General features: G+C 46.0%; 3 protein-coding genes across 31 annotated transcripts; 2 read left to right on the top strand and 1 right to left on the bottom strand.

Annotated features, from left to right (window-relative positions):
- Positions 1-47,297: 47,297 nt before the first annotated feature.
- On the top strand, positions 47,298-48,086 carry MRPS16 (mitochondrial ribosomal protein S16). Its single transcript, XM_074560495.1, has 3 exons — positions 47,298-47,454; positions 47,532-47,792; positions 47,868-48,086. Exons 1-3 carry the CDS (start codon positions 47,442-47,444, stop codon positions 47,990-47,992), a joined length of 399 nt encoding a protein of 132 aa, XP_074416596.1. The 5' UTR covers positions 47,298-47,441; the 3' UTR covers positions 47,993-48,086.
- Positions 48,087-53,881: 5,795 nt separating this feature from the next.
- SLC45A1 (solute carrier family 45 member 1) lies at positions 53,882-125,935 on the bottom strand. 28 transcript variants are annotated; one of them, XM_074560466.1, is made up of 16 exons: positions 95,751-95,914; positions 93,439-93,560; positions 92,592-92,768; positions 81,321-81,385; positions 81,054-81,189; positions 80,451-80,562; positions 68,700-69,368; positions 65,895-67,927; positions 62,524-62,936; positions 61,399-61,491; positions 60,681-60,905; positions 58,883-59,622; positions 57,577-57,730; positions 56,266-56,442; positions 55,375-55,580; positions 53,882-55,308 (listed from the first exon to the last, which is right to left on the bottom strand). In XM_074560466.1, the coding sequence occupies exons 8-16, from the start codon at positions 66,509-66,511 to the stop codon at positions 55,027-55,029; spliced, it is 2,907 nt and encodes a 968-aa protein (XP_074416567.1). In that variant the 5' UTR covers positions 66,512-67,927; positions 68,700-69,368; positions 80,451-80,562; positions 81,054-81,189; positions 81,321-81,385; positions 92,592-92,768; positions 93,439-93,560; positions 95,751-95,914; the 3' UTR covers positions 53,882-55,026. The 28 variants fall into 28 exon arrangements, with proteins under 28 accessions (XP_074416567.1, XP_074416566.1, XP_074416564.1 ...); XM_074560465.1 differs by lacking the exons at positions 68,700-69,368; positions 95,751-95,914 and adding an exon at positions 123,285-125,935; XM_074560463.1 differs by lacking the exons at positions 68,700-69,368; positions 95,751-95,914 and adding an exon at positions 122,619-122,649.
- Positions 121,867-133,234, top strand: ERRFI1 (ERBB receptor feedback inhibitor 1). 2 transcript variants are annotated; one of them, XM_074560494.1, is made up of 4 exons: positions 121,867-121,975; positions 129,676-129,872; positions 130,003-130,079; positions 130,678-133,234. In XM_074560494.1, the coding sequence occupies exons 2-4, from the start codon at positions 129,751-129,753 to the stop codon at positions 131,874-131,876; spliced, it is 1,398 nt and encodes a 465-aa protein (XP_074416595.1). In that variant the 5' UTR covers positions 121,867-121,975; positions 129,676-129,750; the 3' UTR covers positions 131,877-133,234. The 2 variants fall into 2 exon arrangements, with proteins under 2 accessions (XP_074416595.1, XP_074416594.1); XM_074560493.1 differs by lacking the exon at positions 121,867-121,975 and adding an exon at positions 122,735-122,849.
- Positions 133,235-144,179: the final 10,945 nt, after the last annotated feature.

Below are 144,179 nucleotides of genomic sequence, written 5' to 3'. Positions count from 1 at the left end.
TCAGAAGGCAGTCAAGACAATGACAGCACTATAATGCGAGAAGTAACACAATACAGGGCAGTACAAGGCATTACACAGTCAAATAAAGAAGAACCAATTAAAAAACACACAATACAGTGCGGTGCGGTGCCAGAGTAGATCAGAAGGCAGTCGAGACTAAAATGGGGCAATATAATGTGAGATGTTACACAACACAGGGCAGTATGAGGCGTTAGAAAGCCAAATGAAGGACAACCGATTAAAAAACCCGCAATACAGTGTGGTACAAGGCCCAAACAGATCAGAAGGCAGTCAAGGCTATGACGGGGCAATATAATGCAAGACGTAACACAATAGCGGGCAGTACAAGGCATTACACAGTCAAAGAACAACCGATTAAAAAACACGCAATGCGGTGTGGTTCAATGCCAGAATAGATCACATAGCAGTCAAGAGCGTGACAAGGCAACACGATGCAAAGCTGATACTGAGCCAGGCGGAGCAATACTACTTCAAATATACAAGAATATAATACGGAACCGAATTCTTAAGCGTACGACGCAAGACCATCTCAGATGGCAGTCGAGGAAATTACTGAGCAACGTAATGCAAAAACAACACGCTGCCCAGCAATGCACTATGTGGTCAGATACAAAACAATCCGTTCCAGAAACAACATATCGAACAGTACAACTCCACGGTCTCAGATGGCAGTCAAGATATATGCAGAGCAATACCATGCAAGACATAACACAATACAGGGCAATACGATAAAATACATAGGGTAACTTAAGAACGATGAATCAAAAAACCTGCAATACAGCGGTTACAATGGCAGACGGCCTGAGATGGCAGTCGAGACGGTTACGGGGCAATACAACACAAGATGAAACGCAATACGGGGCGGTACCCTGCAAAACCATCCCAGACGGCCATCGGGGAAATTACAGAGCGATATAATGCAAAAACAACGCCCTGCCCAACAACACAATATATGGTCACATACAAAACAATCCATTAAACAAACAACATACGGAACAACACCATGCAAGATGGTTTCAGATGGCGATTAAGGAAAATACAGAGTGATGTGATGCAAAACCGAAATAGCACCAAACAATGCAATACAATTTAAAATACACAGCCTTCAAATACACAACACAATACTTAAGGATACAATGCCAGAGTGTCTCACGTGACAGTCAAAACAGTGACAGACCAAAACGATTTGAGACGTACTGTGATACAGGGCAGAACAATGCAATACATGGTCAAAGGAAGAACAACTGAATAAAAAAAAATCCTTAGTACCATGCAGAATGACAACAGAATATGTCGGACGGCTGTCAAGACAATGACAAAGCCATATGCTGCAAAACCAAAACACGGCCAGGTGACGCAATAGAGGTTCATATATACAACTGCGCGATTCAAAACAAAATATGGAAGACTACCATGCCTGATCATCTCAGATGGCAGTCAAGACAGTGATGAAGCGATACGACACGAAACCGAAATACGGGCAGGCAAAGTGATACAATTTAAAGTACAGACTGATGGAAAGCCACACAAAATACAGAACTATACGATGCAATGCAGTCCGATGTGCCGGTCAAGACAATTACGGGGCGCTACAATGCAAGACCGATACAGAGCCGGGCAGTGCAATACTATTTCAAATACACAATTCAACACAAAAGATACATAAGCATACAACGCAAGACAGTCTCAGACAGCCGTCAAGACAGTTACAGAGCAATGCAACTCAAAACCAACACAGAGCCCGGCAACGCAATACAGTCAGATGCAGAACAATCCATCAAAGTAACAACATGGCAAACGGTACAACATGACAGTCTCAGATGGCTGTCAAGACAATAACCGAGCAATACAGCGCAAGACACAACGGAATACAGGCGTTACCAAGCTAAGCCGTCTGAGACTGCAGACAAGAACACTACAGAGCTATACAATTCCAGGCTAAACACAATACAAGGCAGTGCAATGCAAGATAGTGTCACATACGTTCAGGACAATTACTGCTCCGCTTACGTGCCCAAAGGGCACCGCTCCTGGAAAGCCTGGGGCACTAAGCTAACTTTTAAATGCCTCGCTGCTATTTCCAACCCTGTCCCCTCCCCAAGGAAGCTCCGCTGCTGGTACCTCAACTTCACTGAGGGCCGGGACTCTGGAGCCCTGCTTGACGAGAAAAAAAAGTTACCATACATCAAATTGATTCATCCTGGAGTCGCTGGGTTTCCTCATCATCATCTGCAAAAACAAACAATGGAACCCCGACTTGCACAAAATGGTGCCATCAGGCACCATCATGTCCATCAACACTAAGTTGTACTGCAATATCCCCCGCATCAGATGCGCCGTACCCTTCTGCTCACCTGCTCCGCATGGATTCCGGATTTGGACTTTGTGGCACACCCTGGTTCTGGCACCTAAAACACCTAAGACACAATATTACTGTTGAGCTTACGGGAAACCACCACCCCCATGCGCTACCTCTCTACTACCCAGCTCACCTCCAACATTCGTCCGGCTCCGGATGCCTGTGGTGCCTGCAAAACCAAAGACAAACACTCCACTGAGCTGCAATGTAGTACTGGGCTATTAGACACCAACGTGTCCACAACCCGCCTCACTTGCTGGGACTACTCAGTGGGCATGCAGCATCGCCCCTCTGACCCTGCGTGTCACACCAACCAAAGAAACACATGCTGAGATACCACCCAATACCCTACCAAATTCCCATCTCCTGCTCCCTCACCTTGAACACCTATCCTCCCCGGAGGCATGCAACCTGAAGGCTTGCAAACCGCCTGTAAAACCCAACTGAAGTGGGTTGCTTAACACTTGAAATTTGCTCCATCTGAGAAAGATGTGATACTTCAGCCCATCCACTGCTGCTGACCTTGACTGACTCATCCCCATCCCCACATCCCATGTCATTCATCGCTTCGAAACTTCAAATTGAAAAGAACCAATACATATAGTACTCAAAGCCACATCTTCTCTCTAATACCACATGCTGACTCACCTTCTTACATTGCTCTCCTCTTCTACGCTGCCCTGCCAAGCTTGTCCCGTTGCATCTGCAAGAACGACAGAGAAATCACCCTGAGGCAGAGCAATAGAGTCATAACAACAAAAAGTCTTGCACCTTTTTACAAATACCACCTAAGGTCCAAATACAACCTTACACAAAGAAAATTGCAGAAAAAAATCCGTATCAAAACCAGCCATACCCTCTTCCACATGAGCTCTTCTTCACTACTGCTGTATTGCCTTTCCAACATGCCTCTGCTCTTTCCAAACAAAACAGAAGAGGTATCTACACAGCCTCCCGATGGCTACCCTGAGATAACTCTAACACCTTTGCCCCGATCAACATAGATTCATGTACTACATATAGACTCCCCACACGATTCCGCCCACTCTGGACACTACACGCCCGGGCAGGGCAGCCCCGAGCCAAACACTCACAGTTACAGACAGACACTACACAGAATGCTACGAACAACGCACCTCAAAGATGAGAGAAAACTCTCAGCAAGAAAGATGACATGGAGACCAAAGTCACCGACGTGCAAGAAAATCTGTGGGATCGTGATGATGTCAATGTGAAGACGCTCCACGGAATCCCCTGAAACAAACTGTAGAACGTGATGGTACATAATAAGAATGGACTGTTGACCCCAATAAGATGGACATGCAGGAAGCCTGCCTTCAAGACCTAAGAACGTAATGACGCAGGGAAGAAATCCCAGTCATGGAAGTGGGCCGTCCAGAAACTTCCGAGAGGCAAGACTGATGCACGCTTTAAGATGCTAACGCAAGAAGAGCAGCAGACAAATGGTGCTACGCCCACGGGCCCGAGCATTCGAGACCCTAAGGATGACACCTGGGGCCCCACATCGTGTTCCTGGAACCCAAAGATGACCTTGAGACCCAAGAAAGTGATAAGATACACAACACAGACCACATGAACGACATGACAACATGCACAGGCTGGAACTGCCCTGCCCAGGACACGCTAGCGTCACACTGAACAGTAAGCCACATCCTTTGCCTTCCCAAATATGACTGTGCCCCGGGACAGCCCTCGCCACTACGCTAACGTCAAAGACCCCATTTTGCAGTTGTCCACCTCGGCCCCTCTCCAGCACCTGACTGTCAACTTAGCTTTTGGCAGGCCAGGCATCTGAATCCTTCTTCAATGCAGTCCGCAAAAACCAGCCATCCGATACAGCTCCGCAGTCACCAGGTTCCTCCTCTTCCTCTGCAAAAGGAAGAGAAAAAATAATCCCAGAGGCAGCCACAGCACCAGCAATAAGCATCCTGAGAGGAGATGCCAACCTCTTCCACAACACCCTCAGCCTCACGAATGCCGTGGCATTCTGCTTGCCCGCTCCGCACCGATTCTGGAGTCCGAGGCTGCGGTGATAGTTATTCACAGCACCTAAGAGGCCAAGAAACACAACATTACCACTGCGCTTCTGCCAAACCGCCACACCATCAACTCCTATCTTCCGTCTTCCCACGGACTCCGGGCTCTGCTACAGACCCACAGAGTCAGCGAAGCCCTGACCCAACCTACAGCAGGGGCCTGCCGCAAGCCGCAAAGGCTCCAGGGACATGGCGGTACCCTGCGTACTGTGGGGGAAAGTGAGCAGGCGCCCCACAGCCTGAAAGACGTTATACCTTACGGCCCTGCTGCTTTCCTGTGAAATGCGAAAACTCCATCTACGGCTGCAGACAAGATGCTCACCCGGTCCCTGCGTAGTAATCTCATCATTTGCCCAATTGAGAAAAATTCTATTGGTGTCTTACCCGGGATACGGCAAAGCCGGTGGAAAAAAAAAACCTCCCCAAGAAAGGTCCATCTTCAATACAGCCAGGGATTCCAGGAAAATGCGCCATGCCTGGAAAAGAGAAAACTTTACCCTTAAACCATCTCACCACCCCCAAAACACTCATTACAACATGACTGACCTGGAAAAACACAAGGAAGAGAAGCAGCATACAACACCCCTCTCTACTATACCTGCTACAAAACCTCACCTGGTCCTTAAGGTATTACCACCTCCAACTTCTTACCTGCAATTCTCTAAATGGGATAACATCTCCACCCAAGGAGCTGAGCCACCTCCAAAGCTGCCAACGACAGAAAGACCAGCGGAGCTCTGACCCTGGAGGCGCCTGGCAGCAGAATGAGCTGCCCCAGCAGAAGCTGTGGTTTATATACCCTGGGCACCACCCACCGCCCTTCCCACCATCACCTGGGAGAGGGGCCAGGCTGACTGCCAGAAGGCATAGAGCCTGCCAGAGGAGCAGCTGCTCCTTTTCTCACAGGCCTGAAAGTTACAGCACTCAAACCACCAAAACGGAGAAAGCGACCCTTAGAGGAACAGACAATACGTGCTCTTTTATTACAACTACGTCGATTGTGTCAGCAACAGGGACCGGTAGGTAAGTAAGCTTAATTAAACTTTTGCAGGGCGTAGACAGAAAGACATCATCCCAACCTCCATAAGCAAGTAGATCATTAAGCCCGATAACCATGCCTGTAAAGAAAACACAATGTCTTCAGTTTCCTTGTAAAAGAAAACCCACAATGTTAGCGGGGTCATAAATCACTTCTAACGAGACCCCACGTATTACCCGACTTCTGCCAGAACTACGTTCTGGATAGGACCGACAGAAAGAGCGCAAGCAGAGGCTTGTGCGCCGCCTGTAATACAGCAGCTGAGAAAGAACCGATGCTCTAGGCTGCCACTCTCCTTGGCCGAGTCCGCTCCAGTGCCTTAACCGCCGCTGCTGTCACAGTTTAGGCTGGGCATTAAAACAAGTGACAGATGCTCTCTTTTAACTTCTCTCCTGAGGAAGGAAAGAATGCGAGGGAGACTTAGGAACTGAAAGAGAAACTGAACTCTTTCGTAATGAAACATAAACAGAGAAGTAATACCGAGGAAAGACAACAGTAACAGGAAAATAGTAGCAGAGAGAAAATATATGCACAACCCAGTATGGAGCTCCCAGGACGACCATCGGTTCACTGTCAGGCACGGGCAGAGTCCGAGACCGGACTCGATGACAGATTGGAACCGGATTCTGGATCTGGTTGCATAAATGCACGAATCAGGATCAAACCCTGTTGGACAGAGGAGTCCTCGGATGCCGGCCGCTGAAGGAAAAATACTGACCCCTTCGATGCCTCCGCTTTTATACTGAGCATGATGACAATGGGATGCAATACCCCATCGGTCAGATTCGGGTCACCGGTCCCGTCTACTCTTCACCGTGGATGCGACCCCTCTACGCTTTTCTGCTTCCGACCCTCCAACGGAGCATATATAAAAGTTAGCTGAGCTGCGCTGTTACAGCAATAAGTATAAGCAAGAGCCTCTTCACACCGCATCCCTTCGCATTAAGTGTAAATACAAGGTTTTGGCACTCTGCAGGCAGATACTACCTGAAAAATACGTCATTACCTTTAGAGAATTGAGTTCGTTGGAAGAGACTTACCTGCAAAGCAAAGTGACTGAAAACAACACTGGTTCTGTTGTACCTCAGTCCAGCACATTAGCACATGGCTACGCAAACTCACATTCACATGAATAAAAGAAGTGGCCAAATGTATTCATGGAGCCGCCGGTCACATCTTCCCTTTATTACCTCGTGCCGAGCCACTTTTGTACTGCACTCCTGTCGGCTCCTCTGCATCGCCCTGTCCATCTCATCTCTCTGCATCTGAAAAAAAACACCAATATCAAACATTACCCTAATGCGGAGCAGTAGCTTAATTCTAAAGGTCTTGTTTGCACTTAAGAACCCTGTTCACCTAAGTCCAACTGAGTTCACCTAAGTCCAAGTGCCATCCAAAAAAAAAAAATAAGCCCACAAAAATTATACCCCACAGAAAGCAGCCTTACTGTCTTTGAGATACTGTCTCCTTCACTAACCATGAACACCCTCTCCAAATTAGCTCCGCTTATGCCAGCACCCGTTAATGAAACACCCATCCATGCAGTCTCCCGAGAGCTAATCGATTCGAGACGACTACGCAACCTTTGCCTGGGTCTAGACAGATCCTCATATTCACTACAGACTCTCATCGTGATTCTGCCTACCCCAGACGCTACGCACCTGGGCAGGGCAGCCCCACACCAAACACACACAGTCGTAGACCAACACTATGAAGAACACCATGAAAGACACGCCTGAAAAGACAAGAGAAAACTCTCAGCAAGAAGGATGACACCGGGACCAAAGTCACCATCGGACAAGAAGAACTGTGGGACTGTGGTGGTGATGACATGAAGAGGCTCTACGGAACCCCCTGAAACAAAGTGTAGAACATGGCGGTACCTGATAAGAAGGGATTGTCGAGCCCGACAAGATGTATGCGCAGGAAGCCTGTCTTCAAGACCTAAGAACATAACGATGCAGGGAAGAAGTCCCAGTCACGGAACTGGGCCGTCTGGAAACTTCTGAGACGCAAGACCGATGCACGCCTAAAGCTTCTAATGCAAGAAGAGCAGCAGCTGAATGCTGATATGCCCATGGATCCGAGCATTCGAGACCCTAAGGATGATGCCCGAGTCCTCACACCGTGCTCATTGAGCTTAAAGCTGACCTCGAGAGGCAAGAAAGGCTAAGATGCAGAACACGGACCACACAAACGACACGACAACACACACAGGCTGGAACTGCCCTGCCCGGGACGCGCTAGCAGGACGCTGAACAGTAAGCCACATCCTTTACCTTCCCAAATACGACTGTGCCCCGGGACAGCCCTCGCCACTACACTAACGTCAAAGACCTCATTTTGCAATTGTCCACCTCGGCCCCTCCTCTCCAGTGCCTGACTATCTACTTAACTTTTGGATGCCCGGGTGGCATCCAAATCCATCCTTGACGCAGTCCACAAAAACCAGCCATCCGATACATTCCTACAGTCACCAGCTTCCTCCTCTTCCCTCTGCAAGAAGAAAAAAAAATCCTAAAAGCAGCAACAGCACAAGCAATAAGCAGCCTGAGAGGAGATGCCTCCTCCACAACACCGTCAGCCTCCTGAATGCCATACCCTGCACGCTGTGGGGGAAGGCGACATGCCATCGCACACCCTGAAAGACATTATACCTTACGTCCCTCTTCCTTTCCTGAGAAATGCGAAAGCTCCATCTATGACTGCAGACAGGATGCTCGCCCAATCCCTGCAAAGTAATCTCATCATCTGCCCGACTGAGACAAATTCTATTGGCATCTTACCTGGGATACAGCAAAACCCGTGGAAAAAAAAAAAAAGTTCCATCTTCAATACAGTCAGGGATTCCAGGAAAACACACCGCACCTAGAATAAAGAAAACCATACTGTTAAACCATCTCACTGCCTCTGAACACTCATTACAATATGACTGACCTGAAAAAACACAAGGAAGAGAACCAGCACACAAGGCCGCTCTCTACTATACACACTGCCAAACCTCACCTGGTCCTCAAGGTCTTACCACCTCCAGCTTCATACCTGCTATTCTCTAAATGGGATCACATCTCCGCCCAAGGAGCTGAGCCGCCTCCAAAGCTGCAATCGACTGAAGGACCGGTGGAGCTCTAACCCTGGAGAAGCCCGGTGGCAGAATGAGCTGCCCCAGCAGAGGCTGTGGTTCATGTACCCCGGGGCCCACCCACTCCCCCTCCCACCATTGCCAGGGAAAGGGGCCGGGTCAACCTCCACAAGGCATAAAGTCTGCCAGAGAAGCGGCTGCTCCTTTTCTCACAGGCCTGAAGATTGTGCAAAACACCAAAACGGAGAAAGTGACCCTTAGAGGAACGGACAATACGTGCTCTTTTACTACAGCTACATCACTGTGTCAGCAATGGGACTGGGTAGAGAAGTAAACTGTAATTAAACTTTTGCGGGGCATAGATAGAAAGAGATACATGTCATGCTAACCTACATAGGCAAGAAGATCATTAAGCGCAATAACAATATTTTTATCAAGACTCAACATGCTTTAGCTTCCTCATAAAAGAAACCCCACAATGGGTCATACAGCACTTCTAGCAAGACCAAGCATATAACCCAACTTCTGCCAGAACTGTATTCTGGATAGGACCGACAGTCAGAGCACAAGCAGAGCCTTGTACCCTGCCTGTAATACAGCAGCTGAGAAAGAACTGACACCTTGGGCTGCCAGTCACCTCGGCCAACTCCGCTCGGGTGTCCTACCTGTCATTGCTGTCACAGTTTAGGCTGGGCATTAAAACAAGAGACAGATGCTCCCTTTTAACTTCTCTCCCAAGGGAGAAATGAATGAGTGGGATTTATGGATTGAAAAAGAAACTGAACCGTAATGAAATATTAACAGAAAAATAATACCAACAAAAGATAACATTAGGAAGAAAAGAAGGAAATATATACAGTATATAAACAACACGGTACCAAGCTCCCAGGATGACCATCGCTTCACTGGCAGGCATGGGGAAAGTCCGATACTGGAGTCAGCAACGGATGGAAACTGGAGTCCAGATCTGGTTGCGCAAAAGCATGGATCGGGATGAAATGATGACGAACGGACAGAGGGGTCCTCGGACGCCGGACATTGAAGGAAAGGTACCGACCCCTTTGATCCCTCAAGCTTTTATATGGAGCGTGGTGAGGACGGGATGGCATACCCCATCAGTCGGATTGGGGTCACCAGTCCTGTCCACTCTTCACCGTGGGTGCGACCCCTCTACGCGCTTCCGACCCTCCAACATGGCGCACACAGTTACCTGACACAGGTTGTTACAGCAATAAGTATAAGCAAAAAACTCTCTGCATAGCATCCCTGGGCATTAAGTGTAAATATAAGGTCTTAGCACTCTGGAAGTGGATACTACCTGAAAAATACATCATTATCTTCAGAGGATTCAGTTACTTAGAAGAGACTTACCCGAAAAGTAAAATTACTGAAAGGAAAACTGGTTCTGCTGTACCTCAGTCCAGCACACTCACACATGGCTATGCAACCTCACATTCACGTGAAAAAAAAAAAAGTACCCAGTTGTATTCATAGAGGCGCCACTCACATCTTCCCTCTAATACCACATGCCGAGCCACCTCCGTACAGCGCTCCTCTCGGCTCCCCTGCATCACCCTGCACATCTCGTCTCTCCGCATCTAAAAAGAGAAAAAAATATCAAACATTACCCTGATGCAGAGCAATAGCTTATTTCCAAAGGTCTTGTTTCTACTTTGTAACACTGTTCCACTAGATCCAACTACAGCCTGCCATCAAAAAAAAAATAAGCCCACAAAATTACACCCCACACAAAGCAGCCTAAACATCTTTGAGGTAGTATCTCCTTTGCTAACTGTGAACAGCATCTCTGACTTGGCTCTGCTTATGCCAACACCCACTAATGAAACACCCACGCACCCAACCTACTGAGAGCTAATCAATTCCAGATGACTACCCAACCTTTGCCTCAGTCTCAGATCCACATACTAACTATAGACTCATGTCACTATTCTGCCTGCCCTGAGCTCTGCACACCTGGGCAGGAGGGTTGCAAGCCAGAGACACACATAATCACAGACCAAGACTACACAGAATGCCAAAACCAACATGCCTCAAGGATGAGAGAAAACTCTCAGCAAGAAGGATGACACCTGGATCGAAGTCACCATCGGGCAAGAAGACCTGGAGACCGTGGTGGTGATGTGAAGAGGTTCTATGGAAGCCCCCGAAACAAAGTGTAGAACGTCATCGTCTGTGATAAGGAGGGACTGTCAAGACCGATAAGATGTATGTGCAGGAAGCCTGGCTTCAAGACTTAAGAACGTAATGACGTAGGGAAGAAGTCCCAGTCGTGGAAGTGGGCCATCCAGAAACTTCCAAGATGCAAGACCGATGCGAGCTTTAAGCTTCTAACGAAAGACCAGCAGCCGAATGGTGCTATGCCCATGGGTGCAGGTGTTCAAGACTTTAGGGATGGCGCCTGAGGCGCCATGCCATGCTCCTGGAGCTTAAAGATGACCTCGAGATCCGAGAAAGGTCTAAGACAGAACACAGACCACACAAAAGACACAGCACCACACACAGGCTGGAACCGCCCTGCCCGGGAATGCCAAACAGTAAACCATATCCCTTACGTGCCTAAAGGAGACTGCGCTCCAGGACAAACCTCTCCCCTATGCCAACTGCAAAGGCACCTTTTTGCAATTCTCAACCTTTTCCCCTCTCGGGCACCAGTCTCTCAACTTAGCTTGTGGAGGGCCAGGGGTCCGAATCCATCCTTGAGGCAGTCCACAGAAAACAGCCATCCAATACATTCCTGTGGTCACCAGCTTCCTCCTCTTCCTCTGCAAAAGGAAAAGAAAAAAAAGTTATCCCAAAAGCAGCACCCACACCAGCAATAATCATCCTGAGAGGAGAAACCAACCTCTTCCACGACACCCTCAGCCTCATGAACGCCGAGGAATTCTGCTGGCCTGCTCAGGAAGAAGAATTTTGGTGTTATGGAAATATTGAGCTGCATCCAGCTGACTGGTTTGATATTGAAAGGCTGAGGGATTTGGGATTTGGGTCTCTTCAGTCTGGAAAAAAGACGGCTGAGGGGTGACCTTATCAACGCTTATAAATACTTAAAGGGTGGGTGTCAGGAGGATGGGGCCAGGCTCTTTTCAGTGGTGCCCGGGGACAGGACAAGAGGCAATGGGCACAAACTTGAACATAGGAAGTTCCACCTAAACATGAGGAGGAACTTCTTTACCCTGAGGGTGACAGAGCACTGGAACAGGCTGCCCAGAGAGGTGGTGGAGTCTCCAACTCTGGAGACATTCAAAACCCGCCTGGACGCGTTCCTGTGTAACCTGCTCTAGGTGACCCTGCTCTGGCAGGGGGGTTGGACTAGATGATCTCCAGAGGTCCCTTCCAACCCTATGATTCTATGATTCACAGCACCTAAGATACCAAGAGACACAACGTTACCAATGCGCTTCTGTGAAATCACCAGTTCTGTGCTCCTCCTCACTACTATCTGGCTCACCTCAAGTGTGAGGTGCTAGAACACACCAGACCCCATCAACACCCAAACCCAACTGCAAAACCTGTCTAAGACAGAATTGTGAACCCACCTCCCTTTCCCAGCCATCCCCCGGCACCAAAACTTTAGAAACCCTTTCTCCTGAGCCATCAGGAAAAAAACACCACTTCTTCCTGACAACTCCTGCCCTCCGTTGGCCAGCTTGAACCCCCTGCATCAGTCACTCCTCAGGAGCTGCTCTACTGCACCCTGCCCTGCATTCAGCAGTCACCTCCTATATTATGTCTTCCTACAGACTCTGGGCTCTGCTACAGACCCGGAAAGTCAGTGAAGCCCTGATGTGACCTACCAGTGGCCTGCTGCAATCTGCAAAGGCTCTAGGACCACTGTGATACTCTGCGTACCATCAGGGAAGACAATGAGCTGTCCCATACCCTGAAAGGCAATATGCCTTACATCCCTGCCACTTCTGCAAAGCACTAAAATCCCATATATAAACACATAAAAGATATTCACCCTAACTCCTATTCAATAATCTTATAACTGGCCCAATTAAGGGTAATAAGAACATCTGCTTACAGAGTGTAGCACAAAACTAGAGAAAAAACTAGAATACCATCTTCAATAAAGTGAGGAATTACAGTAAGACACACAGCACCTGAAATAAAAAAAGAGACATACTATTAAACCACCTAGCCACACCAAATATTCATTGTGAAACCACTGATCTGAAAAAAAAAACCCATACAAGAAAAGTAACATATGAGTGCATTTTCTACTATACATGGCATCAAGCCTTACATTAGCTGAAAAGCCTTACCTCTAATTTCTTACTTATATTAGTCTTAATATTAAAAAAGAACTACCCAAACAGCTGAACAAGCTCCAAAGCTGCACTTTGCTTAACAGGCCACAGAGCTCTGACCCTAGAGAAGCCCAGAAGCACAATGAGCTCCTGAGCCGAGGCTGTGGTTCATATACCCTGGGCCCCACCCACTGCCCTCAGGCCCCGCCCACTTCCCTTCCCACAATCTCCTGGGGAAAGGGTGGGGCCAACCCCCAGAAGCATAAAAGCTGCTGGAAGAGCAGCAGGTTTTGTTATTTGCTTTAAGTTTACTGGGTGTGAAGTGGCAAAGAGGGAGAGTGACCTTTTCTAGAAAAAATGATACCTGCTGTTTTACTATAACTCTATCTATTGCATCAACAACATGACCAGGTAGGCAATTAGATTATTTTTTTGTGGAACATAGATAGAAAAAAATAACAAAGTTTATGTACTTGAGTATCCTCTAAAAAAAAAAATCCCAACATGCTATTATGGGCTTATTCTTTGTTATTGTAAGACTATGTGTACTGCTGAGCTTCTGCCAGAACTGCATTGTGGATGGGAGTGAATGACAAAATAAAATCAGATTTTGTGAGAAAACATTCTCAACAACATGTTCCTCTGCAAAATAAGTTATTTACTATAAATTATTGGCAACTTAGTCATATTGATGATCTCTTTTTAACTTATTTACTTACAGCACTACTTGAGTCCCAAAAGACAGAAAGCAACAAAAAAAGCATGGAAATACAAGTAATGTACCTGAAACTGCATAAAGCACACTGATTAACATCTAAGTAGCTAGAACAAAAATAAGTTGTAAAAGGCAGCAAAAATAATCATGGCAGATATATTGATAAAAGTAGATGAAGGCTAAGAGAGGATCTGAGCCTATGATAGACATTGTTAGGGTACCATATACAAAATAGAAACATACCGTAACGCAGAAATGGAACAGACTGCTCTAGAGCACAGAGATGACTTTGGAAAAGGTTCTGGCAAAATGAGAGGCTAAAGGGGCCAGAGAAACCAAAGATGTCTTGGGATACGACGAGCTCAAAAGGGAATCAAGCAAAGTACGGTTGTCCTCAGGGGACAGACTGCAGGTGCACCAAAAAGATGAGAGGACCAGAAGACTGATGGGGTTAATGGTTGCGGACTCTAGAAAGGTTCTGAGGGGAAAAGAGGGGTTCAAAGTGCACTCCGGGACTAAAACAGGGTTCTGTAGCATAGGGAATGTCTCATGAGAGCTTGGCAATGGGAGTAGGGGAGTCCCCACCTGAGAGACCAAATAAGCCTCAGAGATAACAAGGCAGAACTGTGAATGGGATTTTGACAAAGTACAGATGATGTCAGGGAGCTGGAGACAGAATGAAGGCATCCTAAACAGCAAAGAGGAAGTTAAGGGCACTCTGAAGAGCGCAAAAAAAACAAAATCAAAAGGGAGCTGAAGTGCTGAGTGTGCTGTGGAGTATGAGAAAGGACTTGGAGGACATGGCTTTAAAGAGCAGAGGCACTATGAGGGGGCACGGTAGGAAAAGAAGGCTCAGAGACGCAGTGAGGGCTTAGGAGTCTTGGGAGGGGGTCTGGGCAAACTACATGAATGAGTGAGAGAGGAACCAAACGGAGAAAGACGGGAGGCTCTGATGGAACAAAAGAGATAGGGAGATAAAATTCTATGAGAGGCTGTGGAGTTTGAGGAAGGTCTCAGGAAACTTCATAAGGGTGAAGAGAGGAGCGTTGAGGGGGGCTGGTAGACAAAAGAAGGCTGGGGTAGGACAAGGAGGAACTCGGATGATCATCTGAGGGGAGTATGGATGTTCCCGGGTGGCCGGGGACTGAACACAGAAATCCTACGTAGCGTAGAGGAACAAACGAAAGCTCTACAACTCAAAGGCGGGCCCACCTAAAATGCTACGAGACGGATGTGGAGTGCCAGGTAACTTCTGGGGGGCATCGTGACCAGGAGCAGAAAAGTCCTGATGGAGCCAGAGAGACAGAAAAATGATAGGGACCGTAATGACTAAATCCAGGGGGGATCTGAACTGAGTAAACATTGCCTTGGAGGCCAGGGAACTAATAGAGGCATGGCTAGAAGGAGGAGAGGACAGAAGAACTGTGCTGGGTGTTGAAGAAGAGTGCGGGAAGACCCTCCCACTGAGTGGTGAGGTTCAGACTGGACCCCCTTGCTTTCTAAACTCCATCTCAGAGAGGAGTCCAGGTGTGGCTGGATCCAGTCTTAGCCTCCGACTGTAAAGACCAGTTTGGACCTGGGTTCTGTCACAGAGTCGGTTTAATATGGCTTGAGCTGGGTACCTCAGAATAGGGACCCCCACAATACTTTTCCTGTGCTTTGTAAAGCCTCACAATCTATGACATAAGCTATTTGTGCCCCTGTTCACGTGACAAGCATGTGTCTCATCTCTGATAAAATTGTTCAGCCATTAAGTGTCCTCTTCGATGACTGGAGTTTTGGTGCAAATGCTTTTACCTTCTGACCTGGTTTTGTGACCTCTTTGTCACATCTGCACCTATATTTTATCCTCCTTCTGCTGACTCGGGATAGAATGGTCCCTTTCTTCATTTCCAAGAATTAGAGTTCCCTTTCCTTTGGTCATAACGGTCACTGTAATTCATAATGTTAAGCATATAATCTTCATTAATGTTACTTATACAATTTCATTGTGTTAGTTAAGTTTCAGTGTATCAAAGTAAAACAAAACTACTATCCATCCTTCTTGGACTAAGAAGCAGTTCAGCCAAAGTTTGCTATGTTGCTAGGTTACATCTTGCAGGTAAGGCTTTGCTGGTCTAGGTACTTATGCTAAGCAAAACTTCAGTGACTGACACCAGGTCACAGATATGGAGTCGGGAAGCCTTCTGAGGGAAGGAGAGGGGTGTGCGAGGTCCACAACAAAGCTGAAGATGTGCTAAGGGCAACCTTGAAGACATCTATAGCTGTCGTGACACCACAGGAGGGGTCCTGAATGGGCCAGAGAGACCGAAGAAGGTACAGGGACATGAGGAGGAAGTCTGGGGGGGATTGCAATGGAGTACAGATGTCCTCAGGAGGCCAGGGACCAAATGGAAGCATCCTAGATGGCACAGAGGATGATAACGGCTCTGAGGCACAAACAAACCCAAGGACAGGTTTCTGAGGGAAAGAGCTCAAACATAAAATTATGTAAGTAACAGGGATTAAGAAAATAAGGAAAAAATTAAAAAATAGAAACAGTGAACTTAAAACACATAGAAAGAAAATTGAAAAACAAAAGGCACTAAGGAAAGACGAGAAATAATTAAAAATAAAGACAGCAAAGGAGATACATGTAGACAGAAAATCTTAAGAGCATCTGTGATTAAAGAAGCAAGGAAACAAATTACAACATAACAGCAGCAAACTAAATTGGAGACATAGGAAAAATTAAAAAGCAACAGCACTAAGGAAAGAATAAATAATTTTAAAATGACAGCAAAGGGAATAAAAGTAGGCATAGCAAGAACACTTAAAAAGTGCTAGCTGGTAGGGTAAATAAAGAGAAATATTACAAAATAGGGATGGCAAACAAAAACAGATGTAGAAAGAAAATTTTAAATGTGACAGCAGTAAGGAAACACAAGAAATAATTAAAAGAAAAGATAAGCAATAAAGACAAACAGGATAAAAGTAAGTAATTTAAGAAGTGATGGGGATTGGGGAAACAAAAGGAAATAATTAGGAAATATGGACAGCAAAGTACAATGGAGATGTAGATAGAAAATTTAAAAAAGCCTCTGCATTAATGAAATAAGGAAAAAAAAATAAAAATATACCCAGTGAATGAGATAAAAGTAGACAGAAAGAACCTTTTAAAAGCAAGAGCGGTTATGAAAAGAAAGGAAAAAAAAACCATAGGCACAGCAAACTAAATAAAAATGTTTACAGGCAATGAAGTACAAGACTGATACAGACCAAACAAAAATTGATATTGGCAGCTTCATAAAAGTAGACAGACAATTTTTAAAGTGAGGTGGTAAGAGAAAGACAGGAAAAATAAAAAGGCGAGGTTGGCAAACTAGATAAAAGTTGACATAGTAAGAAAATTTAAAAAACAAACTGATTAAGAAAAGAGGGGAAAAAATAGGGTCAGCAAACTGAATAAATAAAGACAGTGAAACAAAATGTTAAAAGTAACAAAGTAGAGGACAGGCAAGAAGAATTAAAAACCACAGACGGTAATCTGGGTAAATGGAGACACAGAAAAAAAATTTGGAAAGCAACAGGGTACTGTCCATACAGGTAGGTAGGAAGTTAAATAGCAGGAGATGGAGTTGGATCAATAGCCACAGGCAGAGGACAATGGAAGAGGGATGGGGGGTGGAGCAGAGGGAGGCACTGGAAAAAGAGATGGCTCACTGGGTAGAGAGAGACTTACAAATGCAATTTTCACAAGCAATAATGAAGAAGGCAGTGTGGGAAGAATGAAATAATAGCACATGGGGAGCTGGGAAGGCAGACTCGCAGAAAGGAAACAGAGAAGGGGACGGAGTACAGGGTGGCATTGGCAGAGGAGCAAAAACTTTTGGGGAGCCAAAGCCTGGGACAGGCAAGGACGCAGGCAGAGATCAGGAGAAGCGTGGCAGGGAAGGGCCTGGACACACATGAGAGGGCAGGTGACTCACCGCAGCTCCTGGCGCAGGTGGGAAACCTTCACAGCCCAGAGGCTTCTCTCTCTGCCCCTTCTTCCTCAGTGGTGCTGGCAGCCTGACCCTTGCCTGCCTATGAGTGGGTGGTGGGTGCCCCAATGCTCTTCTCCTGTGAGGCATCCCAGAGGCACAGTGTCTCACATGTGCAGACAATGGAGGCAGTGAGCTCCTGATGCTCTGTGCCGGTGGCGTGCTCTGTCGGGGATGGCTGGGAGGGATCCTTCCTCGCCGTGGGGACCGTCTGTTCCTTGCTGGAGGCACATGCCTGTGGAACCCCCTTTGTGTCACTCTTCAGCCAGCTCCAGCAGGCAGCCATGCCCATGCCCAGGCAGGCCCCTCAGCACAGCAGAGCCAGCTCCATCCTCAGCCTCACTGGCTGAACCTGAGCCTGGACCAGCCCATCCTCACCTCATGGGTCTCACCTGGGCTGCCTCAGCCCCAGCTGGAGCCCACTGGGAAAAGGGGCCATTGCCAAAGCCCCACAGCACATCACCCCCTCCCCTGAGCCTGTCCCCAGCAATGAGCTCTGCACCCTGGGGGCAGCAAGTGCATCCAGGGGCACAGAGGAGGCAGGAAGTGTTTATTCCTTAACGTGCCTAGGAAATCCTGGCAGTGAGTTGGCTACGAGGCTCAGCGCCCAAAGGCGGCAGGACAGAGGGACAAAAGGGAAGGAAACAGCAGGAGGAAGGACAGAGGGACATAGAGAAGAGGTGTCGGACAGGAAGCCAGGAAACGGGATGCCACAAACAAGAGAGGAGTGGGAAGCAGGACTGCGATGCAGCAAGAGGAGAGACTGTGCAAAACAAACCAGGGACAGACAGATGGAAGAATATATGAGAGACAGGGAGCAGGAGAGAGAGGTGGAAGGGACCAGCAGGACAAGAAGACAGAGATGAGACAAGGGGCAGGGGAAAATTCTACAGGGACCGTGAAAAAGAAGCAAAGGCAAGAAATAGAAAATAGAATCAGGAAGCAAGACAGAGGTAGATGTTGAAAAAGAATTTTGAAAAGCGACAAGGTACAAGAAACATAGGCAAGAACTAACAAATAGGGACAAGGCTATGTAAAAAGAAAGCGTAAAAAGTGGCGAGGTGCAGGACAGAGAGGGAAGAACTGGGAATTATAGATAGAGAGATGGCTAGTGGGAGACAAAATTTTGAAAGCAACAGGATACAAGAATCATACGCAAGAATTAAAACAGGTACATGGAACTGCGGAGAGGCAGATGTAGGAAGACAATGATGAAAAGCGACAGGGTACAAGAAACATGGGTGAGAAGCTAAAATTAGGTTGGGGAGACACAGAGAGGTAAAGGTAGGAAGAAATTTAAAAAGCAACTGGGCTCAAGAAATGTTCGCAAGAACTAAAAGAAAAGGATGCCTTGTCCCTTCCCTTTTGCTGGAAGGATGTGCCTCTGTTTATATACAGGCAATAAAAATACGCTATAAAAGTACTTGGCTTTCCTTTGTCATTCATTTAACTTGCACAGCTGTGAGTTGATATCATTAAACTATCTATCTCCAAAATACATGGTTATAATTTGAATAGGGATTTTTGTGTGTTACACAATGAGGAGGGACATCTGGCCATCTGCATTGCCCAAGAGAGATGCTACTGGACTGCTGGGGAAATGTGCCACTGAAAGTGAGACAGAAATAAAGCACTTCAGAGCACTTTGTCAAAATATCGGGGGCGAAAAAAAGCCCATTGCAATTAATTACCTCTCTTAGTAAAGATACAGAACAACTACCTAACTCCTTAAGTACACCTAATACATTGTACGCTACAGACATATGGGAGCTGCAATTTAAACAATGCAAGTTGGTTTATAAATTGTACGATTTTAACTTTCTTTAGAGTTTTGTTTAGCAAAAAAAGAAACTCATCAAAATAAGAGATTCCCCCATATGGTTTAACTTTTTTTTGGGGGGGGGGGAGAGGGAGGGGCCGGGCTGGTGGGATTCCTGATGCTGCAATCCATATCGCTACCTAAAGCGACTTGCTGAGAGGGAAAAGGGAAAGAAGGGCATGGGTGACAAGGGAATAGGGTAATAAGAATACAGAAATGGGAAGACAAGAGGTGATGGTGGAAGAGGGAAAGGGAAATGGGACAGGAATAGGAAGGGTAATGGGGAAAGGAGAGAGGGGAAGGTGAAAAGGGACCTGGAAAAAAGGAAAGGGAAAATAGAAAACAGGAAATTGGAAAGGTGAAAGGGAAAGAGGACAGGCAATAGGGGAATAGGAGGGGGAAAGGAGAAGAAAACAGGGTAAATGGGAAGGAAGAAAGGAAAAGGGCATTGAAATGGTAAAAGGAGAAGTAAGAAAGCAGAAAGGGGACGAAAAGAGATAGTGGAATAGGAAGGAGAAAAGGGAAGGAAGGAGGTGGGTGAAGGGGGAAGAGGAAGAAAGGGGAGTTGGGGGATGAGGGGAGAGAGGGACAGGGTACGGACCAGAACAAGGGGGACAGGGGAAGCTGAAAGAAAGGGGTGACGTAGGAGGAGCAAATATAGGGGAAAGGGGGAAAGAGGGGACAGGGAACCAAGGGAAAGAATGGTGAAAGTAAATGGAGGGGGGGAATAGAAAGGGGGGAAAGGACAGGAAAGAAAGTCAGAAAGAGTGAATAGGGAACAGGGGTGAGAGAGGTGGCACAACGTGGAAAAGGGGGACAGGATAGGGAGGGGAAGAATGGGGAAAGAAGGGACAGATGACAGGGAAGGGAAGAAAGGGGAAAGGGGGACATGAGACTAAGGGGAAAAACATGGAAAGCAGAAAGGGACTGGAAGAAAGGGGGGACAGAAAGATGGCAAGAGACAACAGTGGGAAAGAAATAAGGAAATGGGGGAAAGGGGAAGAATAATGGAAAAAGAAGGAAAGGTGGGACAGTAGATGGGGGTAAAAAAAAGGCAGAAAGGGAGGACAGGACAGGGGGAAGAATAATGAAAGAAGGAAGTGGAGAGAGGATGGGGGAGAACAAAGGGAAATCAGCAGAAAGGGGAGGGGAATAAGGGGTGTGGAATAATTACTAAAATGATCAAAAATATGGTGCTGTTCACACATGAAGGAAAGGTATAAAATCAAAAAGTTTCTCGGGTAGAATACAGCTGCAGCTAGTATGCGAAGAATCCACTACATCTGCAGGTCCCTGTACAATATTGCTTATGAAGGAACACGGAGGATGCAGTAGGGAGGAGATTCTACAGCCAAGCTCTGTGATAATGCAGCAGATACGGGACTGAGGTGGTCCTATGGAACTGATAAGCTGTGTGCTTACTACCCTGAGCCAACAGTCTGTCAAATTTTGACAAAATGCTGTCCTTTGTACGAACTTTGCTCATTATAATGTCATTATAATACCAAAACACACCTCCATCCCAAAGGCTACCCACCTCCAAGGTGCAACCGCTCCTCCTTGAGTCTGCGCACTGAATTTTTCACAAACTATACCTTTAAATGTGAGGCGATATAATTTTACACCAATCATAATAAAGGTATTTATGACGAGAGTCACTCAAACTCCACCTTGAAGGTAAAATATAGTATAAAAATAGGCCAAGGAAGGGGGAATATCAGGGAAGACACCATCGTGAACAAGTCAAGGAGGACTCCAACACAGACTGCCTTTGACTTCCGGGACCGGTTGACGGACTGAGACTTTCTTCCTCCCCATAGGGACGACTGTGGGTAAGACGTAGACTATACAGAGTGCTTCATCAGGAAACTTAGAAATCTCTCTGAAGACTCTGTTTCCTACGTTTATAGACAGTTTATAACTTTGTCATGCATTTTGTATAATTAACAATACTTTCATTTGCATGTGCTTTGCAGACAGTGTGTGTATCGCCAGCAATCCATAAGAACCTATATATCTGCTGCTTAAATAAACCGCACTGTCGGTGCGGTTTAAATAAATAAACCGCTAGTCGTTTTGGTTTCTCATTGAACACAACCAAAGACTGGAGAGTGGCTGTGTTAGTTCATGAGCACGACTAGACTGAAGGTGCAGTCCGTTATTAGTGTATCCAGAATTGGAACAGTTTAATATATTAAACACAACTGGACTGATAGTGGTGAATTGAGCATCACTCAGACTTTAAACCTAGCCGCACCTAGCCTCCGATCTCAGTGAGGAGTGTTATAATGCAAGGTGGTTTATTTTCTGCCAAAACTACTTTGCCTCTTAACCCAATGAGGGGTACAGGGGAGAAAGGCGGGGGGGGAAGGGGAGAGAAAAAGGGGTGTAAAAAAGACAGGGAAAGGGTGTCAGGGGGTCAAGAAAGGCAGGAAGGGGCCACAGGGGGTGAATAAACGGGGAGGGGGGTACAGAGGACAGTGGGAAGAAATGGGAAAGGGGACAGGGGAGAATGACAAAAAGGGAGAATGGGGTAACAGGAAGAATGGGGAAAGGGGATATGTTGGGGGGAAATGAAAAGATGGAAGGGGGGACAGAGGACATGGGTCGGGGGGGAAGAGGCAGAAAGGATGGATAGAAGACCTGTAGGAGAAAGGGGGAACAAGGGGGGAAAATAAGGGGCAAAGCAGGGACATAAGAGGGGAAGAAAGGGGAAAGGGAGAAAGAGGGGGCAGGGGATTAAGCAAAGGGAAAGAAAGAAAGGGGGACAGGTGAAGAAGACAAGGGAAATGGGGGACCAGGTACAAAGCTGGAAAAGCAGGGAGAAGGAAAGGGGGAACAGAGAATGGAGGGAAGAAGGGGAAAGGGGGGACAGGGGTGGAAAGAAAAGGAGAAAAAGGGAGACAGGGATAGAAAGAAAGGAGGAAAGGGGGGACAGGGGATGGGATGCGGAAGAATGAGGAAAGAAAGAAAAGAGGAACAGGTGACAGGTGAGGGAAGAATGGTGAAGAAGGGAAAAAAGAAAAAGGGACAGGTTGCAAGAATGCAGAGGAGGAACAGGGGATGGGGGGAAAGAATGGGGATGAAAGAAAAGGGACGGGGAGAAAAAAGGGGAGAGGGAGGGACAAATGGGGAAATGTGTGACAAATGAGGGAAAAGTGAGGAAAGACTGGGGAAAGTAGTAAATGGGGAACAGACAATGAGCAGAAACAATGGGGAAAGAAAGGAGGAAGAGGCGATGGGGGGAAAGAATAAAGAAAGAACGAGGAGATGGTAAAAAAGAAAAGAGAATCAGGGAAAATAAGGGATAAATGGGTTATGAAGGAGAGGAGGAACAGGGGACAGTGACAAAAGAATGGGGAAAGAAGAAAGGGAAGAACAGGGGACGCGTGGGAAGAAAGAGGCCACACGAGGAATAAAGGGGAAGTGTGGGACCACAGGGGGAGAACAAAGAAAGAAGGAAGGAATAGGGGGTAGGGCAGGGGGGAGTGGGGAAGAATGCAGAAAGAAGGAAAGGGGGAACAGGCGACAGGAGGGGAAATGAGGAAAGAAGGAAAAAAGGAACAGGGAATGAGGGGGAAGAAAGAGGTAAGAAGGAAAAAAAGGAACAACTGACAGAGGAGAAGAATGGGGAAATAAGGAAAGGGGACGAGGAGAAAGAAAGAAGATGAGGAAGAGGGGATGGGAGGAGGAATGGGGAAAGGAAAGGGGGAACAGGGGACAGGGGGTAAAAAAAGGGACAGAGGAGGAAGAAATGCTAAATATGGGAATAGGGTGAGAAGAATAGGAGAAGGAGGAAAGGTGGAACAAGGGACAGAAAGGAAAGAATGCGGAAAGAAGGGAAGGAGGAACAGGCAACATGCAGAAAGAATGGGGAAAGAAGGATGACAAGGATGAAGAGAATGGGGAAAGAAGAATGAAAGGACAGGGGATAAGGTTTAAGAATGGGGAAAAGAAAGGAAGAACAGGGGATGGGGAAAGAATGCAGAAAGAAAGAAAAGGAAACAGACAGAAGGAATGGGGGAAAAGGAAATGAGGAACATGGGACAGGAAGAAAAAATAGGGAAAGAAGGAAAGGATGAACAGGGGACAGGAGGGATAAATGGGTTAAGAATTGAAGGAAAAACAGGGAATGGGGGAAATAATGGGGGAAAAGTAAAGGGAAAACAGGCAATGCAGGGGAAGAATGGGGAAAGAAGGAAAGGGGAAGAAGGATGGGGGAAGAATTAGGAAAGAAGGAAAGGAAGAGCAGGGGACGGGCAGGAAAGAATGGAGAAAGAAGGAACAGAGGCAAAAGAATGAAAGGAGAAACAAGAGACTGGGTGAGAAGAAATGGGACGGGGAAAGAACAGGTAAAGGAGGAAAGGGGAAACAGTGGATGGGGGGAAATGGAGAAAAAAAAGAAATTAGGAACAGGAGACGGGTGGTGGGAAGGGGAAGAAAAGAAGGAAATAAGGCACAGGGAATGGGGGGACAGAATGGGGATGGGGTGGAAAAAGGGAAAGATGGAATGGATGAACAGGGCACAGTGGGGGAAATATGGGGAAAGAAGGGACAAGAGCCAGGGGGAGGAAAGAAAATATGAAAAGTACAGGGCTAGAAGAATGGGGACAGAAGGAAAGAAGGAAGAGGCGACAGGTTGGAAAAAGGGGGAAGAAGAAAACGAAGAACAGGGAAGGGGGGAAAGAATGGTAAAAGAAGGGAAAAGAGGAAGAGAGGACAGAGAGAAGAGAAAGGGGAAAGAAAAAAGGAGGAACAGGGGATGGAGGAAAGAGAATGGGGAAAGAAGGAAAGAACGAACAGTGGACGGGGCAAGAATAAAGAAGGAACAAGGAACGGTGGGGGAAGTATGGGGAAAGAAGGCACAGGAGATGGGGAGGAGGAAAAGAAGGAAAACCAGAGGACTCAAAGAATGAAGAAAGAAAGAAGGAAGACGCAACAGGGTGGAAAAATGTGGAAAGAAGGAAAGGAGTAACAGGGAACGGGGCAGGTGAACATAGGAAATTCCACCCAAACATCAGAAGGAACTTCTCTGAGGGTGGCAGAGCACTGGAACAGGCTGCACAGAGAGGTGGTGGAGTCTCTGTCTCTGGAGACATTCAAAACCCGCCTGGACATGTTCCTGTGCAACCTGCTCTAGGTGACCCTGCTCTGGCAGGGGTCTTGGACTAGATGATCTCCAGAGGTCCCTTCCAACCCTACGATTCTGTGATTCTGTGAAGAGTGGGGAAAAAAGAAAGAGAGCAACAGGGGATGGAGGGGAAGGAATGATGAAAGAAGGGAAAGGATGAAGAGGGGATAGAGAGAAGAGAATGGAAAAAAAAAAAAGAAATGAGGAACAGGGGACAGAGGGAAAAGAATGGGGAAAAAAGGAAAGAAAGAACAGGCAAAGATGCAACAGAGAACCAGCTGGGAAGTACAGGGAAAGAAGAGAAAAAAGAAACAAGGGCGAGGGGGCAAAGAATGGCAAAAGAAGGAAAGGAGCAACAGGGGATGGAGGGGAAAGAATGGGGAAAGAAGGAAGAGGGGATGTGGGAGGAAGAAATAGGAAAAGAAAAAAAGGGACAACAGGGGACGGGACAAGTAAGAATGGGTACAGACTAAAAAGGGGAATATGTGATGGGAGGCAGAAAGAATGGGAAAGACAGAACACGGGATGGGGGAAGAAGAATGGTGAAAGAAGGGAAAGGAGGAAAAGAGGACAGACAGAAAAGAACAGGGAAAGAAGGAAAGTAGGAAAAGACGGTGGTGGAAGAAATGGGACAGAGAGGAAGAAATGGGACATATTGGACAGGGTGGAGGAAGAATGAGTAAGGAAGAAAAGGAGGAACAGAAAACAGAGAGGAAGAAGGGGGAAAGTAGGAAAGGAGGAAGAATCTGGAAAGGAGGAAAGGGGAAATAGACGACAGAGGGTGAAGAAAGAAGGAAATGGGGAAAAGGAGACTGAAGAGAAAAATGGGTTAAGAAAGAAAAGGAAGAATAAGGGACGGGGGAAGAATGATGAAAGACAAGAAAGGAGAAAGAGGGAATGTGCAGGAAGTGTGGGATGGAGTGTGATAAATGTGTAAAGAAGGACAGGAGAAACAGGGCCTGAGGGGAGAAGAACGGGGAAAGAAGGAAAGGAAGAAAGACGGATGGGCGGGAAAGAAGGGAAGGAAAGGAAGAACAGTGGATGGGGGAAGTATAAAGGAGGAACAGGGAAGAGTGGAGGAAGTATGGGGAAAGAAGGGAGAAGAGGAGGAAAGAAAAGAGGAAAAGAGGAGGGCTAGAAGAATAGGGATAGAGGCAAAGAAGGAAGAGGTGACAGGGTGGAAAAATGGGGAAAGAAGGAAAGGAAGAACAGGGAATGGGGGGAAGAATGGGGAAAGTAGGAAGGGAGGAAGAGGGGACAAAGAGAAGAAAATGAAGAAAGAAAGAAAGAAAGAAAGAAAGAAAGAAAGAAAGAAAGAAAGAAAGAAAGAAAGAAAGAAAGAAAGAAAGAAAGAAAGAAAGAAAGAAAGAAAGAAAGAAAGAAAGAAAGAAAGAAAGAAAGAAAGAAAGAAAGAAAGAAAGAAAGAAAGAAGAAACAGGGGACAGAGGAAAAAGAATAGGGAAAGAAGGAAAGAAAGAACAGGCACAAGGAGGAAAAAAGACTGGTGAATGATATTAAGATGCAACAGAGAAGCAGCTGGGAAGTATGGGGACAGAAGGGGGAAAAGAAACAAGGGAGAAGGGGCAAAAAATGAAGAAGGAAGGAATGGAATAGCAGGAAATGGGAAGGGGGAAGAAGGGGACATGGGAAAAGAAAGCAAGGAGGAACAGAGGATGGAGTGGAAAGAATAGGTAAAGGAAGAAAGGGGGAACGGGGTACAGGGGGAAGGATGGGAAAAGAAAGAAAAGGGGAAGAGGTGATGGGGGAAAAGAATGGGGAAAGAAATAAAAAAAAAAAAGGAAGAGGGGACGAGGGGTAAATAACAGGGAAATAAGGAAAGGAGGAAGAGGGCACGAGGGGGAAAGAACGGGGAAAGGAGGAAAGGAGGAACAGGGCTCAACAGGGGAAGAATGGGGGAAGAGGGACAGGAGGAAGAGAGGACTGGCCAAGAAGAAAGGGGAGAGGGCAGACAGGGGGAAGGAATAAGGGGTACAGGAGGAAAAGAAAGGGGCCAGAGAAAGAAGGGGGGACAAGGGGTGAAGGAAGGGGGGAAGGAAGGACAGGGAACTGGGGGGGATAGAATGGGAAAAGGGGACGGGAGGGAAAGAAAGTGGAAAGGGGGGTTGGGGGGAAAAGGGGATAGAGGGGAAGAAAGGGGGAAAATTGGGAATGGGGAGGAAAGAAAGGAAGAAAGGTGGGAGAGGGAACAGGGTGGAAAAAGAAAAAGGTGGATAGGGGGCGGTTGCGAGAGAGGGGAAAGCGGGGAGAATAAGGGGGAAAGGGTAGAGACGGGAGGAGTCCGAAGGGAAAAGTCAGGGAGGACAAAAGGGGGGACAAAAGAGGAGAAAGACAGGGGGAAAGGGGGGCAAGAAAGAAAGAGGGGGCAGGGGTAAGAAATGGGAAAGGGGACAGGGAAAAAAAGACAGAAAGCTGGGACAGGAAGCATGGGGGAAAGGGGTACGATGGGGGGAGAAAAGGGGAAAGGGGGGATGGGACACGCGGGGAAAGAAACAGAAAGGATGGATAGGGGACGTGGGGGACAACGGGGAAAGCAGGGACAACGGAGGCGGCAAGAGAGAATGTGGGGTGGGAAAGAGGCAGAAAAGATGGAATGGGGACCTGGGGGAGAAAGGGGAAAGGTGGGACAAGGGGGGAACAAAGGGCAAAGCGGGGACATGGGAGGGGAAGAAAAGGGCAAGGGAGAAAAGGGGGACAGGGGACAGACCAAAGGGAAAGAAAGTGGAAAGAGGGACAGGGGGAGAAAGAAAAGGGAAATGGGGGACCAGGTTGGGGGCGGGGGAGAAAGGGAAAGGGAACAGGGGGAAGAAAAGGAAAATGGGGAATGGGGGAACTGGGGGGGAAGAAAGGGGAAATGAGGGGAGAGGGGTGATGGGAAAAGAAACGGAAAAGGGGGACAGGGGAGGCTGCGAGAGAAAAGGCGGGGAAAGGGAGACATAGAACAGAGGAAAGAAAGGGTAAAGGAATTAAAAAGGGGGGGACAGGAGAGAAGGAGGAACAAAGACAGGGGAAAGGGCTGACAGGGCACTTGGGGGTAGAATGGGGAAAAGAAGGGAAAGGGAGACAGAGAATAGGAAAGGGGGAGGCAGTGAGTGAGACATAGGGAAGGGGGAGAGGGGACAGAGAGGAACAGGGCAGGAGAGGGAACAAAGAAGGCTGAAAGAGGAAAAGGGGAAAGGGGAGACTTGGAACGGGGAATAAAAGGTAAAGGAAGTGGAAAGGTGGGACGTGGAGGAGCAAAGAGAGAAAAGGGGTGACGTGAAACAAGGGGCAGAATGGGGAAAGAGCGAAAAGGCGGACAGAGGACGGGGGAGGAAAGGGGAGGCAGGGGAGAAGAAAAGGGGAAATGGGGAAAGAGGTGAGAGCAAGCAGGGGGGGTCGCAATGAGGAAGTGTGGGATGGTGGGAAAGTAAGGGGGAAAGGGAGGACTCGAGATGCTCTCCCTACCCCCTGCTAAATAATCTCACCATCACCCGTATAAAGAAAAACGGTATCAGCAACTTACACAGTATACAGCAAACCTGTTGAAAAAAAACAGCTCCCTCTTCAGTAAAGTTGTGAATTCCTCAAAATGCAGTGTCCCTGGAATTAAAAAAAAAAAAAAAAAAGGCATACCATTAAACTCCTGCCCCACTATGCTTCCCAGAGGCACGGTGGCTCACACGTGCAGACGACAGGGGCAGCGAGCTCCTGGCGCTCTGTGCTGGTGGTGCGCTCTGTCGGGGATGGATCCTTCCTCACCGTGGGGACCATCTGTGCCTTGCTGGAGGCACATGCCTGTGGAACCCCCTTTGTGTCACTCTTCAGCCAGCTCCAGCAGGCAGCTGTGCCCAGGCAGGCCCCTCGGCACAGCAGAGCCAGCTGCGACCTCAGCCTCACTGGCTGAACCTGAGCCTGGCCCAGCCCATCCTCACCTCATGGGTCTCACCTGGGCTGCCTCAGCCCCAGCTGGAGCCCACCGGGAAGAGGGGCCACTGCCAAAGCCCCACAGCATGCCCTCCCCTGAGCCTGTCCCCAGCAACGAGCTCTGCACCCCAGGGGCAGCAAGTGCATCCAGGGGCACAGAGGAGGCAGGAAGTGTTTATTCCTTTGCGTGCCCAAGAAATCCCAGCAGCGAGTTGGCAGTTGATGCTGCAATCAAGACAGGGGGTAATAGCAGGACAGCCATGAGAAGAAAGGGAATACTGTCCAAAAACCAAGAGATAGAGAGATGAAGGAATAAATAAGAGAGACAGGGACCAGGACAGAGATGTAAAAGGGATCAGCAGGATAAGAAGAGACAACACACAGGAGTGGGGGAAAAGAAACATCACCAGGAAATAAAAAATAGGAACAGGGACCCAGGCAGAAGTATACATCGAAAGAAAATTTTGAAAAGCGACAGGGTACAAGAAACTTAAGCAAAAAATAACAGGCAGATGTAGAAAAAAAAAATGAACAAAGCGACAGCGTGCAGAAAAGAGAGGGAAGAATTGGGAATTATAGGCAGGGAGATGGCTAGGAGGAGATGTAGACACAAAATTTTGAAAGGCACAGGATACAAGAATCATACCCAAGACTTAAAAGACAAGTACGCAGAACTGCTTCGAAAGAGATGGAGGAAGACAATTATGAACAGTGACAGGGTACAAGAAACAGGGGCAAGAAATTAAAATTAATTTGGGGAGACAGAGAAAGGGAAAAGTAGCAAGAAAATTTAAAAATAACTGGATTCAAGAAATCTAAGCAAGAATTTAAAAGAAAGGGATGGAAAGGGAGAAATAAAAGTTTCAAAAGTGATTGGGTAAAACATAGTCAAGCATGAAAAAACAAGGACACAGAGCCTAGTAGAAGTAATCTGTGGTGGACTGACCTTGGCTGGCCCCTGCGTGCCCAACCAGCCTCTCTATCGCTGCCCTTCCGCAATGAGACAAGGGGAGAAGTTAAAATGAAAAAGCTTGTAGGTTGAGACAAGGACCTAGAGATCGCTCATAGTCACGAGAACAACAGACTCAACTTAGGGAAATTCTTTTAATTTATTGTCAATCAAATAACAAGAAATAAGAACAAATTTAAAAAACACCTTCCCACCACTCCTCTCTTTTTTTCTGAGATCATCTTCACTCATGACTTCTCTACATCCTACCCCCAGATGACAGGGTGACAGGGAGTCAGGGTTGAGGTCAGTTCACCTCGCATTGTCTCTGCTGCTCCTTCCTCCTCGCACTCTTTTTCTGCTCCAACAGCGGGGCCTCCACGAGTTGCAGGGACTCTCTGCTCCGCTCCCGGCCAGCATTGCTGACCACAGTGTTGTTTGACCAGCGGCAGGTCCCTCTCTGAGCTGGCTGTGCCCAACATGGGGGGAGCTTCTGGTGTCTTCTCACACAACCCACCCCTGCAGCCCCTGCCCCCGCAACTCAGCCAACAAAACCTTGTCACTTAAACCCAATACAACAGCCATCAGCTACAGGGCTGAGAGTGGGGGGGTGAAAAACAGGGAAAGGGAGCCACAGGGGAAAGAAAACAGCTATGGGCTACAGACCAGAGAGGAGGAAGCAACAGGGAACCAGACTGAGAGAGAACCATGAAGGCAAAAATTGTCTATGGGACAGATCTTTTAATATTATAACATTGTTTATACAATATAGTAGATACAGGGTTTTATTTTGAACTCCTTTTTATATATATACACTCATATTTTTCAAAATGTATAAAAATGAGAAATTGTTCTTTATTTCAATGCCTCATGCCCATATATACAGGTTTTGTTTTTTTTTTTAAACACACATTCCCCGCATGAATTTTCAGGCATTTTTGGGCTGTGAACTGCCTCTTTGGTGGGAACCCTGTGTGACACACACACCCCCTCAAAAAGGTCTTGTTTTGCCTTAGAAATACCATCTGGAGTACAATTACAGCCTAATATTAAAAAAAAAAAACAAAAACACACACACCAAAGCAAAATATACAAACATTACACCCCATACAAAGCAGCCTTAACATCACTGAGATGCAGTCTGCTTCACTACTGCTGAACAGCCCCTCCCACATAGCTCTGCTCATCCCAAAAAAAACCCATTAATTAAAAAGCTGCCCACACCACCTGCTGCTGGCTACTCAATGGGAGTTGACTGTACCACCTTTGCCTCAACAGTCTAGGTAGATCAACAAACTAACCATAGACTCCTACTGATGTTCCACCTACCCCTGACTCTACGTGACCAGGCAGAGCAGCTCCAAGCCAAACACACACAAGCACAGACCAACGCTACACAGAACACAACAAACAATGCACCTCACAGATGACAGAAAACTCTCAGCAAAAAGGATGACACCAACATAAGTGACTGTCGGGCAAGACGACCTGCGAGACCACGATGGTGACACGAGAAGGCTCTAGGGAAACCCCAGGAAATGAGTACAATGTAATGGCCTGGGACAAGAAGCGACTCCAAAACTGCAAAGATGTATGCGCAGGAAGCCTGGCTTCAAGACCTAAGAACTTAAGGATGCAGGGAATAAGTCCCAGTCACTGAAAATGGATGGCTAGAGAACAGAGCTGCTCATGCAGCCAGTAACAATGCTGCAAATGAGGACTATCCGGAAACTTCCGAGATGCAAGACCGATCCACTGTTTAAGCTTACAATGCAAGAAAAGCGGGGCCTGACTGGGGCAATGCCGATGAGTACAGGCATTCAAGACTCTTGGGATGGTGCCTGAAGTACAGACCGTGCTCCTCAAGTGTAAAGAGGACATCGAGACCCAAGGAAGGTCTAACACACAGAAGACAGTCCACACAGACAACACAACGGACACAGGCTGGAACCGCCCTGCCCGGCTCACGCTAGCATTGTGCTGAAGACTAACCCGCTCCCGTTACCTGCCCACAGGGGACTGCTGCAGGACAGTCCTCTGCCCTTCTCTAACTTTAAACCCCCACCCTGCAAATCCCAAACTTCTCCCCTCCCAGTCCCTCCCCAGCCCTGGCCATTCAACTTAGCTTTCAGAGGGCTGGAGGTCTTAAATCCCCTGTGGACAAAAGAAAAAAAAAAAACCAGCACATCAACTATCTGGGACATTCCTGTAGTCACCAGGTTCCTCTTCATCATCTGCGATTAAAGAAAATCAAATAGTGCCGGCAAGAATTATCAGAGAGGTCAGTGCCTACCTCTTCCACAATTACCCGTTCCTCAGAAGCGCAATGGTATCCAGCTCACCTGCTCATTCCAGAGTCAGACACTATGGCCATCATCGCTTGAGAGACCAAGAAACAAAATTACTATTGCGCACGTGAGAAGTCACTAGCCCCACGCTCCTTCTTGCTATTGCTCTGGCTCACCTCCAACGCTCATCCATTTCCAAAGATGGCTCACAGAACACCTGCAAAACCAGAAGGTAAATACTTAACCAAGTTGCCATATAATACTCGACTATTAGACACCAATACGGCCGGCCCACAACCACCTCACCTTCTCAGCCTGCTCATTGGCATGCAGCTTAGCCCCTCTGAGCATCACTGCATCACTCTGAGCCCCTCCTGCACCTGAAAAAATCAAAAATAAAAAAAAAAAAGACAACTAAAAGGCAGATGCTGAGATACTGCCCAAAACCTCACCTGCCCAAAGCTATTCCCCTCTCCTACTCCTTTACCCTGGCCTCTCGTCCACCTGCCCTCCAGGATTTTGTGCTGCCACTTTGACGCTTATGAACCACCTGTAAAACAGACCCAAAGGACACTTAAAACTTCACCCACAATACAACACCTGAGTAAGAATTGCTATTTCAGCCCACTAGTCATTGCTCAACTTGCCCGAGTCACCTCCAGTACCAATTATCATGCTTCACTCATCATTTCACACCTTCAAAAATAAAATAGTAATAAAAAAAACCCAAACCATCATCAAACCATAATATAGTCACATAGCCACCAATCACATCACCCCTCTGACACCACCTTCTTACCATGCCCCTCTCGCCTCCTCCGTCGCCCTTCAGTGCGCATCTTGTCCCTCTGCATCTGAAAAAAAGAAGTTTGTAAACAAGTCACCCGGATGTTGATCGGTAGCTGAACAAACCCAGAAGTCTTGTTTCCATTTAGGAATACTGTCTAGACTCCAACTATAGCTCCGTACATACAAGCTTTAACACCTTCAATCTGCTTTGCTACTGCTGAACAGCCCCTCCCAGAATGCTCCACTCATCTCCATTAAACACTATGGAGAGGACTATCCCTGTCGAAGGCTACTTGATCTGAGATGACTGAACAGCTTTTGCCTCAGCAGTCTAGGCAGATTAACATACTAACCACAGGCTGTTATTGTAGTTCCACCTACCCCTGACTCTACACCCCCAGGCAGGGTGGCTCCACGACACCCACACGCACACAGCCCAACACCACACAGCACTACAGACAATGCAAGTCAAAGATGAGAAAAAACTCTCCGTAGGAATGACTTCCAGACCAGAGATGTCCTTGGGAAAGAAGACCTACAGGGCCACAGTGCTGATGTCAGGAGGCTCTATGGCAATGCCATAAAAGAGTCAAATGTAAGGGCCCATTACAAGATATTACTGTCAAAACTGAGATGATGTATGCACAAGAAGGCTGGCTTCAAGACCTGGGAACTTGATGACCCAGGGAAGAAATCCTGGTTCATCCAAGCAATGGCTAGAGACCAGAGCTGCTCACATAGCCGGGAATGATGCTGCAGAAGAGGGCTGACCAGAAACTTCCAACATGCAAGTCTGATCCGTGCTCTGAGATCGTTATGCAAGAAAAGCACCCCCCATCGGGCACTATCTGATGAATACAGACGTTCGAGACCCTAGGAGTGATGCCCAAAGTACATCCTGTGCTCCCTTATTCCAAAGGGTAACGAGGACATCCAGACCTAAGAAAAGTCTAAGACACAGAAAACAGACCACAAAACTACACAACAACAGACACAGGCTGGAAGGACCCTGCCCAGCACACGCTAGCTTCAGGTGAGGAGTAACCTGCTCCATCTACCTGCCCAGAGATGACTGCCTCTGAACAGCCCTTCACTCTACACTAACTTTAAGACCCCTCCCTGCAATTGCCAACCTTCTCCCCTGTCTCCCCTGAACCGTCTCCAGCAACAGCCCCACAACTTAGCTTTCAGAGGACTGGGTCCGAACCCATCCTTGACAAGAAAAAAAACCCACAATCAGCCAACTGGATTAATCCTGCAGTCACCAGGTTCCTCTTCATCATCTGCAAAAACTCCCCACCACACACACAGCAGTACCATTAGTCAGCATCACATCAGTCAACAGACCTTCCCCGCAACATCCCCCACGTCAGATACACCACAGTGGTCTGCTTGCCTGCTCTGCATGGATTGCAGAGTCAGATGCTGAGTCAGTCACTGTTTGTGGTGCCTAAGAAACCATGACACACAAAATTACCATTGCATATGCAAGAAATCACCAGCCCCATGCTCCTCCTCTCTACTACCCATCTCACCTCAAACACTCATCCGGTTCCAAAGGCAGCCCGCATAGCACCTGTAAAAACAAAGATAAATGCTTCACTGAGCTGCCACGTAACACTTTGCTGTTAGACACCTGAAATATAACTGCTACTTCAGCCCACCAATCACCGCTCACCCTGAGTGAGTCAGCCTCAGTACCCATATCCTCCATCAATTGTTGCTTTGAAGCTTCAATTTGAAAAAATAAAATACCATAATTAGCGATAGCGCCACCAGTCACATCTTCCCCCCCAATACCACACACCAACCTACCCTCTTAGGGTGCTCCGCTCAGTTGTTGTACATCACCTTGCACACCTTCTCCCTCTGCACCTGAAAAGATATCAAAGAAGTCACAGGAATGCAGAAGGATAGCTTCATAACACCAAAGGTCTTGTCCCTATTTAGAAATACCATCTACAGTCCAACTACAGCCTGCCACAAAAGCCCACAAACGTTAAGCCCCACGTGAAGTGGCCTTAACATCTTTCAGATGCAGCATCCTTCAACCGCCACTGAAGAGCCCCTCCCACATACTTCTGTTCTGCCCCATAAAATATTAATGGAAATGGCTGTCCACACAACCTGCTGATGGCTACTTGATCTGAGATGATTGTACCACTTTCGCCTCAACAGTCTAGGTAGATCAACAAATTAACCATAGACTCTTACCGCTATTCCACCTGCCCCTGACTCTACACGACCAGGCAGAGCAGCTCCAAACCAAACACACATAAGCACAGACCAATGCTACAGAGAACACTACAGACAACGAACCTCACAGATGAGAGAAAACTCTCAGCGAGAAGGATGACACCTGGACGGAAGCCACCACTGGGCAAGAAGACCTGCGGGTCCATGACGGTGACATGAGGAGGCTCTAGGGAAACCCCAGAAAGTAAGCAGAACTCCATGGCCTGGGACAAGAAGTGACTCTAAAACTGAGAAGACGTATGTGCAGGAAGCCTGGCTTCAAGACCTAACAACTTCAGGACGCAGTGAAGAAGTTCCAATCCATGAAAAAGGGCTGTCAAGAAACTTTCAAGACGCAAGATCGATCCACACTTGAATTTTGTAATGCAAGAAAAGCGGCACCTCGTTGGTGCTAAGACAATGAGTACCGGTATTTGAGACTGTAGGGATGCTGCCTGAGGTTCCGTGCCATGCTCCTTGAGTGTAAAGAGGACATTGAGACCCGAGAAAGGTCTATAACACAGAAGACAGACATAGACAAACTACAGAAAAACAGACAACGGCTGGAACTGCCCTGCCCGGCACATGCCAGCATAATGCTGATGACTAAACTGCTTCCTTTACCTGCCCAAAGAGGACTACTTCAGGACAGCCTTCTCCCCTGCAGTAACTTAAAACCCCTTTCTACAGCTGTCAGCCTTGGTTCATCCCCATTGCAGGTGCCTCAACTCAGCTTTCAGAGAGCCAGGGGTCCACATCCATCCTTGACAAAAACCACAAAAAACAGCTAACTGATATGTTCCTGCAGTTACCAGATTCCTCTTCACCTGCAAAAAAAGAAGAAACCACAGCACCAGCAATAAGCATCTCGAGAGGAGACGCCAACCTCTTCCACAACACCCTCATCCTCCCAAACGCTGTGACATTCCGCTTACTTGTGCCATGCCAATCCCAACATCAGAGACTGCAGTGACAATCATTTATGGCACCTGAGATACCAACAAACACAAAATTACGATTGCACTTTCACAAAATCATCTGTCCCAAGCTCCTTCTTGATACTACCCGGCTCCACATACAGATACATACAAGATACTAACCCACGTTAGATAATCTCACCATCAACCCTAACAAGTTAAGTTTTATCAGCAACTTACACAGTACACACAAAAACCGAAGGAAAAAAAAAAAAGCAACACAGCTCCATCTTCAATAAAGTCAGGATTTCCAAGAAAATGCAGTGATCCTAGAGCAAAAAAAGAGCATACTATTAAACCACCTTGCCACACCTGAACACTCATTACAAAATTACTGACTCAAATACCAGCTGCTGAACCTCAACTGGTCCTGAAGGTCTTAACTTAAACGTCTTACTTTGGCTTCTCTAAATGCCAAAACACACCCGCTGAAATAGCTGACCCGGCTCCGAAGCTGCAGCCGAGGGAAGGCTCAGCACAGCCGCAACGCCAGAGAGACCCAGCAGCGGAACGAGCTCCCGAGCGGAGCCTGGGGCTCGCGTACCCCGGGCCCCGCCCTCGGGCCCTCCTCCGCCCTTCCTCCCGTCCCCTGGGAGAGGGTCGGGGACAACCCCCCCAGAACACACAGAGGTGACCGGGGGAGGGCGGTTCCTTTCCTCACCTGCCTTCCCAGCAGGCAAAGAGCCACACCAGTTGTGGTTTTTTCTGTTTAGGAGTGCCGGCTCACATCTGCTGGTTTTCGTACCTGTTGTGTTGAAGTTACGTCGGGTTGTTGTTGTGAAGATATTTTCACAGCGGTGGCATTATTTTTGTAATTTTCAGATATTTTTTCGTTAATTGTTAACCATTTTCTGTAGTTTTGGAAGAGTGCTAGCAGCATATGGTTTCTAGAAGATTAACTGTCATTTTCGGCGTGCTAGAGGACGGCGGTACGATAGACATCGAGTTCGGAGGAATGACAGGCACTTCGGCGTCCTGTAGGACCGCAGTACCATGGAGACGGATTTCCGGAAAACTAACGGGCAATTCCGGGCAGCCCGGAGCGCGGTGAAGAGCTGGTATCAGAGCGCTAATGGCAGCTCTCGGAGTTGGGCGGGGCGGCCGTGGCTGCGGGCAGGCGGCTCCGGCTGGCGGGGAGCCCACCGGAGCCCCGGCGGTGCCGCTTCGCCCTCTGGCCGCGGCTGTCGACGCCGGCCCGTTGCCGCGAGGGCGCGCGTGCGCCCGAACTGCAGAGCGGACGGTGCGTTGCCCGGCAGCAGCGCCGCGTGCATGAAAGCGCCGGCGGGGGGGGCAAGGCGCATGCGCGGCTCCCCACCTGCAGGGCCGTCCTCCGGCCGCCGGGTGGCAGCACGCCCTTAATTATCCCGCTCTCGGTGCTCATTAGGGTGATGAGCAGTGACCGATCTCAGCCCGCTTTACTCCAGCCGGGGACCGGAACAACTTACCGGGGTGCGGGGCTCCCATCCCTCTGCCCTGTCCGCACTCGCAGCCGAGGCAGCGACAGACAGCCTCCCTGCACCAAAAAACCTGCGGAATACAGTCAGTTTTCCCCAGGATGAGCTCCATGGACACTGCATAACTCTGCACGCAGCACCAGAAGCAGGGGGGTGACAGCTGCCAGTCCACCAGGGACCAGGAACTGAAGCAGGGGTGGTGGCTTATGCACAAAATAAAAATCAGTGATTTTTCCCTTTCTGATTGAAATACCACTTTATTTTTTTTTTGCTTTCCGGCTGCACAAATCCAAATATAGCATAGACATTTACACTCATGTATATTTACACATGTATATATATATTTAGGGAATATTATCTATTTACACTTATAGAGAATAGCTGTTTAAAGTTAGATTCACTTAGATTTATACATTAACACTTATTATCTAGAATATCTATTTAGACTATCTACTTAGACATCTATTTTGACACAAATAACTTGAAAATATTTTTTAAATCTTTTTATATTTTAAAATCTTTTATATAATATAGAACTACAGAATCATAGAACAGTTAGAGATATATAGGGTTTTTATTTTTAACTTATCTTATATACATAAATTATTTTTAATCTATACCTCAATGAGAGATTGTTCTCTATTTCAATGCCTCACACCCATATTTAGATGTTTTAACATTTTTTAATCCACCCCAATGAGTTTTCAGACATTTTGGGGCTGTGACCCGCCTCTTCTCAGGGAACCCCGCATGACCCCACATCCCCCACTCACCTGGTCCTCTGCCACATTATTGCCCCACCCGTGACACTGGGGTGCCCCAAATGATATCAGCTCCTCCTCAAACACGCACGTACACACCCCTTTTTATTCACCCCAAAAAGAGGACACAAAACGATCAGACCCAGGGCTGGCCCCTAACCCTCAGGGGGCTCCACTACTAGCACCAAACATGGGCTGGGACATCTCTCAAGCAGCACGTGACACGTACAATAAAGCAGCTGAACAACAAAAAACCCCAATTGTAGTTCAGCATAATCAAAAATAGTACAGAAGAGAGTAGAGGAATTCCATCAGACTGTGGGATGGCACAATAGCTGAGCTACAGGAAGATTCTGGGGAAACAGCTCAGCTCAAAACAAAGCACAGCCTTCAAAAGCCAGAGCCATCTGAAGTCAGTATTAAGGCTAACCGATGCCATTTTGAACACGTTCTTCGGGTAACAGCGAACCCTCCGGCTGGCGTTGGGAAACGCCCGGCCCCTTCCTCCCAGCGCGGCCTCAGGGAGATCCATCACCCTGCGCTCAGGGCAGCAGGACCAGGCTGTGCTGTAACCAGAATCGACACTGACAGACCCACTGCTGCAGCTACAGCCCTCGCTGCCGCTCACCTCGCTCGCTGGGTCGATGCAGCCAAGAAGGACGGGTCAAACCCTGAAGAGCACAAGGAACAATAAAGAACAAAGCTCAGTCATTCGATTCATGCTGAAAAGGTGAGCCTATGTTTATATACATCCAGTAAAAATACTCATACTCTACAAGTATTTGACTTTCCTTTGGCATTAATTTAATTTGCACAGCTGTGAATTGATACCATTAAGCTACCCATCTCCAAAATACACAGTTAAAATTTGACTCCAGGTTGTTTTTTTTTTTTTCAGTGTTACACAAGGAGGAGATACATCTGGCCAGCGGCACGGCCTGAGAGAGATGCTACTGGGCTGCCGGGGAAACATGCCACTGAAAACCAGACAGAAATAAAGTACTTCAGACCACTCCGTCAAAATATCGGGGGGAAAAAAGCCTATTACATTCAGTTAGCTCTCTTAGTACGGATACCTCTCTTAGTAAAGTACCTTTCTTAGTAAAGACAAATACCTAATTGCCTAAGTACACCTAATACATTGTACTTCAGTACTTGCCATCTAAATAACAAGGAAAATACCCTGTAACATTGAGTCACCTCTCAAACCCCTAATGGCTTCAGTATGCCTCACACATCCTATGCTACAGACAGTTGGCAGCTGCAGGATTAAACAATGCAAGTCAGTTGGTAAATTATAAAAAAAAACAAACAACAAAAAACCCCAAAACATTTTAAGTTTCATTTGGCACAGAAAAAACACCTACAGAGAGAGAGATCTCCCAAATGGTTTTACTTTTGAGGGTCGGGGGGGAGGGGGGGAAATCAAATCCCTGGGGCTGCAATCCATCAGGCTACCAAAAAGCACCAGCAGATTGGAGAATGTTTATGGCTCTGCTGAATACACAGAGGAACACAGTTCTATGATATCTTGACTGTTACAACCGGGAACCCAAGGCCGGCAAAGAGGTGCAAAGAGCGCCCAAAGTCTCATTGCTCATGACTTCTACTGCCCAGTGCTTCAACTCCGAGGACCCACTCTAATGGGAAATTCATAAAAGTCAAGCACTTTGAGTGAGAAACGGTTCCATTTCGGAAAAATCTCTTTCCAACCAACATCAAAATGACACACTGTAGGTTACCGACAAAGGACACAATGGAAGCAACAACTCACCAAAACCACAGCAGGACTCACCCTAACTAGTTAGGAGGCTGCTGATCCTTTGTGGAAAAGCAATTTGACCTTGTTTGCTTTAGGAGATACCAGTATCTCAGTAAGGTTTCTCGACTCCTACTACAAGATATCCTGAACACTTATTGACTCAAAAGCATAAAGCTTTTATCAGGAACACAGAGCCTGCTTCCCCTGAACATCTGAACTCTTTTGAACAGTCTCCTCCCTCTTTTAGTACAGAGTTACTTCCACAGTATCATTTAACAGTAAGCGCACAGGAAGAAAATATTGTGCTTTCAGGAAGAGAAAGTAAACACAAGGAAGTAAGCCTTGCATGGGCGTAACATGTTCCAAAACAGACCTTATTTATGTTAACTTCAAAGTCCACACTGCAAGGACCTTAGGAAAAAAGCAGACGCCCATCGCAGACATACCTCGTACTCGCTGAGCACTCCGGATCCTTTCCATCGGTCCTGCACTGTCACCGCACAGCAAAAGGGCGACCGCGGAGAAACGCTGCCAGTTGACACTCTGCCGAGAGAGGGGGGGAAAAAAGCCCTTTAGCGCAAAGCTGGGTAGGAATCTAAGGCTTCCCTCTTTCGCAGAGGTTTGCGAAGACTACAGCCGAGCGGAAGAAGAACTGTTTGGCACCGTCTCTGGCACAGTTCTTGATACGGGCCACTAGACCTTGCCAATTTTTGACTCGCTGGCAGCTTTAGTTTCCCCAGAGCCACTTCCCCAGGTACCCTGGGGCTCCACGCTTTCCTGGCGACTTCATCGTCAAAAACACCTTATTTCACTCGCCCAGGGCTGGGACAAAAACATCAGATGTCCAGCAATTGCTCCCACAACAAAGGGGCTGGGAGGCAAAGCTGTGGCTTGTGCTCGCTGTCCCTTGGCAGCGCTTTCATCGCCCCAAAGACTTTGGGGCTCCACGCTTTCCTGGAGACTTCATCCTCAAAAATAATTTTTTCCGCGCGGGGAATAGTTTTTCCCTTCCGTCCGGCTCTCAGGTAACTCCCTGGGCACCCGGGGCAACGCACCACCGAAAGCCACACAGAAATACAGATCTTCAGAGCGTGACGTCAAAATATCAGGGGACAAAAACCCATTAGATTCAGTCGCCTCTCTTTTTAAACATGGAGCACAAATACCTAACTGCTTCAGTACACCTCGTAAAATATATGCCACAGCTATTTGGCAGTGGCAGTTTATACAACGCCAGTCAGTTTGTAAATTACATGATTTTAGCTTTTTTGCTAACGTTTCATTTAACGTAGAAAGATCAGCGAGACCAGAGATCTCCCCAAAAGGTTTGCCTTTTGAGGGTCAGGGGGGAAATGAAATCCCCGGGGCTGCAATCCGTCAGGCTTCCGAAAAGCACTGGCAGATGGGAGAATGCTTTTGGCTATGTAACATGCTCCAGAACAGACCTTATATTATTTTTACTGTTTTGTTGAAGCATTTCACACAAAAAACTGTAGAAGGAGAGCTGACAAAGCCTTCGTGTTGACTTCCACGCCCACACTGCAAGGACCTTAGGAAAAAAGCAGACGCCCATCGCAGACATACCTCGTACTCGCTGAGCACTCCGGATCCTTTCCATCGGTCCTGCACTGTCACCGCACAGCAAAAGGGCGACCGCGGAGAAACGCTGCCAGTTTTGCCATAACAAGTTTAGTTATGCATCGAAAAAGAAAAGGCTGTTTCCGCTTTGCCCAGAAAATCAGTACGAACAAACAGAAGAGAAACACCTGACCCTAAAGAAGGTAACAGGCAACTCTTAATTTACCCGAGGTGAAAGACAGCTCTTTTACCCCAAAGGAAAACACTCCTAACTACCAAGGCACCAGGTCAGGAAGGAGGCACTCTCTGTGAACCGCAACTCCTCATCGGCTTTCCTGCACTGGCAGCAAAGCTGCCTTTTCTGCAGGTTTGTCCTGGACTGTCTGTAGCGGCCCCAAACTCCCCAATGGGTCTTCCCGCTCCCCCTCCCCCACACATGCCATTACCTGAGCCGCAAGCGGAATCAGCCGTGCAGGATTCTCTTCCCGAGACGCAGGAGGTGACCCTGGGAAAAGAGAAGGCGAGAAATGAGCCTGTTTCTCACACCCAGCCAACGGGGATGAGCCGGGGGACCCCCACCCCACCTCTGCCCTTGGGAGCAGGACCGGGACGGACCTGCCACGCAGAGAGAGCCAGCTGCTGTGGATTTTATCCTGGCCCCCATTCCTGAGCCCAACGCCACACAACTCCCTCTGTTTCTCAGCCCCGAAACCGGCCACAGGAGCCTGTTTGCCAGCCCCGGGAGCAGAAGACCCGCTCTCCGTGTCAGACCCCAAACCGGCTCCCCCTCTCTGCTTCCTCGCCCCCTCGGCAGCTCCCCCGGGCGATGCCGAGGGGCGGCGGGAGGGCAGCCGCCCCACGGCCCCGCGTCCCTAGGGCCCTCCGCGGGCACTTTTGGGGAGCGCTGGGGAACTGCGGAGGGCCCAGCCCCGCGTTTCTGCGGGGCGGCACCAGCTCGGCCCGCCCGCCGCTCAATTAGCGTCGTTCCGGGTTTAATTTCTGCAGCATCGTCAGCAGCGCACCCCAACCCCTCCAGGCCGAAGGGACCTCGCGGCAAGCCGGGCCCAGCCAGCCCCCTCCGACACTACAACGTCCTACTGAGACCCCGCCGGCGCCCCGGTCCCCTCAGGGACCCCTCAGGCCCCCCGTGCCCGCCTCGGGTCCCCCTGCCTCGCCTCGGGACCCCGCCGGCTCCCCACCACGTTTCCTGCCGCCCCCCGCTCACCTTCACGCGCTCCAGATGCTTCACCGCCTGCTCGCGGCGGTTCCGAGGACCCGGCCCGGCCGACGACGCGCCCGACGGGCCCCGCTTTCCCCCCGGGCCGCCCCGCGCCCGCTACCACCTGGACGCCGTTTTCCCCCGGCCCCCTCCGCTTCCGGCGCGGAGCGGCCCGCTGCCAACGACCCGCCCACGCCGCTCACCCATTGTCCATCGCCCGCTCCGCTCCTAGGCAGCTCAGCTCCAGTGGCCTTTCGCCGCCGTCAATCCCCATCGGGCCCCGCCTCAGTGAGGCAATCCGACCAATCGGAGCGCGGAGACGCGACCCGACCAATGGGAGAGCGGCGCCCGCGCTGTGATTGGCCCATTCTCCTGCGCATGCGCTCCAGAGCGGTTGCCATGGTGAGGACGCTCCGGCGGGGGCCGGGGCCGGGGCCGTTGCCATGGCGACGGGGCACTGCGGCGGGAGGGGAGGAATTCAACAAAACACGGCTTTTTCTTCTTAAAAACTGTAGAGATTTGTTTGCGAAAGCACGAAATAAGCCTGGCGCGCTGCCCGGCCCCCCCGCGCAGCGCTCCCTGAGGTCCCCAGCTTCGAGGGCGGACGGGGCTTCCGCAGCTCGGGGGCGGCGGCCGCTGCGGCGGCGCGTGGGCCAGCGCCTGCTGGGGGCACACGGCGGTGGCGGGCGGCACGGCCTGGGGCGTGACCGGGGAGACTCCGGGGGAGCTGTGGCGAGCTGGGGAGGCGCCCGGCGTCTGCGCCCGCGGGGTGTCCGCCTTCTTCCCCGCTTGCCTTCCGTCCGCCCTCGGCTAACTCCCCGGGGCTGCCCGGACCCATCTCGCCGCCGGCGCCCCGGCAGCCTGCCGCAGCGGTCGCTTTGGAGCTTCCCGCCCCGCCAGCCCCGGGCGGCCAGCGGGCAAGAGACACTCCCGCCCAGGCCGAAGGGGCTCGCTCACCTCCCCGGTGGCACCGGCCCGGCCCCGCCGCCGGGGATGGGGGCCGGCGCTGCAGTACCGCGCTTTGGCCACAGGAGGGCAGCACAAGCGACAGCGCGGCGGGGCGGGGCCGAGGGCGGGCGGGAGGCGGGGCGAAGAGGGGCGGGAGGCGGGGCCGAGGGCGGGCGGGAGGCGGGGTGAGGAGGGGCGGAAGGCGGGGCCGAGGGCGGGCGGGAGGCGGGGTGAGGAGGGGCGGGAGGCGGGGCCGAGGGCGGGCGGGAGGCGGGGTGAGGAGGGTCGGGAGGCGGGGCCGAGGGCGGGCGGGAGGCGGGGTGAGGAGGGGCGGAAGGCGGGGCCGAGGGCGGGCGGGAGGCGGGGTGAGGAGGGGCGGGAGGCGGGGACGGGGGCGGGCGGAGGGCGGGGCGAGGAGGGTCGGGAGGCGGGGACGGGGGCGGGCGGGAGGCGGGGTGAGGAGGGGCGGAAGGCGGGGACGGGGGCGGGCGGGAGGCGGGGCCGAGGGCGGGCGGGAGGCGGGGCGAGGAGGGGCAGAAGGCGGGGCCGAGGGCGGGCGGGAGGCGGGGTGAGGAGGGGCAGAAGGCGGGGCCGAGGGCGGGCGGGAGGCGGGGCGAGGGCGGGCGGGAGGCGGGGCCGAGGGCGGGCGGGAGGCGGGGCGAGGAGGGGCGGGAGGCGGGGACGGGGGCGGGTGGAGGGCGGGGCGAGGAGGGGCGGGAGGCGGGGCCGAGGGCGGGCGGGAGGCGGGGTGAGGAGGGGCGGGAGGCGGGGATGGTGGCGGGCGGAAGGCGGGGCGGGCGGGAGGTGGGGCCGAGGGCCGTCGGGAGGCGGGGCGAGGCGGGGCGGAAGGCCGGGCCGAGGGAGGGCGCGTGGCGCGGCCATAGTGTATGCGCTGCTCCCCACCTGGTTTAACGGTCTTCGGCCACCGGGCGGCAGCACCCCCTTAATTATCCCCCTCTCGGTGCTCTGTAGGGTGATGAGGAGTGACTGCTCTGAGCCCGGTTCATTCCATCCAAGGGCTGTAACGATTCACTGGGATGCAGGGTTTCAGTGTTTATGCCCTGCTCCCGCTCGCAGCCCAGGCAGTGATATTCATCCCCTGTGCACCAAAAACCTTTGGAGCCGGGTTTTTTTGCCCCGGAACGAGCCCCAGGGACACTGCATCGCTCTGCGCGTGTCCCCAGGACCGTGGGGGTGACAGCAGCGAGTCCGCCGGGGACCAGGACAGGAGGCAGGGGGCGGCCCCAGCGCTGGCTTTCCGCGCCCTGCGCCCCGAGCGCCCGCCATCACCGCGCACGAGGGTTGGCAGAGGCGTTTCCTCACCGGGAAGCAGCAACGAGCGCGGCCGCACCGTCCCACAAGCAGCGCGGCATCGCATTGCCGGTACCGGAGGACGGCGGGATGCAACACGGTTGTGCCAGCGCGCACGCGTAGCCCCTGAGCTGCAGTACCAAATTTTGGTCGCCTGGCGGCAGCAGCGACAACAGCAACGCTCCCGCTACTGCGCATGCGCGGCTCCCGACCTGTAGTACCAACTTTTGGTCGCCGGGCGTCAGGAGCGAGCGGTGTGAGTCACGCCCCACTTGCGCATGCGACGCTCCTCGGATGCAGTGCCAACTTTTGATCGCCAGGCGGCAGCAGCGAGGGGGAAAGCACGCTCCGTCGCGCATGCGGCGTTCCGGAGCCGCAGTGTTGACTTTTGGCCGCCAGGGGGCAGCAGCGAGGGGCCGCTGCCGTAACTGCGCGTGCGCCGCTCTCGGCTGCGGTTCCGCTGTCCCTTCCCCGGCGGCGGCACCCGCTTAATTGTCCCGCTCTGAGCGCTCTGCGCCACGGCCGGTGTTCCAGGCAATTTATACCATTCACGGACCGTCAGTGCTTACTGCGAGCAGCGAGCTTAACTCTCTCTGCCCTGTTCCCACTTGCAGCCCAAGCCTCTGCACCCAAAAAAAAAAAAAAAAAAAAAAAAAAATCCAGGGGCTCCAGCATTTCACTCTTTTGCATTTGGGTGCGTTAAAAGTCTGGTGGGTGCGTCTGTCCGTGTCGCCCCCATCCCAGGACCGAGGGAGGAGACGCACCACTGGGAACTTGTGGAACAGGGTTTTTGCCCCAGAATAAGCCCCAAGGATTGCTGTATCAGTCTGCATGTGGCATCAAGGTTGTGGGAATGACAGCAGTGACTCACAGGCTGGCAAGATTTCAAGAAAAAAAATGTGAACACAGATGACATTCTGAAGGCAGGAGAGAAGAGGCTGAAAGATGCTTTGTGTGAGAGAGGCGGTGATGTTTATCAGGAAACAGCACATCTTAGCAGACTAGATCCAAGTGGCCGATCTGCAAATGAGTGCTACACTGGTGATGCTCAGGCTGCGTTGGGTTGTTTGGACGTTTCCTCACCTCTGTGCCATCAGCAATCTGTCCTAATCCTGCGCGCGCACACACACACACACACACACACACACAGAGGCTTCTTGTGCAGGGCTTATAATTTATCTGAGATACTGCACAATGTTACTTACCACCCTGCCCTCTACCGTGCAAAGTAATTAGACATGAAGCTAGGAAAGCAAAGAGGCATTTTGGTATAGTAGATGTCCTCAGCAGATGGCCATAGAGCCCTGGAGGTTCTGTCCTAGCTCTCTCCAGGACTGTAGCTCTGCATGCTTTGCTGCCCCTGTCAGCAAGCATCACAGTTCTCTTGTTGCCTGCAACATGCAATACTTGATGGGCTGTTCTGCCAATGTGTGGGGTGAGCAGGTCAAGGGGCCATCACCATCAGCCTCACTGCCGACACCTGGGGCTCCTCCAGCCCCAGCTCACAGCTGGAGCCCATTGCCTGGCCCTCATAGTACGTCACCTCCTCCCCTGGGCTCTGTCACAGCACCTCACCAGTACAGTGGCAGTGCAAACGCAGCCAGGGGGGCAAAGGAGCGTGTTTATTCACTCACACACGTAGTGAGTCCTAGGAGTGAGTCTGCTCCAGGTCTCGGGGCCCCCGATGCTCCCCCTGCCCCTGGGACACCTCAGCAGTCATTCCCAGAGCTGGGCTCGTCAGTTCAGCAGGGAACAGACCGTTGGCCAGCTGTCTCCTGGAGCCACGGGCTGCTGGGCAGAGGTGGAGGCTGCCAAAAATGAGGCGCAGAGTGCAGGACACTGAGAGGTGGGGGGGAGAACAGAGGCAGCAACAAGAAAGGATGAGGAAGGGAATGAGACAGTGAAAGACAGGGATCCCGACAGTGATGGACAAAACAGCAGTAGGACAAGAGGAAAAGAGGCAGCAGGAAGAGAGAGAGGGAGCAGGACAGAGACTGATAAAGAAGGACGTGGAGCAGAATGGAGATACAGAAAAAAACCTGGGATAGGCAGTACAACAGAGAGGAAGAAAGAATAGGGGCAGGGAGAAAAAGCCAAAAACCAGACAAAGTACAGGGCGGAGAGGGAGGAATTAATAAATAGGGACAGGGAACCAGACAGAAACAGAGAATTAAAGAATAGCAATGGTCTACAAGAATGATAGGGAGGAAACGAAAAATAGCGGCAGGGAGCCAGACAGAGCAAGATGGTGAAAGAAAACAATAGCGATGGGTTACAGGGCAGAGATAGAGGCCCTAAAAAATAGTGACTGGAGGCCAGACAGAGACTGTAAAAAACACGTTGGGCTACAATACACGGGGGGGGTATTTTAAAAAGTAGGGACCGAACGCCATACAGAGAAAGATGGAGAACGGAAAACACAGTGACAGGCTGGAGGGCAGAACGGGAAAAATATAAAAAATAGGGACAGGCAGATAGCGACGGAGAAGAAAAAAAGATTGCGACGGCCTGCACAGCGGGAGGAATTAAAGAGTCGGGGCCGAGAGAGACGGAGAAAGGCGTCCAAAAACACACCGCCTCCACCGGGCCGCCGCCGCTCCGGCCGGGCCCCGCTCGCAGGGTCCGGGCAGAGTCAGCGGGCGGAACCGCCCCGCCGCGGAACCGCCCCGCCGGCGCCACCACGCCCCCGCCGTCATCGCGCCGCGACGCAGCGAGGGCCCGGCCGCCGCCATGGTGCAGCTCGGTGAGTGCGCGCGGACGCGGCCCGGGGGGCCCGGCGCGGCCCGGCCGGCCCCTGACCGCCCCGCGCTCTCTTCGCAGGCAGCCGCCTCCTGAGGGGTTACCGCGGCGGGCACGTCGTGATCCGCTTCGCCCTGGGAGGCTGCACCAACCGGCCCTTCTTCCGCATCGTGGCGGCGCACAGCCGGCGCGCCCGCGACGGGAAGTACCTGGAGCAGCTGGGCTGCCTCGACCCGCTGCCCAACGCCCACGGCGAGCGGGTGGCGGGGCTCAACGTGGAGCGGCTGCGCCACTGGCTGGGCTGCGGCGCGCAGCTCTCCCGCCCCGCTGAGAAGCTCCTGGGTAGGCGGGGGTCGGGGCGGGGGCGGGGACCGGGCTCCGGGGCGGCCCGCCGCGGCTCACCGCCTCTTCCCGCAGGTCTGGCGGGGTTCCTGCCGCTCCACCCCATGACGGTAACCGGCGCCGAGAGGCTGCGGCGGCGGGCGCGGGAGGCCGCCGCGCCCCCAGCGGACGGCTCGGCTGGGCCCGGCGACGCGCCCTGAGACGCCCCGGGCGAGGGGCCGGCGAGCGGCGGCCCAGGGCTGCACCCTGCCCCGTCGGCGCACCTGGAGGCATTAAAGGGTCGTTTGCACACTCTGCACTGTCCACGCGCTGCTCTCTCCTGGCTCGGCTCTGAAAAGTTTACTGTTGCTGCCAAATTTGGTGCAGCAAATCTAAAAGGGGTTTTTCTACTATAATGTATGTGCGGAACCATTCCAGGAGGCATTTACGGCTTTTCCTAAAGGCACGTTATTAGCCCTAGCCTATGGCTTTCTGCAGCAACGGCATGACTGCTGCCAGCTTCCATTTGCCTGCTGCAGCCGTCCAGTGTTTCAACTCCTGCCTCTGATTTACTGTGACGGGACAGTCCAGTGGTCCAGAAGAGACCTGGCACACACAAATGCAAATGAGACTGCAGCTATTTCTCTGTAGACAGTGTTTCTGTTTAGTTTCTCCAGAGAGTTTCTGGGCCTCTCTGTTAATTTACAAGCAGAAGATTTCAGGCTCTGGTAAAGGGAGAGTGGGGTTTGCATGAAGCGAGATATGAGTCTTACTACTTCATCACATATTTGACCCTATCCCAAGATGCAAGAAACCCACTGAAATCTCTCTGCTACGTTAGTGACACCTCTTGCTTTTTGGGGTTTCCTTTGGCACAACTCTCACAACATGATTCTACAAAGGTCAGGTAAAGACAAGTTTTCAGTTTTGCATCCCCATAAGGCTTGTAGCATAACTGCCCCAATAGAGGAAGAAGAGACAAAACACTCTAAGAAAGGGTTTCGCTTGCTTTTAAAAAAAATCACAGTACTGAGAACAGCTGTATTTATTTCCGCTTATGGATGAAAGATTAGAGTAGATGATTAAAACTATCCTTTGAAGTGGATGAGGCTGTGAAAGGTGGTATTGCGTTTCTCATACCTTCCCCTTCTTCCATATATTTGATATGTTTGGAGTCACATTTTATATAAAATGATGACTGTACTCTGGTACAGGGTTTCTAGGAAGTTCCTCTGTGGCTTACTCTAGATTTTATTGCTTCAGAGGTAAAGGTTTGCATCTGCACAGTTCTTCCTATTGTCATCTAAAGGTACCACACAGCTTTCCCTTTCAGGAGCTTTCCGCTTCAAACACAAGAAGGTTGCTCTGGAAGGTTTCTTTTGAGCCAGTTTCACAGAGGCGTGGCTTTTTTCCTATTAAAAAAAAATTACTACTGTGTTACTAAATGAAGGATCCCACAATCATACACAAGGCAGTAAAGTAGTTGCTTTCATGTCCTTTTGAATCCTGAACAGCTACGGGGATACTCTGTAAAGCAACAGGGTGACCGACCATTAGCATCCGACGCTGCTGTTGCAAGGCACAGTAGTAACACCAGGTAAATAAATGAAGTACTGAGAGCAGAGTCTTGCTTTCCACAGTGGCTCCTCTCAGCACGTCTCTTGCCCTGCCTGTTTTCTTAAGTCCCCTGGCTGAGGCACCTGCTACACTGAAACATGCGATTGACTGGAGGGGACTTAAAGAAAAGTGTGTTTCTCCTCACCTAACTCCCTCTTCATTGTCCATGCAAGCAGTGGGTTTGTTTCTCCTTGGGGACTGAAAGAATGACTTTGTCAGGGTTCCTAAATTGTTGCGTGTAGATCAGAATAGTTTGTGCAACAATGCACAGCCTCTGGACCACAGTACACTCAGCCTGCCACAGAAGCAGTGGATTTTTCTGCAGGGATGCAGACTGCTGTGCACCACTATGGGACAGCCCAAGCTTTTTAAAAAAAGAATTTAAAAAAAGGCACACTGATTTTATATAGCATAATTCTCAGATAGCTGCTCTGATGCTGTCAGTGGGTGAAGGCTGCAAACAAATTACAATGAGCAATTCTAGTATCTTGCAAATGGCGAGATGTGCAGTGCCAGAAAAAGTGTACGGCTGCGGCCTCCTGGAGTTTGCTAGAGAAAACCAGTAGCTGTTAGCTACGAGCACTGAACACCATTTACGCTTTGAGCTGAACCTGCCTTTTAAAAGATTAGTTCATACCTTTCTTTGGAGCCATGGTGACCTGTTGCTTAAGGGGTCTGTACGTAGGAATGTAACGCACAGGGATCTAGGTTCAAGGGTGTATGTTACTGTAGACACTGCACTAACTAACTCTCTCTAGGGCAAAAGGAGCAAGAATTTTCCCTTCTTGGTAGGAGGAAGCTATTAAACTTACTCAGCTATATTGTCACTTTCCCCTCTTACCCCAGAAGTTGTGTGGGCTTAAAAAAATAATTGCATATAAGGACTGACCATAATAGAGTATCTTGTTGATAGAACAAGAGGGAATGGGTTCAAGCTGCAGCAGGGTAGGTTTAGGCTGGACATTAGGAAAAAATTCTTCACAGAAAGAGTGGTCAGACACTGGAACAGGCTGCCCAGGGAGGTGGTGGAGTCACCATCCCTGGATGTGTTTAAGACTCGTTTAGATGTGGTGTTAAGGGGTATGGTGTAAGGGAGAACTTTGTAGAGTGGAGATGATGGTTGGACTCGATGATCCCAAGGGTCTTTTCCAACCTAAATGATTCTATGATTCTATAAGCCAGAAGCAGGGTAGAGTATCATCAGGCTGACGCACAGCAAAAAGCTAGGCTTGAAGAAAGCTACAGATGAAGCTTGAATCTCGAGTTCAGTAATTCTTCATAGCATTTGATAGCAATATTGTTAAATTCCTCATTGTTTAAGTAGCTCTCGCAAGCTTACTTATCACTGTACTCATACAACCCAAAATCTTCATTTCTGCTCTGACGTTGAAATTTCCTCTGTTGGCTGTCCCATTGGCTGTGGAAATTTGTTATCCTTTGTTCGAGAAAGATATCACTGGGTCCTAGAAAAAGCAAAAACAGAAAAGCTTATAAACAGCTTATATATGTGGCAAATACTTCATCATCCCCATTGCAGACTGCTCCTCAGTCCACAGACTGCCACTCCATGCATATTTGGCATTTGAATTCTCATCTGATTAACATTACTCATTGCCTGCTTGCTTCCTGCTCCTGGAATACTTCCATTTTCCATACACCTGTCAAGCTGATGAAGCAGTCTCACCTTTTGTTTACTGTTAACTATTAGTGCTATTTGGGTATCGAATTATGCTGTTGCCTTTCAGATCTAAAGTAAAACTCCTTGCCTACCACTGTGGGTGGGGACATTAGGCAACAAGCTGCATACACAAAAATTCGCATTATCCCATGCATTTACCATTTCTGCACAGAACACGTGAGAGAGAGTGAGCATGCTGGCAAGGCTTTTAACACGAAAAACTCCTTATGCAGTGTAGAACAGTGTCTTCCCAGAACCTTCAAACCTGTTAGGAGACAGCATGGACGGCAACACCAAGAAAACTAAGGATTCTAGTGAAAGACCTCTAGTCTGCCCTGGTGCTGCTGCCCCACAGCTTTTCTGTTGTCTTGGGTGTTGCAGCCTGAAATCTGCCACCCTAAATGCAGGCCCACTTTAACTAGCACCTTCCCTTCCACTGACCCTGCTACAGAAGCAGCAGCCTGGGGCAGCGGAACAGCAATGGAAAGTTGTTGCAGTCCTTTCCTTAGTAAAGATCAACAAAAACCTTCCCAGCAGAAAAGCTAGGCTAAATGAATCATTATGTCTTAAGAACCAGAGGTATAGAAAATGTAAATTTATATAAATTGAATGGAGCGAAGATTTCCCTTGGCATTTCAGCTCTAGTAGTTGTAGAAGTCTCAAGATGTTTACTGCAATCCATTGGGTGTTGTTATGGTAATGGCATCTAAAAGTCTCTCACTAAGGCTGTATTCCAGTCTGAGGGAGGAAGAACATACATTAAGAAAGCCACCTTTTACCCGAAGACATCTTTTTTTAATAAAATACAGTACATGTCCTATAGAGTACAAGATGACTAAGTACTCATTAGTAGAAAATGTCTAGACAACTCTCTTCAAATAGTTCCCACAGCAATTTTCCTTTTTTTAATATAAAAGTCATGCATGTTTATTTGATTTGATTCTTGAAAAGGCTTATTTTCTTCATTCAAAGATACAGCAGAAGTTCCAAAAATGGTAGGTTGTCTTTTCTGAGAGACACAGCAGAGGTCAAGTGAACTGCAGACACACGCTGAAATGGTTACAGCCAGCTTAATTACAAACATGACACAATTGATTAGGTGCTTTCTCCATCCCTCTCCCCATTTTCCCTACTTCTGTACAGATGCTATAACTACATTTATGAACATCCACAAATAACTGCCATCAAGCAACCTTTAATGATAAGGACTTAATCAAAATTAACCTTTGGGCACCGCTGAAGAGATTAAACTACAGCATAAGATAAAATCACATTCCTGCCTAAACTCATGCATCTTACTTCTAAACAGCAGCTCGCAGATTTAGACTGAATATTTGAAGCATTTGGATTCCAAAAGGTAAACATCACTTTGCAGCTCACAGTTCAACAGTGACCACATACAGTAATTTCTGTAAAAAACAAAATGTATGTCAAAGAATAAGCAAGTAAGCAATGCCTCTTTTTAAGTTATTTCTATGGATTTGGTGCAACTTCCAACTCTGCATGGATTTTTTCCAGACACCACCAGTAGTGCTCAAAGCCCCAAATTAACATACATTGATGCTGACTTAAAAGTACTATGTATGTAAACACTACATAAATACATACGGAAAATAAAGTCCATATCCCATAAAATAGAAAATGTAATATATATTCTATTAGGCAGTGCATAGGGGCATAGCAATAGTTCTATAACTATATAAATACACTTCATAATATTATTTACAGATGGAAGCAGAGACAAAGATTACCATCAGATACATTGATTTCATCAATTCTGTGACTCTTTTGGAGAACCTCGCTTACAACAAAATGATCTGCAACTCCAGCTACCTAGAAAAAGGAAAGTGCTCCTGATGCATTTAGTGCAATAATACTGGCTAAAAAACTTAAGAGGAGAAAGCATTCTAAGAACCAGTATTGCATTAGCTAGTGGGACAAAAAAAAACATTTTTGAGTTGAAAAGATCGGTAAGATAAGGAAGAGAAATTAAGGTTATACAGCAGATGAATAAGAAAAGAAAATTTCTCAAAAGGCAAGTCTTTAGATTGTCAGAAATCAGAAGCGCCAAATGTACCAGTTTCTCATGCTATTTTGTTTCAGCTTCATCCTGAACGTTCTTGGAGACAACTGCCCCCGGATCAAGGAAACGGCATGTCACAGACATTCCTGCAGATATGACACTATGTAAGCCCAAAGAAAGAAAAGAAAGATGAATAGACTCATCAATCTGACTGTCTTTTACCTCTGAGTGCTTGACTTTGTAACTTCAGTAGTGCTCCTCCACTTAACTAAATACCGAGTATCATGAAACTTGCTTCTCAAGTAAAAAACCAGTAACACTCCGGGATAGATGATAAAAACGAGAGGTTCTTACAAGAACCTTTCACAGGTCGTGCATTATGCTTTCAGCATTGGAGTATAGTAAACCATAACAGCTAAAGATTACACAGGTTACTCATCTTGGCATCAAGCATCAGATTAAACCTGGGTGAACATTCAAGTACAGCTCATTTAAAAGTAGTGATCCTCCAGAGAAAATCCTTTTTCTGGACCTAAAGACCAGGTGAGCAAAAATAACCTCTACAGGGATGCAGTGCACGACACAGGTAAACACCCAAATGCCCATCAGCTTTGGTAAACCTTGGCTGCCTACCCAAATAACAGAGGCAGGCTGACAGAAATCCTAGTTTTAACTTTATTTCCATTTTCATCTTTGCTCTCAAGACCTAAAAGACTCCTGGGCTTAACTGGAATTTTTAAGAGATCTCACACATTCACCACCTTCCAAAACCAGAATAATTAAGAATTCTCATAGATAATGACAAAGCCCTTTTACTAGTTTAAGTGAGATATGGAAGATGCAGCTCTAGCTGACAAGTACTTAATCACCGATCCCCATGCAGATTTCAAAATGTCACAAAGTACAACTGTATGAAAAACAAGGATGATGTGCTGCAGACTTTCACACAAATGATTCTTCTTAAATTTTCAACTCAAGAGCAAGCTTCTACCCAAGGAAGTTGATGCAAAGAGACCCTTCTCCCCAAGGCTGGGTTACAGACAACTGTCCGTCCTCCTGCTAAGTCATCACAAGCCCTTGTAGTCTTAGTTAAAAGTCTAACGTGGAAGGAAATATGCATGTATTGGCAACCATCACCATGGATCACAGCCAGAACCTACAGGGCAGGGTTTGGGAGCCAGGCCACTGTGGTTTCACCCCACAGCAGCTCCTTGGAGCAATTCTGCTGGTGGGAGCTCTGCGCACCCAGGAGACTGGCTATGGTGCTTGACAGAGTACTTACGCCACCTGAGCAAGACCAGTCACGCTCAGCCTTCCCAGAGTTTTGAAACACACCCCCCAGAGCCAGGCCTACCATGGGCAGAGGATGGAACTTGCAGGATGTCCTTGTCACTCCCCAAGGCCTCACAGGAGTCACCGCTGCCCTCGGCAACTGAGGACTGGGCCGCTCAGCAGGGCCGTGTGATGGCACCTTCTGACCAATGAAGCTGGTGGAGCACTGTGGCCCCAGCACTCCCGCAGTGGCGGTGCCCGCAGCAGCACGTGCAGCCCTGCAGTTCGCTGTCACCCTGCCTGGGCAACAGACTTCCAGGTCCCATGCCTCAAGCTGGACATTGCCACTCGTCTCCCCGGGAATGATGGTACCGCGGGGCAGCTGGAGGGAATGGCCCCACGCTGACATCACCGCTTCCTGTTGCTGTCACCCCAGGGGCACAGATGGGCCTTTGCCACCTCAGGGGAAGGATGAGCAGTTCCAGGTGCCACTGACTTGCCCCTGCCCGCGGGCAGGGAAAAGCTCAGCGAAGACAGCGCAGACCTTCCTGCCGTTCACCATGTCCTCCGCTGCCGTCCCAGAGGCGCATGAGCCCACCGCACCGTGATGGGGAGGCCGAGGGCGATGCAATGAGGCAGTAGAGGCTGTGGTGGCTTTCTCCCACTTATTCATTCCGTGCACGGGGCAAGAGCGGGCGCTGCTCCTCGGCGGGTGGCACCTCCTCGCTGGGCGGCGACTCATAGGTGACGCAGAGGGAGGAGAAGAGACAGCCCAGGAAGGACACCAGGCTGGCGAAGTACATGGCACCACTGGCGCTGCCCACAGCCGCTGTCAGCGGCCCCATGGCCAAGGCCACGAGGATCTGCGCCAAGAAGTACTGGCAGCTCAGCAGGGAGATGTCAACGCCCATCCCGCGCCGCGTGCCCTCCGCCTGTGAGCCTACGAACTGTGGGGGACACAGCGTAAGGGGGCGCGGCAGGACACCCTCTCCCCTCCCCAGCCCGAGGCTCACCTCATGGCTCTGGTAGTAGTCGCAGAGCAGGGAGTAGGGCAGCGTGCAGAGCGTGGCAAAGAGGATGCCGTAGGTAGCGCACAGTGACAGTACCACATAGATGTTTCTGGAGAGCGTGGCCAGCCCTGTGCCCAGCCCGAAGGCCAAATATGCCACAAAATACAGCGTCCGTGTGCTGAACCGCTCCTCCAGCTTCTCCAGCAGGGCTGCAAGACAACGGCATGGCATTCAGGGTGAACTGTGGCCCTCCCTGCTGCTAGCCAGTCAGCAAGGGACCCAAGGGATTCACCTTCAGGCCCCACAGCCCAGCTGTTACACAGCCACATCTCAGCAGCAACTGTTATGCTTTGAGTAACTGATGGCTCGCACATGAGTGCCAAGGACCCCTTCCAAACCCCATTGCCACAACACAGCCTTGCTGCCCTACCTGTGTGGAGGGCCTGGCAGAGCTGAAGCCTGGCAGTGGCTTTGTCCCGGGAGGTAAATGGGAACTGTTTGAGGGGCGACATGACACATGACAAGGTGCTCGGGTGGTGCGTGACACCGGGCGCTCTGCTGGGGGCACACCAGCACTGAGTGCTGCTGTGCCAGAACTGTGCCTGTTGTGGCTGTGTTTATTTCTAGATTCAATGTACATTGAAAACATCGCTTGTGAAAGGAACTGTATACTGAGAGATGTGTTTTCGCTGGACTGCTGACCTCATCTGCTGTCAGTGCAGGTCAAGCTAACTAGCAGAGATAACACAATGAAAAAGAACACTCTGCTTCAGCACTCATGCCATGTGGTAGGCTATGTGCAACATAAATGCTGGACTACTTGTTGCAGAAACACCACTCGAGGAGCAGGTGCATCTTTCTCACAGCAGTGGCTAAGATGGCTCTACTAAGTACCTGAATAGAAAGCAGCACTGAATGCATAGATGCACATTCCCCAGCAGCCCATGGTGACCCCAGCGTTGTACTTCTGATACTCATCTGAGCTGTGAGGCGCTTTCGGATCCCCTTGAAACACTACTTCTCCCATGAAGTCAGTATAGAAGAGTAACATCCCCTCAAACGAAAGCCATCCTGAAAGAAGCCAGAAGTAATCCTTTAAGAGTGCAGAGTACCTGTTTCCCCTCATGAACTTACATGGATGCTATGAGCCCTAGTACCAATCACACTTGAAGACAGGCTGTGCAATGTGAGTTTTACGTAACGTTCAGCCATGTTTATCTGCGACTGCTATTCGCCGGGCATTATGGTACAATGTTCGTCATAGACCAAGACTTATCCTTTGAATTCCTAAGTGGAATCCTAGAGGCTGACTGCAGGCCACAGAACACTTGTTTAGCAAGACAGAAAAACAGATTACAGCAGTCTGAGCTGCCTTCAGGTTTTGACAGGACACAACACTCAGTTTCATGGAGTGGCTCATCACATAGTCCTTTCAAGCTGCTGTTGTCCTCCTACATAGAACTGGAAGAAATGCTTCTTATGTCATGGTTGCAGTCTCTCGAGCACCTCCGACACAGTTAAAAACTCCTACTCACAAACCGGCGTCAGGGCCACTGGTGCAGGCAATCTCTTATTTCCTTTCACAGCCAATGAGTATTAACTACCTGTTACCTTCTGTCCAATTTGTGTAAACTGTATTGCTTGCAAGCCCCTCCTAACCATCAGCCACGCACTGTTAAGAGTAGAGGTAACAGTGCACTGGTTACGGGCACTCCTACAGTGTTGCGTTCGCACCTCACGGCCTGTTCTGGGACCCTTATACACATGCTGTCGAAGGGAGGGAAGTGAACACCAGTCGCAGGTGTAAGCAGGGAAATACAAATGATCTTGCCTTTCTGCTCGGTACTGCCAGTTTCAGAGCATTAAAAAAAAAAAAAAAAAAAAGAGTTGAGGGTTTCAAGTTCTCGGTTCATCAGTGTTTCTCATCCCAGTGTAAACATTCAATTTAACAGACGCGCTGATTTAGGCCATTGTTATTCCCTTTCTAGGAACATAGGCTTTACTATTTTGTTGGGTTTTTGAGTTTTTTACCTTTCTCAGTGTTCTAAGAAACTAAATACCAGAAAGCACCTTATTGGTGAGTGCATACGGAACAAATCATGTTCTCTCTCGTTAGCAGCCATTACAGCAATAGCTAAATATTTAAAAGCATTCACATGAGGTAAACTACTTCATGGTGAAAGCAAGACAGCACTTTCTAAATACCTAGGAAGTGGTTGATGCAGAGGTTACGAAGAGCCTTGGGCATCCGGCAGATGGTCGAACAAAGCAGTTTCACAGACAGTGGTTGCTCAGAGGTCTCGCCTGATCCATTCAGCTCGCTCTCATACTTAACACCATTCAACAAGATATTAGCAACCTGCATCAGAAAAACTCACAGGTCAACAAACACAGTAAGACAAACGTAAGCATCCTCTGAGCAAACCTATGCAATATTACACACCTATCTGCATCATCTGAAAGTTAAACTCTGCTGCTGCAGTATGTTGAACTGGAGATTAAGAACAGTGTATTTAGCTAAACTGTAAGTTCACTCTTGGAACAAGCGTTAAATGACAGCGCTGCGCTGCAGCTTTCAGTATACTTGAAACGGTACTCTTCACTTCTCTAGGGTATTTGGCAACCACATACAGATGCTAGCGTAGGGAAGGCATAAATTCCATTGCATTTAATAGGAGCTGTACCCACATTCAGGTGAACTTGGTTCCTGAAGTTTTAGAGACGTTGAGTAAGAAGAGGTTGGTTTTAATGGAAACACATTCTCATTGCCTGCTAACCTTGATGCTCGATTTCCGCATGCACAGCATGTAAAATCCTTGCCCTAACGAAGTCTGCTCTCATAAACTGAGTCAAAGTACAGCAACAGCAACAAACAAACAAAAAACCCCCCCACACCTCCCCCCCAAAAAAAACAAACCAAAAAACAGAGGACAGTTTACCTCATCTTGGATCATAAAAAAATTGGCCAGCATACAGAGGTCTCAGACATTCCAAGTTATCACCAACAGTGGGAGATGAGGTCAGAGTCTTATCCCTGGGTAAGGGAAACCTCACCTCCCTGATGGAACCAGATGTAATGACTGCCATAAGGAGAAGCTCATGGGAGAATCCTATCCCTGGCCCTATCTTGCGGGTAATTCTGTGGAAAGGGAAGATACAGGCTCAATAAAAATGTGTCTTTTTCTGCTCTCATGTGGTAGCTCCCTGGGTGGTGAAGCGGGGCTAAAAATACCGGCCTAACTTTCACACGTGGCCCAGTGAGAGTGAAACGCTCTCATTTCTGCCATCTTAACAAAGGCAGTTGACAGACTGCCAGTCATAATTCACATCCTACCCACTATTCTACCAATAAAGTCATAGCAGGTATGCTGTTCCCATTAGGACTTTTATGAGCAAACTGTCATGAGCAGTCTTTAATGATGAATTTGTGCACTACACATTTGAAACTATATGACGAGATTAAATGAACGCTCAGGTTTACATGGTCGTATCATTGATTTTCTGCCCTTACCTGTTGGCTGAAGGTTACATTTCTTCTTCTGCTGTTTTCTGGACAGTGTCCTGTTACGATATCTGGAATGGCCAAGGTCTGAGGTCTTTTCAGGATCCCTGATGACCGTGGCTTTATCGCATCCAGTGAACCCACCCGTAGTGCCTCGCCATCAGGCCCCGGCGTTATGCTGCTCTCCCCTTGCTCCAGAACTCCATTTTCTCCTTGGTAACAGCCATCAGGCACCCGAGGAAAGCTGACACTGACAGGCTGCCTGGGCAAGCTAGCTGGAAGTGCTAAGTAACTACTGTGCCCGCCTGTAAAACAGTCTATAAGCACACTGTCAATATTTGAAGTCCCAAATGATGATGCAAACTCATTAATTCCCGTCAAGGAATTGTCTCTGCTGACAAAACTGCCATATTTGGGCGTGAGTGGGCTGAGGGGAGAAACGGGACTCGTAAAACTTGCGTGTAAGTGAGCTGAGTTATGAGAAGCAAAGTTTTCGTTTACACCCTCCTCAAAGAAGAAAGGTGGAGAAGGAGGGAGAGGAAGACTTGGACTCTTCATCACCTTTTTCTTCCTGCTAAAGGACCTTAAGGGTCTTTCTGGAATGCTAATTAGAGTCAGCACAGTAGTGATAGTCAGTATAACTGAGGTGAAGATATAGATGACGCGAAGTTGCCCTCCCACAGCTTTTCCAAAACTGGTTTTATCCCAGTGTATTCCTCCAACAACATAACCAAAGCCACCTCCAAGACCTGGTGGAAAAACAGAGCTGAGATTACCTTCCCTAGCCAATCCTGGAGTCAGTAACAGCACAGCACCATTTGTCTAATGATTTGTGAGTAGAATCTGACATGTTACTTCTGTTTTACTACTCAACCCTTTTCAGTTCAAATGCAGTAATAAACACAGTTATCCATGCCACAAGGACAGTCTGGATGTACAAAAACAGTACAGAAAGGAGGAAAAGGTCAGTGCTATAAAAGTGATGATACAAGTAATTAAAAATGGTAGTTCTTTCTTCGCAAAGAACAAACCACTTTACCTTCAGCTATTTCAGTCCATAAAACAGAAGTGTCCACCAGCCTCGTGGCAAGGCTCTGCAATCAGTCAGCTAAGACTGTTTTCCTGAAAGTAAGTGAAAATCCATTTTCCCCACTCAGTTAGAGGAACGCAGATCTAACTGCGTCCAAGACAGACCGAATCACTTCAGAAGCATAGCAAGCTCATTTAATCAGCAACGTGCTGACAGCGTACAAAACTGCCACTGCATTACTACTGATGAACACCGAAGTTCTGAGGGCACTGGATACCTGTCTCACTCCATTCACGTGGTGAAAGCCTTACAAAACTATCTTTTCTTTCTTACAAACACATTCAAAGGCATGAAACAGTCCCCTGATAGATAGGAAAGCTAGACTAGGGCAGTACAACAATTGAAGATGACAGCAATGAGAGATCATAGCACCCAGTATGCACTTCCCCTCCAACAGAATAACTAAAAAAGGCATTTTCCACACCTGCAGGAAACTGAACCTCCTCCCTTGAGGGATAATTTTGTTTCCATAGGTGTTACAAATGACATGAGGGACCTTCAGATGAACAACCCAGGACTGTGTCTTGACTTTTGGTAGTTACAAAAGCCTTTTACAGTAAGCAGAAGTTTGTTTTCAAATTTAATTAGTGCTACCTCTCCAGGTATTTGGTTATTATGCTTATAGAGGAAAAGACCAGTGACTTGCACTCTGCTTTCTCACAGCAGGGCTGGTTTACTTAAGGTTCACGTCACCCAAAAAGCACCAAGAAAGCATACCTGCTAACAAAGCATGGATGTTGAGGCCCCTGTCTTGATCCACTGGGCTGCATACATCCATCATGTAGGCATGACTGGGATTGTCTGCTGAATCTGCACTGAAGTCCATGAGGACAACACCACAGACTGTAAGAATGATCCCCCATTTGTGGTTATTCGCAGTGTCAGACAAGGTGCTCCCTATATCTTTGCCATTCAGCATAAGTGAGAGCCCAAGCAACGCTCCTGGGAATAAAACCAAAACAAAATCAATCAATCGACTGCTTACAAGCAAAAACACTTGCATCGCTCCATGCTCTAAAAGTATTATGCTACCTGCACAGTCTTGCAGCAGTACTATTGCTCTTGTTCGGATCACCACAGTCTGGGGAACGAGCATGGCTTATAGAATATACCTTATAGAAATATACCTTATAGAAAAAACCCTTTTCTACTGTTCCAAGTTTACAAATGTCTGGAGTTGATTTTGGCCAAAGAAAAACATTCTTGACCCCCAAAACATCCTCTCTTCAGACTCTGACAAGAGGTGTTTTTATGCGTGGATCTCTGGCTGCCAAAGCATCACCTCGGCGCCACTCTCCACTTTCTTCAGACGCACAATACCCAACACTTTAGAGGCATTTTATTCAGCCTAGTGCCACAAAGGGATGTCACAGAAGAGAGATGCACAATGTTTCTACTTTGTAAGTGTTATGTCCATCGTTTCTACAACACACACCTACTGCTAAGACCAGAATGAAAGGTCTTCTCCTCCCGAATCTTGATGTGCATCTGTCACTCCAGGCCCCCAGTAAAGGCTGTAACAAGAACCCTAGAAAAAAGGAATCACCAGTAAGGAGCATTTTTCTACAAGACGGTTTTACAGGAGAGTCAAAATAGGCACCTTAAAAGGCAAGTAAAGGCAGGACACCATAGCATAGTGATATCCCTAGTCCGTAAGAGTCACCCAGGTGCACACACAGTGTACTTCCTGGCATCTCCCAGGATGAGGACTGAATAATGTAATGTGCAGCTGCTCACTGCCATGGCAGTTCACTCTGCATCATTAATACAGCAGAGTTTGACATCAGGTGAAGAATAAGAGTACAACAGTTTTACGTTGTAAAGGACTCCATTCCTTACCAGCTATTTCATTTACTGCATCTTAGATGGGAGATTCCCTGCAGCATTAGCTTGGAAGGTAGCAAGAAACAAATATGCAAGCTGGATAAGTGCCTATATTACTCTGGGCCAGCCTATGAGTAGGGGCCTATGTACTCTCTTCTTCTGAAGCACATCCCACAAGCAGAACAGGCAGAACAAAGTTTCTAAGTGGTAATAGCCCATCCTATGGTTCTTCCCATAGTAATGGGTACAATCCCAACCCTGGCTCCATGCTAAGGCATGGAATCCAATGCCCGTAACAGCAGCAGTCAATGGTCTTTCATCATTGGAACACCTCATTTGTTTCAGAAAGTTAAACACGAGAAGGCAATCCCACTCTGCTTTTTTCACAAATCCTTGGGAACTGCCTCTGTATGCTTTTTTTCATAGGGACATAAATGGATACATTGATCCTCTTTTACTAGTTTTTAAATATAGGAACGGAGTAACCAAAGCTTACCCTCGCACAAGATGGAAGAGGTCAGTTAAAAGAACAGACCTTTTGATCACACTGGGCCCATTTCAAGCAAGACACAGCAAGAATTATTCTCCATTCGGTTGTCTAAAATTATGGCTAGTGCTTCTTAATCTCATAAGCACACAGAATATGCTTGTTAACAGCTGAGGTAGAGAAAATGAAAATATAAAACACCTGTGTAACGGAAAAAACAAGGGAAGAAACAATGTAAAGAAAAGGTACCTAATATGGGGCTGATGAACCACACCATTCCGTACAGTTGGTCTGGAAGCCCCATCTGAAGCAGCACAGGGGTAACATAGGCTGTTTCCATGGCATAGCTGAACTCAAGCCCAAAGAGAATGCACCCGTTAAACAAGAGTTCTAGGAAAGACCTCTGAGGTTGGAGATCCTCAAAATCAATCAAATCAATAGGACATGGAGTATTTGGTGGTGGCGGCGGCGAAGGGCGGATGTGTTTTCTCCTTTTTGGATGTCTCTTGAAGTTGTTGGCCCGATGACTTATGTGCCGTGTGACTGATCCAGAATAGCCTGGAACTTGTGACCTCCAGATTTCCTGAGAAGCCACGCTTGGCAAAAGTGCAGCATCGCTGACAGGGGTTGTTGCAGATGGTGGAATCATTACGGGTAAGTGTCTGGAAGAAAAACAGCTCATAATAACATGGTTGAGTAAGAAAAACTTCGCTTAATTTCATTTACTGAATTTCAAGCCATTTTTCAAAATTTCACATACTAAGTGCAGCCTCTGTACGATCTACAACCTTTTCTCTCCGTCTCTTGGCACAAGACATATACGTTTTATGGACGTCACCTCCATCTTTGCACAAATGAGACACCAGAGATCCCATCTTAATTACCTAGGCATTGCCTAACGTCATCAGGGATTAAGGCTGAAATATTTAAAACAATTAGCAGTCAGACATGTCATACTTCCCAGGAGTTCCCATAACAGCAATGGGTTTAAATTTATCTGCAATTCACTTGAGCTAAATTAAGATGAATCATGATGTCAGTCTAAGTTTACAATAAAGCAAAGCTGTGGCTTGGCTGCAGATCCAGAATCTTGCTGCAATGTAAAATCACCTTTCAGCACTGATCCTACCATTCCTGCTGCCTGTGCTGAGGCCAAGGGTTAATGCAAAACTTTTTACACAATGACTGAGTTTGCTTTCCTTCCTATTTACATTCCTGAATTCAACAGAGATGCTCTGTTGTAAGGACACAGTCTGATCCGCTACTTCTTGCTGGTTCTATTCCCATAAGACTTCATGAGAGCTCACAAAGAATATGTTCTTGAAGTTCAGACTACACAAGCTGAACACTTGGATGAAGTCAGCTGACAATAAATACGGTTGGAACCAGAAATTGATACCATTTTTCAGTTCAGGAACTGACGTTTCGAACTTATTCCTGAGAAGATACGTACACCACAAGCCACCCTCAGCACTGCTACTCCTCTCTCAGAGATTAATAGCATTCAAGTGCTGAACAGCCTCCTTGGGTCTCATCAGAATCACTCCTGTAGCCAAAGCATGTATACTGTGGTGAGTAAAACAGCCAAATGGATTCCAAAATAGCATATCACGATAGATGCCGACAGATCTGCTGAATTAATGAACCACATGTCGTTTCTTGCCTCTTACTACCAGAAACGGAAACAGCTCATAAGTGAAGTCTGACCTTTTCTTTATGCTTTCTTGCCCACGGACCAAAGGCTGCTGCTGCACAAGGATGGCTCCACTTCACCTCACACCTCTTCAGGAAAACCTCACAGCTGCACACTAGTAAGCAAAACAAATCTTTCTTTTTTGTTTACAGTTCCCCAGGGGAAAAGACTCCCAGCTGTTCTGCTACTTTAACTGTACAGAACTCCCACAAATCTCTCATTTTCTGCTACTTCCTCCAGTGCATTTCACACACGTCTTCCTGGAGCCCTTAGTCTATGCAACATTCTTTGCTGCACATCCCTAACTATTACCAAAAGCAGAACTCCATAAATCCACGTTTACCATCACACTGATACAACAGTCATTAAGCACGGCGGGACGATGCCTTACACAGAATGATCCCCAGCTCTACATAAGCATCCAAAGAGAGACATTTCACAATGCAAAATTAAATGCCAAGCACCTCACAGAAGACTGCAGCTAGGGTAACTTGACTGTATTTGGGGCCTGAGGGGGAGGAGGAAGGGTGGGAGAGAGAAGACATCTACTGAAGTATTACTAACGCTGTACCACAGGTTTCCTCGAGACTGCTTCTCTTCAGACCAAGATAGATACCATGTAAGAGAAAACAACAAGTGATTAATAATTGTAATTACACGCCTTGACAACCCCTGTCTCACAAGGCACCAACAGCAAGCTACATTTTGTTGGGAAAGCTCATTAGACACCCAGTCCCTCAGAAAGATCAACAGAAGGAGAAGCGTATGGAGACTTCATGAAGATGCCCACACCGGTGTTCCCCTTGACACTGTTTTCACAAATTACTGAAAAGTTCTTATGACCCATGTCTTTCATAAGCGGAGAACTTACTTTGCGGGAGTATCTTTATCAGCCTTCAGGTCAAAGTAATTCCCTCACAATGAGAATTTGTTAAAAATTAGGAGAGAGATACCAGAAAAAAAGACGTAACAAAAACCCAATCAGATTCACGACAGATGCTCTAATGACCTCCTGGGCACTTCACAGAAACGTGACAATACAGCTCTGCTAGCTCTCCCCTTCGTCACTGACATACCTTGCCATTTGCACCCAGGTTGTTGATCTCCCTGTGTTCATCTATTAGTTTAATTTCATGCTAGATCTTCCTTTATCTTCCTGCTCTGTACTGTGCGTTGCAAAAAAAACAGTATCGCAAGTTGTAAGTGGCAACACATTAGTGACAGAAGGAAAGAACCCCTCTGCGTGGCTCAAAAATACACATGATGATCTGCGATTATTTGGAACAAAAGGCTATTATTAACAGCGTGTCACTAGTCCAACAGAAAATCATCATAAAACTGTGAGCTGAGCCTATATTCCTCATTGCCAATTTTCCTCAACTTATGAATTGTTCACCAGAGAACATAACCCTGTCCTCAGGTGAGTCTACCTAGCGATCACAACAGCTTCAAAGCAGAAAACATCTCCTTCAGCACAGAAAACAGCTACGTGGCTGGTTGCTTTCGCTATCAATGGCTGTTATTTGTGATTTTTGGCACTCGACGTTGGTTGTACCAACAACCGCGCATCCCAATGCGCAGGGCCTTGGTGATGCTGTCTCTGCCGCCTGCTGTCTGCACGGCCAGCGCACACAGCAGGCCGGGATGGAGCCATCGCCTTTCCTCCCGGGCACCTCTACGCCGAAAATAAGTTGTTGCTTCTTTGGTAGAATCTAGTCCCAATTCCTCTGCGGCGGGTACCGAGGGCTCCAAACACACCGCAGACGCCAGCGTGCCGGGGAAAGGCCGACCCCGGCCCCGACCCTGACCCGACGCGACGGCCGCCGCCTCCCAAAAGCTCCTGTCAGCCGAGAACGAGCCGCGCAACCGCCCCGGACCGGGACGGGCCCGGCGCGACCCCCGCCGCCGCCCCGCCTGGCGGCCTTACCTCAGCGGCGCCCGGCCCCGCACTGCACCGCGCGCTGACGCCGGCCCGGCCCCGCTGACGTGCTCCCGCCGCCATTCGCCGGCGGAAGCGGCCGCCCCGCGCACCGCCCCCGGAGGGCGGCCCCGGCCGCGCCGCCGCAGGAGCGGGCTGCGGTGGGGGGGCGCTGCCCTGCTCTGCCCCGTGGCCCGGCTGCCCCCGTCCCCGCCAGAGCTCTGCTGGCCGCGGGTACGGGCGCAGGAGCGCGCTCCGCTCCCACGGGCCCCCCGCCCCCGGAAGAGGCCGGGGGCTGCCCGGGACGCACCCTCGAGGCCGACCGCGCCCCCCCGCCCACTTTCTGTAGCAGCGCTCAGCGCAGGCAGCTGCGAGCGGCCGTACCGTCGCTCCGTAGCATCGCGGAACGGTCTGGGGTGGAAGGGACCTTTAAAGGTCACCTCGTCCAGCCTCCCCTGCGAGGAGCAGCGACGTCTTCGTTTCCACAGCCTCATCCCTGGAATCGCAGGGGAAGTGCATCGTGATAGTAAGACTTTTAGCTGGGGTGGAGATATTTTTTGATAAGGCCATAGAGCAGATGCCATAGACGACGCTCTGCTTTTATCTCTTCTAACTAACGGTAGCATTCAGTCCTGCCCTTCCTTAGGTAAGGCGATTTGCCAACTTTCTTTTATGGTGCCCTAGTTTGTGCTCTTACATGCCAAATTCCCTCATGGTTTGCAAACAAAGATGGCGTGATGTAGTGCAGTCTGTTCTGCGTATTTTTAAAAAACTTCAAACTCAGGGCACTAAGCATTAAGGATGCTTAATTTTATCTGCAGAGGTTACCATAACACTGCATGAATCCTTAGCATATATCAGTATTTATTGTAGCAGAACAATGGCTTTCCTGCACATAAATCAACAGTCACAGTAGGAATAAAAGGTATTGCACCATTTGTCCGTGGAAAACTCGCTTTCATTTATGTGGTAGGTAGTGCAACCACAACATCTGAAAAAGATGCCAAAGAGCACTGTTCAAGGCAGGGGGTGTTCGGCTACTGCACAAGTTTACATAAAACCCAATGTGAAATTGTGAGAAATCAGGGTAATCTTGCAGTACACAAGGACAGGTGCAAGAGACCACTGAACATTCTTATCACCACAGATTCCCTGTCACCTGATCTGTGTTGTTCAATTTTTTTATGTCAATTTGTCCATTATATTGGTCAAGTATCATTCATCAGAGTTTCTGTAATCCAACAACAGCGTAAAAGAACCTTTATAACACTAAGGGTTATTTACTCACAGCACAACAACGTTCATAGGGCAGAAGGGTGTTTGTACCCAACTAAATGAAAGCGTTCAGGTGAGGACTGTGTTCCTCACCTATCCTCACAAATGTTCTTCCTCAAAACCACATCCCAAACAGCATGTCAACAGTCACAGCAAATCTTTTCCCTTTACTGCTTGCTAAGACAGTGCCCTGTGTAAGCACCTTGCTCCCAAACTAACCCTAAGATACATGCCTAATTCTGCCAGACTGGGCAAAACCGAGCAATAAACTTGTCAAGCACCGGCACAGTTGCTCTCAGCTATTTGATCCAGTTCACCTTTTCACCTTCGCCCACATCAAAATGCTCACGCAGATAAACTAAACACAGATGGGAGAGTCAGTCTGATGTCAGAGACATCTTTGAGTAAGAGAATCATCCCAAAATACACCAATTTGCCCCAAACAACACATGTTCTTTTGTTGCCACGTCAGACACTGTTGCAGGCTTCTACCAAAGATGCTGTAGGTTCCTCATTTGACATACAATCTACCCCCAGTCCTGGCAGATTTGAGGCAACTTTGGTACTAAGATGTCCCTCATCTGTCTGTGCTGAGCTCTTCCTTTCAGCTCCCAGATATGGGACTTCCAGACCCTACATCAACCCAGCCTTGCCACACGCCACTTCTCAGTGCTGATGCCAGATGGCTGTCACCATAATGGGATGCGGTGTCTCCTCCCGCCAGAGGGTCTCACCCACAACACAGCAGCCACTGCTCCACTTGCTGCCTATGGAGAGAACAAACTTGTTTTAGAAGCCACATTCTTAACGAATCGATTAAAACCATTACTGTGGCACTGGAAGAAAACTATCATGTTCTTGTTCAAACGCGCAGGCTGACAGCCCCTTTATTTACATGCCTCCAGTACCACAGCCACTGCAAAGATCCTTCATGCTTCTGAGCAACAAAGGCAAAAATAAAAAAGATTTGCAACCCTAAAAATGAAAGGCAGGAACAGGGTAAGGTCCAGCCAGGTGCCACAGCTGGTAGGAGAACACGAGCAGGCAGGTCTGCTGCCTGCCAAAGGGATCAGATGGGGAAAGAGACGGCTGCTGCTGGGAGGAGCCACTACCCTCAGCAGTAGTTGTAGTAGCACCAGCTACTGCCCACCCAGCTTCTCATGCTCAGAGACAGCGAAATGGGCTGGGAGACTACGGCTGCCAGACCAGCCACAATTGTTTGCTGCCACCTTTGCTCAAGCCCCAGAGTCAGCCATCGCTTCAGTGTTCACAGCCACCAGCCCCAGTCCCACCCACCATCCACGTGCTGGAGAGCTCTGCAAAGACTGAGCAGATGAACAGGGCATTGAAGAGCCCCATTCCTTGTCATTGAGGATTACTTTTTGTTCCACCTGGGCACGGAGAGCGGGTTATATTATTAATACCAGTAGACAGTCGTGACCATTGTATACAATCATTTGTTCCCTGTAAACACGTTTGAGACATTAAACTAATGTTTATTCCATGTTCAATTAAATAAATTGTCTGCTCAGAACTTACAAGGATTAACTCCTACGCCATTTAGCATAGTTTGTCCACTTGGTACGACGGGACCAGGCACTCTACTTCTTCCCAGGGTAACAACAACAACAGAGAGAACGAAAGCAATTCCTGCTGTGCATTCATCTCTCAGCATCCTTTGGGCTTTAGACAAAATGGAAACCACAAATCTCTCCTCTGTGAGCCTGCACATAAATTGTTGTTGAAATGTAAAGATACTCATTTACTTTGTACTAATTTAACCCAACAGTGTCCAAAAGAGCGAGTCTTGGTGATGAATACCTACTGCTATGGATCTGTGCTGTTCCCTCCTACCTTCTCTGGGTGCAGGATGTTTTGCATTCACTGAACTCTTGTTAAGTCTTTCCACGAAGAAGCTTCTGACAGCGTATTCATCTCTCTGCTCGTTTACAGCTTCATGTTAGGCTCGTTGTTTCATTTGCCAGCAGACCTCATTATTTGCCTCTCAGATCAGTACCATTCCCCCGTTTCTTGGAAACCTCTCTTGCTATCCTCATAATCCTTTTCTCCGAGGTAAACATTAGCTCCAGTCGAGTGAAGTTCTGTGCAAACCACCGACAAAGAGTATGTTGTTCTCTCTTGAAGAACGGGGTTTTGGTTGTGTGATGTTGGGTGTTCCTTTTTCTTGTAATTGGACTGTCATTTCATCTAAGAATTCATTTTAAAACATCTTTCAGTTAGGTTCAGTGGCTCCGTGATGTTATTCAGTGATCTACCTGGAACTGGCAGCTTCTTTTCCAAGCATGATTTGATTCTTTCGGGGGGAGATACAAAGCCTGTACCAAACAGACACACTGTGAAAGTTGTTCTGTGCTCAGGGGCTGCCGCTTCAGAACACCCAATGGCCACATGAATCCTGGAGCAAAGATTAATTTACGCTCAATGACGCAGAGGGAGAGGCGTGATGAGTTACCAAGATTTTAAGTCTGCAGAGGGTCCTGTGTGTGCCCTCTGCAAACATCCTCCACTTCCTACAGAATAGCAGACAGCCCGCTCTTATACAAGCAAAAAAGTGGAGAGGTAGAGATCACACACAACCCTTCTTCCTTCAGAAAGGCCATGAACGTGCACCTTCTGCGCTGCTGTGTTTCTGTGAGAGACCGTGGGCACAGCCGCAGAGAGCTCCTCGGAACAAACTGTACAGGCTTGCGACAGTGGTACAGCTTTGGTTGCCCTTGACACAAAATGGTTGCCTTGCCAATATTGCAAGAAAACCTCAGAAAGTGTATTCCCTTCTGAAGACACAAGAGGGAAGGGGAGGGAGGAGGCTCTCGAAGTGACTTTTTTTTCTTTTGTAATTTAGCGGAATTCACTTAATTTAAAGGGGAGGGAAAACTGCTTAGTTTGGAGGACTTCAGTTTGTCCCGTCCAGAGCTCCACAACGAAGGAGGTGGGGCAGCAGGGCAGTAGGTGAGGAAAATCCAGAGCAGTGTAGGTTAGAAAAGAATTACTGCCAAGCCTATCTCAAGTCAGTTTGTGCAATTTGCAAGTCAGTGAGGCTCTCACATACTGAAAAACTTCCCTTTCCATACCATGGAAAAGACTAAAGCTTCCCTGTACCCAGAATGAAACACTTATTTCTTGCTCCTTTGGAAGAATAAGTGGTCTAGCTTAATCTGTCATTTTTGACCACCCCAACCTGTCAATAACACAGAAAGAACTAAATATCCTTCTTTTCCTAGTCCACATTGAAGTGACAAGTTAATTATTGTCCATGCCCTAAAGTTTTTCAAAAGGAAAAACAAAAAAGCCTTTGTCTTGTTTGGGAGAATGAGATTCACGATTGCAGGGGCCAGGGCAGGGGGTGGTGGTGGGCTGGGGGTGCCACTCCTTATTAGTTAATTATTAAGAGGAAAGATTAGATCAAAGAAAGCACTCAGAATTTATGAAAAAGTTGAGACTCTTACCCATTTGTTGCCAGCGTTTAGCTCTCATTGAAAACGTATCTGAGTGAGTTAGCTATGCTGCGCTAGGCCTTAGTACCATAGCTGATTTGGCAAACTCACTGCCAGTGATATTATACAGCCCGTACGCTTTTCAACACTTGGTGTTTTCGTAGTTTGAGAGAGAAAGAGAGAAAGATGTATACAGACACAGTGGCTTTCTAAGGTTCTTTCAAGCTGTATAGGATTTAGTGCTATGGATTTACGATATTTGTCTGATGTAAATTAAAGTGCACAAGAAATTTTGGGCAAGTTTTCAGAAGAGATTAGGGGAAAAACAACCACTCAGCTTATGGGGCTTTCTTTGTACAACTGCTTCTTTCTTTGGTTACTGCCTCTGAAACCACCATGTCCCAGTCTGTTGCATCTTCCTAGTCTAGTTATACACTGTTTGTATTTTAGCAAAAGCACACTTTCAAAACGCTACAGTCAGGAACTCTTCCAGTGGAGAAGTGAGATACAAAGATCTCAGATGATGTACAGAGAACAAGATGTCAGCGTCTGCATTGCCTCCTCTTCTATACAGGCATGACTCCATGTTTCCATGTGCACAAAAACAGCCCACTCATTTTTCACAGTACTTTTGTAGCAAAAAAAAAAAAAAATTAAAATACACACACACCAAAAAAAGAGGTGCTTGATGCCCTATGCCTCTCAGTGTTTACTAAGAGGATTTTGATTAATGCCCTTAACAGTATGGCTTGAACTTTTGGTCAGCTGTTAAGTGGTCATGCAGTTGGACTAGACAATAGTTGTAGGTCCCTTCGAACTGAACTATTCTATTCTATTCCCTCAGACTTTTTTCTTAAGACCTAGAAAGCAGTGTCATCACTTAAGAAGCTATGAGTAAAGCTTGCTACACTTGCTACTGGGCATCAGGCCCATCTCTTTAAATACAGCTTTTTTCCAAGCAAGTTCAAGGGTCTAAATATTCCTGTAATTCCTCAGAAAGCTTGATGCAACTCCTCCTTTTACACAGTATATTCCTTATTCTGTCCAGTGCAGTTAACAAAGTCACATCATTAATTAACTGTCTTAGAATAACGTTGCAGTTTTCTTGGTGCTATCATTCTTTTGCACTAGAATAATTTAAACAGATGGCAGCTCAACCTTAGACTATTTGTAGGGGTGATAAGTTTGCAAACCAGGGACCACGACATTTCTTCAATGGCAAGTTCATGGTAGTCTCACGCTTATTTAAAATTAGTTCTGCCAATGACAAAAATTGCAAGAGTTAGAATCATAGAATATTTCAAGCTCAAGGGTCCCATAAGGATTATCGAGTCCAACTCCCTACTCCTCACAGGACTATCTAAAACTAAACCACATATGACTAAGAGCGTCATCCAGACAATCCCTGAACTCTGACGCGCTTGGTGCCGTGACCACTTCCCTTGGGAGCCTGTTCTGGTGACCAACCACCCTCTCAGTGAAGAGCCTTTTCTTAATTTTCAACCTGAACTTACCCTGACTCAGCTACATGCCATTTCTTCGTGTCCTACCGCTGGAGTTACCTAGGTGAATACAGGCGTTCATCACACAGGCTGAGTGCTCTCTAAATCCCAACTGTCCTTGCTCCTTCCGCAATCCACTTTTCCAGGTCATTTCTAGAGCCGATGCCAATTTGCCCTCTTCTCTTGCACTCTGCCTGCACATGTATTCCAGGTACATGAAAGCTTTTGCTCCTTTGCTAAATCCAAAAGAAACTCTGCTTTTCATAACATTTATGATATCAGTTGAAGAAGTAAGTTTATATTTCTGTAAATGCCCAGTCATGCCAGTGAGGTTTATGGCCTATGGTATTGAACACGGTGCAAATACAGAGTAAGACAGAAAAAAAAGAAGCAAGTTCAAACAAGGTGAGGTGCATTTCAATTACATGTTCTTAATGCTTATACGGTAAGAGGAGCTTACCACGTAAATTACACCACCCTAGCATCCCTTACATGTCAACTGAGTAGGCATAAGGAAGCTGGTGGGAGGCTAATACAGTCTAAGAACATAAAGAAGTCTCATATATGCCAGTTTGCACACCACCTCCATATCTGGCCCTTAGCATATTGTCATATGACTTTAATAGCTCAGATAAATCAGTTCCTGAACCTGGATTCACCAAACACCTATGCTGGCTATATGAATGGATGCAATTAAACAGTTAAAAGGACACTTGGATTTTTACTTAAAAGAAGGAAAAACACAACAAAAAAAACCCTCCCTAAAACCACACCAGAAATGAAACCCTGTATTTTGCTGCAGAATGAATAGCAATGGTAACAGCAGTGATCCATTTGCATTGAGTTGTCAATTCATTGAGAAAATAAATTCAACACAATGAACTACTATGCAAGATAAAAACATGATTTTTTAAAGAAACAAGTATGCATGTTCTGACAACTGCTGTCCGCACTTCCTAAGTCTGCATTGTGTGGATATAAAAGTGCAAAAGGAATTTGTGTTTGTTCCCATCCTTTTCGGGAACAGTGCAAATGTACCCTATTCTTTTCGGGTGCAAGGTGAGGCCATGCTCCTGAAACAACCCATGAAGGAGTATCTTCAAGATGCTGCCTGACAAGTGTGCCAGGCAACTACAGTGCACAACATTGCACATAGAGCTCTAATAATAGGAAGAGACAGAAATGCCCCCACTATTGACAAATACACAGAGAAAGACAGTCTTGGATCATAATTCAAACCGTTTTGTAAAACAAGTTGAAACTTTTTTTTTTTTAAACAAGCAAAGTCATTAGTAAAGAACCAATTTGTTTTTAGAAAAACCGGAATGTTGTCATGGTACAAATGAAAACGTCAGTAATCTATCAGCCTAGTCTACAGCTGCTATCTATCAAACAAAACCCAGAATGCCGTGGCCTCTTCTCAAACCTTACAGGATAATTATTCAGAAAAAAAATTCGCTTACGTCACGCTTCACTGACACAATTCAAGTGTTGTGCAGCGACAGCCCAATAGTTTTTCTTCCACTGGTTTCCACTCAATTTGACTCGTGTTTCAGTTCAGACATGCAATTTCCACAATAGCAGTGTGCATGCATTTAGTCGTTTGCTTTCCTGAGCTTTGTGCAGTGACTGCTCAGTGAGCATTTCTGTTTCCTTCTGCAGGACAAACTAGAGCTGCCTTCAAAATAATATGAGGACATTTACCTAGCTCCTGCCCTGACCAGACGACCCCTTCAATGGCTGGTGTATCTCCGACTGAAAACCCAACGCAGTTCAGAGAATTAGTCACTAGAGGGCACTTACAGAATCTAGAAGACTGAGAATGCGCTTTATCTTAGAAGACTACAGTCCTACAACAGTTTAAAAGAGTCCAAATGACGAGTTTTGTCTTTACTTCCTAACCAGCTCCTACGATCAACACTTTAAGATACCAAACCAGGGAAATAATTATATTTCTGAAGATCTTTATCATCATCTGTTTTTCCAGCAACTGAATGAAAGGCGGCTGAGGAAAAACTCCTCTGAGGCAACGTGTGTGCTAGGCTACATTGACCATGCGATTCTGGACAAATGCTGAACAAAAGTGTTAACTGCAGGCACCTAAGATACTTACCATGCAAGATATTGGTTCTAAGCGTTGCTGTTGGATGCAGCTTTGGGGAAAGAGGTGCAGGAACACATAAAGCAGTGTGGCAAACTCACTGAAGCACCGTATTTCATTTCACTGTGATGCCTCAAGTGTACTATGCATTTCAGAAGACAAGGATGTGATTATGCCCCAAAGACCCTGCAGGTTTTTTTCTGCATGTGACAAACCACAGAAAGGTGACAAGTAGTATGTCAGGAAAGCAGAGCAAGAATCCTGGATGCAGGAACTTGCGGTTACCCAGAGCTGGCACGGGCCACATATATTTTAGAACTAAACTCAATTTTCATTTAAAGATAGAGCATAAACAGAGATTACTGTCATCCCTGCTATGTTACCTGAACGGCTCAGTTCCTTGCTTCTTATATGGTGAGCTGGAGCTTCCAGTCAGTAGGTCCTGTCATTATTAAGATGAAAGTTTTCTTGGCTACCGGGTGTCTTATTTCTGTGATTCAGCACACTTCTGATCTTCTATTGAAGAATGAAACCAGAACTCACATGATCAGTGAGTTCTGTAAAACCTCAAATCGCTATTTTAGTGAAAGCAAAGGGTAGGGCAGCACAAGAAGGGCTGGGGCCACTGCTGTACCAAGGGCTGACAGGAAGAGGTAAAGCACCGTGCGGAGGGCAGGCCACAGCACCCAGCTGCTTGGAAGCATGGTGAATGGTGACCCCGGCAGGTCTGCCACGCAGCATCACCCTTGGCTGGAGAGGTGGTGAAGGGTACCAAAGCGGTGCTGCGCCGGCTCAGCGGTGCCCGGACAGAGACAGAGTACTCGGAGCTCACGAAAGGAAAGCAGCATGGCATCAAGTGCTACCTGGTGGGCACTGCAGGGAGACTGGAGGTGTGCCTGCCTCTTACTAAGCATTCATTAAAACTTTGGTTTATAAATTGGCTCTGTACCTTGTCTAAATTGGCTTTGGAAGCCTATGGGAAGTACTGCCCCACTTCCCTGTGTTTACCACAGGGGAAATGAGAAACCACCAGGTCCCTGGGGCTAATTACTTTCTTCAAAACGCAGCATTGCTCTGTTTCTGACTCAGTACAGCGTGCAATTTTCTGCTGAGATTGTATCTATATCGCATTACAGGATGAGTTGCAATAGCACTCGATGTTAATTGCAGTGCACAGACTGCTCCCTTCTCTCCTTTATACCAGTTATCAAGAAAAACCAGAAAGTTTACTTCTGATGGTTTTAATTTAGCCTCTTCCATCCATACGGAGCACCTGTCAGACAGGAGAGGCAGGGGCTGTCATCCGCTTTCTGCCTGAAAGAGTCTAGAGTTGTCAGAACAAGGCAGAGACTATAGGGATGTCTACGTGCCATCCCCAACAATCAGTTACCTTATGGAGGCAGACAGATGTTGGGGTGCGGTACGGCCACTCAGTGTAGATAGATACAGCAGGTGCTTTAATATTCCTGGATGGCCCCAAAAGCCACTCTGGCAGCCTTCATTGCCTCTCACAACCACTGAGGCAAAGAAAAGGACATCCCTATGCCACACTCTGAGCCTGGCAGTCTCTTTCAGGGCCTCTGCCTGCCTACAATATGCAAAGCAACCCTCAAAGCACCAGAGTACAGCCATGAACAGACCTCCGCAGAGTGCAGAAACAAGCAGGGACCACTCATCCTGACTTGAAAAGTATATATAGCTCAGCAAATTCTTCTAAGGGAACAAATTTGAGAACGTTTGCTGGGTGAGCAGTACGATTTACCTTTCCCTGGAGCATGGTGAAATGTATAAGGGCTTTTAGCATCTTATCATTATTTTGTTTCCATCCTAAATGTCCATCTCTGACAGCAGTATTCCAGCACCCTGCCATGTCGGAAACAAACATTTATATCATGCAAGTCATTTGCTAGCCTATCATCTCCCCCTCCTCTTCTGTCACTAGCAACTGAGATTTCTGTCATTTTCAAGTGTTAACCAGCATTGGTAATTACCACTTGGCTCTGCAAACCATACAGACTTGTATAGTGCTCCACTTTCAATTCAGTATATGAACAGCATTTGAAGAAAACTGATTAATCGGTATACTGGAAAGCAATGCCTGCCAGACTAGCATGGAGGCCTTTGGAGATCTTTTAATGAGATCTTTCAAACACAACCTCCTGTTAAAACAGCAAGAAGGCAGCCATACTAGATCAGATAGCAGTCAACAGGGGCTATTAGTGGACACTTGGTTGCTGCTATTCACAAGCCTGTTTTTTGCTTCTACTGGTCTAAATAGATTATTCACCTTGGTATTCAATTTGTTGAGTGTTTTCAGGTGAGTCAAAGTGCTGTAAGTATCTCCCTTCTTCCAATTTCTTACCCTCTGATTAAAGACCCTTTCCCTGCTTGGCAGATCATTCTCAAGACATTTTCTGCTCCCCTCCATCAGCAGTAAACTCCTTTGACTAGAGTCCAGCCTGCAACATGATGTTTGCAGCCTGGAGTTGCTGTGAAGTTAGCCTGCACTTTCTTAGGAGAGAGGAGGGAAAAAAAAAAAACAAACAAAAAACCACAACCAACCAAGAGGAGAGGAACAGAACATTCTGTCAAATAAACATTTGCTAACACTCTTGAGCAAGAGAAATGGAACAGGTAGCAAACAGTAACTCAGATTAACTATCTGCTAGGGCAAATACACAGTATGCAAAGGTTCCTTGTACACTGTTTGGATGGCATTTCTGTGTTGAGCCTGATACACTGACATATTAATTGATCTCTCCAACAAGAGCCATGAACTTTGGATACAAAATTGGAGGTCAGGTCTCAAAGTAACCTAATTAATCTCCTGCCTGGTAGAATAAAAACAGGCTTGCTTTTAGTTTGACGTCTCTGCTTTTTTTTTTTTTCCCCCCTCTTGCACGAGGAATAAGTGATTTCTGCAGGTACACATTTACTCAGTAATATTACCAACTGGGTACAGGACTAGCAGAGCTTGTTGAGAATCCATGGGTTTGGTTCTATATGAAAGTTTAGTGCAACTTCTGGGTCAGTTTTATGTCTGAAAGCTTTATGTCTGAAGACCAAACATGTAGGAATCGACAAATGAGTAATTGTTTCCCCTTTTCTGAGGCTGAGCCACACAGGCGTTCCCCAGGAAGGGGTCTAATCACAGCCCTGGAATACCTTAACCATCAGGCAGTATCTTCCCTTCTAGGCCTGTTACAGATGAAAACGACACTGGAGCCTGTGTCTAGCTCTGGGGTCCACAACTGAAAGATTGCATTGAAAAACTCGAGGTGAAGAATGGCAGAATTTATGAGCAGCAAAAGTTTTGCAATTACCTAATTAAAGAATTCTGTTGAATTCCTGAATAAGACACAAGAGCAAGGGCTTCTGAAGTAGTTGGTCCAACAAAGGGTTGAAAATTAAAGCTAAACAAATCCAAATTACAAGTAAAATACATGTTTTTCAGGGTTAGAAGAGATCAACCAGGAACTTCGTGCATACTATTCATTCTCCCCAACAGAAGAGATGGACCTGGGCTAGTCTCTCCCTCAGCTTTAAGGCATACTGCACCACACCGACTCTGGACACCCCCTCAGAATTATCTTCCCTTGAAGGGAATGTAGAGTCAATTTTAAGACCTTCTGTATTGTCAATAAAAGGGAAGGAAATCATCTATTTTAACTTGCAGAGTCAGCATTCATGACCTTTTGCAACATCCCCTTTAATTTAAAATCAAATCTTTCTACCAAGCCAATAGAGACTCTCTATTCTAATATGGTCTGAGATTATGTGATCAGACCAACACACAGAACTCCTGCCATGGTAGCAAAGCAGATCTGTCCATCAGCAGCATTTTCTCCATTACACCCTGGTCTAACATCACTGCAGAAGTTTGTCCCAGTGAGCCTGCTGCATCCTTTTCAGTCCTCCATTCCAGGGTTTCAGGTTTCCCTGTGTTTTCTGTTGCAACAGCATTTCTAATGCCCCATCCTCTACCTGTTTAATGACAGCATTGCTGTAGACAGGTGTGTTTTTTACCATTACCAATCTTGCAGCTAGAACAACAATTTGTGTAGTAGTAGTTCCACACAGGAAGAAGGAGCAAGAATTCTGATGTGGTTTTATTACATGCATCATTCCCAGAATTGCCGAATTGGAGAGGTGGCATAGAAAAACATCACATCTCTACAATGTTCTCAGAAAACACATGCATCTTAGATCGCCTCTACTTTCATACTGAATGGCTTTTCAGGCAGATCATCATCATCTTTGTTACTCTTCACCAAAATGGAATTTGTTTCCCTTTGCAATTCTGTATAAGCCCACCAGCACTTGGACACTGCCTAGCTTTGTGCACTCCTTCATAGATACTTAGAGGTGAAATGCACACAACTGGAAAGAAAGGTTTTTTCATGTATTTGTTAGCTCAGCCACAGTTACAAACTCCTGACAGACTTCCACGAAAGGAACAGTTAGGAAGGAAGGGAAGTTCTATTAAATGGACTGTCCACATTCACAGTTTATCCTCAGAAACCCCAACTGTCACCTTCTTCTATGGTCAGCTGAGAGAAGTCATGAACCCCACGTCAGCTGCCGTCTGTGTCAGAACAGCTGCTTACCTCGTTTTGCACAGCGTGCACCTATGTGGCAACACACACGTTACATAACCGTAGGTCAAACTAAAAGGAGTCAGATTGCTAAATCCATCCACTGTGTGGATGAGATTTTTACTTCCATTGCCCGATAATTTAATTGCTCAATTAGCTCCGCCTGAATGCCTTGGCTGTGGTAGAGGAATGTTCCCTTGCAGGTCACAGTAAATCAGAAGACAGGAAGCAAGTAAGCAATGCGAAGGTAAATGATTCCTCTACAGCAAACCAATTGCATTGTCCAACTGTATTTTCTCTCCTGATGTGCTCCTTGCACTAGTGTTTTAGGGACGGAACAGGCACCAGACAAATAAAAGACCGTAAAACTCTGGTGAAAAGCCAGGATCATAGGAGGCCTCCCCTATGTGCTTTAATTCCGTAACTTTCTTAGCCAATTCAAAGCTAGCTCAGACATTTCTTTTGGCATTTCTGAAATTCCATAACATGCCTATTTTAGGTTAACAGGGTAATCTCCTCGTTGATGAGGACTTTGAAACATCTGCTGCATCACTGAACATTACACTACTGCTTTCCTTTAGCCAAGAGGCAAGTGGAAAAGATGACATTAAAGTGGCACTTACTGATCACCCTGGAGCCGAGTGGGATGGACTGTGGGCCTGTGGATGTGATTCTTGTGCATCAACTGACCATAGCACAGAGGGTTTCGTTTGCAAGGAACATGGCCTGTACAACTGACGGACTCTGCAACTAATTTTTTAGACTTAATGAGAAAGTAATTACTTCTGCTGCAGAAGCAACTCTTCAATGCAGGCACCTAGATCACAAGAAACTAATTGTATCATAGCATTCAAAGAAATCAAAGAACATGTGGTTACCAGAGAAATCTGTATTTGCAATAGATCAGCTACTGTGTAGGAAGGGCCTGTCTCTGAATAAATGCATTTGACACACAATTCCATTCTAAACCGTTCTTAGCCTGCACTCTACACCAGAGTGCCTGCTTCTGCCCACCCATACATTCACCACCGCTGATTCAATCCACGACCAGAAAATCTGACCCGCTCATCCCTTCCTCTGGGTAGGTACTGGGCACTTGCCCTCTTTCCCTCACAGCTTGAAAGTGACTTAAGGCATTTTCTGGATAGTGGCTTTCCCAGACTCCTATTTCTGGATCACACTGATCCCAGACTAAACTGCAAGAAAAAGAATCAAATGGGCAGAGACTCAGTTGGAACAAAATAATTGGCATTCACTCTGCTACCTTTGGGGCCTAATTTTAAACAATATTAGTAAATACACTGTCTCCATAAGGCATTATTCCTTCCAAGGTAAATCATTACTGTATGGCCTGCTGTGAAATACGATCCTAATCTGCACATCATTTATCTGTGTATTGTCTGGGTCTAATTTATTCCCTTTCCTGTCTCTCTCCCATCTGTATTTCTGTAACACCAGTTTTACTAACAATCATCACTGGAGACAGGAAATAAATTTTCATTCATGAAAACAGCATGAGCAAAGATCAGGAGAACACGTCAGAATAAATGAGAATTCTTCAAGGTACAGAACCCTAAAGAAAATCAAAGGGCCACGAGGTGAGCAGGGGGGTCATTATTGCAGCAAACTACACATACCTTAACTGTGCCCTCTTTCATCTGGTGGGTCGCACCAGAACGCAAAATGAAGCTACGCCAGTCAAGTTCACAGAACGCTCCCACCGCTGCCCACGTCAAAACCCAAGTGTTCCTGTAAATTAATGAAACCATGTTGGTTTATTTATTATTTATAAGTTAGACATGGGGCAAAAATTTCAATTAAAAAGAATTTTAAGTTAGGGAGAGAGAAGAGTCTCTATCAGTGGAGACTTTTAAGATCATCTGCCAGGATGCTTGAGAGCAGGTTAGGGTTACTAGATCCTGCCTTGGGACAAGGAGATGAAATAGAAGAACTCTGTGACCTTGCAAGGTCTTTTCTAGCTTTTCCTGGAACCATTCAATGAAAATGACCTGGAAAGGCAGCAAACTAAAAACTGGTAAAAGAGGCACTCCTGGTCTGTCTTCAGCTGTGGAAGCAAAAAAGGCCAAAAGAGGCTTGAAAAGTCCAGATCTAGGAAAGTGACAAAAGAGAAAAGAGTTTACAATTTAAGTCAAAGACAATGTGCGTTAAAGGGAAAAACATCCTCTGCTACATGATCCCTATTTAAGGTCCTCTCATAAACACCATCATTAAATCCTTACCCATATTATCATTTTAAATAGCTCCTTCAAAACTCCATTTGTGAACTTCCCCCAGTAGTGCTCCCTCTGATCATCATGAGAGCTCACATTAAGTCATTCCACAATGCACCATTCCTAAATTCCTCCCTGAAGCCACCTGTAAAACAGGTAGAGGTGAAACAGAATTTACTAGGCGATTACTGACCCCCTTTTGCTTTTATTTAGGATGCCGTGTCTCCTGAATTCTTGATCATTAGAAATCAGCCTGTTGATTCTGCAAGTACTCACCATGCTAGAAAATCCTGTTTTTGCCTCATGTCATGCAAAGTCTGACTGGATGTTGTTACTTTGACCTGAAAAACAAGAAACAAAGTAGGTTTGTAGCCAAACCTTGGGCTGCCGACTATACCTGTGGCAGGAAAAAGTGCATCTCTAGCAATCAGAAATTGTATTTAAAATACATCTTTTCTTGGTTGGATCCTATAAATCGGGGTAGTTCAGAAGAGGTAAATTTAATTAGAAAACACTTGTCCCAAATGTGGTATTGACAATCTTTTAAATTCAAGATTAACGGAAGCTGGAAAGGAGCTAAAAATAGCAGCAACTATACATAACCAGTTCGGGAAACAGACAATGGAATTCAGAGGCAGTGAGGATGGGGGGAAAAAAAAAACCTAACCAAAAAACCCAACAAAACAACAACAACCAGAAAAAAAATCCCACCAAAAAAACACCTTCCAGCAAAGACAACCAGAAGTGTTTAAATCCATTAGGATAAAAACAAATGTAACAATCCATAAAAACATCTGTAATAATCAGATTGTCCATTGCTACATTCATAGGGTAAAATCTGTCAACAGAAAAGGTTGATATTTTTCATAGTTATTTCTGCTCTGGACTGCAAGGCGATGCACATCGTATCATAGCTTAAAACCAACAACTCAGATATTTAAATAGTACCAAAGGTGAGATATTGGTGAATCAGCACCCCTGAGCCCTGTGAGATAGATGGCTGAAGATCTGATTGCTGACACCGAGTTTCTGCAAGTCATTGAAAAGTAAGCAAGCTCCGTAAGTCAGAGAGAAAGCTAATCTCTAGAAGCATAAACAGGACAATCCAAGACTAAAAGGTCAACACCAGTCCAACAGCAGGAGAAGGAACTCTCTTTTTGGGGAAGGAGTGAGGGTGTTCCAAAAGCAGCAGCTGCCACCTACGCATTACCTGCAGACCACCCATCACACTCCCGCCAAACTGCAGGCAACAACATTTTCACCAAAGTCCTTACTAAGAAATACTCGGGTTTCTGCATCTGGTCAAAGGTGCTCCACAGCCATTGACTGATGAGAGCGCCTACATCAAAGGTGGCAGAGTTTTGCTCATGGATGAACGCTGAGCTGCGAGGATGCTGGGCTGTAAAACAAGGTTCAGTATCAGTGCAGGAGGGTACTGGGACAAAATAATCCCTCGAGTATTTGGAGAGAGGAGCCATGAAATAGCTAAAATACCTCTAAGTCTGCACCACAGAAAAAGGTTTACTACAAAACAGTAATACTTTTAAGAGTCATAAAGAATTTGGGAGGTCTTGCAAGAAGGAAAGATGAAGAGACAAAAAAAAAAATAACGTGTGACTGACAGCCCTGACTAGAACTTCTCTGCTAGTAAATAAAATGCTGTGACATCAATTGTGATAGAACTCCACGTAAAAGCAATTTTAATTTCAAAACATTTGGATTAAGGAAACACAATCGTAGCTTAATGTATTTGGGACGCAATCAGAAAACCGCATTTAAGATGGTAAATTTGCCTTTCTACTCCACCTAACCTACAGAAAAATCTGCAGAACATTTCAGTATTAAGATAGAACACTCTGTAAGAACTTGATGATTATTACTTTACACATTAGAAGTGTTTCTATTCCATTCTTTGAGATTTTATCGTGCAAATCATGCAGAAGTGGGTGACTGAACATTCCAAAAGGCTTAACACAACTTTTACCTTGTTTGCTTAGGCAAATATTCTGATACCTGTCACCAGTTCAAATTTAATCTTGTCCCAGGGTTAGAAAACAGGTCACTGTACGTTATGTTTGCCATTTTGTTGCGAAACTTCAGTGCATTTTCATACCAAGGACACATGAAACAATTTCTAGGCCAGCTGACTTCCCTGGTACCACAGTTCCCTCTTGGCTGCTACAGGATTCCCACATATTTGTCTTTTTTTGAAGAACACAAGTACCGAAGAATAATTTGGTCCTTTAATTGTTTGCAGAACCTAGGAATGGTTTCTCCGACCGAATGTGAAAGAAGTGCCAAGTTTTAATTTCATCATTACATGCAAACCTGAACCGGAGCTTGGCAGAAAGCCCCACAGTTCTGGTGTTTGAGATCTAACAGCATTTTAGGTTTTCCTTTGTGTTGCAGGCTCATCAGATTTCAAGCACATTTCCATGTTTATAAAGCAGCTGAGCTGACCCAACACAAATGAACAGGTGGAAAGCCACAGGAAACCGAAGCACTACCAATTACCTGCAACTGAATACCATTTCTCAGAGAGACAATACAAGACGCTGATGAAATGCAGATATCCACTTCTGGAACCGTGTGCTGGCTGGCAAGTTACAAGCTTTCACTCCGGGCTGCAGCCACCCGCCAGCTGACCCGCTGCTGGCTACCAGTGACTCAGGCCCGACGGGCCCGGCCCTCCCGGTTCCGCAGCTCCTGACTCAGGCCAGCACCCTGGGGCCTCCCCGTGGAGCGCCCGTACCTCCTGCTCCACAACCTCTCCCGGCATTCAAAGCAATCCAATGCCCAGAGTGCCTCGGGAAATCTCAGTTTCAGCAATAAGAAAGAAGAGTTAGTTAAGAAAGAGGAGCAAGGAAGCATTAGCAAAAGTATCTTTGGCTTCGGATCCGGAGGAGTGGAGAGCATCTGCCGCCTGACAGCGGGGACGGGACAGCAGGGCAGCTGGCAGCGCTGTGAGGGAGGAGACACGTTCCTGGGTGATGCTGCGGGCAGTACAGGAAAAACTGTCATCTCCCACAGCAGCGCATTGCCTCTCAGGGATCCGACACCCACGGCTTCCACAGCACCAAACGCTCCTTTCCCTCCTGGCTAAAATGCATGTTAAATATGATGAGCCTGCAACAGTTAAACTACAGCTAGGGCTCTCTGTTTGGATAAAAGCATTAAATACAAGTGGAAAAACCGATAGTATTTGTGAAGCCCTGAAAAAGAAAATCCAGGATGCCAAACTCCATTTGTAATACAGTAAACTTCTGTGAAAAATAAATGCAAACGGTCTTGATGCTCCCCTTCCCAAGATCCACACACACTGCCCAGAGAGCAGAAAGCAGTTTTTGTAAAACACCACCAGGATTCACACACATTCACAGGCCCGCTGGCACCGCAGCCATCTGCTGGCAGAGGAGGAGAGCAGAGGTGCAGCCTCTCAGAAAAAGGCATGCACATGGACAGGACGGGACACAGCAGTTCTGACAGTCTTTGATTGAATTTCCTGGAGAAACTTTTACATGGTGAGGATTTGTGGATCTCTTCAGGCTTTCTGGGGTCAAAGGCATGCAAATTCCCTGCAGCAGAATGTCCCAATGCTATCAACGAGTGCAAAAAAGGTTCAGGTTTTTTTCAATTCTCTTCCTTGCACATGACCAGCCAAGACTCCTCCATCTTATCTACCTGCTTATGAACAAAATTTGTTGTCAGCTGCTAGTCAAGTGCTCCACAAGTCTCCAAACACCACATGCCCTTCACCTCGTGCCTCTACTACATGCGTCCTCACCACAAGACAGTGTGACTCATAGTCTGCCCGTACAGATCACAGCCTATGCAGCTGCTGATCAGGGTGAGGAGGTATCAGCCACATCCTGAAAATGGAAGGGACCACAAGGTAGGACAGACAGAATGGCACTGACAGGCCTGTGAGTCAGAACACAAGGGAGAAATGAAAGGTGTTGTCGACAGCATGAGGAGCCTGGAGATAACAGGGAGCCTAATTGCTAGACACATACAGAATGGTGAATCAAGGTAAAATCCCTCCACAGCAGCTGCCATAACATTCTCTCAGCACATGTTCCTGAGCACAGAGTCTCTCTGTGGTGTATTTGTACCACTGTGAACAGCTTTTTTAGACCACCGTACAGTAAGAAGGCTTCAGGGAGTCTTTTGTCATTATTAGTTATGTTAGAACAGACTGGACCTTTGTCTCTCTGTTAACTTTTTGAGTCAACTCCATCGGTCACCAGCCAGAAATCCTAACTTGAAATGCAGTCTGGTGTTTTGTTAATAATATACTCTGTGTTTGTTCATGCTCTTTAATCGCATGGTTTTTTGCTCTGTGGAACATCCTGTCTCTCTGGCCTAAACCAGTTCAGAGGCAAAGATGCTTTGGACTGAACCCAGACAACACATGTATATTTTTGCCTTGCTCTGGAAACCCTATGTCAATTTAAAGCCAATCAGTAGAGTTTGTATTACCGTATTTTCCTGAAGAATACAATGAACCTGCTTATAAGACATATGAACAGATAGCCCTGTGCCCGCCCCCTCTCCAAGAGGAAACCCTTCACCTCTCCAAAGACAGTAAAAAACTGAAGGGGAAAGGCTAGCACACCGACACATTTGTTAAAACTAACTGCTCATAAGAAGCTGTTCATCTATTGCTACTGCTGTGTTTCTTACACATCAGCAAATGCGGTAACTGTTTATTTTTCTGGATTCTCACGCTAAGGTCATAGCATTAATGTTTCATACTAAAGTGCTGGGTTTTTTCTAGTTTTGTGCAGGAGGTTTTGGGTTTTTGTGCATGTTAAACTAATCTCAAAAACTTGTATTGTGTTTCTACTTCCGAGTATTAGGAAACCACCAAATAGGGCTCCAAATCACTGACACTTACGAGCAGAACATATTATAAGTAAAATTGCCACTAAACTGCTAACACCACAGATTCATGGATAACTTTCCCAAAAAATCTGGGTTCTACCACTATTGCCTCCTGAACCATGCATAACCCAGAGTGTATCCATGATGCCCACTGGAGAAGGGAATATTCCAACCGCAGCAAATCCTCTTTCAAGCCTCATCTAGCTGATTCATGCTTTCACAAGTTGGATAACAGGTTTTTATTCAGTCACTTTGATTTCTACCATGTTGCTAAAAGTTTACAGAGTGCCTCAATGCTTCTCCCTCTACTTGATTTGCGTAACACCCAACAGATAAATAACTGAAACTGTGTCAGCATAGTTGGGGCTGGGGGGGGGGAAACACCAAACAACCCAACCCAACAACAAAAAAACCTCGACTTCCAGATCCCAAAAATAAGAATAAACTTTGGAATTCAAAAGCTATACTAACGTGGAGTTGTAAGACCCAGTAAATAAATGTATTGGACAAAAGCCATGTCAAACCAAACGCATATTTGCTTTGTAACAAACATATACTGTAGCATAAAGAAACCAGGACTGACCGTAAGGAATTTACAAAAAAAACATTTCACAGGGACATCTTAATTAGTCTGAAAAGACCTATTCTGAAACTAAGAAGATAAATTAATCAATAATTAGCAAAAGTACTGCAAAATGATTTATCTGTTCCAAAAATAAGCGCGGCTGTTTGGAATGTTTATCCATGTTCCCCACATATAAGCAAGCATTTGATTCCTGTCTTACAGGCAATACTCAGGTTAGTCTTCACTGTGGGACAGGTACAAAAGTGTCCTTACTATTAACTCGCACATTGGACATTATCCATAAAATTACATAGCTACTTATTGCTGGAGATCCACTATTAAATGGGATTTGTGGTTTTAACCTTTCATCATAACATAGATTAAATCTGCATTTTTGTAGAAGCAGAGCACATAATCCTAGTAAGAGACTATTTATCCTACACAAAAATAATTAAACGTTCTATTACTGATTTTCTGAGCAACAAATTCTGTTTTGCTGGTCGGAGACACTATTTCTTATACATATTTTAAAAAGCTAATGCTAATTAATACACATAGTATATCCAGTAAGAATGCTGGTGCTCAAATGCCAGGGCAATAACGAGAAGGGATCTGCTGACTGCAGCACAGTGCTCCTAAGGACATTTGTGTCATTCAATGTGGAAATAACATGGGTATTTTATATGTCCCAAAATTTTACATTTAGGATTAATATGAATGAAATGGTACTATTTGGAGCCCTTGGGATCACTGTGAATGAATGCCATTCTAATTGGCACGACCGGATGTGACTCTGAGACAAACTCTCATTACTTCTGTGTGCGTATTTGCAAACTGAGCTCCAGAAGCACATTAACTGCAAGGCATTTCTAACGCACATAGTTTGCTGCAGACAGGCATGTACCAGAACTGTCTGTGAAGACTGGGTATCTCTCCTGACCACCTAATTTTATTCTGCTGATGCTGCACTTGTATCAGTTTGATTTTGTGAACTGACTTCTACCCGACCTGCCCTCGCAGGAAAAGGATGCTCTTTTGACCAATGAGGAAATATCACATACTGTGCAGTTTGTTACACTGCCATTTTAGTAGAAAATAGTTTACTGACCTATCAAAGCAAGCAGCTCTGTGAGCCGCAGAAGCAGTGGATCCCGGGTTTAAATGGATTTTGGGGCTCCTGCCCAATTTACAGCTCTCCACTGTCTTCAACTCATGCCAGTAAAATTCTCTTCTGCTTCCTGTCACAACAGACTCCTGTGAAATAACACATGGGCTGCTATACTTGCTCAGAGAAACCAGATGACAAAAAGCGTGGAGAAAAATTTGACAAGGTTAGCCCATTCTTGCACGACAGCTCCCTATTTTCCAAAATGTATATTCAAATAATTATAGCTAAGGCTACATACATTTCTTCTCAATTTGCTAGAAATTGTCATAGATGGGATTGTACTCATCCTCACCAAATGCTCAAACGCCCATCTAAAAAGCAATTTTGAGGAACAAGAAACATGAAATTCTGGCATTCAAAGTCTCCTGCTTTGTCATTAACCCTATTTCCCAAGTAACGTTCATAACACAGAAATTAAATAGAGCGAAGTATTACACCGTAATCACTAGTATTTTATTTTATTTGAAGGCAAATATTAGGACATATAAAAATATGAAATTGGTGGTCTGAGAACTCAAGAGTTGTTTTTTTTTTATTCAAAGGAATACTATTTATTGAGAAAAAAAAAAAGAAATTACCTCACACAACCTGAGTTCTCATTTCTAATAAAAAAAATCTCCCTGTTAACAAGAGAAAATGGAAATTAATGCCCCCCCTTTTCCCCCTTGCTATCCTATAATTTCATTTCATTAAAATTCAGGTAGCATTGACATCTGTAGACACCTTTGAAGGGTGAAAGACTAAGATAAAAGCCCACTCCCAAAAACTCAGTGTTTCCCTTAAAAGCCTAAGTTACAGCTACAGACCTGGCAGTCTGCGTCTCCGTTTTAAGTCCTTTCACAGCCTGTATGATAGATACCACCCACCCTAAGCCTATATGCCTGCAGCTTCAAACTTCAGTGACGTAAAGCCATCTGAAGAAATAACAGCACAATACTCTTGTCCATAAGGAATTTTTTAGGCTTGCATAAAAACTCCTGCAGCATTTTTAAATTGCTATTCTTTTTTTAGAACTGCAGGAGACAGAACAAGAAAATGTCTTTGTTAACACTTCCGCAAAAAGCAAAAGTAGAGATCCTTGGGGCAGCACAGAGCAGCTGTTTCTTGTGAGAAGCAGGGTGTAGGTATAGATGACTGAATTGCTGAAGGCTGGGGAAAAGGCAGGAGTGAAAACAAACGTTAAATTTCACAGGCTGAAAAAGGTCTGGGCTTGTACATACCTTCCCTCCTCTCCAGGAGAAGAGGTGCCGGAGAGGACAGTCCCTGTCTTTCATTTCCTCCCCTCCTCTCCACAAATCTGCTGCCCAAACCCCCTTCCCCTGTGCCAAACCCACCCTTTCCCTCAGCAGCTCTCTACTCCTGCCAGGTTCTTGTGCAGAGCAAGACCTCTGTCTGTCTCTTGTCCTGCCTTAATGATTTTAGATTCCAAAAGGTTTCTGCGACTTCACTTTAAAAGCGACACACACTTCAAGCTTCTACAGAGCTAACTTTTGTACGTAACAAAACTTGTCTGACAGGTGGATCTTGAAAAAGAAAATTCTTGGAATTTAAATTTAGGACCAATGTGATACTCCACTGTGATCTGACACCACAGAGACCTAACGTTTTTACACAGTCATTTCTGAAGGCAAAGAGTGAGTGTGAGCTGGATAAAACCCTCACGAAGAAGCCCGGACAGTGCTTACAAATTTCAAATGACAGAATTATCACCTCACAGTAAGAAGTGCTAGTGACAAATCATCCACATTTTTCAAATACTGTGCCTTTAATAATTTTTTAGAACTAGTAAATGAAATACTTTTCTTCAAGGAAAGGCCCATGGGGTTTTTTGGTTGCTTGGGCTTTGTTTTTATATATACGTATTTTCAATCTTTGATCCTGACAGTTTACATGCAGTTCTCCTGGAAAAGTTGGAGAAAATCCAAAAGTTCAGCAATAATGCTATGGTGTGTCAAAAAAATACCTGGAGTTAAGTCCTGTGAAGCTCTTTATTTAGAGAAGCAGAAAAGTATTTAAGAAATACCAGCTTTAAAACTCTCCTGCTTGAGATAGGTCTAAACAAACCAATGCCAGTGTTTTGTTTCAAGTCTGAAAACTTAGGGTTGGATGAACTCCAGGAGGACTGAGTGAATTTAAACAGGCAGGAAAAATCATAAATTTTGCTTCTGGAAAAGAGATCTGTGTTTTGCTTGCCAACAGGACACCAATAAACCTTCCCAAGAGGAAAGGAGCTGAACAATAGTTTTTAAGCCATCCATCTGCACAGCCTTCCATTAAATGTTGAGAAATTAAAATAATATTTTGGAGATGAAAGACTAAAGCAGAAAGAAAACATCTCTGGAACAAATAGGGAAAGAACACGCAAGCAAAAACTCTGAACGTGACTTGCAGTGCTGCACACACACAGAAGGGCCACACGCAGATGGACAAGCCCACGCAGCATTTAGGTAACACCTAGCAAAGAGCCTACCTCCCCAAAGGCACTAAAGGACAAAACTTTTTCAGTATCTCCTTGTGAGATGACTCCTCTCTTACATTCTAGCTCCTAGAGTCAATTCACTCTTTTTTTTTTTTTTTCCCCCTGACTTTGGAAAACATTTTCTGGTTAGTAATCCAAAAATAGAGCAATACAGGCAGGGAAGCCTGAAGACACATTATTAGTAACAAGCCTTAGAAAGCTCTGGAAAAAAAATCAGTGCAACTACAGTGACAAAATAAAAGAGAGGCAGAAAGCAAGGCAGTATGTACGATTAAATTTGTGGCATGACAATACATAAAAGACCAAGATGCTGTTCCGCCTGGTTTCACTGCTTCTGCTAGACAGTTAGCTTCTCCATTATTTCAAGCGTGGTAAAAACAAGAGGGCACAGCAGCTCATTTGCATAAACTTAAAAAAAGTTTTAAGTAACTAGAACGGAAGAAGCATCAATCAGCATCTCGCATTTTTTGGCAATACCAACGGCTCCCATAATTCATCCACACAAGCAAAGGCAAGATAGGATTTCCATGCCATCCCTGATCAAAATTCTACTTCAGGAATTAATCTGCTTGGTACAAAAAAGGAAAACACGCAGGAGTGACTTTGTCCTGTCTGTGCTTCCAGCAAAGCCAGCCTTTGGCTGTAACATTCACTGCTAGGAGCCCGACAGCTCAAACAGTTCAGCTGTTTAGACTCCTTTTCTCTTTAAACAACATAGTGGTCTATTTTAAGACACAGAGCAGAAGTAGTAGGTGTTACGATTTGTATACAGTATAATATTTTTGCACAGTCCACTTTTAATGTACCTTATCAAAACCCCCATCAAGTTACAATCCGACAAATCCATCTAGAAGATTGGCTAGCAGGCAGTAACAAAAAATAAGAAGAGCTCAGCGTAGCAGTTATCATGGTGGCAAGTGTGAGAAAGCAATGAACCTTGAAGAAAATGAATTTCAATGAGAGCATAGTAATTTAAGACTGCTGTCTGAACTACAGCTCTTGAAGTTCATCCTCATTCAAATGGCGCCTCACAAAACAGAAGACACAAGAACTGTGGCAGGTCTAAGTCACAAGAATTTGAAGAGATCTGTAAGACATCTCCTAGGCAGCTTATAGGTGCCCATCTGGCACAGAACTGATGTACAATGATGTTATGAACACGAAGGTCCAACAATTTAATGAACACTAGACTGAGACTACATCCTTGCATACTGGCTCATAAAAAAATTCTTGTGTGACTAACGGGAACTCATTTACATTGGGTGGTGCTGGAAGAATAAACAGAGAAGCAATATGCTTGAAAAACTGGAGAAGTGTCAGTTTTAAAGCCCTTAATTTTTCTCACAGAGAAGTGGCAAGCTTGCCTTGCCAGGCTAGGGACTTGGCAGATCAAAGTACATGACATTTAAAAGTCCCCCTTGGGAAACACATGCTTGTGAAAGCCATCTAGGACACAGTCTCAGAGAAAAAAAAAAAAAGTGGATCCAGGAAGGGAGTCCAAAACAGTTTACTAAGACTTTCCCATTCACGAAATAGCAGGGCTCAGTGGTCAGCTGTATATATACCACCTATTTTGTCGATTTTTTGACATTTTATCTGAAATATTCTAATTCCGCATACGTGATAGAAGTAATGTATTTCAAGGATCACCCAAAGTGAGGGGTGTCTGTAGCTAGAGCTCAATGGGAGAGATGGCACTATATGCAGATATCATTGGACCCTAACTCCCTTAGCTTTTTAAGATAAGGATTGTCTGTACAGACCCATTTCACCAAGAAATGTTATTGCAAAGATACATTGGCAGAAACATCTGCTGAGAGACTATCAGTATACTAATTAGATATGTGCACAAAATTAATCGAGAACTAAAGCAAACAGAAAACCTTCAGATAATGCTAAAGTGTCCCTCATCTATATGAGCACCACTTCAAATCTCTTTTTTTCCACTTGATATGAAAACAATAATAAAAGCAAACTAAAATACTCCACAAGACAATTTTCTGACTGAATAGGCTGAGAATATACAGGTGCTGTAGAGAGGCTCTGGGGACCAAGGGACACACACAAGGCAGATCTTCATGTAGCTTATGCACTCCTCTTTTTTTGCACAAGGCCAATATTCTTTGAAAGCAACAGTATTTCCAAATGTAGATTTGAGTCAGTCTGACTATCAAACTAATTACAGGAAGTCAGAAGAGACTGGCATCCGCATTTAGCATAGTCGAGAGGAGAAAGTAAAACTCCTTAAGAATTTAAGTGCATTAAATGTCCATTAAACATGTATCATCCTTACTGACACGCAATCTGTTTAAAAACAACTTACTTATCAATCTACTCTAAAATAAAAAAGCCCACAATATAGCAGGGCAGCAGATTTATCAGATGGGCAGAACTACCATTAAAATGAATTTATTTCCAGACTGTTTCTTTCTACTTGTAATGTCTACTTACATGTACAGTAGACAGTATTTTAAAAGCAGGACAAAATGTTCTCATGGACTATATCTGGAAATACACAAGGTCAGTGGGAGCGCGTCAGTATTAGCCAGGTCTTCTTCAGCAGGAGGTTATGCAGGCTCCAGCATCATGAGAGATCATCACAAATAAGGCTGGTATGAACTGGTAAGCCTGGAACAAAGGAATAGACTACTTAACATCTGAGCTTGATGAACAATAAGTTCAGGTAAATTTATAGCATTTTAGAACTTGCAGTTTTATTCACGCTGAGAAGCCCACCTCAGCTAGGAATGCAGTTATAGCAATGCTATGAGATCAAGCAAATGAGTTTGAAGAATGACTCCTCTTTGTACAAGGAACACATCTCAGCAATTCCACTCTAGAATGGTTATATCAGTAAAAAAAAAAAAATGGTGCCATATCCAACCACTCCCCTCAACACCCATGGCAGAGCTTTGAAGACTTCGGTATTGCAAATCAATTTCCTACGCTACAAACAAAATACTTTTGAAAGGGCTCTGACCATGGGCAATCCTCAGCAGCCCTACTGCATCCAGGACACTTCCAGGGTCCAAGCCACACACTACTCGTATTTCTGCTTAAACTTGGGTCTCGCCCAATTAAAGGCCTGGCTTTCTTCCGCTGCAGCTCTATTAGCATTGCCAGCTAAGAGAATTTATGCAGAGAGAGAAGGGACTGGCATTCCTTCTACAATAGGGCCAATTGTCTCAGGCTGCCACATTCAGTTAAATGTTTACTTTGTTGTTTCACAACTCAACAGGAAGCAAAAGGTCAGAGAGGCCCCACTGCAGAACAGAGATGTTGTCATTCATCTATTCACCTCAAGCCAAGATTCCAGTGGGAGACTACTGGTTTCCATTTTTTTTTTTCCTCTTCCTCCAGGAGACAGATACCAGGTAGTAAATTAACGCTCCAGCAATTCTTCCAGTCTGGTTTCATATCCTACAAGAAACATTAGAAGTCTGAAAGTATTCTATCAAGACCCTGACAGGGGAACACTGCCAGGATTTGTTCACCAAGACTGGTTCATGGAGAAAGATTCATCTCAGACTAACCTTGAAGACCAGTCTTTTTGGCACACTTGAACATGAGAGCTACAGATAGAGACAGAAGTGTGCAGAGCTTCCTGCAACACAAAACTCTCCATTTGAAATGGTGAAGATCCTACTCCAATTCTGAGTCCTTCAGAAGCTGCATTTGTCAGCACGAAGGTAAAATAAGAACAACTGTTTAACAGGAATAAGAGTATGTGTTATTCTTGGCTTGTTATGAGTGGACAACCTGCAGTTTTGCTCTCAGTCAATTAACTCACTTGGAGAGCCACTTGGCCACACAATCCATTAAAAATAGCCAAAAACTTTCTTAGCCTGTACGTATTTTCTTCCTCTGTTCGATTAACACAAGGAAAAAAACCACTGAGTTTAGCCAATGAAAGCCTGTCACAATAGTAATCGAGCTCTTATTTTCAAGAGGAATATGCATGGGTCAAATAAACAATGTAATTTTCAGCTAATTGCAAACATGCTCTGAGCTCCTGAAGAAAACGTGGAATGTTTACACCTTGCATGAACGAGTCCTGCTCTGATGAAACTTTGACGGCATTGTTTCTGACGGTCTGAGCGGCCAGACGGTTATTGGGACACAGCCTTGGACGGGATGAGTCATATCCCAGCAACACCTGTTTCTCTCCATTGACTACCCAGGAAACTGAGACAACCAGCTCCAAAGCAGAAGTCTATATTTGGACAGGCAAATCCTTCCTGCTCCGTCTCTTCCTGAGCACAGTATGCAGTTCACAGATTAATCAACAACTACAGGACCTGAAGAGACTGGTCTGCCTGCAGAGTCTGGGAAATTTCATCTTCCGCAAAGACCATAACCTCGAAAACACAAAGTGAGACCTTTTCCAGCATACACAGGGGGAATCCCAGATCTCGGGGGTGGGGGGAGAACAAACAAAGAAACCCCACTGCGGCTGACTGAGCAGATGTGTATTAACAAGACCTTCCACCTTCTGAGCTGCTTACACATAAAGTAAACAGTACTCGTTCTGTAGCCTGTTAAAAGCATGGGAGCCCCATTCAAACTGGGCAGCAACTTGTGCACTCTCTGAAACAGCGAGCATGCATCCAACTCCCAGCCTCATTAAAGAGGCTGAAAAACCTACCATTGACCTACAGCGGCCGCAGGATTACACATCTGACTGGAAAAGCACAGATTTCTTGAGGACTGTGCAGTCTATAAACAGCCAGCCAGCCACATAACTCTGACGCACTGAAAATCCCTGGACATGACTCAAAAATATTCCTCACAAAGCTGACGGGAACATTCCTAGGCCAGCTATTCTGGCCACAAGTGCTCTCCTCATCACTGGGTAAGAGCTTTGTCATTCACAGCAACCCTATGCCAGTAGACTCTAGGTTATGAGGCAAATCTTAGGTTTTTACAGATCAGACCTGATCAGCCAGACCAGGCTGTTCACTTCAAAATGGTCAAAAGTCTTCAAATAATTTTCAAGTTCCCATGTCACTGTGGGTACATTTTGTCAGTAGGATTTTAATTCCCAAGTCAATACTGTTACGTTAGCAAATAAAACATTTTCCTATACAAACTATCTTATATCCCATACTATCAAACTATTCAAACAGCATTTTAAGCTATGTATGGAGACTGAAACACATCCACTGATAACTCACAAGTAGGAAATATGATAGAGTGCTTTAACACAGTATTGCTGTATTCCATTCTAATTCCACCGAATCACTCCTTTTTACAAAATGTGAAACTGAGAGGCATTTCTAATTTCATATTATGCAAAAAAGTACTGACTTCCTGTTGCAGAAATAATGGAAGCCAATTTAGAGTTTCCATTTTGCTCATAGTGTCATCTAAGATCACGTACAACATGAAAGATATTTCATTTTTCATCAAAATGACTCAGAAAAGACCACGACACAATATAAAATTTGTCAGCAAGATTTCTCGGAACATTGGACATCTGCCATATTAGTCAAGAATTACGTGTATCCATCTCCTGGCTAACACAGAATTTAAATAGGAACATCCACAGAACACACCACCATATTTTATTCTAAAAATCAGAAGGACAAGCCCTCTGCTTTAGATACTTACGTGTACTTGTGTGTTTCATTTGGCTGACTGTAAAAACAGCTTTTCAGAGCTGAATCATTACAGCTTGATGACACCAAGTAAACGGTAATGGCTTGTGCTCTCATGCAAACAAGCGGGCAAAAGTTAGCAAGAAGAGCCTCAGTGACAGGAATGAGTTGTGCTCTATTAGGACACTGCCCCTCATCTTTTGAATGTTCTCGGAAAGGAAATTTGAGAGCATGCAGCCACAGAACAGAACAAACATCAAATATATTTCATGACGAGCCTGAAGAAACTCCACCTCTGTAGAGTACATATCTCACGCTCGTGTCACAGTGCAGACCACATTAAAACAAAGAGTGTAGTGGGGACACTTCTTCCAGCCCTCTGTAACACTCAGCGTAGCATTTCAGGCTGTGATCCAAAGCCTAATTTAATACAACAGAGGTGTGTAACCTCAGCTTTGTCGTGCTGAGAAGACTGCTGTTAAGGCGTGAGAAAGCGTACAAGCTTAAAGCTATGCAAGATAAGAAAAAGTAAAATCATGGACAGAAGTGCAGTCGTTGAGATAGGAATAAAAGGCCAATGATTCAAGGAAAGAAATAATGTCATGAAAAGGTAACACAAAGCCAAAAAATTCTAACAAGAAAAGAAAGCAAAGAATTCCATGTTTTGGGCCACTTCTATTCTCGGTGAGGTTCCCAGTGCTCCTGCAGATGTTCATGCAAGTGTTTTTCTCCCTTGATTACAATTCGTTAATACCCTATCACAGTCGGAGAAAAATGTTGGCATGAAAACGAGTGCCACACATCTTCCTTTACCAGCCCTCCAGATGATTCATAAGCAATTATTTAAAAGTCTAAAATTGTTCCTATGTGGGGGTAAATCGGAGAACTGGGAAGTTACTCGTATTCCAGGCCATCTACGTGGACCTCAGTGTCTTTCAGCAGGATTCCTGCAAGACCAAAACTATTTCTAAGACTGACTGCTTTGTGACACAAGCTCCGTTGTCAGCTGATTAAAGAGAGACTGTAAGAAGGAGAGAGGTGAGGCTCAGGGTACTGAGGACAAACACACATGCTGTTTCACTGGCCATATTTACTTTACACATACATTATGAACATATTTCCAACAGCCTAGTACCACGCAACTGAATGCAAATAACAGTTTGCTGATGTTATGACAGTAAATAAAATCCCCACAGTTACGTTCATACGTATAAACACTCAAAATTATTGATTACAAAGATGAACATTATCTACCATTTGGTAACACCTAGGAATAAATATGGCAAAATATTTTTAAAACATTACCTATATCTGTAAAGGTCTTCCAGGCATCTCATGAGCTTGGGTTTTGTGGGTTTTTTTTCCCCCTCAGGAACTTAGCTGAGTACTAATAAAGGCATATCAACATTCAACTGCTTTCTGGATGCTAAGTACTGCTATAGATTGAACACCATTCAAACAGTATATAATTCATAGGTTTATGCTACAGTCATTTTCTGCAATGCACGCTCTAAACAAGCTAAAAGTAAACTTAATCTTTCCTGAAGTTTTACTCCTGCTCAGCCTTAATGTCTATTCATGTGGTTCATGATAGCGTGTAGGTGGAATCTGGAAATGAACGGCTCTTCCTCAGTCAAGGCTACGCCATGTTCTGAGAAGCTCGTTTCATTGGCCCCTTTTATGATGAAACCAGAGTAAAACTACTCATGAATGAATTTTTCAGATTGTAAAAAGCTGAACCACAGAAGAATTTGGAGCACCACATTCTTCCTATGTTTGTGGGATCTATGTTCATACTACACCACTAATACACACATATCACGCTTTTACTGATCTTTAGTGACCACAGCGTGATGGCAGTAAACTGTGACGTTCTTGATAAAACCCCAGTGTTTAACAATATCAGTTTGCCAGGTTCGGTTACACTTTTTGGCATGAGTCTCCAGAGAATGCCTGGTTTTAAAAGTAGCTGCTACAATTACAGCTATATATGAGAGATTAGCAATGCCTTTGAAATGTAACTTCATACCCTCATAGGCGTGTTTGCAGCTGAAGGCAAACTGAACTGAAAACAAGCAATACGAGCTGGAGTACAAATTGTGACATCGAAAATACCAACCATCTTGTCTATCAGCTCCTCAGACATGGAACAGATTCTAGAAAAGCTGTCTCTCAGCACTTTTATTTTGCAGCAACCAATAGCCCAAAGCATTAGGCTCACAATGAATGAGCAGGAAAGAGAGCACTTAGGTAGTTCTGACAGGCTGAGTCCTGCACACCGCTGTGCGGTGCTAGAGACCGAGACTGGCTAGGCCTTCGCTCCCAGATGACTCTGCAGCACTTGCAGTCGAGACTAGAACAGAACTATTCACACACATGGCCCTCACCTTTACTCGAGGAACCCATATGATGCTCCACTCTGCGCTGCCCATCACGCGAACTCTGCACCCGTACAGAGCTCTGATAAACAGCCTCAGACCATCTGCAGAAATTCAAAGGAAAGAACTGCGAGGGTATACATGCAGTATGCGACGACCCAAGTTCTACCATATCACTGCTTTTCTTCCTCGCACACAGGTCCTCGCTCGGCCAGCTCCCAAAGCCACCAGTTCACAGCCATGCCACACTAACTCTGGCACGTTGTTGGCAGAAGCGGCGGAGGGGGCACTGCCTGTTTAATCTAGTTTACAGAGTACAGCTCCTGCATATCTAACTACAATCTTGGATTAAAGTTTTTAGGCTCTGCCTATTAATAATGGTTATCAGTTCACTCTTTACACTGAAATTCATCGTTCCCAAAAGAAGCCAGGAGCTTCACTAAGGTAGCAATAACATGGAAATATAGGGGCTGATTCTCAACTACCTATTTAAAGTTCAAAGTAATTTCTTGCTAACCTTGCCTCTTTAAAAACTTTCTAAACATCATTTAGCACTGTATTTTAAGTTGACCACAGGAAGCGCAAACAGGAAAGTCCAGGAGAAGCTTGTCTACCCCTCAGGCATTTCCTGCACTAGTGACAAAAGCATAATGCAAAATTGCTAAGAAAATGCTTTGTGTTTAGGTTATGCTTTTTCTTCCTTTTAGTCAAGAAATATTTGTTCACCAAAAATTGCAGTCTGGAAACAACAATGCCCACCTCTGCACCACTGTGTCTGGCTAGACTCAGAGCTGCTGGGAGCGTGTCTCCAGTAAACCAAGTTTGGGAATAAACTCAGAAAATGAACGAAGCCAAAGCCAAGCTCTTAATTTTTCCACCCACCCTTCAAGCAGAGTGGGTGCTTAATAGTCACTTGATCTACTAGGCCACCCTTTGCTGAAAGGAAATTACCTATACACCTCTCCACTAGCCCTGTAATCACTTAGCTGATGGAAGAAAAATCTCAACGATCCCTTTGAGGAGAAAGCAGATGATTCAAGCATTCCCATGTTAAAAACAAACACTACAAACAATTGAGAAGGCCCCAGATTGTTCCCCAAACTACAATACCCCTGATCATAATGACAGTTAACAGTGAATTCTCTCTTCCTGCTCAGACATCTAGGCAATAAAAGCAAGAATATATACAAAAGAAAAAACATTCACAAAAACTTTTTCACAAGTATTAATCTCTTTTTTCCTTCCTGTGCTGTCTACCAACGTTGCCTAAAAGGCCTTACTTTAGGCTTGCGGAGCAAAACCTGTAACAGGCCAAGTCTCAATGTGTGTTTGCTCCAGCCACAGTTTGACCTTACACTGAAGTACGAGTTGGGCATGTGCTAGCAATTCATTTTCCATCCCTGCTTCATGTCCACAGACAGAAAAGGAATATGCGTGCCAGCAGGTAGACAGAGCACACTCTATTTTAGGTGACTGACCTGGATGACTGGAGAAGCAGGATCTTGAAGTGTCTGCTCCTTAATCTGGACACAGCATCTGATCTCTGCCGAGCATCAAACAGGGATGCTTCTCTGCACTGTTCCCTTTCTTATGATGATTTGTGCTTGCCTACTCTCACTGAAATCTCTACATCCTAAGTAATCAGCACACTCCTCTGCTGTTCCCCACAGTTCCTGACAATCTCGAACAAGAAAAAAATAAAGAGCAAAGACTTAGTGTTCTTAACAATAAAGGTTAATGCATGTATATTAACACAACCCACAAAAAGGAAGAGGGGAGGAGGAAAAAAAAACAACCCACCACCAAAAATCCCCCACACTGTACTCAGAGAAAGCTTCCATTCATTTGAAATAGGTTTTAGTGAAGATTTCAAGATGTTCTCACAGATCATTGAAAAAACAGCACACAGGTTTTCTCTTAAGGTAAACATGGAGTCTTAAACGTCTCCCATTTCATGATGGTTGTTACCATGCCAGCGGGATTCGTGCGCCTGTTTCTGCTAGCTTTCTAGTGTTCAATGCTGTCTGCAGAGCCTTCAATATTCCCTCCTCAAAAAATGCTAGTCATTTTGCCACAACTCTTGCTACTGGGAGGCCTTTCCTGTAGTAAAAGGGAACACTACCTATGTTCAAATCCTCCAGCAATAAGCTGTCGACTCTTCTGTGCCACAATAGAAATCAGAAGGCAAATAACTTTTTTTTACAAGAGGATATTTTCTAGAAGGCCTAGATAGGGTGGGGCAGACTGCAGCAGGAGAATCTTGCTTGTGCCGAGTGATTTCGGAGCACAAGAGACAGATAACATAAATGAATCAGAAGTGCCTTGGGCTCCAAGTTGTAACAGCATTTCTCTCCACATCAGGAGAAAGATCCTGTTGCAGACAACAGCTAAAATCAGGCGGGGAACGTAGCTTTTTAAGTCACCTTCTAAGCTGAGGGACCGAAAATCAAGGAATTCAATGAATTTGACTTCTTCAGCTAACGCGCATACAACAAAAGGCGTGATGGGTCCCGGGGCAAGAAGAAGAGATAAGGCCTCAAAAATGCCTATGGTCTTTCAGCTCCCTAGCAGCATCTTGGTAGCATCAATTCAAACCAAATCAGTTCCTCTAATCCATGCTAAAATAGTTCTAGGCCACGTTCCTTCTGAAGGAAGCTTATCTTGCCTGATTTTTCAGTAGCGCAGGCGACCCACAGGCACACCCCAGACTGTCGATCTTCTCTCCACCCTCTCTTTTCACAAAGGCCTAACTCCTCCAGCATTATTCCTCCAGGTGATGGATCCACTGTACTCTATTTGCAAATTCTTCCAGATTACAACTTTCTGCTGCAAGATGCTGAGAGCATCCATAACCTCATGAGAAGACAACACCAGAAGTGATATCAGAACGCGTGCCCGTACCAGCGTATCAATGATACATGAATTAGTGCAGTTCTGCACACCGCAGGGCAGTTACTGCGCAGGGGCAGCAGACAGCATCATCACGAAGATGGCAGCACAGTTCTGTGGGCAGGCCTTGAAAATAGATACGTTCATAACGAATGTCTGCCACATCTGAAAAATCAGAGTAACTTTGGTGGGTCTTTACGAGCAGTGAAGCCCACCATTCCTGACCGAAAAGACCACACCAGTTAAACATATTCCAGCTGATGAGCACAAACTCTTTTAGAAAGAATATTATATTACATTTCCCCACTACAGAAGGTTCCAAACTATAGCTGCTTCTCTGAGAGATGATGCCTTCATTGCAACCTAGAGAAACACACAAAGTAACTGACATAAGGATGCAGCAAAAATATCTTCCATTTAGAATATTTTTATGTGCTGAGGCCAAACTCAATTATGTCCCGGTGAAACTAAAAGTAAGGCAGTTTCTTTTTGCTTCAGAATAGGGAGTATTCCTCATGATTTAACACATTATGGCACATGGAAGACATCTATCTGTCCTTTCTCTTCAACGCTTTGAGATCTGCCACCTTGCATCACCAAACTCAAGCACTGGTAGTATCATCATAGGCAAGCTTTAAAATAAATAAATATTTTTAAAAATCCTTTTAACAAGGTTTTACCTACATCTAGAATCTGCTGTCACTTCTGTGGGGATGCAGGACAAACTCACACAAACTGGGGCCTATATTCTCCATAAAGAGTTCTGCCCCAGGTAAAAAAAAGCACTCTGCATTATATACTATTTCTTTCAAAGTCTTACTGAAAATCTGTAAACATTCAGTTTCATCATATTGAGAACTTGTACGGAAGCTAACCAGAATATACAGGAAAGTGAATATCTTACAAATTAAAAGATTTGCAGGAATACAACATAGTATACTTCTATTTTCTAAGGCACGCCTTCCCATATGAGAATCCTCTTAGCAAATATATATCCAGGTAATCGTTTTCCTGCTGATGCAAGTGTTCTTTACTACTACAAAGTTCTGTTCCTGATACTAGTGACTGACAGACTCATGAAAGACTTCAGTAGCTAGGGGAAAACGAGCCATTAGAACTGCCTTTAACCGTTTGTCTTTGTTGGGTGATGCTATGCCTATTTTACACTCAGAAAAACTGAGATCTTTAGGGACAAATGTGCCTCGGAGTGTGTGTGTTACACCTAAACAGCAATTCTTCCAGGTTAGCCTTTTCCCTTTCCATGCAGCCTATAGCACGCTGCTTTACAGATAACAGATACTGCTTCCTGTAAGCAAAGCCATGTAAAATGAGATTTCAGGAAATAATGGATTATTTTTTTTTAATCCACAACATAAATCCCACACACACTCCCCCAGACTGGTTTTCTGTTTAAGACTCAGACTCCCTGCAGGTACTGCTGTGCTCTCTCTGCCTCCGGGAAAGGAGATAAATCTTATCAAGAAGTAATTAGAACAGGGAGCAAACAGTACTGTCAGCTGAGCCAATGCAGGTATACCCTGTTACAGTTCCCTCACTTACCACTGCTTACTTGCTAAATAAACTGACCCAATGAGTCAGTCATTGCAACAAAATGATGTAATACGTAAAAAATCTGAACTAGTAACCTCCAATATTCTTTGAACACTCGGGAATAACCCCTGCATTAGTCAGGGAGCAGCAAGTACAAGCTGCCACTGCCTTGGTGAGTCATGAACAAAAGAGACTTGGCATCTTTTACAGCTTTGTGTAACCCTCCTCCTCATGTTCCCCCTACAAACCAGTGTCTCCCATACTCTGGACACAGAGTATGAGCACAGAGTATGAGTGCGGGCTACATCCCTACTGCACCCCGTCAATGACTCATCCACGCGTGCCCTAATCAACAAGTGCTCCATGATCCGTGCTCCTCTGTGTTTATATACACCTATCCATTAAAACAGATGCATTTCTGTGTTGGATCTTTATCCAGCTAACCTTCACCTGAAGACAATTCAAGTGTCTAAGTTAAGCAGTCTCATCTTATGCTTCCTGTTGGTGTTTTGCATCAACAGAATTAATTTCCAATCCCACATTAAATCTACTGATTTACAAACAGCACTTCTGCAATTACGCAGTCTTCTGAAAGCTTCTCCTCCAAGCAGTAGGCACTGTAGATTAACACCAGGCCTACTCAAAATGTCTGGATATTTGTCAAGGCCAAACATCTACCAAATTGGCTCCTAGAGGTCCTTCCCTGCGGGAATTGCCAACTGAACCTTTTGAAAGCTTCTAATTCACTTAAAATAAGCACTAAACGCAGTCTAGAGACATCTGCCAGTGTCTAGAAAGGCAGGGCCTCTAGAAATGCAGGATGCATGCTACAGTTACACAACATTAATAGTTTTAAGAAACATAAGGCAGGATTGCCCGTTGTATTTATTTACAGACTAAAATGGATTCAGTCAATGTTTAGATGAACATATCACTGGTAAGGTCTGAAAAGGGGGGGGACACGTCAGTTTGTTTGGTTTGGGCTTTAGATTTTTTTAAAGTCAGAACTGGTTCAGGAGTTGAGCGTGAGAGAGTTAACATCTCCAAAACAAAGACTGACAGCTAGAACAGATGTTTACTTCTCACCAGTGCAGTACTCTTCAAGTTGGTATTTGTCTCAGTCACTACAGCTAGCAGATCTCAATGGACACGCATAAGAATTTATAGTTCTTAAACTGACAATTAATTAAGCAAAACTTCCTCTCTCTGCACAAAACAAAAAGATGATGTTTACCATCCTTCCTGGTTTTCTGATGCTGTATTTCTCTGCATGGATCACTAAGATAACAAAAAGACTGAAACTGCAGTGATCCCACAACACTCCCAGCAGGCAAGTTTATGCAAGGTAAGTCTGTGCAAGAAGCTCTTATGAAAAAAGCAGAACAGAGAAGAACAAAGTGCATCATCAAGGCAAGCAGAACCCTTGGCTATGTGATCTGCAATTCAAACAGCTGATTCTTTGCAAAATGAAGTCCCTTGTTTCCTCCCAAATCCATGGTAGCTGCTGGCATTCCGTAAGAATTTCCCATTACACTTTGTGATAATGTACCTGGAGCACTGCAGAGGGAATGTCCATATCTGTGTCTAGGAACTTCAGCTGCTCTCTTGCACCAACATACACCAATGATACTAATCATACTTTTCTTGTAATAACTGGATTCATAGACATTGCTTTGTAATCATTCACCAAAAACGCACAGGACGATAAAAGCAGAAATGGGAAATGCATTATTCCATGCAGGAATCTAGTAAAGAACTGAAATGCCGTTTCCTAAAGGATATTTAGAGAACATTTACTGTGAAAGCAGAAGCTGAAGCTGCTTCTACCACTACTTCAAAAACACAAGTGTTAGAAAAGAACTGCTTAATTCTATCCCTAGCTTCTTTCTTTCCAATTATTCTTCCCATCCAACCCCAGCTCCAAACTGAATGTAGGAATTCAAAGTATGTTGCAGAGGGCCAGAAACTTCCCCCTTGCACTTTGAAATGGAGAATCATCCTTTTGCTGCTCCAGGTCATGGTTAGTCTGACAAAAACGGAAAAGCCTTCTCTGATCCCAAGAATGCTCCACTTTTCTTCTCCATACAAAACATCAAGAGATTTTAACTTCTAATTACTAAAGATTTAACTCAAAATTGAAAACAGCTTTCATAAAAGATGCCTGGCAGAAAACACCTTAGGATTTGCCGAGCTCTAACATAAACATGTATTTACTTATTTTAAGGCTAAATACTTCAAAGCTGGCAAAGTCAGGATGCAAGGCAAGATGTGCTGTTTTACCTGCCAGCTCCAGTAAGCCTAGAGAGTTACATTCTCAGCAACACAGGTCAAGATCTCTTAAATCTGGGGTGGAAAGAAAAGGAATTAGCATGTTCAATTAAGAATTTGCTGTTATCTATGCAGCTGGGAACTTGTGTATATTTGGACAGTAGACCTGGGTTAATGCTTCTCTAGCCTCTACAGTTTATACAGTTAAATCAGATTGGTAAATAAGCTTAAATGAAATAGGAATAAATATTAATGGGTAAAAATTTCAGACTCACAGCAAGCAGTTTCTTACGCTGCGGCATAAAGTACCCCCACTAACTGCACGTGCTCTTTGCAGACAGGCAGTGACATCTGCCTGGTACATAACATCCTCCGAGTCACCTGAGCGTAGCTGCAGCTTCTGCACAGCCCTGATATCCAGTGTTTGCAACAAGGCTGTGGGAGCAGACTAACGAGGGAGAAGGGCAAACAGCTGAGCAATTAATTCCCCTCTGATCAGTACACACTGGGCTATAGGCATCACCACCCACCTCTGAGCCAGGAGCCTCTGAGAACTCTACGCTCTCCATCACTGGAGACTGATCATCTCCAGTTTTTGCTTTGTATTTGTGCAGCTCTCTCTCTCTTCCTCACCAGCAGCTTTGTGGACTCCCATTTTATTAGCCTTAAGGATGCAGACAGTTAGCCTGACAGCGTTTCAGCTTTATAAAAATCAGCTCAGGACCTTTGCGCTGCTGGTCCTTGATAGGCATAAGCACATTCTAGAAAGGGTTGGAGGAAGCAGATATTAAAAGCATACCTTGCCCACTTTCAATAAAACAACAGACAACACATTAATCTCACACTGACTATTCCTTACAGAACTTCTCCATTCCCTTAGTCTCTTTGGTCAGTAGGAAGCAGAAATGGTTTGTCCCCAGAACCACTGATAGCTCAGTAAGCGTTACAGCTTTCCCTCTCAGCATTCCAAGCAGAGGAATCAGTCACAAAGGTTTTTTTTTCCTTTTCCTCTGATTAGCCCCACACATATTTTGGTATTGCTTAAGAAACATCTGGGTTAGGCAAGCAGAGGCCGGAGCAATGGAAATCGCCTTACTGGTTCTATAAAAGACTAACTACAAAAGAGGCCACGAGGTGAGAACAACATTTCTGAAGTTAACACATTCATCACAGCAAGGGGAAGCTGCAAAGCGAACTTGAGCTGCCTGCTGTGACAGCTCCAGAGGTTGTGTGCTGAGCCCAATGCAAATAACTGCTCTAACTTCCTAACAGCACCACAATGAATAATGGCAGTCATTGCATAAGCACAGAAAGAGATAGTCTCTCCATTGCTGGCAGCAATAAAGGAGTAGATATTCTGGACCAAAAAAAAAAAAGGATCTGTCTAATTCTGTGTCTTGCCTAAGGGAGCTGCCAATACCATCCTCTTAAAGCAGGATGTAAAAAAAAAAAAAAAAAAAGCCTACAAATAAGAGCTTTCCTCACAGAGAAAGAGCTAACCTAGTTATCGAGTTTCCTTTGTGCAACGCCCCATCACTTTCGAGACAAAAAGGCCAACACCACCCACTGCACTCTAAGTGATCCTCCTGGCTCCAATGTCTCCCTCTGATGCAGAAGAAACACTGCCAACAGATTTATGCCAGAGCCTCTTAATGGTCCAGCTCCCACACCATAACCTTGGCCAATGTCTGAGCAAGTAGTTTTACAACTGGAGAACATGACTCCTTCATCAAGGACAATCAGCAGGTGACCACAGAAGGAGGCCGCTGCTGAAACAGGATCGAGCATAGGTGGAAATGCCAGTACTTAAGAAATTCTCTAATATGGGGTTCAGATAACACCTCTCTCAACTGCAGGTAAGATAAAAGTGGGGTTGAATATGGCTCAGCAAGCTGCCCTCCTATCCACAGGGCATACCTCTTCTGAAGGGAATTTCTCTAGGAACTCCACTGACTAGTTATAATGGTGCTTTAAATACACAGTACTGTAAGAGTCTAGCCAAATAACAGTAAGAATTGCTAGTCACAGGTAGCCTTTCTGGGGCTAGAGTCATCGTTTACGAAGGACCGTGGGCAGACTGCTCAGCGTTGTTACTGATGCACCTTAGAGCTTTGGGACAACACTACCAACACAAAGCACTTGTGGACTGACCCCTCCAATACAACTGGCAGCTCCCAGCAGCCAGGGAGGCTCCTCAGAAGGCTGGCAGTGCCCTGGGACTCCTCAAAGCAAAGTCTGCAGCAGCCCTGAAGAACGCGTGTGGCACGATCTTTCTCACTCGCTGATACACAGATGAAGCACAATTGCATTTTCCCTGTTTTCACAGAAAAGCAGCACCGAAGGTGACACTTAGACTCAGCTTTTCTCTCATTTCTGTTTTCTAGTCTAGTTTCTTCTAAGACAGCAGCCAGATCTAACATACTTAAGAGGAGGGCTAGCCTCTTCTGAATCCTATCCAACCTGAAATACTGGCTTTGTTGGCCAGAGGCCCAGGTGAGGCTGTAACTGTGACACTACATGCAATACCTTTGCTTAACCTTTTCCCTCCCACATTGCCAGAATGCATTTCAGATATTTTGACATCTTAGCAACAAAGACGATTTCATATACAGCTTTTTATTTCTCTCTCCAATTGAACGTGCCTAATGCACTGCTCAATCAGTACAGCAACTGCAATCAGTACAGTCCCTTCCAAACTCTGAGTCAGATGCTAGGCTGTGTCTTGCAAGCCTTTAGTCTCCCCAGTGTCCCCAGGGCCAGAGGCTGCTGTGCCAAGTGCCTCCAGCCCGTCTCGGGGAGCGGCTCAGCAGCACCCTCACCTTTGGCCAACTGCTCGCTCTGTTCCGCCCCTCCTGACTCAACCACAGGAACAGCCAAGTGAGCAATGTCCTTTTCTCTCTTACTGTTTTGTCCAAATAAGACTCTGTAGGCTTCCGCACACGCAGAATCCAGGTTCTTTGCATAGACTTAGTTTCAGACAGAAAATCCCGCAACCTCGTGGTAAATTGAGATGTTTATAAATGTTTCTCTAGCCATATCACAGCTAGCTGATTAAAAAAAGTTAAACTAGGTGTTCAAACAAATCCCTGGGATATATTATCAGCAGCTGGGGCTGGCAGTTGTGAAACTCATTGTCTTCAAAGACAGCAGCCATTCAGGAGTTTCTGTCCTTAGCTCCTTATTGGGGAAGACGATTTCTTCTGAAATTGTAAGAGGGCTGTACTTACCTTAAAACAAAACAACTTACAGTAATACATATAATTCCTCAGTCTAGCATTTTTAGAAGGGAATTTCTCAAAAGTTAATCGCTGTGTTGGTTTCAAGTATTGTGAAAGCAAACAACGCACATGTATTTGGGGCAGGGTCATCCAGAAAAGTGAAATTCAAGCAAGCTGGACAAAAGCACTCCTACAGTCTTCTGTTTTCCTGTGCTTAGTAGAAATTGGATCGTATGACAATTGCGGGTGGGAGAGACCTCATGAGGTCTGTAGTCCAACCACGTTCTCCAGGCAGAATCATCAGCCATTACATCAGACCAGGTTGCTCAGGGCTTGATTCAGTCTGGTCTTGAAACTCGCCAGGGACAGAGACTGTACAACCCCTCTGAGCAACCTGTTCCCATACCGGACTCCTTCACTGTGAGGACGTTCCCCTTACACCCAGCTGCAGATGACAAAATGGTTTTTTCAACCACAGAAATTTTTCTTCTGACAGTTTTTTCCTTTAGTTTCCTAACTTTCATAGCCGCATACTCATCCCCTCAGGCCCCTGCTGCTCTCATCTGACTCCTACTTGCCTCCTCATTCCTTTTGCTCGACCTTGACTTCTCACCTTCACCACACCATCCCCTACGCTTTGAACAGCTTGCTGCTTTTTGCATAGAAACCCTCCTGGGATTTCTTGCTCTTGTTCTCTTCTGAGTTTACTCCTTGAATCTTCTCAGCTCTAAGAATGCACACAGATGCCCACAAAGAAAGATCCCACGTCACCTTTTCTGCTTGAGTTCCCTGATGCAAGATGAAGGATGCCCATGACTTTTCCACTCTGCAGGTAACTGCATCCACAAGCAGCACTGGAGTCTCTCCTTCCTCTCCTCCACAGCATTCCTCATGGTGTCACAAAAAATCTCTCATAAGCAGACACCATGAACAGCAACTACCTTGTTTTCAGCTCCTGCCCTGGAGACTACCGGACAGAGCAGTGCAGATGAAACCAAAACTTCTGCTGTGAGGCAATACTATCACGACTCCCGTGACACGTGCTAATTTCTACAGAACTTCAGGCAGATGAGAGATGTAGCCCAGCTGTGCAAGCCACCCCTGAAGGAATGCCAGGTGAATTCATAGTAACATATGGAAAATGCTGACAGACTGCTTCCCCACCCCCACCCAAGGGGAAAAGGATTTCAACTTTACAACGACAACAAAAAAAGATTACAGACTGGGATATCCCAGCTACCTTAAATCTGACTTCAGCAGTCAAGTCTTACTTAGGGTGACTCAGGGTTACTCAGCTATCAGGACAAATTATCAAGCCAACCCTTTCACTTTGACACCAAGAAATAATGGCTCTCGTGACATTTCTTCCTGTTCACTTGCTTGCCAAATAACATTGTTGATACCTTCTTTACAAAATAAACACCAGCTACCTGAACCTGATGTACAAGCAGCTGATCCAGCTTCTCTCAAATATAGATAGCAATGGTACAGTTTAAGTAATTTCCCAGAAACTCTAAATTCAAGTGATTAAATACATTAACATAACTTTTACGGCATAGAGCATTCTTAAGCATCTCCATTTCAAAGGAAGCAAAGCGACCTCTGAAAATGCCGTATAGCAAAAATACCCTGGAGAATCACAGGCGTCCTGGAGCTTTGAGGCGAGATACAAAGCCCTGCTACCCAGTCTGGCGATGAAGCGAATTACAGACCAGTTAGCCTTACGGACACAGATGGAGACTGGCTATTCATGCAATCTCGAATAGGAAAAGGGAGAGATTAAAGTAATCTCTCTTATCTAGGCTGAGTCTAATTTATCCTACTATCCATGGCAATTTCAAATAATGTGTTGAAGGGCACTAGGAAGTGTGTCAGGTATCACACAGCAATTCCTCAGCAAGCAAACAGATAGCGAAGGCATTATCCCTGGAACATTTGCCAATATCCTTCTCCTCGAGCACCCTACGGTAGGGTTGCCTACTCAAGAACCACTTTATCCCCACTTGGCAATGTGTTCAAATGCTCTACTGTAAATTTTGTTTTACACCAAAGACAATTTGTTTTACATTGTACATAACACCTCACTCAACTCCATCCCTATCTACTGCCTCCAACAGAACCCACTAGCAAATATGGAAGTAAAACACTTTAGAAATGGTGCAGAGGAACCTTCACCTTCTGTCCGCCATCTGTTAGGGATTCAGCAGTCAGTTCTAGTGACACGTCACTGATGACAGGCTGCAGGCCCTCCTGCTCCCTCCTCGGGCACGGAAACACAGGTCATGCTGGACCAGCCCTTCAGAGCCACCCTGAGCTCACCTTGCCCTGCAGGGCACCTTTGCTGCTGATAGGACTAGAACGCAGGCTGCTCAAAGCCACCCATGCTTTACACCATGTGTTTGGTTTAAAACCAACTCATGCTATAGACTGATTTAAGAACCTCCAAGCCTTAAAACATAAAGCATACCCTCCAACAGCTCCCAGAAAAATGCCTGGAAAGCGAAATAAAAAGCCTGAAAACAGCTGCCGTGCTGATTACTGAAATCTGCTGTCTGTGTTCCTGCTTATCACCTGAGTGGTGGTGGTTCCCCCACCCCAGCAGATGGAACAGTATCCTAGCCTACTATACTTCAAACTAATTAGCTGGTTGCTCCCACTAACGCAAGCATACGCTTTTATTCCTCAGGAATCTCTTTCTACACTGAAAATGCTTGAAGGTGGTGAATAAAAAAGTAAATAAATTAATCTTCCTTCCCTCCAACCAGCAACACACTAATCACAAACAAGCAATGCCTGTTGCCGTTTCTCAGAGTAATTTCTGTAAAAGCAAAACTAAGTACATCAACTCAATAAGAACTGTGGTAATATTTCAAAGGCATTACCCATACATTGCAGAAAAAGTAACTCCTATGGCCTCTACTTTAGGAAGCGCAGGTGCTTCAGTGCAGGTAACACAAGCTAATACACCTAGAGAAAATCAGTCTGGCGGCCGGCGCAAGGCTGAACCCAGAAGCAGCAGTTACAGCTCAGACAAGAGACCACCAAGTCATGCGCAACAGCCCTCCACAATCAGCGGCTCAAACTGGGGCAGCTGCCAAAAACAGACAACAAAAAGTAGAAGGATACGGCCAGTCAGAGCAAGCATCTGTCCCACGTGTCGCTCTGGCCTCCACACCAAGGGTGACGCAGAGAGAAAGGTAACTACAACGACGGAAGGAACAGGTGCTCATGGGGAGAGACCGATCTGCAGGGGAGAAGGTTGTGGGAGACTGGAAGGATTGCAATCCAGGTTAACAAAACCCATAAAGGCAGTAAACAAGCTGAACGTGCAGCTCTTGCCATGCGTAGTTATTTGCCAGACACTGTAATTTTAGAAATAGGGGCTCCTGTGGAAACTAGCAGCAAATTGGGATAGAGCAGATAAAAGAAAACACTTTACACTGTGAGCAGGCAACTCCCAGAGCCTGCTACCACCAGTGGCCGTGGAAGCAGCGACACTCAGCAGGTCCAAAATGGGACCAGATGAATGCATGGAAAACTGATCTGAAACCAGAAAATACAAGAGCAGGCAGGGATGTAACCCGGCTACAACAGCTGTGGCTTCTGGGGGAGCGCGGGAAGACCGGACTACAAAACTGACCAGGCTTGCAAGCTTTCCCCAAAGTGGCCTTTCCCATTACTCCCACAGGAGCCCAACTACTGGCCTAGACGGACTGATGGTCTTGCCCATTACGGCATTTCTCATGTTATTTTTATTCCCGCACACAAATCTCTCAGCTTTAGTTGGATCCACAGCCAAGCAGAAGATTCAAATGCAGAACTTCAGTTCGTGCACTGTCTCGACATTCACGCACACACACAAGATCCTGAACGGATGTTACTTTCATTACACATACTTCTGGATTATCTTTCTTTTCCATTGAAATACAGGCTGTCTTTTGGGAGCCAGCCAGCTGACTTCAGGAGACAATGCTGCTGAACTGCTGTCAGCTGCTGCACTGGAATACAATACCATCTGACAGACAAGAAAAACAATTCTTAATGTGTTTACCACGAACGTGCCAGAGGTTATCACCAGTGTTTGGTGTGTGTGGAAGACAAGCAAAGAAGCAGACAAATGGTCTCTCACACTGTGAGCATCTTGGGTTTGCAGAGTACTGTGCAGCCACCCCTCTGCATATGTGCATTTCATGTGTAAAGCTTATTTGCGAAGTTCTAAAAAGGGTATGTAAGAAAAATCATTAACCCATCACCAGAAAAACTTGTCCTCTGCATAAGCCCAAAGTTCTTCGTCAATATACAGACAACATGTTTCCTTAACAGAGTGAGGGGATACTAAAGTAACTTGGCAATAAGGCCTTTATTACTAGAAATCATTTAACAGCAGAAACTTCATGAAGGCTTTACTTTGAAACTACTGCTTCCAGCAAGACCAGAAAATTTGGGAGATGACACCAGAATTAGAAAGTGGCTGTGTGCCATGTCTGAGATTGAGCCACATACCTTTCCTTCCCCAAAAGACTATTTTGATAGCAGACTTGGTTCAGCTTATTTACAGTTTTGCAGGTCATTTTTTAACTTGTCAAAACATATGCCAGGCATGTGTGCAGCAGCCAGATACCTTATCATTTAAGTAATTTCTGAAAACAACATGCAGAAACAAACATTTAATACAGATGATTATCACTTATACTTTGATTTTGGCTTCATACTACTATCTCTGCATCACTGTATTTAATTACACTCCGCATTTCCTTCATGATTCATCCTTGCATAACAAACTAGATAGCCACTTTATGGGTGTGTTACAGGTTTGCACAATTAACTGTGTCTATTGGACTGGAAATGACGATTTGTATTAACTGAAAAGATCATGTGGCTGCATAGTTTGTGGGTGTTGGTTTATTAGAATGGAAAGTGCCAATTAGAGAAGGAGAAAACAAAGACACACTCATTATGTTTTAAAGAGAAGTACCTATGACTTCCTGGAAATGTTAAAGTTTATCTGGGATAGGATTCCCAGTCGCAAAATTACAAAGAAAATTATTCTTCCTGTGTTTACGAGCACGTAGGAATGGCAGAGGAGGCGGCGCAGGCGACAGCGGGAGAACAAAACACGTAGTGATCCAGGAACAGGATGAGAGAGGAGTTTCCACGCCACAGCCGCCTCCACCTCCTGCCCCTGCCCAGCGGAGCCTGTGCCTGCGGCAGGCTGGGCACACCGGTGACCGCAGTGGGCCGCACGGGCTCACCGGCGACCGGTGGCTCTGCCCCGAGTCCGTAAAGATGCTCAGCAGAGCGTCCTTCCCAGCAGGAAGAGAAGATGTTTCCACGAAGAAACGGTTCCTTACAAACCTGCAGTGACCCTGCGGAGGGAGGAAGAGAGCAGGGTCTCGAGACGATGGCGACTTCGTGACGGGTGGGCGCTGGGCTCTGGCCGAGCCGCAGGCCGTGCGCGTGCAGCCGCAACGCCCAGGCCTCGCCCCGCGGCCCTCCCTGCGGGGCTGCCGACAGCCGCCCGACGGCAACACTGTTTTCCTCCCCGTATTTTAAGTTCAACAGCAAATTCAGTTCGATCACGCTTCGCTCTTCACATCTGCTTTCAACAGCTCCATCTCATCACCACAAATCTATGCTAAAAAATGTAAAACTCAAATGCCTCTGAACTGACTAAAGGTTATATATTTGACTATGGTACTTGCGTAATTTTGATTAGCAATTAGAAGGGGATGATTATGACAGAACAAACACCATATAACTTAAGTAGTTAAAATCAAAGATGATGTAAAAACTCAAGCTACTTAGTTGCTCAAAAAACCTCCACCATCATTTGGATTCACCCCTCAAATGAAGTGTGAAATATTTCCTACGAATTTTCTACAACGTACTTAAAGCCAAGAAATTGCATAAATGAATTATCCCTTGTAAATTTCTTAAATTTGAACAGAGAAGGGAATTCAATTTAGATTTTGAAAAAGTGCTTTATATATTCCAATGTGGTATATTAAAGGAGGACAAAGTATTTTTTTTAGTTTTCTGTTTTGTTGGGGGGGAGCGGAGCAGGGAAACACACAATCAGTTATTCCCTTAATTTGCAGTTTTATAATTCTGTCCATTTTTATGTGAGGTGTGAAGATACTGAAAAGCAGACCAAGACCCTCAAAAGGTCATATTTCTTGCTCCTAAAAGCAGATTATTACTTCTACAGCATTAATAAATTCCAGTTCACCTTGAAATCCTCCTCCTCCCCCCGGCCCAGCTTCACAGTAGAGCCAACACACATAAAATATCAAGCACACATCATGTAGAAATACTGTCCTAAGATTGTAAGTAATCAAGTAGCTTATTTTAATGCAATTTTGTGCAAAGGTATCTGTCTGTCAGGGTTTCTACTAACTGCCACTCAATACATCCCCCAGCTTTGCTCTTCGCAACTCGCATTGGCAACAGCTGGAAATTCCAACAGCTGCCACGAGGTTCAGAAGTACGAACCAGGCACAGGAGTTCACTCTGCAGTATTTCTTAGTGCCTTGAAACATGAACGCTGTGGGCATTGGGTGCAAGTGCAAGAGGAATCTTGTTTTCTGTCCAAATACATCAAGCTGGTGAATGAAGTTAGTAAATCAAACATTAAGAAAAAAAAGGGGGAGACAAGCTGGGACATAAAAAGAGATTAGGAAATGTTGTACAAAAAGTTTCTTGAGCATTACTGTGATCATACCAGCTTTTCCCCCTTCTTCTAATCTGTTTGCAGCCAGTGCTGCTATGCACAAGGACAGTTAAAACCTGTCTTGTACACACGTGCATATATATGTACACATTCATGACATATACGTTTAAGAGTGAAAACCTATTCTCATGCCTCCATTTTTGAGATGCCCAATTTGAAATGTTTTGAGGCAACCTGATCTTCAAGGTATGACCTTCGTTTTTTCTCTAAACCTCACAAAGGTTATTTAGATCACCTATATAAATCCTTGATTACATACAGGGGACTAGAGACACCAATTTTTAAAAATACTTGTGAATAAATATTTTTAATATCAGCAATGTTGATTAATCTTTTTTCCCACCAAAATCATTAGGTCCTGTAGTGTTCGGCTTCTCAGAAAATTAGTGTTTTATTAGTAGGCACAAAGATGCACTCAGGTAAGTAAGCATTAGGCTCTGGAATTAAAGATGTCATTCATAAATAGACATTAAAAACACATGTCAGATTCTGACGTGACAAAAACACAGAAGCAAGTTCAGCAGCACTGTCTCGCTCTGTTGGGGATGTCTGTGGCAAGAGATCAGTAATCAGCAAATACAAGCATACGTCTCAAAATATAAATGCTCAGCGGCCTGTAGTGTCCCCTTCCACATGCCCTATATAGGCAGAATCTCAAATATGAATAAAATTAACTTTACAGTATTTGGGAATCAAGTTACTGAACTATTAATTTCTACAATGATACACTTAGAACTGTTTCCAAATACCGTTTCTATATATATAGCTTTTCAACTTAAATTACTGGTTCAGAACGAGAAGCAGCTGAGTTTTATCCCCACTGTCCTTCCTGCTCTATCTGCTCTTACCTCCCTCGCTCACCAAAGCCGCACACTATTCCATCTTCAGATCTTGTAAAATCTGTGAAATCTCCTTCCCCTTCTTTCAGAGGTCTCACAAATACCTAACCTGATACGTAAGGCAACCCAGGCTTCCCTGGGTTATGTTTTCAATAGCATGCTATACTTCTAGGCTGTCAGTTTTGCTTACTATTTATTTTGTAGAGGTCATAAGCCACACCTATTGATGATACTCTATAAATAAACAGTTTTATCAAAAGAACAGAGTCTGGCATTGTCTTTAATATGTAAAAAGGATAGAACAAGCCACAGCAAAAGGCACAAAGAAAGCAAAGAGCTGACTGCTACCATTCTTTCCAATCTCAGTGAAACCTACAATTATGATAGTAAAAGACTGACAACTTCTAGGCTTGACAATACAAAATACCCAACAGCTATAGGTGCTGACAATATTTAGTTATTTTTCAAGAGTTCCTGTTTGGTCTTGACAAAGAAGGGTCTGGCCGCAGCAATCCATGCAACATGGTGTGCCGGGAGATCGGCTCCACCGACGTAGGGCCTCAGCAGCATGTGCTAAAGTGCACCAGATCACCCGGGACCGGCTCCTTCCACACACAGCCTACCTGATCTAATTTATGTCCCATACCTTCGTGTTTTTGATTGATAGAGTAATTAATAAACTTTACCTAGTGCAAGGACCAGTTCAGAGGCTCCTGCATCAGATACGGTCCTTGCAGCGAACACACCAGTTGAGATCTCTTGGAGCAAAGAGGCAAAAATCCTTCCCTGGCAGGGACACAGACGCCCCCACACACACACACCCACACCCAGAGTGTTCTGCAGTTTTCAGATGCGAGCTCACTTGGGATGTTTATCAAAGCCAACATACGAGGTAAGGTATAACGCCTCAAGCTGAGCACTATGCCACTACTCACATAGCTGCTACTTGTTTTGAAGAACAGCCATCGCAGGCACCTCTACCTGTGAAATACTGTGTGAACGCATCCTATTCTTCCCGGGCTGTTTAGCTTCGCCACAAAGATGACATCTATCTATGTAGCAAAGATGACCATGACAGAAAAAGCACACTGAAAAAGAAATCGCGTAATAGACAAAGGTAACAGAATACGACATGTTCTCGGGAAGGATGAAAAGGAACTTCAGCAGTGTCGCAGACCCTAACACTGCACATGGGTAGATTCCTGGAACTGCCCCCAAACGGTCATTATGCGTAACACTACACTAGTGTGAAACACTGTGCCTAAAGGGCATAAAAACACATCTGAGCCAGTCAGCTGACAGCAAGCCCTCTGGCTCTGTAAGGAGGGAGATCGGATGCAACAGGGCAGTTAGACTGGGATTTGAGTCAGCTCCTCTGTTTCTGCTGATCTGCCCAGCATCCTGCAGTGGAGCGTCTCTCAACACTGCCCTAAAAGCATCCAGTCTAACAGGGATTAAGTGAGCTCTGGGTATTTCACCAGACTACAGCTTGGCCTCCTGATGACCAGTTTACGTGCCTGAGAGCAAGAATGAACTCAGCCTGGGAGGACTGTTTAACAACGTCCCTACAGCAGCAGGATGGATGTAACATTTCTGCAAGGCATTCAGATATTACTGAATAGATGGTAAGAAACAGATGTGGCTATGGCCATTTCTGGGAAACACAAGTGTGAACAACCAGCTATTTTTAATTTATCAAGTTACATTCCAGTCTAAGCTGCTACAGAATCTGTGTCAATCTTTTGTGTCCTTTTTTGATCTCTTCCCTCACTCAGTTTATGCTTATGTACTGAAAAAGTCTGAGCACATGATTACCCCATCCCAGCAACATGCCTTTGAAATGGCTTTTTAATCTAGACTATCCACTCCCTGACAGACTGACTTTTGCAGTATGTCTGTATTTGCTGTCTAGACACTTGAATATGCTAACCTCTAATTTAGCCCTCCTTTACTGACCCATGAGTTTCCTCCCTTCTGTGGGTCTTCTGGCTAAACTGGAAATGCAACACACTCATTCTGCCCTGTACCTGCCTGGTGTAACTGCATTCATACAAATCTGACCAGTGAAGTAAGCAAATGTTCCTCATTCACAGCAAGGATGAAGCCTTACACTGAGAAATTTTGTAGCACTCTCCTCATCCTGTCTCCCTTCTTTGCTGTCTCCAAAGAACAGTGCAGGCCTTTCCTGGAAGGATTCAGGACGCATCTGCAGAGACAAGGACCTAAGCTGAATCTTGTAAGCAGAATTAAATCATTGTGTACCCAGTTACGTAGGCAGAAAATGATGGACGAGTACAACTGAAATATGAAAGGGAGGGCAAAATACAGATGTACCCTAACAGCAGCCATACTGCCTCGAATCCCGAGGTCCCCCCTAACCCAGCATTGCCCTAGCATGGGGAAAAAAGGAAACAAGAGATGTTTAGGCAGCGGGCAACGTTCTCTCCCAGTTCCCGTCAGTCTGATACAAGGCACTTTCTCTACAGCCTTAACTGATTTTTCTTTCATCAGGCTCTCTGTGCCTAGTTTTTGAAGCAATGTAAAACTTCTGGCATTTGCAGCGTTCAGACAGAGATGTAATCAAGGTACACAGATGAGAGCTCACAAAAGCCGTGCTGCACTTCCACTTTAGATAGTATGTTTGCATCACAAACCACTTCCATATGCCCGAAGCATAAAAGATTTGCTATCTGTCAGTTTCTACAGATGACTTAAGAGGCAATTTAGCGTTATCCAATTGCTTTAAAGTCCTGTATAGGGTGAATTCGCACAAAGCCTGAGTAATGGCCCCTGAAAGAGGCTGAATTTCAGCATCAGGTCTGCACAGCGGTATATTGTTACCCTTGCAATGCAGGAGTCTGCAGTGTTAATCTATGGTTACGCCTTACACTCATTGTCTCTGCCCCTTCCCTGCACACCTACACATCTTTCCCTATCCCACATTAAGTACCACGGTACACCATACAACATCCCCCGTACAGTAAGAACAGAAGACTTATAAAGTCTAAACGCTTGTAGTTTGGGCAATATTTCTCCACTCATGTACCAGCACACAAGTTTACCACCGCTGCACCAGTCTCTGACTTCCTATCAGTTCAGTGAGGCTACAGCAATTCCCATGTGTCCCGTATGTATTGTTTTTCGCTGGAATTAACAGATGCTCAAGTTTATTTCCCTCACTTCAGGGTGACAGATGTTCAAAACTTACGTTAAGAATTTTATTATCTGCGTACTTTGTTTACACTGCTATAACGCATGCATCATTAGAGTAAGAGAGTACCACGCAGACTCTTTAAACTCGATATTCATATGTAGATCCACTGTCAGACTACCACAAAACAGAAGACAAAGAACTCAGTAAGACCTATGAAATCAAATTACATAATGATTGCACGCAGTTCACCTTCTACTGTGCACATCTTGATTCTGTTTGAGATAAAGTCTGTGATTTTTAAGAAAGACGTAAGAGGACATGACAGCTCATTCATTTTGGAAGTCAGTATCCAAGCTAAGGCCAATGTGCTGAATCTGTCTTTGATAACGATAGAATTTCAGGACTTCTTATGATGGAAAGATTTATTCATAGACCACCTTTTGCATTGCTTTTTGCTAGGTTTGCTTTTCCCAAGGAATCCCTTACTAACGAGTTCATAAAGGCTACATCGGAAATAACTAAAGTCACAGATGGTCTCGGCTCTGTAGAAGCACTTCTGGAGGTGCTGTGGAAGTGTATCTACACTACCCTTATCCACACAACTAGTCATGCAAAAACTAGCACCACAGCATCCAACTTACACTTTGTTTACCTCTCTTCAGAAAAGCTTTTCCTCTCTGATGATTTACCACAATTACCTTTTCTAGTCATTAACAAGGCAGAAGTGTCTAAGCTACTCATTCCCTTTCAGATAACCAGACCGGAGGCACGCTTACCAGAAAACATGGAAAAAAATCCCAAGCTTCCTGCTCAAGAGCAGCTGCCACAAATAAGTAGGATTAAGCAATAACACAGCAGCAGCTACCGTAAAACAAAGTTATTGTTTATAGAAGTTGTCTGACCAAAAAAATCATAACAACCTACAGAATGACCATACAAGAACTATATCACATGTTCTATATTAAAAAATATGTCTCTATTACTTTCCATGTTGGTCTTTCAGTACGAAATTTTACTTTCATCCTTCTGTAGCTTCCTAAACAGATTCTGCCTTTCGCGTCTCCAGCTGCTGCTTACATTTATGCCTTTCTCCTCTCAAGACAAACAGAAATAGCAACAAAAATTTTACCTGTTGAAAATGGGAAGTATCAAGGGAACCGAGATCATTGAAAAGGCATATGCTGCAAACAAGCTAGAAATAGGACAACTCTGATCAAAGGACATCCAGTATCACCGGGATTCATTCCCTGTGCAAAGGGAATCCTTGAATGAAAGGAAATATCATGAATGAAAGACACGATATTCTTTTTTCACTGAATTCAGACGTTCCGTTAAGCAGACAAGTCTGCTATACATCTCCAAAACAGGGTACAAAAGAGGTTTAAAGCATCTTGTAATGCTACCTGAGCTGTTTTTTTAGCAGACTTGTTATTAACTAGTATTAACCAACCAGGATGTCCAAGATTACTTAGGAGTTAGTCTTTAGGGCAATTAGCAAATTGCAAAGAATGGTTTACACAGGCCTACAGAACTGTGAGTCCTGAAATAACTTCATATTGCAAAGAAGGGAGAGAAATGAGAATGTAACTGTTGGTACAGAATTCAATTTCCTTTATGCACAAGTCAGCACAGAAACTATTACAAGTGACACCGTTACTAAACATTTTTATTCAGAAATTTAAGGCAGTGGGGGTTTAGTGAACAAAGCCATCGGTAAAGTAATTTAATGGTCAGAGACAAAAATTCCATACCATTACATGCACACGAACTAATTCGTAAATTATCTAACAGAGCAAAACCAGGTCTGCTGATGGAAGTACAGAGGCCAAAGGGTAACACCCGCAGGGAAAGCCAGAACGGCCTTTTCATGGACCAAAGATTCTCAGTTAAAAAGCCAAACATCTGTTATTCCTTTATGTTCCACCATGGAGGCACTACAAGAGTTTGTCCTACTAGAGTCATGTCAACACTCTGAAATGCATTTAAAAAAAAAAAAAGTTTGTCCTTTGTATCCATTCATAGTAACATTTAGGGCTATTTGCACCATCAGCGAGAATGTACATCAACATACCAGAATTAAAGGGGAAAACAGAAAAAAAGAGAAAAGGAGAGGAAAAAGAAAAAAAAAAACAACGAAAAAGAAAAAAAAAACCAGCTTTCTCCTCAACACATATATGCAATCAGAACGATTTAAACCTACGATAACACATCTTGCATGCACAGTCCATCCCCAGACACAGCTAGTCACAGTTTTCAAGTCCAGAGCAACAGAAGCACAGGACAGCATTTGGAAGAAGGCTTTGAGCACGTACAGTTCAGTGCAAGCCATCGTCACTAGTTGCAGCCCCCCCGAGCATGTGTCCAGAACACAATGTAGTGCTGTCTCACCATTAACACAGTGTGCCCTAATTCATCAAACACACAAAACCTCACTTGCCTGCTCTCCTCCTTTTTGTTTGACGGCTTCCACCCCCCCTCATATTCTTTTCAGTTTCTCTCATCTACACAACATGTCCAGCGAACTTTAGAGAACCTCTTCATTTCCCACATCCAAGGAAAAAAAACAAAACCCACCAGAAATCTCTCCTAGTTTATATTCCTTCCCTTTCTTCTCATGCCACCTTTACTATTGTACAGCAATACACCAGTTCTCATGATAGAAACATGCAGTAAAAGAGCTTACTGTCCCCAAGAACAAGGGCAGATCAGGGATTTTCACCAGAGGTCAATAGAAATGCCAAAAAAGAAAGCAGTCAACTGCAGACGTACACCACACCGTGCAGTGAAATCAAGCATTCTTCCCTCTTAGCAATATCAGTAACTATTCCAGCTCAACGAGTATAGCGGACACATTGCATTAATCCTATTGCTAGCAACTCTCAGCGCTGGGAATTTAGAGTCCCACACTGACATGTCTTTGTCCAACAAATAAATGATCGCACTGTACAGCAAAACTGACCAAAAACAGGTTCATGTTGTTTATGCCGTAATAAACAGTATCCCCTGCAAAAGTCTTTGCACAGCAGCTTTCACGGAGAATCCCACTGCTCTAACCACTGCCTTTTACCATCGCAAAGCACGCTGTCAAATCTGCGATAACCCACATACGGTTGGTTACTCAACACCCCAATAAATCATTACACGTGAAGGTGGATTTATTTCAACACAAAGTTCAAGAGCACAGACGTTCACGGTAGCAACTCCTACAACGGTAAGAGATTTGGTGTTTTTTCCTTCTGGTGGTGCCGAACGACACGCGCTCCCGGTGACTGCAAAACGCCGGACCGCGAACGCGTGGGGCGAGGACCGGCTCCGCCGCCCGGGCCAGCGCCGCCGGCTCCTCGCCGGCCGAGGCGGAGGGGCCGCGCGGGACGCCCCCGCCGGCTGCGGTTCGGGGAGGGAGAGCGAGCGCTCCCCGGCGGCGGCAGGGGCAGCGTCCCGGGGAGCGGCTCCCGAGCCGGGGGAAGGGGCCTCACGCCCGGCCGCTGAGCGGGGTGGGCGGCCCTGGCAGCGTCGGGAGCGGCGGTACGGGTAACGGGGGCCTGGCGGCATGCGGAACGGCACCGGCGGGGGGGCGAGCCCCGTGGGGCCGCGCGCGCCAGCGTCCCCAGTCACCCCGTCCGGAGCCCGCTGGGCGGAGGCGCCTCTCGCTCGGCCCGGAGGCGGCCGGTCCCGCAGGCCCGGGCCCCGAGGGGGCGAGGGGGCAAGCCGGCGCCGGCAGCCGTTCGGGCGGGCGCAGCGGCGGCCGTTCCCGCAGACGGGCCCGGAGGAGCGGAGAGCGGCCGGGACCCGCCGCAGCCCCCGCCCGTGCCCGGCGAGGCCCGCACCCTCCCGCCCGGAAACCGCCACAGCACCTTTGCCGGCCCACGCGCGGGCATCGCCCCCTTTAAGACGTTTCACGACGCGCGCACAACGTGCGGCGGGGCGCGGCCGGGGGGGCGGGGCTCCCCGGCGGCCCCGCCCCTCGGTATAAGAAGGCCCGCCGGCGGGCGGCGCGGCAGTGACCGGGCGCTGTGGCGGCTCGGCGCATGCGTGTCGCGCCGGCGGCCGCGCGGGGACATGCGGAGCTGCGCGACGCTTTGGGGGTGAGTGACGGCCCCCGCGGCGGCACCTCCCGCCGCGCCGCGCGTTGCCATGGCGGCGGAGCGCCCCCCGCCGCCGCGGCCCCTTCCGCCCGCCGCGCACCTAAGCCGCCGGCAAAGCTCGGCCGCGGCCCGGGACCGCCTCGTACCTGCCGCGCCAGGCCCCGCCGGCGGGGAGAGGGAGCGGGGGCCGGTGCGGGCGGCCGGCGGCGGCACCTCCGGGTCGCCCGGGCTCTGCCGGGCCGCCGCACCCGGGCTGCCCGGGCCCCTGGCACGGAGCCGCGGTCCCGGCGCGGCGCGGCCCACGCCAGCGGGCGCGGGGGGAGGCGGCGGGCCACGTCCCGGGAGGTGCGCCGGGGAGGAGCGGGAGCGCGTTTTCTTGTGCTGCTGAGGGCGCGGGGGACAGTAGGGGCCCAGAGCCGCCGCTGCGGCGCTTACCTGCGGGGTCGGGCGGGAGGCGTCTCGGTGCGATCCCGTCCCGCTCGCCGCGGCGGAGAGCGGAAGCGGACGGGCGGCCGGAGCCCCTCCGGGGGGACCCGCCCGCGGGCAGTGGTGCCCGTGGCCGCGTTCTTGGAGCCGGAGGCGGCACCGCCGTGCGTTTCCGTCCTGACCGAAACGGTGCCGGTGCGTCCTGTCGCCCCTGTGCGTAAACAGAGACCGCATTGTGGGCTCAGGCTCTGCGCCTCGTACTCTAATTTAGGATGGCTTAATTTAGAGTAAACATTTCTTCATGACTTAATACCCCAGTACACGCTCATCCTCGATTTTCTAAAATAGCCCGTCCGCGGTGTTTAACTCCGGGGCTAACAGCGCGCCCCCAGCCCTGCCCGCTGTCCGGAGCGACCCCGGCACCGCGGAGCGAGGACCTTGCGCAGCACTGCTGAAGCAGTAACCAAAACCATTGCTACGCTCGATCTAAAGATAACAATACTTAATTACATATTGATAATCTGGATGGGAAGGGCTGTGGTCAAAGAGACCCAAGTCTCTTTGGTCAGCTTGGGGATCCTTGAGCCTTTGTCATACTGGAATGACAGGTGAACGATGCCTCTGCATCACAAACACGTTTCTGAATTGCATTTATAAGGTAGTAAAACTTTAAAAGAGAAACCAAACTGGTCAATTCACCCACGTTACTTTATGCACAAGCCTAGTTTTCTTTCCTTAGCAACTTACCTATACAGGACAATTTTATTATTGTTTTTTTTAAATAGAAACCTACCTTTTGAGGGGGCATATGTTCTTGGTGAAGCCCTTTGTCTGTCATCCTCTGCAATACAGGGATTATTTCAGAGGAAAACAGTTCCACTTCTCTGTAGTGGAAAACAAAATTAAAACTTATCACAGCGTGTCTAACACTATGGTTATGACTCTGAGTCAGCTATAAAGGAATTTTTATTTCCTGAATGTAAGCTGCCTGTATTCACATTAAAATTTTCAGGAGGGTGAAGTACTATACCTTAAGCATGCATCTGAAATCTGACAAGCAGAGGCAAGGCAATTGTCTTGCTATTTAATTATTAGTTTTCTACTGGCAATTTACAGGTTCCTCCCAGTTGCTGTGTAGGACCGTGAAATGGTAGCCCAAATTTTTAACTGAACTTAAACTCTTTGATGAGCTGAGAACAGCAGTTCTTCGAATATATTCCAAAACAGCTGACTATTATAATCTAAATACATTGTTTGTTTGCTGTTGAGTAGATTTGTCTTTTTAAAGGTATGCCCATCATCATTTGGGGTATACCTGTATAATTAATTTTATTTGCAGCCTCCTATGATTTGAGCAGCATTTTTACCCATCTTCACTAAGTGAGCATAGTCTTAATTTTTCTGCCACAGAATGGTCCATTTCTGGTTGGCAGAATGCGTAGAAAAATCTCTCAAAGTTAAGAATATGCCTCATTTATATAATAACTGTAAAGAATATAATTCTTATAAATGGAAACATCTTCTGAGGCCTGTATCTGAGCGTGATTTGGCTTGGGACTTGGAGGAATACTGAACTGCACTGTGGAGGTTTGCTGCATAGTGAATAAGATCTAATTATTTATTACATTAATAGATTTAAACTAACTTTCTTGTGAGGCTGTTTCTGCTAGGTGTTGGTTGCTGAGTATTCATCTAGTTGCAAAGGCAAAAGCACTTAAGGGATGATACGACCACTAGAGAACCAGGATTATTTTTTTTCTTTTTGGAAGTATGTGGAGTTCCAGAAAGTATACTAACAGCTCTTAGGCTTTTTAAAGTCCAATTAGAAGTCTGAAATACTTAGAAGGGGTGGTTCTATCTTAAGTACTTACGTTAAATAGAAAGTCAAAGGAAAAAAGGAAATTACATCACATTGTCAAATAAGGAACAGCTAGCTGGAGAGGATGACTTGTAGTGCAAAAATGTGCCCCTCCTCCCATGAATTGCTTCTGAGATTTGTTAAAGATATGTGGTGGCAAGGTGAGCAAAAATAGGTTGTGCATTTAAGGTAGCCACATTTCTTCCCCTCCCTAAAGTAAGTAGGCCGTACTTCCCCCCTCACCCCCACGCCTTTCCCATTTCTTAGAAGTATATAAGCTGCTTGTTAGGAGTGTTGCCTTTATAAAATCTGTACAAAATTTGTGCAGGCATTCAAAAGTCTGTACAGCAAATTGCTGTATTCCATACCCATTAAGTAAAACATTTCAGAGCATGGTTTGGTCTACTGTGCATACCAGAAAGGCTTTCTTTATTATGAACCTGACTCTCCTCAAATATTTGGTTTCATCGGGGCTGGGAGAGCAGGGAAGAGAGTAACAAGATTCTCTGTGTGATCAGTGGTAGGTGTTGGAGCTAAAATGTATGCAAATGCTTTAGTTTCTAAATAGAGGATTACTGTTGCTGTAACACAAGTATTTAGTGATATTTATCAGTATGAATACTGTATATTTGGGATGTTTTATGTAACTCAACTTCGTGTCACAAAAATTTTCCTATATATTCCCATATGCATTCCTCACTGTGTAGATACCCTACTGTTTATGGATGTATTTGACCCTTTTCAGCTTACACATATCCATCGTATTATAACGCATTGGTTCAAGTCTGAAGGTATGTTTGGCCTTGTTAAAAAAAAAATAAAATCAATCTTATCTCCAGTATTTAGAATAATTCGTATTTGTTAATGTGAGCAGGCATGAACTATTAAAAAGCATCTCCGTTGCACAGTTGCCTTGCCTTACAGTGGATGGCGTGGATAACTTCCTAACGTACCAACAAACCTTTGAATTGCCTTGGCTTGTGTCTGCCCTCTAGAAATTATTAGCTATAGTTTTAGTTTGAACTAACTCAGTTTCTTTTGAATAACACTGAAACTGTAACATCTTCAAAAGCACTTAAAGTGCTTCGATCTTTCTAATTGCCATAACTAGGCCAGACAAGCAGAGTAACCGAAAACCCATTCTGTACACACGAGCAGCATAGCAGCGCGAGATCCAGAACATTTCATTACTGCATAGCGTCCATTTTCTTTAACAAATGTGGTTTGATTTTATTTATGGTGAAGTTCAGATCCTCAAGTCTTTAAGGAGGCAGGATTGGGCCCACAGCTACAGTGAAAATCGTTGTTTATGTCTTCATGACTGACTTTTAAAGCCGATTACTAGAACATAGTAGCCTCACAAAATACATACTGCTCGGCTTTAGTAAGAGCACGCTGTATAAAACACAGAGTTTGTCCTCCTCAATTACACGTCCTCGTGGCTCCCTCTTAAGATACTGTATCGTCAAACAAGCGTATGCACGTTTTAAAACACAGACACCAACTCTCTAGACTCCACTGAAAAAGGACATGCCTTACCTCTCTTGATACTCCTAGCTTAAGGCATAGAGGACAGTTTCATAACTCCGTCTGTTCACAACTCCTTACTGAAATGTCAACGCAAGTCACCTTCTGCGAACTCACAAAGAGGTTATTGTTAAAAGCAAGCAAGTTTTATGGCTGCAAAGTTTGTCTGTGCTTTATTTTTGAAAAAATAAAGAGTTGATTGAAACAAGTGGAAATTACCTTTTCCTAGAGTATGTAAATATTTAATTCCATTTCAGAAGTTGAGCTTAGCATTCCAGAGGGATTTCAGAGAGGCGATTGTGCAACCATCAGTCTTAAGAGCTGAGATTTAGACAGCATTCAGAAAGCTGACACAGTAATTGCTAGCAGTGGTTTTGGCGTGGGATCTGATGGAGGTTGGGCTTCTTAACAAGCCCTGCAAGGGTTGTACGTTATCATAGCAAGTACATTACATGTGCTCTCAAACTACAGCAGTGCCACCCCCCCCTTCCTGTCTCATTTTTTATATCATAATCGATGTCTCGCTCATGGTCTTGTTGGATCTTGTATGTGCGCTGAGGTGGAGTACTACCATTTGCTGACTAATCAGTGCTCCGTATCAGTGATTTTTCAACTTGTGACTTGGATTTGACTTCAGAAAATACTGAAACGGCCGTGCAAACTCCTTCATAACCATTAGCCTTCAGTTCAGTAATTCAGCCTCCGTTTCTTTTGCAGATTCATTGCTAATAGGGTAGGATCTGTGAGGCATGAAAAATCACTGCTCAATACAGCGTGAGCTGATGTGATGGATGTTTTATTTGTGAATTGTGTCAACATGATAGGAAGGAATTTTAGAATTGGTGCTATACTTGTACTGCGCTGATTAAGTCTTGTTGACAAAGGGATTTCTCCAGTTTCTGTGCCCCCACAGACAATGGTTCTGCTTGCACTCACAGAACTGGACGGAAGAACTGCTGCTACAGGACTAAGATATTTTGAACTCATTTGCTAATCAGAACTCCGTTATTGCTTCCTGTGCCTGTGTGTTTGTACTTAATTTTATTATGAAAATCTGCAGTTCCCATTACTGGGAAGGGTCCAGCTTGACTGTGTAATGCAAAAATTTCCAGGGTTAAGCTAGCTTTTAAGATCGTCTAAAAAGGAAGAACATAGTCTTTACTAAAATTGGGAGGGCTGAAGTAAGTAGGACTAAGACTCAAATGCTTTTCTGCAGCAAGCAGAACACTGGTTTGGTCCTTGTTCGCTTCTTACTAAAGCTAATTGCCTCCTGCGTAGAGGTCTTAAATGACTGGCTAAAATACACTGGGTATGTGGTAGTGAATACAAAAATGCCGCTGCTGTTGACACAAGGGCGATCGCTGGTAGCCATGATCAATAAAAGCATCACACTCTTAAAGAGAACGTGATTAGGTCTTGCACATTATAAACACGCTTGCAGTCAGCAGCTCTTTGCCATGTACCGTTTGCTTGTGTGACCAATACTGGACCCAATTCAAAATTCAGATTTGGAAAAGCGTAGCAGAGTTGTTCTCTCTCAAACATGATGTCCCTGCTCACTGCAGGGGGGTTGGACTAGATGACCTTTAAAGGTCCCTTCCAACCCGACACATTCTGTGGTTCTAAACAAGTGTGTATAAAAGGCAAATAGTGGTGTTAGATTGCAAATTAATCCTGAGGCACCTGGCTTACAGTCCTGCTTAGGAGTCTGCCCATCCCTCGTGTTGCAAAGAAGTATAACGGATCTTTCCTCTTAAAGGACGAGGAAGATCACACATCTGCATAGAATGCCCCTTTTCGAACGGAGTTACCATAAGCATAAGCTATTACTTGTTTCTGTACCCCAGTTTCTTTCAGTGCCGTACTGTGAAGGCGTTTTCTTGACACGCGTAGTGCAGTGATGTAGCTGGCCCTCAATCGTTGGTCAGCTTTTCTTTAGGTGGAATTTTTTCTTTTGGGGAGAAAAGGAAGGAAGTTCATGTTAAGAAACTGGTCATATTCTTGATTCTCCAGAGAGACACAAATTAAACTGTTTTGAGTGGGTTGGGTTTTTTGTTTTAAACAGCCACATAACACCATATTGCACTCGCTGAATTTAGGATATTTGTGTAGATGAAGCCCAGACCCAGAGAACATCTTTGCTTATAGTCTTGGACTTAATTTCTTCTGACTGCTTTTACACTGTCGCCCTCAATAATCCATTCTAAATTTTCTAAACAAAGCCCTGTGTGTCAGCTTGTTCTTAGACTATGATTACTTATTCAATATAAAGCAATTGCCAACACATTTTTTTTCCTGTTGTAAACGGGCCAGATAAATCATTGTTCACACATTCAAAATAAATCTGAATACAGCAGGACAGTTTAAGATGAGATTATTTCAAATTACTAGATTTCTCATTTGTTTGAAATAGCTAGAAGACTTGAGTCTCATTAAAACTATCTTAACGTTTAAGTTTGTTAACAATAGTGACTGCTTTATATACAAGAAGTTTTTGAATTCTGATTTAAGTAGTCAGTAATTCTGTTCAGTGGAGCAAAGACCATTTGTTAGGCTATTGAAGGTAATATTTAAAAACAGACTAGGCTGTTGTATGTTGGCTACACTGGAAACCATAAACTCATTAGCAAAAAGATAAAACTAAGGATAAATGGCTACTAGAAAGTTAGAGATCGTTCCTGAAAACTTATTATAATAATTAATATATGCCTGAATAATTGTCAGTTTACGTACAGGAACTGAAGTTGTTGATGCACAGGTGCCATACATCAACTTTACTGAACATTTTTCTTTTTTTCTATACAGTTTAATTCTGTAAGAGAACTTATGTACTTTGCACTTTAGTTTTGCAGTCAGACACAAGATGACAAGTTTGGTAAAATTTTCCTATTAGCAAGTATTAGGACAGAAGGCCTTTCTACACAGATATTTAATTCCTTTAAATACTGAAATTTCAGATGAGAGGTGGACTCATCAAGTTTGCATTTCTGATATTAATGTCCTCTCTTTTTGAAGGGAATGAAAACTGCAGGAAGCCTGTCAAGGACTGAATTTCTAGGGTCGTGAGACATCATCAGAGAGCGGCGCACAATGTCAACTGCAGGAGTTGCTGCTCAGGAGATGAGAGTCCCATTAAAAACCGGATTTCTTCACACTAGTCAAGGCATGGGAAGTCTGAAAACCTGCTGGAGTAGCCACAGTGGATTTGAAAAGTGAGTGAGGCTATAGTCTGATCTATTGCATCTTCAAGTATGAGATGAGCATTAAGAATACTTGTACCAGTACCAACCTATGGTTTACTTACAGCAAAGGCTTTTCTTTTTTTTTTTTTATTCTTTTTAGCACTTTCTTTAATGTGGACCCTATAGCAGTGGCATATAATTTGAATCCATCAGCAGAGCAACATTTACCACCCATTGGTAAGTATAAAGACTAACACATGCATATTTAGGTAGCACAACTGAAAAAAAAAAATCCTCAAGTCTTCACTAAGACACTAAATGCTTTTCATTCTGGATATAAGGCTGCCCTCTGGTGACTGAACGCAGGCATTTCAAGAAAATACTGTTCAAGCCCAACAACAACAAAAACATTTAAACAACACGATCAAGTTCAAACAAACAAAAAACCTCTTTTCCTTGTACTTAGAGGCCTCTGAGTTGCCACAACGTTTCTGATAGAGCCATTTAGTAAAACAGCACTTGTTCTGTTGTACTCATCTGCTGGGATCTGTGTAGCTGTAGCTCTGTTCTGTTGCACATGCTTGAGGTCTCCTGAACTACCTCATTTAACTGGAGCACTGGCCTAAAATAATAAGGTAATCAGCTGCTCTCTTAACTAAAGACAAATCCGTGACCAGAAAAGATCTATAATAACTCATTTTTGTTACTGGAGTCATTAAGCAGACATTACTTACTGTTGCATTAGAAGGAATGAAATAGTTAAATATGCAGTGTCAAAATCACACGCTAGAGCGCTACTTAGAAAAGTGTTTCTAAGACTTTCTCACTTTTTTAGGGCACTCTTCCAGCCATGCTTCCATGAATGACCACAGCTTTGCTGAAAGTTGCATCCAAGTCCCATCTCAGAAATCCAGCCCCCCTCCTGTAAGTCCCAAAAATGAACAGCCGATTTCAAGATATGAAGACCATCTGGTTCCTGGGTTTAGTAAACTGTCATTAACCATGGGCTGTGTTTCTGAAGAAATACCTCCTCACATGCCAATAAAAAACGGGCCAATTCAATTTCTGTCTGCGTCTTCCAATGACCGGAGCTCGAGACCACTACCCCCTCTGCCTATCGCTGAAGACCTTACTCCAGATGAGGTTGACAAAGAGGTGGAATTCCTGACTAGCTCAGATACTGACTTTTTGCTAGAAGATTATGAACTTCCTCCTTTTAAGTCCAGTGCTCCAAGCCGGCGGAGCTTTCGGGGCTGTGGACAAATCAATTATGCGTACTTTGATACTCCAACAGGACCAAAACCAGAAGATGCCAACCCTACACAAAGCCTAAATGGGTACATATCCAGTATTTATCCTCCTCCACAGCAGCTGCATCGACGTTTGCGAAGGTCCCATTCTGGGCCAGCTGGATCTCTTAATAAACCAGTAGTAAGACTATCTGGACACTTAAACAGGTCTTCTCCAAACTCTGATGAAGATAAACCAGAGATACCACCAAGGGTTCCCATACCTCCAAGGGCCCTCAAACCAGATTACAGAAGGTGGTCAGCAGAAGTTGCTTCTAGTGCATACAGTGATGAAGATAGGCCCCCGAAAGTGCCCCCAAGAGAACCTTTGTCACGCAGCAATTCCCGTACGCCGAGTCCCAAAAGCCTGCCGTCATACCTCAATGGGGTTATGCCCCCCACCCAGAGTTTTGCACCTGATCCTAAGTATGTCAGCAGCAAAGCTCTACAGAGACAAAATAGTGAAGGATCTTCCAACAGGGTCCCTTGCATTCTTCCGATTATTGAAAATGGTAAGAAGGCCAGTTCAACTCACTACTATCTGCTGCCTGAAAGGCCTCCGTATTTGGACAAATATGAGAAATTCTTCAGAGAAGCAGAAGAAAGTCGCTCTAACACAGACGTTCAGTCCTGGTCTGGTGACTGCACCGCTACTTCAGCCCCAGCAAAACTGGACTCAAAACCTAGAATGGACATAGCTGGTCATCTGAAACGAAAACACCTGTCTTACGTGGTTTCCCCGTAGTCTCTGGGAGCACGGTCTCAGCTCAGTTATTCAGGACGGAGCTGAACTTTATCATGTTACAAAGTTCTTAAGGTTCTCAGATAATGAAGTAGGACCAGTTTGTCCTCCGAGAACTGGAAAGTGGATGGTAAAGTCCTCTTATGCTGCATATCTCTGATATGTTTCTTAAGACTGTTTTTTGTCTTGGCATGTATAGCTGAAAGCCTAGATTCCATAGAAACATATGGAGGGATAGTAGTCACAGTTGGCCAGTTATATGCTACCTAGGTGAACGGATTTCGGTAGTCATGTTATAAAAAAAAAAAAAATACAGCTTTGCATACAAGTCACTTACAAAGCTGACAACAGAGCAGATAATGCAGTACGGTTTTGTATCAGGCATTTCCAAAATTCCTTTCACACACTGAGAACAGGCTCTGTCCTCTTTGACTAGGACGTGCCAACCTGGCGAGAAGGTAACTGCAAGATCTGATATCCACTTCAAGACTTGGCAAGCATATTGGAAGTGCATTTCGAAAGATGAATCTATTTTACAACTTAATTTGACACTAATAGACTTTTAAAGCGAGTTAGGTTTTGTAGATTCTTTCAGTTGCTAGACACACTTGGCTCAACTTTGCCATTTTTCCTAGGAGAGACTTGGACCAGTTATTGCTAAGCTGCTGCTGCTGCTCTTTTCCTTCTGGATCCTGGAAACATGTGAAAGTGTCCTGAAAGTGGCAGAGGATACGGGCAGCTATAGGGTTGCAATTAAGTAGGCAGGAACAACTACGTGCTCACCTAGAGTCTGAAATTCTGACGATATTAAATACAGAATCACAGCACAAGCTGGTCTTGTGTTCCGGTTTCTACGCAGTATTTTAGGGGAGGAGGAAAGTATGAGGAAAAAATATGATTCCATGTATTGAACAGTGTCAGTCCCATCTCTCGCTGCTTCAGATGCTGCTTCTTGCTGTTTAGTTTTTCCTCATTGTGCCTCAGCGATCCACTAAAGTTCACTGAGGCGCCACATTTGTGCATTAGCAGTTTCTTATGCTCGTTGTGATTACATTTATCCTCTTACAGATAAGCACAAGAGAAAGGGTGCTCATTAACGGAGGTACAGAAGCAGAATGTGTTCCTCCTCACAGAAATAAACAAGCTGTTTACAGTTTAAACTGCTGAATGAGATGTTTGAGCTATTTTAAAGCTTACTTTTTATTTGTTTTAGTACAAACTAAATGAAGGTGAAATACATGCTATAGAAATGCACTGATATTTCTGCATCATGTACAGTATTGAATAAAAAAGAATTCACTTTGTATTTTGAATATTGTCATGCCGAGTTTAATAAAGCTATAAAATACTTATTTATGATACATTTTGGTTTTTGCTTTATTGAGTAGTGTATGCAGTTGTGCATTTGAGTTCTGCCTTTACTGGAAAGTTCAAAGCGAGTAATGTTAAATGTACAACAAATGTTGAATTCAGCTTGCATTTAATTAAAATTAAGATTTCTGCAGAAGTGTTCAATAACTCACATTGCACACCATTAATTTTAATTCCTTTTTACTACCTGGTAGCATGGTGTCTATAGTTTTGTGCTGACAATAAAACATCCTGTAAGACTTGAGTTATTCAGCCTATCATTATTAATAACCTTTGTTATTTCTAGAGTCACCCATAGCACGTTAAGCACCATTGTACAGAAAAGAGAGGGCAGTAGTGTTCCTGTCTTCAATTTCTCGCCTGTTAAAAAAGAACTAAATTGTACATTACGGGTGACTGAAGAGAAGCTACTCATATTCTGAGGGCAAAAAAAAGAGTCCTGAGCATAGCATGGTAATTATTTTTTTTCTTGAGAAAGAAATTGCAAATACTCATCACAAAGCAAGTACATTTAACTGTAGTATGTGAACGATGGGTAAAGTTGCTGAAGCTATGAGGCATCGCACAACTTTGATCTTTTAGCCGTGCGCGCAGGTAAATACTTGCCTTGATCTGGCAGTCTGAAGTCCTCACATTTTCTGTGAATGAGTTTATTTCAGAATTATACTTGATGGAAAAAATGTCAGATGTAGTTTTTCAGTAATGCCTAATTACTTGGCTTTTATAGCTGGGGAGATTGCTAAGCTTCATTTATGTATGTGCTTAAAAACCTACTGCTGTGCCATAACAGTGCTAAGAACCCACGCAGATTTGCCTCCAAAACATAAACAAGTTATCTAATCCTGCGCAAGGCTGTTGACTATAATATTCATCCTACTGAAAGCTCTGCTCCCCCTCCACCCCCTAGATTTTTCTAAGGTGGAAAAAATCAAATTGGTACTTGCAACCTTCCCCTTAAACACGAGCAGCTTTAAACCTAGGACCCCAAAATAACAAACCTTCTCAGTTACACGGTCGCTGCTGCAGCAAACAGACGGATGCCGCCAAGCTGCAGCTCGTTCCGTGTCGACTGTGAGACTCGGCACAAACTTGGCAGTTGTCATTTCAGCAGAACTCAGTCTAAAGCCAAGCAACTGCCCTGCAAATCTTTTCTGGCTCTTGCCTCTGGGTCCCACTCCTTTCCCAATACCTGGAACCCCCTTTTAGCCCAGGGTCCTGTGCTTGAACAGACTGCTCTTTCTCCTTACCTGGAAACGCCTGAATCCCCCAAGACCTCAAGCCTCAGTTCTGCCCCGAGTAGCATTCACTCTCAAATTAACAGCAAAGCCACTCTTGGATGGGAAAAGAAGAAAGCTTCCCCATCCAGGTACCCCATAGTAAGCGTCCTCCTGGCTTTCAGTGGGATTGTTTTGGCTTAAAGCGTTTGGGGAAGAGCCACATGGCTCGTGTGCGCACCGAGACACGAGCCGCTCCTGACGGGGAGCCCAGCCCAGGCAGAGCCTTGCGTCTGGACAAAGTGGAACTGCGAGTCCGAGCTGTGGCACTGGCTGCCAGGTCTCCTGCACTGCTCCCGTTGCGAGTACGGCGATGGGATAAAGCTTCTGCCCTAACTCGCCGCACGCCGGCCTGGCGCTACTGCTTGGTGTTGGCGCAAGGCAAGCCAAAGAGACTTCTCAAGTGACTAACAGCTGAGCACGTCTTTGGTATAAAATGGGGTATTTGTTACAATTTCCCCAGCCGCACACCCCGGCGCTTATTTTCACTTCTGTTAGCGGTGGAAGTTCCCTAGTCATTGGGCTAAAACCTTTTCTGCTAATGTAGCAGAAAGAAATTTTTTTACTTCCTCAGAAAAAGACCTACTTCTGAGTACAAACTATTTTCATGTTTATAGTGCTGAAAAGTTTAAAAACCTTATAAACTTGTGCTTTTTAATAGTCTTACGAAACCTTTTCTGAAATTCAAAAGAAGTACAAGACTTCTATCCTAACCTCCATTATAGTCTTTCTTCTAGAGAAGAAAAAAAAAATGCTGTGAGAATTCCTGAAATTATTGGTGTTGTCTACTCAGTCCTGAGTATTAAAAATAAATAACAAAAATTACTCTGTAGTGATGCTATCTTTCCTACTGCACGTCAGCTGAATAACAGCAGTCTCATTCCAGAAGTTAAACGATGAACTTAAGTTTAGTGCAATTGTAACTGAAGTAAAACAGACTGAACCCGAATTGCAAATAGCGACTGGAACTGGCTACGAGCAAGACATTCAAGCAGGTTACAGACCTCACGTGCCTCTGCAGTATGAGGACAGTCATTTACAGGCACGTCTTACAGTATTTAAGTAACTCAGCCATTTTCTCCTTTAAAAATCCGAAGCGGTAAGGTTTCGCTGAGGACTTAAGCCCAGAGTTCAGTGGTTCTCTCTGGGTGACCGTGAGGGGGGCAGCGACAAAGGCAGGTGGAAGCCTCGCTGTATGTTCTTAGGCACAGATTCCTGTGCTTTGGGGGACAAAGTTTGCACGATCCAAAAATTGTATCCCGTTTTCCAAGCGAGTAATTAAGGCTGTAGAGCTGTGGGGGAAGCTTTGCAAGTTCTGGCCAGAAGAGATTTCTCTGCTCATCCCCTGACACATGATAAGACTTGTCAGGACACAACATGCTTTTGCAACAGCCTCATCGCATGTTTGAATATTTAGAGCTTGGGCTCACCTGGGCAAGGCCTGACAGCTTGCCTCTGAGGAGGGAGCCCCTTGCCAGAGAGATTTGACTGGAATAATCACACTTCAAAGCAGTTACGACTTGATACGCTGAAGTCTGAAGAATCAAGGAATTTGTGTTAAAGCAGGGAAGAAAGATGGGCGGCTAAGGAAAGGCAATGCTTCCCACAGCCTCCTGATCCGAGGGCGTACTGCTCACCCCCCAGAATGTCTTTCTTGCCTCAGCAGCACAGCTGTGACCCCCCAGAGGCGTCAGTGAGGAGCCACGGGTGCAAGAGGCAAGGGCCAAAGGGGGCCGCACGGCCACAAACGCGAGGGCTGGATCCAGGGCAGCCGCACGGCAAGCCCGTGGTCACCGAGCCGACCTCGATGGCACGTGGCAGGCAGCAAAGCTGGTGGGGGGGGGTGGCCCCTCCCCGAGGCTCAAAACTGTCGATACCACAAGCAAAAGCCCACCCTAAATAACAGCGTCAGCAAGAAGCGCCTCTCACGCCCGCCCTGGGAAGGGTCGGTGTCGCCCAGCTGCTCTGATGTTGGCGAAACACCCGCCTTGGTGAGTTTGAGTCCAGCAAATCAACCCAGAGGAGCTGCCTGGCTGGCAGCTAGAGGCAGCTGCCTCCATATACCTTTTCCTGAAAGGAAGAGGCTGCGTTAGGTCCTGGTGACTTGAAAAACCCATTAGCTGAACTTCTCCACCATGTTAACTTGCTCTTAAACAGATAATGTCAGGAAATAACATGCAGTTGTAGTGGGAGGTCATTTAAAAACCTCCCAATCGTCAGTTTCTCTTGCATCATAAGAGATAAAACAGAAAATAAACCTGGTTTGGAAGCATGCTGATTGACAACATAATTAAATTCTGCAGTCATTGAAAATGACTGATCCTTGTTGTCGCTGTTGTGATTCGTTTTCCATTCGCTCCCAGACTGCAACAGGCACAAGCGCTGCTGCACCGAAACTGCAGAAAGCTCTCGCCGAGGTCGCGTCTCCTCCTGCCGCAGCCTTGGGTTTGTTTTCAAACCGCCTGAGCGAAGCGGCAGGTCTGACACGATAAAGGAAAGCATCCGTCTAGTCCAGGACAGACACCCATTTTGCAAGGGCAGTTATTACAGTAGGGAGTAGTTGCTGATGGTGTTCAAACCAAGTCTTGTCAGGAATTCAGGGTTAAGATGATGACCAGATCAGTCATGGAATTCCCACCCTTCAAACTCATGATTACAGACTGCAGCCCTTATAAACACTTTTAATAGTATTACAAGCTGTATGTTAAATACATACTCTCTAGATTACTGTCAAGAAGGAAATCTGTGATGGCGGTAACAAGATGCATAATTTTATTGCTTGTAGGGTCTCTGCGGTTAGGTAACCTATTGACTTTGTGCGTGTGTGTTGGGTGTTCCTGGCGTAAACTTTTTGATTTTTTTTTTTAAAGTAGCTTAATCTTTTCTTTTCTTGATAGCTTGCTTTCTGAAGCAGGTTGTATTTGTTTAAAACTGAGAACATACAGCAAGTTTTCTGTTTCTCATAGCTCCTTGGCACTGAAAATCTAGCACACGAAGTTTAATTATACTTATTAATATTTGTTAAATGGTGCTGCAGAGATTTCTGGCTGCTGTTTGTGATTAGCATTTGTAAGCTGAAAGAGGTGTTACCCCCACCCATCCTGCATTGTAATTCAGGCCTTGCATAATCTCCACCCAAATGCCTATTTTCATCCACACAGCTCATTATTTTTTCTGAATCATATATGGAAGCCACACCCGTGATTGCTCATAGACTGTTGCTATATTATTTATATATTGGTGTGCACCTTGATCCCAGTTGCGGTTAATTTTGGAAAAGGTGTTAGGTATTCCAGATTTCAAGTGGCATGCCACTGAAACCTGGGAACCATTACTGCTATTCATTTCCTTACAAAGTGATTCAGAGGAAGAGATGCTTCTGTGTTTACAACCTGCAGCTTCTTGCTGAAGATTAAAACTGTCGCCCACAAATTGTTAGCATGAGAAAGCCGCAAAAGAAGAAGAGTGCAAATACACTGCCACGAAACACCAGAGAAAAAAACATGCCGGGTTACCCCACCGTCGCCACCCTGAATCTGATCGAGGACGCTATCCACCACACATCGAGCCATCGTGATAAAACAAAGAGGCCTTCCAACCACTAAGTCTTTGGATCAAGCACAGGATCACCAGGCCTGACCCAGAAGAATGATCTCCTGCCTACCGCCTACTCAGGTGACAGAGTCTCACGTCCCTGCTACCCAAAATATTTATTTTACCTTTGTTAATGTGTTTATTGTGCTCACAACAACTTCAAGGGCAGGGTCAGCTCTACTGAGTGCCTTTCTGAAGGCATCTGGAACACGCAGCCAGCCCTGTACGCTTCGCAGTCTTTAGGCGCAAAGTTCTCAGCTTCGGGGAAGTCCACACCAAGGACCACATCGGCTCAGGCCACGCTGAGTCCAGCTGTCACATGGCAGGGTGCAAGGCAGACACACGCGACCAGCAAGCGGACCTTTGCAAGGTTACTCATGGCCTCGCAATCCCTGTGTTGTCACTCACCAGCTGTTAAGCAAGGTCCAAAGGAAACGCAAGACTCCGACCACATTAGGTTGCACTTGGTGACTTCATTTGTCATCCATCATGTTGACAAGTTATTCAAGAAAAGTTTTCCTGCATCCTGGCTGCACACCCCTGCACTTATAGCTTAAGCAATTTGAATTGGGATCGTGCTCTTATGATGCAGAATCCACATTGCTCCAGCACAGCGAGAGGCACACGGCGACGCAGAGGCCTCAAACAACTCAGGGCGGAGAAGAGATTATGGTGCACACCCTGACATGTTCTGTTGCTCATGGAATTAAAATAGCCTGAACTGCTTTTGCTGGGGAGGGGAAGGCTGCCTTTTCACAGAGTATTGTCTCATCATGCTGAAAAAAACCAGTGAACTGCAGCAATCAACTCCACTAAAAGCCACATGGAGAGACACCCCTGTCCGAGACATGCACTTCTAGAAATGGACGGGGGTGAGGAGAGTGCTGAGGAGCTCCTGCCTTGTACAGAGGCCGATGGACAACAGACACGGGGCTCTGAAGACAGGACGACCTGTTTAGCTCCTAGCTTCAAATTGAATGGCTTAATGCCAGTGTTTTGTTAAAGACCGACAGTCTAAACATACGTGTTTTTAGGTGGGGGGAGACCACGTTCAGTCATTTTCTTCTACGGGTTTTATCAGCGGTACGATGCCCTGTGCTGGGTGCAACACACAGCAGTATTGTTCCGTGAGACGACCCATGGACCCCATCACACCCCAAGCCGCCTCCCCACCACCCACCGAGGCAGACCACGGGCAGCGGTTCCATCCTGCCTTCAGGTAACGACACGGCGCGCAGGAATTAGCTCAAGCTCAGCCTCTTGGGCTGCTCTCACCTGAATGGGCCATTGCAGGGTGCTCCGGACATACCGCCTCTTCCCAGGGCACACTCCCCCGTCATCTGAGCTTAATCAGACCACCTTGATCTGCAGCAGCCTCCGGGATATGACAGGACACCACTGGGACCACCGCAGCTGCAGCAAGAGCGCGGACGCGCCAAGCCCCGGCCCCGTCATCGGCAACAGGGACTGAACGGTGACTGGGCACCAGCCTGCCAGGGTCCGGCAGCCGCGGGGCTTGGCAGTACCTCCGCTCTCTTTTTTCATGTTTTTAAATTACGTTAAGGGTGTTAATGCTCTGTAGTTCTCCGAGGAGGAGGACGGAAAAAACCTCACCACCTTATTTTTGTTCCAAGGGATATACGTAAACGCTGATAGCAAAGCCTGTGTCTTTGTAAGCCCGTACAGGATCCTAGAGCTGCATTATTCCTAGAGTTCCCTAGTGCAAACGTTCGTTTCTCTTCTGCACAACCAAAAGGAAGGGAAAGTACTCCTTTGCAAAACAGAGTGGAAGAGCAACCAATTAACACATCAGATGTGGCAATGAGAGAAGTTCGCACAGATAACTGCATCGTCTGTTGCCAGACAGCAATTCCCCACCCAACAGCAGATTTCCTGTTAAAAATGCAAATGACAGCGCTGTGCCCATCCGTGGCCAGACTCATCACCGCGCAAGCAGCTTGGCTCCTGCCTCCAGTCACTACAGCGTGAGAGGGCTTCTTCCCGACTTATATACAAAATAATACAGGAGAAAGTGGGAGGCTGAGACTAGAGCTGCATGTATGCGGAAGTAAGCAATGCTTTCTTAGAACTCATTTTAACTTGGAAATGTTTCAACGCACAAAAGTAGGCAGGTCCCAGAGTGGACAGTACTTAGAGCAACGCATGCAATTTAAAAAGTGGGTTTGAAACTACATAGAGACTAGTCTCCCAAAATAGCTCATTGAAACTTAACAGCACAGAAAAACCAAATACCTAGTTTAAAGAAGAGCTGTAACTGCAAGAACTTCAATAGAAATATGCCTCTTACAAGTCCAACAATTCAGAAATTCCTAAATTCTAGAAGCAAAAATCCATTAACAGAGTCTTGAAGAACTAAAGTGCTTCCAACTAAGCTACAGTGCAGAAAGTACCCTTGTTGCCACGTTTAGAGCCAGCAAACGACACTGCGACTGCCCAGCACCAAGCCCCGTGTTCTCAAGGAGTAAATGGCAGCACGGGCCGGCAGGGACCAGCAGCTCCTCCACCAACAGCAGAACACAGCCAAAGGCGACCGCGAGGCGGGCACAGCCCCCATACCTGATCCAGGGGAGCAGCAGCCGCAGCCCGGCCATCCATCATCCCGCAGCTCCAGAGCAGAGGCAGGGCCAAAGTCAAACCAAAGCCCCCTCAGCACATCAAAGACCAGAGCTGGCCCTGAGCCCCCGCTTAAATAGAGCTGCTGGGGCTGAGTGGGCCCAGGTGAGGCCGGTCAGGGCCATGATGGGCTCTCAGTGCCTGCAGCTGCTGCTCTGCCCTGGAAAAAATCTGTTTCCAACCTGTTTGCAGGAACAATGGTCAGCGCTCGGGACCATTTTCATTTTTAGGAACTGGCAGCAAATTTAGGCCAATTCTTTGGGTATCCTGAAGTAGAAAGCAGTCTGTCTCAAGCACATGCTGCTGCAACGCACGTGATTTCAAAAGCTCTTGTCAAAAACCTGAAAATTGACTCTGGGAATTCCTGGTCAGAACACAGGAGACTAATTGATTTGGACAGCTATCAGTAAGGAACTTCACTGATGCTTCAGAATGGAATTACTTCTCTTTTCACTAAGTTTTGAACAGCAAATAAAAATGCTGAATTAAGGAAAATTCAATTTGCTACTAGACTGGAAGGATTAAGTCAAGAAATTACACTTTAAATTTATACTCTGATGAAAAATAAAGACCTTGAACTATCTGGGGCTATAGTCAGAGTCAAGCTACATTGCAGAAGCAACTCCAGAAACACGTCCATTTGCATTCAGGGGATTCCTTTGATTCAGAACATCAGCTGTACAAGATTGCAAGGAACACCGAGAATCCAAAAGGAAATTCTACCATAACCGTGGACGAGGAGAGGAGGGTTGCAGCCTTTAGAGCCGTTACTGAACCGTGTGTGCACCTGAACCACGGGCAAGTTCTGGCTGCGGCTCAGAGTTGTTGCCAGCGTAAACTGTAAAAACAGTTACACCATTGATATGTAGAAATCAGAAAGATTTGCTCAGAAAACCATTATGTCCCTAGTCCTGCTGGGGAACTTCAGCAGCTGAGGAAAACTTCAGTGTCACCACTGTCACTGTTACAGAGGTCTCTCTAGACACAAGTCTAGAATACAAGTGCTTGCATGAGATCCTCGGACAGCTTTACTTCTCTACCGTTACTGGAATGGCCTTGAATTAAATTGTTAAAGGTATATGAGTATCTATAAGACTCGAAGGGATGTAAACTCTACGTAGGGAGGAATTATTTAAGGTTATACAAAGGGTATAATTAGAAGCTGTTGAATGAAGTTAAGCAAAAGAACGAGCCTGAGTATAAAAGCTTGCCTCTCAATCAGTGACACCTCCCAGCACACAGAAGGGTGTTACAGGGAGCACAAAGGCTCTAGAGCCGCCGAAGAGACGGAGCGCGGCAGAGAGCACTGCGATGCCCAGCTGCTGTGCCACCCAGTGGAGTCAGTGCGCCCGGACAACACAGAGGAATTACCGTACCTAAAAAGCAGGACACTGGGTTTTACAAGGCTGAACCTGCTTCTGCAGCCTAGCATCACGTGTGTCAGCGTCAGCCCCGTTTCCCAGAGCGTGGACAGGAAAAGACAAACCCGTAAGGCTGCCTAGTCCCTTAACTAGTACTCTGCTGGTTAGAGTATTCAGCACAGAGAGATCTGGATTCAATTCCCTCACCTCTGGGCTGCTCCGCACGCGCGGAGCTCTGCTCAGCGTCCATGTATGCAGAAAGGTGGATGCTCCTGCACAGGGAAGATCCACGCAGAGGAGGTCTGGCAGGTCTGGGAGGGTCGGTCTGCCTCGGGGTGCCCACCCCACTGAACGCACCCTAACTGAAGGAGGTGGGCCACTCTCTGAGGTGGCACCTGCCGGCCGTTCACACAACCTGCTCCAAGACCCGTCCCTTCCCCGGATGCTTCTCAAGAGACAACAGGGAAGAGGCTGAAGGCCAGATAAATTGTGCCAGCAGGGGCAACCCGTCCCTTTTTGCTGTGCTTCCCAGAAACCTTTTAACTTCCTGCTGTGTGATGATGCCGCAAGAACTACAGAAACTCCGTGGAAGTTCAGAGCTGGACAATGTTCGCAGAGCACGCGTCTCACTGAGAGGCCAGGGCAGGCACGCCTGCGCTGGGGCCCGCTCGGCTCTCCTTTCACGTATTTTGCTTTCTTTCCGTACTGCATTTCACGCCGATGTACCACATGCAAGACCACATTCTAAACTTGCTAAACTATACTTTAAAATTTTGGGCAACAGTTTATTCATCCACTCAGCGTTCTGTTGTTTATTTTTCAAATTTCAAACATTGCATCCCACATCCTACTAAAATGTAGTCTCCACGTAACAGCAACGCATCCTTTTTTTCTGGAGGTAGAGTATGTGAACACAAAGGATGATATGGGTGCAGTGCTCCTGATTATTTCTGTCATTGGCACCTTCCTACTTCTCCATTACAGGTTTGTCTTTCCAACCCAGTCACATGTCATCCAGGCTGATGGAAGACAGCTGTCTTTTATCATTTTGGGATTGTTGCTTGTATCTTGCATAACAATGCATCTTTTTGTTGAAAGAACAAACAAAATTATCTGATTAAGTAACCATTCTTTGCTCTGACAGTCCCCGTGGGTTTCATGCCTTGTAGTTAGGTCGCACCAAACAGTACGGCTAGCAAGCTGTCCCAGGCTTGTAATTACTGGATGAAGCATATTCCCCGCTGTACTTTCACAGCTGTAAGTACTAGTGCACAGGCTGGTTTGCTTCCGTTATGGTTGTGTTTGTCTCCACCTATTTGAAAAGCAATGCCTTTCTCTCTAGAAGAGGATGCTTTCTCTCTTGCTCGGAGGGACATATTCCCGGGTTAGGATTTGTGCCTGCTGACAGTACAGCGCTGTGTACTCTGCTTTCCCTTTCTGGAAAGAAACCTGCCAAAGAACTGCAGCAAAACTGGACTGCTCACTCTCCCCACGTTCTTTGCTGCTTCTGGTTCAGAGCTGCTTCTTCATTTATAAGCTCCTTCATTCTGAAGGAAAGTATTTTTCAGCATTGCAAGTATTCGCTGCTGGCACTTGCATCTATGCCACCTTGTGTACATTCCTGTTCCTAAGTCATACAATACTTCTCAATTCAATAAAAAAGCTCACTCTCAATTACGCATTCAAGCCTACACAACAACCAGAATCAAGAGAAAAAACCCACACTATCCTTCAGAGATGATATGAGGCAGACAGCAGATGCTAACTGACTACCTTCTCAGCAGGAAAACAAACAAAACCGCAAACCCTCCAGCTGTCAGGGAACAAAGCTAGAGAAGAATGGATGTATTCCCTTCATTTTAAGCCAATTCTATGGCAGCAAATATCCCATTACCATAGGCTCTAAAACTAAAGCTTGCCAATAATAAAAGGGCACAAAATTTCTAGCATTCACGAAGGACTGAGCTGAAAAGTACCTCATCTCACCTTTCAGCAGCAGATAAAGGGGACTTTAGGAAAAGAGATATGTAACAGCTAGGGAACCTCTGTATGAAATAGATAAGGAGAGAGGA

The sequence above is a fragment of the Larus michahellis genome, chromosome 16 (genome assembly GCF_964199755.1).
Source record: "Larus michahellis chromosome 16, bLarMic1.1, whole genome shotgun sequence".
In the NCBI taxonomy this organism is placed as follows: domain Eukaryota; kingdom Metazoa; phylum Chordata; class Aves; order Charadriiformes; family Laridae; genus Larus; species Larus michahellis.
This window is presented reverse-complemented; position numbering and strand designations above follow the sequence as displayed.

Bases quoted from the DNA above. Each gene is read 5' to 3' on its own strand.
- MRPS16 (XM_074560495.1), top strand. The intron at 47,793-47,867 runs GTAGGCGGGGGT...CTCTTCCCGCAG, and splicing joins CCCCGCTGAGAAGCTCCTGG to GTCTGGCGGGGTTCCTGCCG.
- SLC45A1 (XM_074560465.1), bottom strand. From the start codon at position 66,511: ATGCTACCGTTAGTTAGAAGAGATAAAAGCAGAGCGTCGTCTATGGCA. The intron at 62,937-65,894 runs GTAAGGCCGCCA...TTTTTCTTCCAG, and splicing joins CGGGGCCGGGCGCCGCTGAG to ACACTTACCCGTAATGATTC. The intron at 56,443-57,576 runs GTATTTAGAAAG...GGCTTCTTTCAG, and splicing joins CTGCATCAACCACTTCCTAG to GATGGCTTTCGTTTGAGGGG.
- ERRFI1 (XM_074560494.1), top strand. From the start codon at position 129,751: ATGTCAACTGCAGGAGTTGCTGCTCAGGAGATGAGAGTCCCATTAAAA. The intron at 129,873-130,002 runs GTGAGTGAGGCT...TATTCTTTTTAG, and splicing joins AGCCACAGTGGATTTGAAAA to CACTTTCTTTAATGTGGACC. The intron at 130,080-130,677 runs GTAAGTATAAAG...TCACTTTTTTAG, and splicing joins GCAACATTTACCACCCATTG to GGCACTCTTCCAGCCATGCT.